The sequence below is a fragment of the Manacus candei genome, unplaced genomic scaffold (genome assembly GCF_025592945.1).
Source record: "Manacus candei isolate 608988 ecotype Guabito, Panama unplaced genomic scaffold, ASM2559294v1 h1tg000011l, whole genome shotgun sequence".
NCBI classification, from domain to species: Eukaryota; Metazoa; Chordata; class Aves; order Passeriformes; family Pipridae; genus Manacus; species Manacus candei.
This window is the reverse complement of record NW_026138059.1, coordinates 13,851,034-13,972,929: the sequence shown is the minus strand read 5'-3', so window position 1 is coordinate 13,972,929 and position 121,896 is coordinate 13,851,034. Positions and strand designations below refer to the sequence as shown.

The 121,896-nt window shown below is 40.6% G+C and overlaps 2 protein-coding genes across 4 annotated transcripts; both read right to left on the bottom strand.

Moving 5' to 3' along the window:
• Positions 1–1,452: 1,452 nt before the first annotated feature.
• LOC127466707 (protein scribble homolog) lies at positions 1,453–32,315 on the bottom strand. Of its 2 annotated transcripts, XM_051777892.1 has the most exons (7): positions 31,084–32,315; positions 23,523–23,726; positions 21,183–21,419; positions 19,840–19,929; positions 19,084–19,161; positions 17,267–17,362; positions 1,453–3,821 (listed from the first exon to the last, which is right to left on the bottom strand). In XM_051777892.1, exons 3-7 carry the CDS (start codon positions 21,369–21,371, stop codon positions 3,669–3,671), a joined length of 606 nt encoding a protein of 201 aa, XP_051633852.1. In that variant the 5' UTR covers positions 21,372–21,419; positions 23,523–23,726; positions 31,084–32,315; the 3' UTR covers positions 1,453–3,668. The 2 variants fall into 2 exon arrangements, with proteins under 2 accessions (XP_051633852.1, XP_051633850.1); XM_051777890.1 differs by lacking the exons at positions 23,523–23,726; positions 31,084–32,315 and having other exon boundaries at positions 21,183–23,356.
• Positions 32,316–32,402: 87 nt separating this feature from the next.
• Positions 32,403–98,648, bottom strand: LRRC1 (leucine rich repeat containing 1). Of its 2 annotated transcripts, none has more exons than XM_051777861.1 (14): positions 98,136–98,648; positions 84,359–84,476; positions 69,456–69,534; positions 66,214–66,303; positions 54,860–54,916; positions 53,227–53,290; positions 52,390–52,464; positions 50,531–50,675; positions 47,985–48,103; positions 46,903–46,986; positions 38,225–38,340; positions 37,140–37,312; positions 35,467–35,603; positions 32,403–33,613 (listed from the first exon to the last, which is right to left on the bottom strand). In XM_051777861.1, exons 1-14 carry the CDS (start codon positions 98,292–98,294, stop codon positions 33,455–33,457), a joined length of 1,575 nt encoding a protein of 524 aa, XP_051633821.1. In that variant the 5' UTR covers positions 98,295–98,648; the 3' UTR covers positions 32,403–33,454. The 2 variants fall into 2 exon arrangements, with proteins under 2 accessions (XP_051633821.1, XP_051633822.1); XM_051777862.1 differs by lacking the exon at positions 98,136–98,648 and adding an exon at positions 97,602–97,866.
• Positions 98,649–121,896: the final 23,248 nt, after the last annotated feature.

Below are 121,896 nucleotides of genomic sequence, written 5' to 3'. Positions count from 1 at the left end.
TTAAGTCTGACCCTGATGTGGTCAATTATATTATACCCAGTTGAAAGCTATGTGACTTAAGTCACATATATCAGCTAAAAACTCTAAGAGTAATACAGAAATCACACCCACAGTGATTTTTAAAAGTCTAATGTGGAGAGAGTTCCCGTCTCACACTTAAATCAAAAAGTTGAAAGAAAAAACAACCACAAAACTCAGTAGGCTGCCTCACTACTTGTAACTGCCAGTCTGGCAGATGCCACAAGTTGAGCTTTCCGAGTTATTTCTGGCGCTCACCCTTCTCTCAGTCCCATCGTGCAACACCAGCAAGCAATCCCTGTGTTACTCCAGGTCACATGAACCCAGGGTCACATGCACATGCCTGGAAATGACAGGACCCCAGCAGCGTTTCTAGCTGGCATTTCATGGCATGATCCTTGCAGAAATGAAGAGCACGGCAGAGTACTGGACAGTAATACAAAGCAGGCTTACCTTCCAGGCAGCCAGGAGCCAAGGGTGGGAAGCTGATCCTTAAGAGAGGTGGGTCCACATTCCTGCCACGGGCACCCGGCAGCTGCTGCTGTCACTCCCTGGTCCACCCCGATCGCTCTGCAAACACTCAGGGAGCAGGAGGTGGCAGGCGTGGAAAAAGAGGAAAACATCACAGGCACTGCCAGTCTCGGCTTTACATGTGAGGAAGCAGAATCCTACATGTCATGTACAGGGAGCAAGAGGCTCCTTGACAAAGTTTCTCCAAAGAGACAAGTTTGTATACATTTGAGCATGAAAACTAGGAAGGTTATTTCAACATTATAACAAATTGATTCCAAGAGCTCTGAGCCTTTTCTGACGTGGAAGTCCATGTAAGCTGTAAGCACTTTCTTCTCTTTGCAGGTCTTCTAAGTCAATTGTTCTGAAGTGGACTATCCTTGTGCCGCAAGATCCTACATCTGCTGTCCTCCAGGAGTACATACGGGAGTGGAACAACAGATCTCTTTTCTGTCAAATACCCATTGTTTCAGCTATATACACATGATGTCCCTGCATATTACTGCTATATCCCAGCAAACCAAATTAGCCTGGGCTGTAAAATATATTTCAATAGATGAGTTACACACACACACAAAAAAATCTTCCCTCCCATATTTATTGGTACTGTTTGCCATCCCTTCCTCCACAACGATGGATGTGACAGTGATGAGAAGTGACTAATTAGGAAATTATTAAATACCTTTGTAGCTGTCTTTTAAATGATGTGGCAGCTGTTCCCTATAGAAAATGAGTGGCTGCTCCATAGCCAGGCAGGGGGTTTTTTCGAGTTGCTTCCCAGGTCACTAGGAAGCAAGAGCACAGGATATGAGCTGGCATTAACAGACCAACTCCCATCCCACCGTCTCCACCTTCTGTCTCTGCCCACTCTTATCGAACAGCCAAACCTCAAAAGTGACATTACTCAGTAACGTTGATAAGGACGCCAGCATCTGACCCGCACCTCTGCCCCTCTTTTGCAGAACAAAAGCGGAACATAATCACCTGCTACTGTGGAGATTTTTTAATAATAAAAGTTTGAATAAGCATAGGCTTTGATCGATATATTTTGCAGAGCTGTGTGTCCATTTACATAAGTATTTGGGTTCATTGGTCAATGTGTGTTCAATTTTTTTCCATAGAGAGGTTACCACTGTAAGTTTATAACCACAGCAAAATTCTCTACACTGCCATATGAAGTTTGCCTTGAAAACAAATTCAGTTGAAAAGGACAGATAAATATCTAAGTGTTTAAAAGTTTCCTGAATGGGAACAGCATTTGGTTAAAAGATTGGAATTTTGATAGCAAACATTTTGACTTCCAAGACCCAGTGAAGAATCTAAAATACACACCTATCTATGAGAAGGAAAAAAAATACAATACAGAGTTCTCAACAGAACTCATACTTTTATTTTACTAACTCTCAATTACTACTTATTCTGCAGCCAAGGGTTGGTTTATAACAGCTGAGTTTATTTTTTTCTGCAGTGTAGTAAGAGACAAAAAAACAGTAATAAACTGTACAGTACTAGCTAGATTGCCAAAGTGTTTGTGGGTTCTGAGGTTGATATTTTTGCAATATGCATTGATCAAACATTAAGTCATGGTGGAAGAACCCTGTTTATTTTGGAGGAAAAAAAGGGATGGGAAGCAAACATTTTAATATTATTTCATTTATCAATATCATTTAATATAATGCTTATGCACATAATATAGTCTTTAATATTAAAGTCATAGCAGATTCTAAGATGTTCATTTTGCAAATTAAAGAAACTAGCTTAATATTCCTACTGCTATCTTCAATTAAAATGCAGATGTACAAGATAATGAAAAAACCACAGTGGATGCAGTTGACGTGATATCATAGTGTTATTGCAAACCTATCTTTTAAAAACAAAATATCTGTTTTGTCAGTAGGAGATGTTGTTCTGACTCTGTGACAGCCATACTCTCCTGGGAACTTCATAATTCTGGAAAAGCCATATGCCAGCATTCATTGAAGTTATATATGAATGATCACTTGAGAAATCTTTCAGAATGGGAATAAAAGATGTGGATTTACCAGGTCAGAGTTGTGCTATATTATATTTACAGGAAAAGAAACTGTATAAACATCATAAAAACCATCAATGCACACTTCATGTACATGAAAAGGAAGTAATGACATTCCAGTCTAGCAGGGCCAGACCTCACGTCTGAGTTAAGGCAGTACTTTGGAACTCCACATATGTTTATTAAACATCTCAAAATGCACTAGAAATCTGAATAGCAGTGAAGAGAATTAAAGGATTGAACACTGTTGTACAGGAACATTTTCTTTTAAATGCTTACCTCATATATACACACACACATACATACATGAAATACTGGCATACTGCAATAAGGCAAACTAAAGGTGCTCTGTTTATATGCAAATCAGGAGGAGAAATAAAAGAGTCTCAGACAGTTCCTCAAGCATAAGAAATTGCTTCTCAGTTCACTCTCAGGTACATAGTTGCATAAGGTGCCTCCTGCATTTGGATCTAATAAAATGCAACTTACAGGTCTTGTTCAAATCTGATATATATTCACATTACTGATATACCTGGAGAAACTATTCTTTATTACACTAGAATGAGATACAGAATTCCAACACAAATAACATTTCTCTGTGGGTAAAAAACCCCAGCACTATTAAAGACAGATTTATTTTTTTTTTAATTCTCATAGAAAACAACATTAAAAGGGACAATTCAAAAGAACATGGGGGCAGATAAAAGGATGAGCTGCATAGACAAAACATGGACACAAGATTTTAAAAAAAACAACAAACTATACAATTGTTTTCACTGTGTTTCCAAATGGGTAAAGTACCTTCTGAATAAAAATCACCTGCTTTTTTCACCGTTGCATTTAGGTGCTGTAGGACACTCACAAGTGGATACTGAAACACATGGTGACATTCACATAACTTTACCCAGTGCATTTTGTTTCAAGTGCTGGCCAAAGGAAAGTTCAAGGCAAAGAAAAACAAACAGGGTTCTGCTCCCCCAGCTCAAATCCATCCTCCATTTAATGGTTTTCGCTATAAATAAGGCATAGTGGTTCAAGTACTACACTAAATGTAGTCAAACAATGGGAGAGAAAATCACCCATTAACTCTTTCCAGAGAAGTACTTTATTAGGGAGGATAAAAAGCGCTGCTCAGACAGTCCGAATAGGCATGGCCTCCTGCACTGCCAGGCTCTTCAGGCTCAAAGTCATCAGGGTCTGGGGGCAACTGGTCGGTATCTTCATCAGAAGTGGAAGGGCGCGTGAGGATTATCCGAGGTATCTTCAGCAAAACGTGAAAGATTTCAGAGAAAAGAGTCAGATCAAGAGCAGGGAAGTGTTTAAAGGGGGTATTTTAGAGGTACAGGGAAAAGAGGTGATGAGAAAAACATGTGAGAGGTGTAACACCACAGAACTTCAAAGATTCATAGAATTGTTTAGGTTGGAAAAGATCTTTAAGATCATCAAGTCCAACCGTTAACCCAGCACTGCCAAGTCCACCACTAAACCATGACCCTAAACACCACATCTACCCATCTTTTAGATATCGTCAGGGATGGTGACTCAGCCACTTCTCTGGGCAGTGTGTTCCAATGCTTAACAATCCTTTCTGTGAAGATATTTTTCCTAATGTTCAATATAAACCTTCCCCGGCACAAATTGAGGCCATTTCCTCTTGTCCTGTCACTTGTTACCTGGGAGAAGAGACCAACCCCTACCTTGCTACAACCTCCTTTCAGGTAGTTGTAGAAAGCAATAAGGTCTTCCCTGAGACTCCTTTTTACCAAGCTAAACAACCCCAGCTCCCTCAGCCACTCCTTATATGACTTGTGTTCCACCTCCTTCACCAGCTCCATTGCCCTTCTCTGGACATGCCCCAGCACCTCAGTGTCTTTCTTGTAGTGATAAACTGAAAACACAGAATTTGAGGTGTGGCCTCACCAGAGGAATGATCTCTGCCCTGGTCCTGTTGGGCCACATTATTTCTGATACAAGCCAGGATTCCATTGGCCATTTGGCCACTAAGACACACTGCTGGCTCATGTTCAGCTGCTATCAACCAGCACCCCCATGTCCTTTTCCACTGGGCAGCTTTCCAGCCACTCTGCCCCAGCCTATAGCACTGCCTGGGGTTGTTGTGACACAAGCACAGGAACCGGCACTTGGTCTTGTTGAACTTCATACAATTGGCCTCAGCCCATCAATCCAGCCTGTCCAGATCCCTCTGCAAAGCCTTCCTGCCCTCCAGCAAATCAACATTCCCATGCAAATTGGGGTCTCTGCAAACTGGCTGAGGGTGCTCTTGGTTCCCTCCTCCAGATCATCAATAGAGATATTAAACAAGATTCATCCCAATACTGAGCCCTGGCAAACTGCACTAGTGACTGTTTGCCGTCTGGATGTAGCACCATTCATCACAACTCTGGGCCCAGCCACTCAGCCAGTTTTTGACTCAGCAACAGTGTCCCCATCCAAGCCATGAGCAGCCAGTTTCTCCAGGAAGATGCTGTGGGAAACAGTGTCAAAGGCTTTACTAAAGTCTGGGTAGACAATATCTACAGTCTTTCCCTCTTTCACAAAGTGTATATCGTAGAAGATCAGGTTAGTCAATCTCTAGTGCCCTGGCTCCTCCTTCCAGCCCCTCTTCTAGATGGGCATCACATTTGCCAGCTTCCAGCCACCTGGGACCCTCCCAGTTAGCCAGGACCACCAGTAGATGATGAAAAGTGGCTCAGTGAGCACTTCCCCAGCTCCCTCAGTACCCTTGGGTGAATTCCATCTGGCCCCATAGACTCATATGTGTATAAGTGCTGTGGCAGGTGCTGGACATTTCCCCTTTGATTGTGGGAGCTTCATTCTGCTCCCTCTTCCCGTCTTCCAGCTCAGGGCACTAATACCCAGAGAGCAACTGGTCTTGCTGTTAAAGACTGAGGCAAAGAAGGCATTAAGTACCTCAGGATTTCCCTCATCCTTTGTCCCTATGTTTCCTCACACATTCAACAAAGGACGGAGATTCCCCTTAGCCCTTCTTTTGTTTCCGGCTTCCCGACAGACTAGCTGTTCTATGTCAAAAATTGCATTGATAATTAAAGCAAAATTGGTATAAACTGCCTTTTCCATTCCTTAGTAAATCTTTTAAAAAACCTTCCATAGGTAAAAAAAGGATAAAAATATTTCAAAAAATAAAGACAAGAAAATATTAAATATATACATCTATTTTAATTAAACTTCATTATTCATTTAATTCATGCACCTGAAAGCAATAAGGGATTAATTAAGTACCACAAAGCATATCAATTATTGATCTTTGAAAAATTGCATGTTCTGGTTTCTTTCCTGACAAAGTATATTTAAAGGAAACATTAAGACAAAATATTAATGTTTCAATTTGTCAGTAAAATAAGCATACATGGATTTGATTCATGTCAATTTTTTGGCCAAGAACTTTGTGTTTTTGAGAATTACATTACAATGTTTTAAAATTAATTTAAATTCTGTAACTGAGAAAAAATAATGTCAGGCTCTTGGTGTTTAGTCAAATAATGTATCAGTAATGGCTTGTATCAATTAATGGATTACTACAAATAATTACTCTGATGCACAAAATCATCCTACTTTTCACTAATTTTAAAAAAATGTTTAACATGTAATTGAAAACAGATATAAGAGTGCATCAATATATCTAACAAATAGCTAATATAATAATGTGTAATAAATAAAATGGCCACCTTACTAGTAGCCTAAATTTTTTCAGGAACTTCTTATTTATCAGCTGCTTTGTTGCATTTCTTTGCATTTTATAAGAACATTTCATGTTGACACCACAAATTCAATTGTTTTTATATTATTTCCTTGCTGTACATTATTTGATTTAGGAAATTACATGAGCAAATAGATGCTTCGTGGTTGTTGAGCTAGACAGCCAGGAGGTTTCTGCATTGAAGTAAAATGAATTATTCCCCAGGCTCCACTGACATTAGCTCCAACTCCACTGACTGTTGGGAGGCCTGGCAACCCCCTGGTTCACAGCATACTACACACAGACACCAAAATGCAGGTGTCAGTTTGGAGTTGAATCTCACCCCTGAGAGCTGTAAACTAATTTTAAAACTAGGCATAAATTTAGTTATATTCCTTGATGTAGAGTGCTCAGTTATATATTTCTTTTTTTTTTCCTTCCTTTTCTGTTGCTTAAACTCAGAAGTTCACATTTCTGGAATCTTTAAATAACCTATATAGATCCTAAGTACTGGCCAAGGTAACAACTCCTGTCATGCACATGTGACAGCATTTATAAGCATTCTATGCACTGGATGTTTCTCTTGGCTCTGTTCATTGCTGAAAGATGCTTCTTGCTTAACAACAGCCAGCAGACAGCTGCTTTGCACTCCAGCAAATGCACATCCTATACATACAGGTGATTTACTGGGTCACATAATGAAATTCTGACACCTCAGAAACTAGTGTGAAGGTTCTATGTCCTACCTGAAGTTACCTATAGCCATATCCAGGACCGGATTTGGCATTTCATTGAGCTGTCTGTTCAAAGCTCACAGAAGACCTTTCTTTGTGTACTGTGCTATTCAAAACTAGACATATGCACATCTCTCCACAACCAGACGTATTCCATTAGCCATGAAGAGTCACCAGTACCTATTCTTCCTTTTGAAGAATAAACGTTAGCCATTTTGAATGTCATTTTTTAAAATACTTTTTATCAGCATGGTTTCTACTTCCCAGGGATTCCACTTCCAAGGAATCAAAATCAATTTTCTAAAAAAGCTTTTCTTCAAACATTTCATGAATTCTTTCATACTATCTTTCAAATATTATGATGAGACTAGGTCTTGCAACCATAAAGTGAATTTAATTCATGAAAGTCACTCGTTCAACATTTCTATGGAAATTGTATTAACTGCTTCCACAAAGTACGTGGTGTTGGGGAAGTCTTACAGTGAATCTTTCATGTTGCTGCAGATAAAGAGGAACCAGCACTAAATGACCAACCAATTTTCTACAGCAGATGCTGAACAGCGTCTCAGCCCAGAACTGCTGCAAAGGCCGGAAAACTGGACTCCCAAGAGAAGAGCAGGCTCAGCTCTGATCCACAGTAGTCCCTCTATATCCTCTCCAGGCAGGTGAAAGCTCACACATATACAGACTCACACTGATTTGGAGACATACTGTTGAGTTTTTGTAACAAATCAAATGTTCTGGTCCAAGTGCAGCTGTATTCTCTGTCCCTCTGCTTTCTGCACATCTCCCTGCCCACCCTCCCTCTGAAGCTTCATGTGAACCCATACCACTGCTTTCCCTTTACCCATCGCTGCTCCTTCCCCTGTGGTCAATTATCCTGCTCCGTGTCATTCTCCCTGATGGGATGCTGAGGAGCCCTGATATCCTCAAATCTGAAACATAGGTACCAATGACAAAACAACTCTTGGCTGTGGATTGTGCCAATTATGCAATTGCCAATCCAATTAAGTATCAGTATGCATTTGTACAAGTCTAATTCAATGAAAAGAATCTCAGGCCTCTACTCTCCCTCTCCTAGCATCAAAAGTTATCAATTAATTTCCTCTATAAACCAAAGCCAACACAAAATGGATGTAAGAAACACACATCACATTTCTAACCACAGTGGCCTTTCCATCTTCACCTAACCATCCCCTAGGAACCCAGCACTCTCTATCACTGCCTTCACATTCACCCTAGCTCCAGGAATATCACAATATAAACCTTATCAGATTCATTTCGTTTTTCAGTTTTGTTTAAAAAAAACCCACATAAACAAAAAACAAAGTAACAGCAATAAAACTCAACAACTTGAAACTTGCATTATATTTTGTTACATCCTTTTCTCAAACCCAGTGCTTCTCCTTCCAGAACACCAGGAGGGATTTCAGATTTTCCTTCTTATCTTCATTGACCTCAGCTTTACTCTATTAAATAGGCTAGCTTTGCTCTTGGAGCTTTTCTTTGCTCTTCATATTTGAATGTACATTTCCTTGTGCATCATGACCAAGGGAAGACAGGAAAACAGACTTCCTATGTGAAAAAATGACACAGCAAAGAGGAAGCAAACTCTATCCACTGCCCATTAAAGACAAGGGAAGAAAGAGATATTTAGGATGGCAATAAGGAAAACCTTTTCAGTACAGGCACCTGATCTCAAGTTGCTTGCCTAAGGCATGTGGGAAGGTGTGAAATTTCCATCTTCTATACCTAACGCTTCAAAAAAAGTTGATGCTGGTGTAGGAGGACAAATTATCCAGATTCTCTAGTATTCCATTGTTTTCTCCACTCATTACTGAATAGTGTTTGAACTTGTTTAAAATACTTCTACTGAAATAGCAAAGTCCTCCTACTCACTTTCCATCATCACGCACTCATTATTTAAATAATATTTGAACTACCATTCAATCCTGATCTGCCAAAATATGTAGAATGCTTTTTCACAAAAATGTATAATTAGTAATTTGAAATAAATTACTGTTTTTCCATTTTCCCCTGAAATTGTATTTTCAGTGCCTAAAAAGTAAGCTTCACTAACAACATGTCTGGTACTACACCAGTGTACAGTACAGTAACTAGAACCAGTGGGTTCACTATGGATATTTCTTCCACTACCTTGTTCGTGTCTTTCTTACACTTTTTTCAACATAAAAGTGAAGACTTTGTACACTAAAAAGATTCACTAAAAAAATTTTTTTGTTTGAATCAAGCATAACCAAATAACTAAAAATCAAATTATTTCAGACACTCTCATTTAACAGAATTAACAGCCTCTACTGAAAGCTAGAGTCCTTCAACTGGAGCACAGAGAGGGGCTGCCTGTGCACTCCTAGTCCTCTGCAGCAAGCAGTAAAATGAAGCCATCTAAATAACCTCGGGCAACTCAGCTGCAGTGTTGGCTGTAAAAATTCTTTCATATTGAAATAGGATAGGAATAAACTCACAACTAGCTACGATGCTTCAGTTGAAAGCAGCTTCTTAAAGAGTGATAAGATATCCTGCCAAGAGGTTAACATCCAATCATTTTTAACTTCCAGATGTGCACATATGCTTTCCTTGTCTACTTCTAATAAAAATGTTTTGTCCAAAATATTGCAGAACAGTCCATAAAGGACAGCTCCTTATGTCTTCTTATAATTTTTTCAAAACTAAAACTGAACAGAACAAACCCCATCATTTTTTTTCTTCTATAAGCCTTTCCCTTCTTCTCACCTCCCCCCACCCACAGGTCCATACTCTAATCTTAGCAGGAGAAGAAAGCTCTCAAGGCAACAGTCATGGCTAAAACCCAAGCTTCACATCAAAGGCATAAACAGCAGCGACAGGGCAAAGCACAGCTGGCAGCAAGGTCAGCCACTGGGGACAAAGGCTACAAATCAGAAGGTGATAGGACACATGAAAAGCCAAAGTTTGATGGAATAGGGGCAGGGAAAAAGAATTTAGATTGGCCTTTTGGAAGAAAACCAGACATACTTTTAACCCAAGTTCAAATAGATAACTTTCTAAAGAAAATATTCCCCAGTTAGAAAATACCTGTAATAGGGATGTCTGCCTAGCTCAGCTCTGTATATCTAAATAGTACATATTTTTGAAATTTGACTTAACAGCTGATCTTCACTGACACCAGTGCTAAAGTTGGTACCCATCAGTTGGTGGAAAGGGGAAAACAAAATTATCTTCTTGGTTGAGAACATTTGCAGGGGTTTACATACTTCATGAATAATGTTTTCATGATTTCATACTTAGTCTTGCCTTTTTTGTCATCACTGGTGATGGAAGTAAATTTTTAAATTTGAACAGGAAATTCAGCCTTCTCACTAAACAGTGAAAATGTGCCTTTGCTAGGTGGAAAAGGTCATATTTGCTGATGACTGTATTCATAGCAGAAACTGTCTAAATCAAATTTAAACTGAAGAGGGGCTTAGTCATGCCTAAAAAATGTAACACAGTTGTATTTTTCAATAAAACTTTTAAAAAGATGCCAAAATGCATCCAACAAGAACAGCAGAGAACAGGCAGATCAACTGCTGCATGGTTCATACCAAGCCGGCATCTGACGGCTTTCAAAGCTGAAGCGATGAGACGTTTTCCTCCCAAAGTCAGAGACAACAGATAAAAGCAACCTTCTCCCCAAAAGAAAACAACTAAATACAAGTCGAAGAGGGAGAAGGAGATCTAATTAATTTCTTGTGTGTTCCTTACTCACAAGCACCGCCACCGCCAGGCGGGAGCGGGCACAGCAGCCAGGGCACAGCGGGGACAGTGGCTGGGGCAAGGGCGAGGTGGGTGTGACAGAAAGCCCCTAATGCAGAGCTGCCTGTATGAAACCATATGAATCTGCGAACCCCGTCTAGGCATTCGACACAGTTTCCCTCTTACGGTGTATCAGGAACATTTTAACCAGCCTGTGTTTCATGGTGCACTTTCAACTTTCCTGGTCTTGGAAACCCCTGGCTGCATCCCTTTCCCTGGCACTTTACAGTGCAAATATTTTACTGCTGTGGAGGCCTGTGGCAAAACTCCAGAAATTGTGAAGTCAGGTGGAGAGAGAGATATAATCCTCTTCTGCACCCTGGGGAAGATAAATCTACGGTCAGGCATGGTTGAAGTGCCTCATTACACTTGGCTGCAGAAGACCTCTGCACAAGGAAAGCAGGTGATCTGTGCTTCTGCGCTCATGAAGCAATAGGCTCGTGATAGCACCTCTTGTCACTTGGGGTTGGGAGAGGGAAGCACATAATTCAGTTCATCCTTACATTTAGAGCAGCCACACTACTCTCAAGCACAGCCAGAGAAGCTTTGGCACCACACTTTTAAAAGTGCTGCCTGGGTTTTGTGTGTGGCAGCTTGGTGAGAGTCTTGAGCAAGGTCTACCCAACCAGCCCACCCTTATTCCCTGACCTTGTTGCTATTCCCACATGTGCCTGGTGATTTGCTCTGAAATCTAATGCAGCTCAGCATGATTTCCTGGAAGTTCAGTGCACCAGGCAGGTGGTAAAACACTGGAACAGGTTGCTCAGAGAGGTGTGGATGCCCCATTCCTGGAAATATTCAAGGTCAGGTTGGATGGGGTTCTGAGAAACCTGTTCTAGTTGAAGATGTCCCTACTCACTGCAAGGGGGTGGACAAGATGACCTTTAAAGGTCCCTTCCAAACCTAACCACTCTATGATTCTATGAAAATTTCCTCTGTGGGAATTTTCTAGATATCAATATATTTTACAGCTCAGGTTTAAAATCAGGTATTTTCTCTACTTCTTGGAACAGCAAGAGAACATCTGGCATGTTTTATTTGTCTTCTAATGTGTAGTATATATAACATTTGGCCATGTCACATTTAAAGCAAAGCCCACTTTTGTTTTTCCTCTCCAGCAGCTCAGTGCCTTCCAAAGGCAATGCACAAGGCAAGAAAGGTGGAGTTCTGTCAAACTCACCACAACAATGGAAGATCAATGTCCATCATGTCACATTTGCATTGCCATTAGACACAAAAGGCTTCTATATGATTTCAACTGCGTATGAAAATTGTCCTTGCTCCATTTCTTTCCTCTACTAATGTACCACTGGATAGTGACTTCCCTGCCACTGGAACCCGATAGAGAGATTTTCATGTAAGTGCTTTCTGTGTAATCATTTATGGCCTGATGCTATAAAAATATTGAAGAAAATGTATTGCTTTGATCACACTGAGAGACTTAAAAGGTACTGCTCCCATAAGCAGTGCTACCCACAGCCCAAGTTACCAATCCTTTGATTTTTAAGAAAGGTCATCACCCCTACAGAAGGCAGCGGCTGTATCTGAATGCTTGCAGGAATTCAGCACAGTCTTTTCTCCTGCTGAGCTCCTGCAGAGTTCATGAGGGCATCTTTTACAAGGGGAGATGCTGCTGGTAATCTGTGTGGTTGTTTGAATATTTATCCTTTTTTATTCTCCAATGGTATGCTATGTCCTACAGCATAGTTCCAGGTGCCTTGCTTGAGTCTTCTTGCCTGTTGCACGTGTTTTTGCTTATATTGTCTGCAGTGCTTATATTGTCTACCATATAATGGGTTTATTTTGTAGATTATTTTTCTCTAACTTTGAGGTATTTTAATGTGGTGTCTTGAAAAGATCAGCTAATGACTTGTCTTTTTTAAAGGTTTTTCATTTTTAGCATTTTTTACTTACAAGCTCTGCAAAATCCAAGAATTTAAAGTTTGAAGTGAGTCAGCTCTGACCAAGTCCTGTGAGAAAACTACTTAAAAGGAAGAGAGGAAAAAAGTTACACTGTGCAAACAGAAGCATTTTTTGGGAGCAGGAACTTAATTCCAAATTCACAAAATAAGTTCCCCAACCACTACACTATAGAGGTAAACACAGTGTCTACACCACACACCGTTATGTTTCATCTTTCATCCTGACTCAGAAATAATCTGTTGCTCAGATAAAAGCAGAGCCAAACTAGCAGATGAACTGGAGAAGGCAATCACATGGCAGATGGGTGCTTACACTCCACTGAAGCTCACACGATGACTACAGGGTTAGCTAAACCAACGAGGCTGTGTGCATAGGCTTCTTTGCAAACATATATAAACCTGCACAAGATGCAAGGCAGTGAAGAGTCAGACTCCTGATTTCTAAAACTAACTTAGTTTGTCAGAATAGAAAGCAAAACAAACATAAAAACACCAACACCCTTAACTGACACGATTCAGAGTCATGAAAATGTTTTGGAGAAGGGATAAAGCAGTTCCTCATAAGAAACTTGAAGTATTAAGTCTTATAGTGCTATGGGAACAGGTCACTCAAACACTGTATGTGATGTGAGCAAGGTCTTTACTGTTTAAAACAAGCTTCAGAAGAAACGTGGCTTTGTTGATGATAGGAACTGAATCACTCTTTAGTTGTCTTCTTTTACACTGTTTTTCTGACTTGAGTACTCCACTGGCTTTGCTTTTAAAATTGAACAAAGTAAGATGATGACTAAAGAAATAAGAAAGAAGTTCTATTATGTTTATGTTGTATGATTTCAGTTTTCTGATATGTTTAAAACTAACATGCTCTGATGAATAAAGAAAGGGTTTGATACTTAGATTTTTGAAGATTTTTTTAACTAGTATATGTGCATCAAGTTTTTTTCCTGAAAAGTCTGCATCAGCTGGAAATGAAGAAGGTAGACCTGCTCAGATTCCCATCCATTTAAGGTTTCTCACAGCTTGTATACAAACAATGTGAGACAGAGGTAGAAAACCAGCAACATATGTATTGTGGAAGCATGGTATATATGATTATTCACTTTCTGCGGGCACGGGAGCACTTCACTTTGATACATGTTCTCGTTCACTGAAGATGTCTGTTTTCTCACTGTAGTTAGGAACACTTGGAATCTCTGCATTTTTAAACAAAACATCCCAAACATTTGGGTTTTTTAGCTTGCTGAAGTTCTTCAGATTTTTCCAATACTGTAAGCTTTTTTTTTACACAATTGCTTTTAATTGATAATTCTTACTTTAACCTTCCTTGAAAATCTTCAGTATAAGTGACATTTGTACCCCTGGTGAACTACATGAAAAAAATCTAACTGAGGAAATTCCCAGGGCAAAGGTATAAAATTAGATAAAATAATATGGTAAGAATTGAAGTGAAATATCTAAGAGACTTGAGATTAATTATGAAGTATTTAATGTCCTTAAGATATTGATAGGGCCAAAAATGGATCAGAGAAGATGACATGATGATGAAGTGATATGAGATGCTGAAATCTGTCAACACTCACCATTCAGTCAGACAAAAATCCATTAGGAATTTCAGTCAGAGTTTGAATAAAAATATTTATGATACAGAAAGATTTTGAAGAGTTGGCTCTATGTTTGAGAGCATAGATAGGAAACAACAGAAAACTGGAAATGAAAACTCCAGAATCCAAGTTAAAATTCCTCCTGTTATAGTCAGCATGGGGCACTGTGTTTGCAGTCCTGATTTTTCTGCCCCTGTAGTTAGATATGCAGTATTTTACTCACAGTCTGCATGTAGACAGCCACATCAGCTGTGATTTTAATCTCTTGTATTTTGATGAACATCTTTACATAGTCTTATTTTAAGATCACCATTTTAAAATCCAAAGACTTGGTTTAAGTTAACTTACAATATTTTTCTTTAGATATATACATATTAAACAAAGTAAAATAAACTGTTTTCATTTTTTTGAGGTGTGATTAGCATAACTGAGGTAAGTCTAAAAAATATTGTATTTAAAAAAGATCTAATTGTAATTAAAGTTCTGGGGCCTCCACATTTCAGTATAATACTCAATCATAATTAAAACCAAGGGAGATTCTCATTTTTCCTTTGCAAAACTGTGACTCAGAGTGAAAGAACATTTCATTTGTCCAATTAATTACTGGCCATTCACACTGTCATGAAATCTTAAAGCTGGCAAAAAGGGTTTGAAATTGAGTTTGGTTGGATGAATTAACAATTCAAATGAGCCTTTTAAAAACAGTCAGAGCAACCAAGCCCAAGGCAACCCTGGACCTGGCAGCAGCATTACCCTTCGTAATATCAGAGCACCAGGCTCAGACACAGGATGGGCAATAGCAAGAGATGGCTAGAAGGCTATGGCTAGCAAGTTCAAGACAAATATTATCACAGATAGCATATGCAAAGAGAATGTTTATTAAAATGCAATAAAAATAAATAAATGAAGAAAGTATCTGCTGGTGGGCAGAGTGATGACATGGAAGAGAGGGAGAAGGAAGACAGGCACCATCCAGCACACATTCAGTTTTTGCAGGAAGAATAATAGAAGTCTTTGGTTTTTCTGCCATCGTGCTTCTCTCCTTCCCTCCCTTGATATAGACACACTCATCTTCTCTTGAAACCTGATCAGAAATACAAAGGAAGCAAACCTTCCTATATTCCTAGCACAGAACAAGATTCTGTATTAAGGTCCTACTGCCACCTGCTTATCTGAACATGCAAAGCAAGTCCTCCATAAGAAGGCAGGCTTATCTTTCAGATAAGACAGTTACTGAGGAATAAGAGAAACTTCAAAGCAAGAGCAGATGAGATACTGAGAGTTCCAAAGTCAGCAGGATACTCCCAGCAAGTCCATAATCCCTAAGATTGATGAATGCTGCTCTAGGTTACAGGCAATAACATACACTATTTGCTACAGCACAGAGATTTTGATTTTAAAAAAGAAACAAAACCAGAAATGCAAATGTTTCTTCACAAAAGAACTTGTACATGGGCTACTTTTGACAGTAGGAACATATTCAGCCAGTTGACTCCCTCTGTGTATGGTGCCCTAAGTTAAGTGATTTGGCCTTTTCTTCTTCCTCCTCCCTCTATAGCTGAAGAATTTTAAAGAGAGGCATTATTTTCCAAAAGGCATACAACATAAAAATATGGTCATTTCCTCTTTCAGGGTGAAAGCACTAGAAGTCAGATACCCCTGCAAGAGATCCAGGACACTAGCAATGTGTGAATAAACCCTTTCAAGAGTGGTTCCTCTAACAGGAAGCCTCACACTTCCTGCAGTGCTGGTTAGAACCATAAGAAACAGCTACCAAGTAGAGCTGGACAAAAAAAAACCAAATTGAAGGAAGTGTTTTCATCTGGAAAATAAAACTGGTCTAAATGTTTCACAAGATGATGTTGAAGACCAGAGGCCTCAAAATAAGTTTCTTTAAGCAACTGAATAGAAAACTTTTCTTAGACCATATTATGGACAAATGCTGCAGCTCAGCCTTTCTCAAACAGTGATTAACAGAGAAAAACAGATTTGCATGGTCAATTTGCTCACTTTTGCAGTCAGCTAACAAATCACATTATTTTAAAAAATCTGAGTGGCTATTAAGACGTGAATATGGTCTTTGATTATAGTCTTTTATATAATATATGAATTTCCATTTTTTGCCACTAGCTGGGTTTTGAATGGTATTCATGGAAAAGGATAAAAAAAGGCTGGAAGAAGAGGAATCAAACAAAGCATTCCTCTGGCATTTGCTGTAGGAGAAACACTTTTTCCTTCTTGGTACTTTAGGTTTCAAAAAAGTAGGATGCTTTTTGACCTTAATTATTCAGATACCTTAATCTTATTGTATCTTCCTAGTAGAGCCATAGTTTCATGTGTGCAGGTAGATGAAAAGATTAGGGTAAGTCTTCAGAGAGTTTTATTTGCTAGAGAAGTTCACAAAAGTGACTCAGATTTCTAAAAGCTACCCTGCAGGCTCAGCCATTTCCCTTAGTAAGCAATAGGCTTACTCTTGTCTGACACTGGTCACCTAAAATATGGGCATGTCTTAGCCTGTCACACAAGTTCCCTCTCCAGTCAAAAAATGAAAATTGTCACCTCCAGGTAGCAGTTCAACCTCTCCCTCCTAAAAGAGGGACCCTGGAAATGCTACTCCTTCCATTAGCTAGAGAGAGAGTCCAGACAATATAATAAACACTTAAGCAGGAGGGAATGGACACCACCCTCAAAGTCCCCAAACCAGAGTGCTTCAAAAGCTCTGGTCTGCTACACTGATGCCTACCCAGGAGCTGAGCTCCTCCAGAAGCCATGTTCCAGCTGCAGTGACAGCCAAGGAAATGCCTGGTAGGGTCCTGATCTTTGGTATGTGTCTTGCTACTCATAAGATCTGTGCCAGTCTTAATTAACATTAATGACAGACAACATAAATTAATTAGGTAAGAATTATTTGTTATTTACTGGGCCATCTTACTTACTGTTATGATGTGATTTACTGTTGGGAAGTGGCTGCCCTTGGGTGAAGCTTCAGTAGGACCAGCATCAAGGACAGCAGGTTCTGAAATGAAGGTAGCCTTTAAAAAAACACACCAGAAACACATACTTTTATTCTGAATGCAGAAGAGCAATTGCCTCCCTCTCAGGTTAGTATACAAATACTTTGCCCTATTGTTATATGTGGTTGCACAATGAAAGCAATCAAAATTGTAATTCTTGCTGTTTCCCATTTTTGATGAATTGTATATTTGAACTGTTGAAATGATCGGTTCAAGAATAAGAAGTTGTAACACATAGTTTCAAGAGAAAAATGCTCATTATTTGTATCCAGATTATCCCTGTGGTCAAAACATTAGGATTCCTATAGCACATCTGATTGCATTAATTCCTTTTCATCAACCACACACACAAAACCAGAGATTCGTTTTCTGTATTCTTTAAATAGATGAATGATTCTGCCATCTTGTGGGAGATGGAGAAATCCTAACTATTTGTATGATAACAGCAGCAGAGCACAACAATATGGAAAAGAAATTTCCTGTATTTTTCACTTGTTTCAATACTGATTAAGTGAACCGATACTAGCAGTTATTATATCCCAAATAGCCCCAAAAATAAGAAATTAATTACAGCCTTGTGGGGAAACCTGACAAAAGGGGCTAATTTTTAAGATACTGAGTTTATTAGAAACTCTGCTCAGAAGGTAAAGGTACAGCAACTAAAAATCCTGATTTTTTTTTTCCCTGATGATCTGATAATGTGAAATATGTAAAGAATTATTTAAACTCTCACATCTGTTAAAATACCTTTCATAAAAGAAAAATGGTAAAATTATACAGAATTTTATCTATAATTAACCTTTTAAAAACTGTTAAACTAACACGGTATATGGATTATGGAACACAATCCTCTGCTAATAATTCTATAGCATAGTTTGACAAAATTAGTAGATTAATTTATGATTAAATAGTCTTGGGCTGACAGAGGTTGTGTCCATATTCCTGACAATTTAACAGACATACAGTACTGTTTGCTCTATCCCATTTTAACTCAACATGGAGTGTGCTGCAGTAAAGAGTATTCATTTAAGCAAGTATAAATGACAGTTTAAGAGAAGGAGCTGAAAAGAAGCCATGGACCAGTTTCACCTCAAAGTAATTTTGTAGAGGTTCCCCTCCTACTCCACTATTTTCAGTAGGTAGAAACCAAACAGTACATCTAAAATATATATCACAAAGCTGTATACGTGCTCTTGGGAAACTAAAGATCAAGACAGTGGCTTCTGTTGAGAAAGATGAGGCTTGAGGTGGAGCAGCCTGAGAGACACATCTATCCCTTGGGCACTTGGCACTGCAAGCCTCCATCAGGGGAGTTGTTTTGAGCTGTTCTCTCCCCATCAAAAATTACCTTGGGGAAACAAGCTCACCTAGTTTATATTTCTTTGTTACAACTGCAATGAACTCATCTAGTAACTCTAAACCATGACATAGGAAAGCTTCTTGGACCAGGTACAACTGCATTTGTTCTTACATAACTGCTTATTAAGACCATTATTTTCCTATGTGAATCAGTCATTTAAGTGAATAATATTTTGTTAAGCACTTTGAACATAAAGATCTGACAACCAGAATATAATAAGAAGGAATACGACAATTTTATGTTATTATAATTTCTTCATAATAAGTATCTAAAAAGCTAAGGCAAGCCTAAATCTAGATCTCAAATTCCCCAACTCTGAGTGATTTGATTTAAAAGACAACAAGAGAATACACTCCGCATTGACAAAGAACACATCTACCTCAGCCACTCTGTCTCCTGCTTGTACTCCAGCCAAGTCTGATGGGCTGTCTTTCGGCAGCCGCGCAATCAAGATCCCCTGGTAAAGACAAAAGACAGGTTTTAGACCTGACAGAATTTCTTCTGTTGTTCTTAGATGTAAAAAGCAAATGGGAAGTAATTAATTTTCAAGACTTGTTGTTCTGTTGTCCCCTATAAAATTAAAACCTAAATGCCTTAGCACATTGGCAAGACCAAAAAAGAAGTCTCCATGGCTGACACATACAATAATGAACAAAAGTCAGTAATTGTTTACACTGTGCCATGGGGGACAGATTGGGAAACAAAGATTTATTTAAATGATAATTCAGTGAGAAGTTGTGAGAAATACTTCTCTCAAGTCTAGTTAGCTCCTGGGAATTAGCAAATGGGATGGGAGAGCATGTGGATTGCCAAGGGAGTGACCTCAAATTGAAGCAGAAAATGGAAATTAGACAACAGTGTTTCAGCCATCAGGTTGCCTCTGGAAAATCATTGGTTTACCTTGGGTTTTCTCTCTAAAATCATCCCTCCAGAAGCTTCCCCATCAAAAGCTAGTGTGAGCTCCTACTTTAGGAAATAAGTTACGCATGTTTACCCTTGCTAGCTTTATCACAAAGACAGTAATGTTACATTAAGGACAACCTCAGAAAGAAAACAACAAAACACAATGGCTCAAAGAACTACTCATCGGTCTATTTCTAATGATCAGTAGATAAATTTTGAATAAGAAATGCACCTCATCACTGTCTTTACACGAGGGTGAGCCCTTTCCACCAGCAATGCTAATACCAAGGCTCCCCATCTGGCTGCACACAGTAATGGTTACCTGTAAAGAATTACAATGGGTGAGTAGTCTGTATAATCAAAAACATTGCCAACATTAGCATTGAAAATCTACTTCTCACTCTGAACACCAGCAGACATGACCCTAGAGAGCTCAGCCCACAGAAGAATGGTGCTACGCTTCAACACTGGCACATGCAAGACTAGTCTTTACTCTTCAATAATACCAAGAATGCATGATTTCTCCAGGTGTTAGAGTCATGCCAAAACCATATAAGGCTGTTTATAAGGCTACTGACCAACCAATTGCTTCATAAAACCCACAGATTCACTAAGCATTCACGATGGCAACAATACCAGTCAGTACACAGGAGAAGTGAAGAGTAAATATTATTTGATAAATTTATGAAAAATCTTTGCTTTTAACAAATTTATGCAAATTTAACAAATGTATGCAGTTACTCTTGCACATAGAAGATACTCATCTGAAATTCCTAATTCCTAAAATATATGAAAAGACCATATCAGCCAAATGAAAACCACTCTGCCACATGTGGCTTAGACTTAGCATTACCTGAATGCTCAACACTTCACAAGCCCGTGACTGCCAGCAGTGCTTTGGTGACAGGTCCCAGCACCGGTGCCACTTTTGGGCAAGCTACCTTTCCTGGTGCTGCATCCTGTCCCACAGGCAGTCAGCAGAGGTGTGCCTTGTACCCTCCCAAGAGACAATCCATAAAGTATGTTTCCTCCTCATGTCCTCCAAAGCATGCCAAGATGGGGTATATCCATTGAGTTGAGAGCATAGTTTTTTCATAACTTTCAGCCAAAATCTTGCAGTTCTCACTGATAAATTTTCACTTGAACATTCCCACTCCTTTCACAGGATGGAGGCTTTCTCATGCCATGAGGGTAAGACCATGCCACTGCTCCAAAACCGTGGACTAAGTAAAGACTTAGCTGAGTTTGTGCCCACCTGCACAAACTCTTGACTTGAGCTCACAATACCAAAGCTGGATATATAAAATGAGATGCATGGCTACAAGGAAAGTGAGTTTTGTCAGGTTTTTTTCAAAGGAAAATTCTTTTTATACATAAACCAGGGGGAGCAAGGATGACCTTCAGCTTACCCTCTGTAAGTCTCATGAAATCTACCATGCAATGTCCCCCTTCTATGCATATTTTATAAACTGCCACACAAAAGGACTTACCCCCCCCGCCCCCAACACATGGACTTCCCCACAGAAACACAGAGCCCCTCCACCAGCAAGCCCAGCCCATGCAGCAGTTCAATACCTTCAGCGGGGCCTGTGGCACATCCATCACCCTCAATTCCTCTGGGATCCGGCTGCTCTCACTGGGGAAGCTGCCTGCTGAGGAGACAGCTGGCTGCAGCTTAGTGTTACTCCCTGGAGGATTCTTCCCTTTCATTGCCAACTTGTGCTTTTCTTGAAGAGTTGTTCTGGTATTTCTTTGATCTCTCATGCCACCATTGCTATCAAAAAGACTGCCGGAAAACTTGGAAATAGGTTCCTGGGGGTTAAAGATGAAAAAGGTAAACACAGCAACAGCAAGGACAATACCTACCTGATACACAGACCCTTCCCCTGGTAACCTGGATTTGTTCCTCACTATCCCATTGCTGTATGGTAGCATTTGTTTCACTGAAGACAAAACTGTAACTTTACAGCAAATGTACAAGTATTTCTTTTACCATTATTTCTCTGGGCATGTTTTGCCCTTGAAATCAGGGTTGAACTTGTGGGAACAGGGAGAGCACTGTGATTCATATAGCCTTTCACCAGATCCCCAAGCACATGAACAAGCACATGTAACACACATATACCCAACTAAATCCTGCAATGCCCTATGAAAAGGACAGAGCATGAGAACAAGACTATTTTGGCCAGCCTCTGGCATTTCTGTAGCACTGAATCTACTGTCCCAGGGCCAGAAATCACACATGTGAGGCAAAGACCTTTCCCTACAGAAAATAAAACATTTTTCATAGTACCTCAAGGCGCACATTCCATTTTTGGGACCATAGGTGTGAGAGGGAAGGCAAGCCTATATCTTGCATCTATGACTCTAGACTTTGTTTCAGTAATTGGATTGACTTTATTCAGTTGCAAATGGTAGTTAGTGGAGACCTGAAAACTAAAGGGAGTTAGGAATTCCTCTGGAAATGGAACCTCAAAGGTGAGGTATCCCAAAGGCTGCTTTGAAGCCTGGCTCTAGGTTGCACCTCTGAGATGCAGTGAGGAACTGAAGACGTCACCCTGTGCTTAGCTAAACCACAAGGGCTTAAAAAGAGAAATAACTAAAACACATCCAATTAAAACACATCCACCAAACAATTAAAGCTTCAGATAAGTTTAACAGCAGAACACAATGACATTTCTCAGCCATCAGTTATGTTTGGCAAAGGGTTAAATGAAATTCAGACATAATGGCCAAATTCTGTTCATATTTTATGAATGCTTTGTTTATGTTTAGCTGGCTTTTGCTCCCTACTTTGATGGGTTAAGGTCGAATCAGACCTTCCTATTGCCCAAATCCTTCTAACTTCAGTTGGCAGTAAAATGATGTAGCAAAAAGATCAACATCTCCGAAAATAAGCCCCACGAACTTCCCTAAGCTTGGAAGTTTAATACCAGAAATAAAAAGCAGTGGCATTACCTTGAACATCTTTGCAAAAACCCCAGTAGACACTTGATTTTTCAATCTATATCGGTGCTTTCCCACAATCTCTTTTTGGTTGGGTAGAAAAAGGCATGATTGCTTCCTATTTTCACTTAAAAGGGAATTTGTTTAGCTTTAACTCACATAAAACATTCATTATCTTTCTTCTCTTGAGAGAGATTCCTCTTTACACTGCCAGGCTGACCAACCCAGACCCATCAGCAGTGCTACAATGCCATGGGTGCCAGGGAAAAAGGCCAGGAGCAAGAGCGAGGGCTGGGGGTTGGAGCAGAGGGCACACCAGCAGCACTCACAGGTGCTAGGAAGGAAGCAGACGTCCTGAAAGAAGAGCAGGAGCCCAAATTCCTCTCTCATTTCCCAGCAAATTTCAGAAGAAAAGACTGGTGAGCAATGCCCTGACAGGAGAAGGCTGCAAGAGTACACTGACAACCTCCTTTTCCCAGGCTATAGCCAAGAAGACAGCCAGGCTGTCTTCTGTCTTCTGAATATCACCATCCTGGAAGAGCACCACCCAAAACTAAACATGCAGTGGAGTAGTACTGCAACCTCACTTTTCTACCAGCCAGTTCAAGGGAGACACTGAGACTCAGTGCTGCTAATCTCCTACTTACCTGAAAGAGATGGAGGGAGGTTGGTAACTGGGGATATAAGTAGGATTAAAGTAAAATCATATCTGTCTCATCCTTACTCAGGTTATTCATTGTAACATGCAAGTTAAACTGTACTCCTGAGGGTTGCATGGATGAATTGCAGGCAAAGTAAAGGAATAAAACATTGAACACGGCACTGTACCTCCTGCACAAGCAAGGATGTAAGAGTATAAGCAATGCAGCCTCCCACAAACCCAAAGTGCTCGGCTGCACAGCACTGCAAGCAGTTGTAGACTCTTGATGGATACACATTTTCCCTCCTAATTTCAAGGAGACTACCTACATCATCAGGATCCTCGAGTTCCTCTGCTTCTTGCTCAGGACTGCTCCTTCCTTCCCTCCATTTTCCATTAGCAGAGCTGAATTTGTACAGGTTACCACCATGAAAACTTTCCTTTCCTTTCAACGAGGCCCAGCGAGAGCCCTGAGAGCTCCAGTTATGGCCACTGTACAGTTTAGGAGACTTGGGAAGCCACTTAATAGAGTCCTGAGGGGAAGATGACAAAAAAAAAAAAAAAAGAAAGACAAAAAGGTAATGAATAGATTTTAAGAAAGTGATTGAAGTGTGTAAGTGCAGAAACTGTCTGGCAAGTTCTGCTAGGCATTTTTGTATCTTGTAAATACTGGATTTCCCTTTTTTACCTTGAGAGGTACCTTCAGTCCCAGAGAGACACTTTGCCAGTTAATGGGCAATGCTGGTGATACAAAGAGCAAGCAAAGGCTGCTGAAAATAATGGAAGCCTTTAGGGGCTTACATGAGCATGGAACCAAGCCTACCTTCAGAATTGTAAAGAAGAATTAATGATCAACAACAGTCTTCAATAAAGTGTACTATTAAGAAAACAAACAAGAGTACTTAGACCTTTAGTGGCCATCTTGTCTCATGACCTAAGTTAAAAAAATCTAGTAAGTCACTCCCCTCTTCATTATTCATTAAATAAAATGTTTCATTTTTTTAATGGTCCCAATAGAAAGTACAGCACTAAATTGATCTTTCAAGATTGCTGATTTTCAAAGTGATTATAGTCCAGTAATCCCCAAACTTCCATTACTTATTTACATCCAAAATACTTCACCTCTCTCACTCACACACAAAAGTTCATACATGACAAGTTGTGCCAAGGTTTTCTATGTACCTTAATTTCATTGAACTTCAGAAGCCATTTTTCAAACTAACCTTTATCTTTCTTTTAAGCTTTCTTTTAATCTCACCTCTACATTTTCTTACAGTGATACAAATCCAGTGGCAGAAAGCAGCCTCATGTCATATAAATATATGGCACATTAAGGCACGTGCTCCAACAAGAAAGAGAGATGGAGAACACAAACTAACAAAAACAATTATCAACAAGCTTATGGTGGGGCTATCAGCAGCACACAGTGGCCTTCACATTGTTTAAACAGATATTTGATTCATACTTAACAATTCTTTAAGTTCCCATTTTCCTTTTTAAATGAAGAATGGTTATGTTCACACACATACACAAACACACAGATTTCTCACTGCTACCAGCAACCCAGATGTCACCATCTGTATAAGATCTAAGGTTGATAAAGACAGGGAGGCAGGACAAGGCATCTTATGCTGGACATACTGATTCATCTTCAGGTGCCAAAGGAGCTCCCCTTGGGATTCTTAATTTCCTTTTGGTTTTAGCATGGCTGAAAAGACTAAGGAATGCACAAGGACAATATCTCAGTATCTCACTGGAAAACATTGTAGACCTTTCTGTGAGTCTTAAAAAGACTTTGTTGACCTCGACAAAGGATTATTTGCATTGTACAAGGAAGGTATGATTGGTCTCTGCAGAAAATTTGCTGTTAAACTGTATTTTGAACTGCACTGACACTCAGTGACACTGCTATTTGCCGGTAATAGCCCATATTTCTGGTTATTCTAAACCACATTGCTCAGAACACTAGACCTGATTGCCAATTTAGTTGATCAATGCAAAAGCAGCACAATCAATCACGACACAGCAGTAGATTCCGTTTCTCCTGACTATTCAAAATGCGAGGCAGGATCCTGGTATTTCTTTACACTTGTCTTGAATAAGGAAACAGAAACTTTGCTTTCTGTGAATATTAACTAGGGGAATAGCAATTCTAATCAGACAGGTAAACAGCACACCAGGTGAAATTGTTTGCTAGTGGTCTGGTCTGTTTTATTTCAGAATAGCTAATGTGACACCTTCTAGTGTTCAGGGTACTTTCAGAGACAGTTTAAATCCTTGTCAACTTTTAAGCTCATTAGGAAGTCATAAAGCAATTTCACCCTAAAAATAAATAGGGGTAACGTGAAGCATTTAACTTCTTCCAAGGAAATATCTCATCTTTGTTTGACCCTGGTCCCTAATTCTAAACAACAGCTTCTCAAACCCAGCATGCCAAATTCTGTAAGACCAGTAAAAAGGCTATTCTTTCAAAGTGACAGACAGAGATTTTTAATTAAACTTATGCTGTCAATCACTTCATCATTTTAGGCATGCATTCAACTGCAGTGGCAGCCTCCTGTATGCATGAGGAGCAAGGTGATGAGCATCAGTAGATTTTACATTCCTATGAATGCTGGTGCTGGGAGCACTGGCTACCATTACTTTGAAAACAAATCTTAATCCTCAATCTTTTTTACAACTTGATACTTTTTGATGAAAGAAAAGGGTGAGGGGGTAGAAATAGGAAGATAGTGGACTTTTAATCCAGCGTTAAGCAGCAATATAAGGTAAGGAACCGAGAAATCCAGAGATGCTGGAATGCCACTGCCAGGGTGTTATGGTGCCCAGCTTTTTCATCTTTTTGGACAAAGCCAAGAGTAGCCAAGGTGCTACACAGTGCTGCAACATCTTAGGAAGGCTAGTCATGTGTAGTTTGCCTCAAGGAAGAGATGGAAGGTACAGCCCTGTTTGCTGTTCTTTAAGGCAAAGCAACCCCTCAATTTGTTTTTTTTACTGGATTTTGTTTTCCCTCCCAAAAATAAAACTAACTCCCTACTCTGATGTATTAAAGAAAATTGCTTTAAATGGGCAACAAGCTTCCATCAGCCTTCAAGGTAGTTCAGCTAACAGATAGTAGATTTGTACTTCAAAAATAAAACTATCTTAAAAAACTTCCAGTAATTTATTAGCTCATTCTCATTATATTAGATACTATAGGACCATGTTTTTAGACAAGAGGTTACTGGCAAATACCCTAATATGAAGAAAGAAAAATCAGCTCTCCTTGCAGAAATTTACAGATTATTGGTCTTCTTCCTGCCCAGGTAAGTTTGGACGTTCTTTCTTGTGTTTCCTATGTGGGGAAGCTAAGACCCAAAAAGACGAAAAACATCATTGTTTTAAGTCATTAGTATCAAACACAGAGTGAGATGCACATAGATTCACGTTCTCTTAATAACTGGAACAAAACAAAAAGGCAAATTCAGTATTTATAACTTTAAGCTTCTCATAGGTATGTAGGCTGTGTAACACTGATGTTTTTGTAAATGCAGAAGTGTTTGGAGAGAGAAAATATTTATCAGCCTAGAAGTTATGTTCCATGGAAACACATTGTCTTCTCCCTTCATGGTTAACAATCTTAACTGATTTGTAATAGATCATTTTGCTTCAATGTTTTGGCAGCAAGTCAGGTGGGCTCCCCTTTTGCCTTCTTTCAACATGTTTTTCATGTTTTAAAAAGCAGTCTCTTCTTAACATAAATACTGCTTTGTATCATACACCTGTCCATTAGGAGGACATATTGTTCTCATAAAGTACAAGGTGTCTATTCTGGTAAGATCTCACTAACAAATCTTATAGAGAATGAATTTCCTCCAGGCAACAAAGGTATGTAAATGCTATGTATCACCCTAAATCATTCTCATGAATGAAAAAGAATCCTAAACACTAACAATAAAAGCCAAAACATGAAAGGCACCTATGTCTCTGAAGTACCACACTGAAACCACACAATGACAATAAAACACCCTGCTTATGGCCACAGCCTGGTCTCCACTGGCAAGTAGAATCCAGTGCTTTCAGTTACAGAACACTTCAATGGTCATACACCTGCTACTACAACTCAACTCAAAGCCCCAAACACACATTCTCACCTATTTTTCTTTTTAAAAGATGATTTGCTTAAATAGCTCAATTATGGCAAAGAAAATGTCTTTAAAGATGCATTTCAAAGAACATAAACACTCTCTTTCTTTTAAATACAGCTACACATAACACATTCTATTAATTCAAAATTATTTCAGACTCATTCCTTTTTTATAGTACAAAAGGCCGTTTCTAAGAAAGCTTTGTGTAATTCGCATGAAACAAGAATGAAAGCTAAACAAAATACTGCTGAAACAAAGGCATCCTTGAATATGTTTTTGCTGTAGGAGAGGCAACAAAGCTGCCTGAACAGATAATGGAAGCAAGCCTTATATGGGGAAACCTTGCTAGCATAAATACATGACAATGTCAAACTTAGATGTTCAAGTACTGAGTAGCCAGATAAGATTTTTTTAATTTCCTGGAAACACAATTAAAAAAGTAAAATTGCTGTACATTATCCTAAAAAGATCCACTATGCAAATTCTATTTAGACTTGCAGTCTTCTCTCCTTCTGAAAGAAAAAAAAATTCATCAGTAATATTCAAACAAACATTCTTTTCGTTAGTTAGTTTAGATTTTGTTTTGGTTTAAGTTGCTTAGTGGAAGTCCATGATGTCATCAATGAACTATTAAAACTCATTATAAACTCATGTTTATAATCATGTAGTCATGTAGTGTCCTGTTCAATCTTCCAGAAATATGGGACAATCATGTCTCCTATGAGCTACTTCAGACTGGTTTAAAGCAGCCAATTTATTTTGGGTTTGGGTAAAACTGGCAAGTTATTGGGAATGACCATAGAATCAGACTGCTTACAACAAGAGCACATTTCCATAACTTGCCCAAGTTTGCTTCAAAAGAAGATAGTTTTAGCCCAATACAAAACTAACTTCACTCTTCAAAGTCCTGTCCCTGCATTATACTGAATCTGAATATAATCTGAAATCCAAGCTGCTGATGTTTTAGTGGTATTTGGAAGATGTGTGCATCTGTGGATTTTGGGGAAAGTTACCACAGTCAGTACTCGTTGCTAACATTTTGGGTTTGGATGTTACCACATCTCCAGAGATTTCAGTCGAGACAACATTCTCCAGCAACAGATGAGCACATTATAGAAAAAGTGTCAAAGGTTACTGGACATAAGGTGTCCACTTCCTGGTACTAATGTCAAGAGAGATTTGCTAAAACTCTTCTCTGAAACATCACTGAGGAGCCACAGAGTTCTTCCCATGGACAATATTGATGCTGTACTTCTCAGAGAGGGCTTCTCCTGTACAAAGATAAACTACTTTCTTAAGATCTCGGTGTTAATAGACTAACAACATCAGTGTTAAGAGGCAAAATACCCTGAACAACTTATAAATTCAAAAACAGACTGCCATGAACCCATGCTCCTGAAGTTAATACACAGTCCAGCTACAGTCATCGAGGTCCTTCCTCAAAGCCCTCTGCTCTGGCAGAGCCCATGACTGACCAATTGGTTGCCACAAGAACCATGCACGTGGCAATAAAACAAATAGTGTCTCCAACACCCATCAGAAAAGGAAGTAAGACAGCTCCTGCAAAGCAGCCCACAGAGGCATCCTCAAACCAGGCATATGCTCTTCCACTTTGGGGGGGGGGGGGGGGAAATAATCACATTTTTCATTCAGCTGGTGGAATACTGATTATATTCCTGACTTTAGCATGAAAGAGCAAGGCACTGGCCCTTTGAAAATTTCACTCTTGGTTCAGAAGGAAGGGAACACCCAAAACTATTACTTATAGTCAAGACCAGTCGGCTTTTGTCATATTCTCTGATAGCAATCCAAGCGCTGAAACATATTTATGCATTTGATGGAAACTGAAGAGGGGAAGCACTCATATCAAGTCAATTGAAAAAGTAATTTTATTTTTGGAGTCAAGGCAAAGAATGGCAGTGAATTCTCCATTAACAAAAGGTCTAGACATTTCTGATAAACAGTGTGCTTCCATCTCAGTAGGAGGAAGACATTTCCATTTACCTGGGTAGGATCAACTAATATACTAAAAATACACTTTTTAAAAAAATCAAATTCCTGCTGTCACTACTCTCCTCTTAAAAGCTGAAATCATGAGCATCCAGTAGCTAATAATCAAAAAAATGTTCACTCAGCACCAGTAAATTTCTAGTGCTAGACAAAAAGCAGGCTAAGCAGGACACAAACAAGTTACTTGTTGGAAAGGAGAGCATTATGCAACTTTCCAATATGCACTTTCCTATAATATGTCATTTATAAAAAACATGGAATTTGAGCCAGAAAAATAATCTTAACACGTAAATTATATGGAAGCTGTGAGAAAAGCCTGGAGCAACACAGAGGGGATGGAAAAATCCATTGCTACACTAACAATGGTAGCATAAGAGTGCTTTTTTTCCACCCCTGTTCTTTCAAGACTATGGAATTGTGACTTTCAATAAAGAGAACTTGCATGCAGTAAACGACAGGTTAATATTAAATCTACTCCACCACTATGGTCAGTTGATTTTCCCTGGTTACCTGTTTATAGCTAATAAAACAGGATGCTAATTTTGTCTTTCCTTGCATTAAATCCACCTCCCAAAAGACTTACAAAGGGAAGTGGAAAAAGTTCATAGAGAAAAAAGTCAGTCATGCTTACAAAATCATATTCACTACTCAAGCTCCTCACAGCATCAGCAAAAGAAAAAAGTCAAACAGAGACTAGGGAGGGTTCATGCTTTCAATGACACGCTGCTTCATCAGAATATCATCAGTTTTTTCTGGCTATAAAACACAATTAAAACTGCCTGAAGTGTTATCAACACTGTTGGGAAGAGAAGCATACCTAAACCACTTCATAAAATGGCACACACATGGACCAGTCAAGAGATCAGAAGGACTTCTGGGGTCTCAGCTGCTGGAGGTTTGATCAAGCAGAATGACATGCAAGTCACTCTGAACCAGCATTAGGGGGAGAGAGGGTAGACATTTGTCACTGTTTGCACAGTAAGTATCCAAACATCTTTTCAGCCCTGAAGCACAAATGACACTTCAACTGCTATTATTCCACAACACCAGCAGCTGTTGCCATACCTCAAGGATTCACTAGGCTGGAAACTACACTTATTGCTAGACTCGAACACTGCACTACATTTATACACTGCTGAACTACCTGCAGCAGGGCAAAATCTTTAATTGTCTCACCCAAGAAACATTAAAAAAGGACATTAACGACATACAGTGCTACACAGTGTTAGTGTAGAAGACTGAAAAATACACCTCTCCTCTTTTAACTCTCCCCAGATACTGACTGAAAAAAAAACAATGAAAATCCAGACTTCCATTGCACAGATTCACAAAGTGAAGACAGATGGCAGTGAAAAGCAAGGAACACCAACACTCCTTCAGGGATTGCAGCTGGATGGTCTGATGACGGACTACAGCTCCAATAACCTCTCATTAGGCAATTACTGGATTCTAGTCTGAGTTCCTTTTATTTTCTTTTACAAATGAATGGATGCAAACACTTTCAATAAGCAATTCATACCACCCACCTTTGGCTGAGATGACAATACCAGCACTCCTGAGTGCAGGAGTGTGAAACTGTCCCAAATGAAGGCAACAAGCCTGGTTCACCCAATTTTCTACAGCCAGAGAAAGCACAACAAATATTCCTCTCACTATTAACAACAACAACAAAACAAACAAAAACCCAAAGAAAAAACACAACAAAACCCCCAAACAAATAAAATAAACATATTAAAAAAAATTGACTGCTGACCAGTTACTTCATGCCAAAGCAGACGCAGCAAACCTGTCTTCTGGTAGGTTTGTGGGCTGCAGCACAGTCTCCACAAGCCTGCCAGAATGTATAAAAAGCAACTGCTGAGCAACCAAGCACCTATCACAGAGTTATAACAAGGTTTACGTCTTGTTCTGCCTGTAGCAGGAGGGAGTAGGTGCACAGGGGCAGTTAATTATTTTCATCTGGTGGCATGTCAGGCAAGGCCCAAACCCAGGCTTTACACATTCATCTTGCTGATGGAGCAGACAATAAAAACAAAACAAACCACAGCTTCCAAATGAAAAATTGGCATCACAGAGTCTTGCTGCCTTTGGCTATTTTAGGAACTGTCTATTTTAGGAAAACTTTTCCATCTCAAATGGGTTTGTTGAGGTTTACTTGCACTCTGGGTACATTTTTAAACTTTTGTTGTGTCAATTCCATTAAGTACTTTAAAAAGAAAATTCTATCCAGGGTTGGAGTCAGCTGTACCAAAAGCTCGTTTTCTTTTCGGTTTTATTTTAACAGAGGCTTACTGAGAATAACCAGGAGAGCTCTGCCTTGGAAAGAATAAAACTGCACTACCCCCCTGAACTGACCTAATACCTAAAAACCTGCAGCATCTCCCACAAAGAAACCACGTTTTTAAGCTTAAATGAGGAATCTTTGGGATGAGAAATGAAAATTAACGTATTGTGCCAGATTAGATTTAAACACCTGCAGATGGCTTGCAATACCTACCTGTTCAATATCAAAAAGAAAGCAGTGCCTTTTGTAAAAGCTTCAAATCAAAATGTAAAAAGTTATCATGTATTGCAGGTATTAATTTGAAAACACAAGTTATTAGGACTTCCCTGATCTCTTCCTTTCCTATCTTCTCCCAGAAATCCTCATACAATTCACACTTTCTGGAAGAAACTCTCAGCAGCAGAAGGGGTGTGGTTAGCCACTCATGAAGTGTCAGATATTTCATTTTGTTCAATATGGGTTCATTGTATCATCTCACACCAAATATGTGAAATTTTTGCTCTGAACTCTGACTACTCAAGTCCCTGCACTGAACCAGTCAGTGGTCTTTGTTAGCTCATGGCACATACACAACCCAGAGACACCAACAATCTTTATCAGCCTTTTGCAAAACTGTTATTTACCGAATTCAGTTAATACTTACCTTTAGAAACAAACCAGAACCCACAGATTTAATAAGACCTTGAAATCAGCACTGGACCACTGGAAGTGCAACACAGCAACAATGATAGTAAATTCCAGTATTAATTGATACTTTAATTGCTGTTTTAATGATACAATGAATCTACTGAAGCTTTCAAAGATTTTTTTTATTATGGTTTTATATATTTTTATAAAACCACTAAAGCAGTTTAAAGAATCATGCTTTCTTGTGTAATACATAAAACTAGTTTCATACTGTGCTTCTGAAAGTCTATCGTGCTGTTTTTCAAGTTATTTTACAGATGGCACATTTGAAAAAAACAATGGAAGCATGAACTTCTAGTGACTGCAATGCAACACGGGATCCAAACCAAGATGTTTCATTACAACTAAGTTAAAGTGTGAGTGCATTATGTAATAAACAATAGCAGTTTGGTCATTTAAATCTTAATTCTCTTTACAACAAAACTAACATTTGTGCTTCATGACCTAAGATTCCATAATACAAACATAAGTTCTCTGCTGTAAAATTCCCAATGTCTGAAAAGAAAGACATATCTAAAGCTGGAGACCAAATCTACTCACTTTCCTCAAGAACTGTTATATTTAAGACTAATATGACATACAAGACACAATAAGGCACAATGGGTGGTACAAACAAACGATACAGCTGTCCATGAAACTTGTTCTCTTCCACAAATACTAAAATATGTACCGCTCAAGATAAATTTTCTCTTAAAAATGAAATACATCATCTTGTTATGAAAGTCCTATACAAAAATTTAAAATTTACACCATCTGAGCTGCCAAAAAAATAAAAAAGTGTATCAATTTCCCACAAAACTATATTTCTCACCAGCACATCCAGCCACTGGGAAGAAGATATCCCAGCACTCTGGAAAAGAAAAGCATTATTTCCCCTGTGTTTAAGACAAAAATATTGTATTTTGCATACAGTAGTGTATTAAACTTTAAAAAGCCTAGGACTACTAAAATTACAATATTGATTTGGAAATTATTGGTTCACTGCCTGGATGAAATAAGGCACTTTCTTCCAGTGGGCCGCATTTTTCACGTATGGAGACGATGAATCAGGTTCTGGTTAAAAACAAAAAGGGGCTCAGTGAGGTCCCAGAAGACGACAGGAACATTTCAACAGCAGGGGAAGACACAGGAGGCAAAACCTGGAGATGAAACTCTACACGGAAGTGGTCACTCTGTCAATGGCATTATTGACCTCGTTTTTGTTTGAGTCCAGTCCTTTAGCAGCATTCATATCATTCCGTAAATTCTCCACTGTCTTTTTCATGTTCTTTAATTCTCCAGGGTGTGGAGTGGCTCGCCTTAGAAGTGTTCTCTAAAAATAAACAGCGCAATAAGTGGTTTTGCCTTCGTCTCTTTGCAAAAACAACATACACTTTCAAGGCTTCAGCATTCACATACCAAATACTAGGTATCTTTCTTTTTCTTTTTTATCCCCCCTTTTCCTTTTCAAACTATGATGTTCTGTGCTGAATATGACTTTCATAGCTGCTTGTTTATGAAGATAGTGAAAGAGGTTTTAAGAACTGTCTAGGAGCAAATTTTTTCCTCTTTTGGCCTACTAATCTGAAAGCCACTCAAGTGAAGTACAATTACAAGTTATGAAGTGAAGATTCTTTCATAAATGTAGTTGGGGATTTTTTTTTCTCCCAAAAGCATGTAAGTGATTTAAGATCACATTTCAAATAGAAAACATTCATCTGATTTTGAAAGAATCCCACAAGAGTGTCAAATACATGTTTGTGTGAGGTTTTGTATGTCTTCCAGCCCCACCACACAGTTTGGTTCTCTTGTCAATTGAGAACAAGTATCCTGAGAGGATGAAGAGGGAGTATTTCTCTCCCCTCTTAAGACACAAGAATGTCTAACATCACTGTGCTGAAACCTTTACAAGGAAAACAAAATTTACAAAAACTGCATTTAGCATCCAGGGTGGAGACCAACAGAACACCACAAATATAAAATACGTATAATAAACGTATACATGCAGTTACTTTTTAGTGGCATACATGTAAACTGTGCACATTATGGATGAACTGATGACCCATAAACGGATGCTTTAGTCAAGACTGCTTTGGAAATCTGCCCTTCCTTCTCCCCAGTAAGATCATAAACCCTTTTTTTCCCTAAAAAGGTCCTTGCCTCAAATCAGGCTGTAATACCATGACTGAAAGCAGTTGTCTTTAACACAGGAGCCCTCGCTACTGTATGGACATCCTCAGGTTGGCACAGTTTTTAAGCAGCATTATTCTGAACTCTCTTATTAGTCAGTCTATGAACAATGCTTGTTAAGAGACGACTAGTTTCTGCTGCTTTGGAGTAAGCAACTACCTTACTTGTTCATTTACCTTATAACTAGAAGCTTTTATAGTCACTTTTTAAAGTAAAACAATCCAGACAGTGCCCTGAAGTATCTCAAGCTGAGATCTAATGAGGATCACCAGCAACTTTTTAGAGCATCAGAGAAGCAAACTGAAAATGTGATTGAAGAAGTCTTATTCTTTACAAAGAGTTATAATTGTTAATAGAAGTTAGTAAAACTACAGATCACGTTGCATTTTGATCTTCAGGACATGCAGAGTCCAACTTAATGGAGAGGTCTTATAAATACAGTGACAGATGTTCCCACATCCTTTGTTTAAGTGGGAAATTAATGAGCAACATTTTTTCTGTTTATGGACACACTGGTTGTTTCATGGCAAATGGTGGAGTTCAGAAAAAAAAAAAAGGAAAGAAAGAGAGCAAGAAAGATAGGAAATAGAAATCAGAAAGACAAACGATGGCAAACGTAATGGAGACACATGCCAGAGTGCTGGAATGTTAAATTAGACCCTAAGTACTTTCAGGCAGTAAAGCTTCAAAGATGCAGAGAAAGATCCTATCTTCTTTCTGCAAAGAAAACATCCTGAGCAGACAGAGGAAAACAAAGCAACACAAAGACTGCCCTGCATCAGAATATAAAAGTTATATTCAAAGTAGAAAAGAAAAAAGGCATTTAAAGTCAATATAAAAAGTTTCAGCAGTCAACATGAAGAGTTTCTGCTACAAATGTACACACAAAACAGCAGTCACAGCTGAAATATGTACAGCAAGAATGCTCAGATACTTTTTACACTTTTGCATTAAAGTCACAGTGTCTGCAGGTATCCAAAGGCTGGGAAAACATACCATTTCATTATCCTCTTCATCTTTTTCATCTTCTAAGAAGCGAATTGCGCTGACTCGATTCACTGCCCGCTCATTCCATGTTTCATCTGACATTTCATTTACCAAACTCTCCAATGCACCACATCGTGGTAGGTTATCTGTTAGAACAGGAAGATGCAGCTCAGGATTCACAGCAACATGCATGTGAATCCACACAATCAGCATGCTATATTGGCAATAACTGCAATAACCAACTAATCACTCATTCAAGATTTACAAGTGGCTATTTCTACTTTTTTTGGCAGAAGAAAGAACTTGCATTTCTTTTCTGTTATTGAGGACACACACTAAATAGTTTATGCATAAATGAGCTATTTCTATACTTGGATTGTTTCAGATTTTAAAGTGCTGATTATATAATTTAATATATGTGGTTTTTCTTCTGGATCATGGCTGCCACCTGACATTAGCCAGTTCACTAAATGGATTTCCTAACACAGGATCATTGCTTTTACTGACTTCATCCTTTTAATACTATCAAGCATACACATCCAACAATCCTAATTCCAAGCCTTCTCTGCTTGAAGCTATGAAATTCACCTGGAGAGGCGGAAATCTAATTTCTAGTAGTGTGGTCCTTAGAGAAAGTCGGTCTACCTCAGTTCCTCTTCTTGAACTAGCTTAATTTTCTCTAAATCTAAACAGGTTGATTCATTTACTTATTTTAATTCTTCATGGAATTTGTAGTCTTAAAATCCAGAAGCTGAGATAAAACAAATACTTCTACACTCCTGCTGCTTCAATGGTTTCTATTTGCTCCAGCCACACAGGACTGAAACACTGGAATTAAGTCTGGGTACCTACAATACAGATTATCTACAGCTGAACTTTTCTCCTCAGGCCCCTTTTGGACTCAATGGAGAAGAATCTACATGATTTTCTTTTAAAGTCCATTCTTGCATGGGATAAATTACTTTGCAGTGATTACACCAGAAGTTTAAATATTAGCTCAGACGAATCCCCTCCAATGTTCACACACAGCTTTAAAACTTGAGGACAAAAAACATTCAAAAGTTACTGGAGCAGCAACCCAGCCAACAGTGAAAAAGAGTTTATGGTTCCACCTGACCCAGAGGCAAGTTTCAACACAAAAGGTAAACGCAACTTATAATGCAATTCTACACTTGTTAATTAATATAATAAAGTTATTGTACAGCATATTTGCTTGAAAGAAAATTAGCTTGCTAAAAAGTAAAATGTCTACTGCTTACTACTCGCTATGCAATTCATTTTTCTGGTTAAAAAAAGCAGAAAGGCACTAATTTTCACAACATATATATGTATTTAAGATGTATAATCAATGTGCACAAATATGGACACCACTACGTGGCCCACTGGCAAGCCTCAGAATAACGATCTAAGTCTTTTTCTTTCAGATCTGTATTTTATTTATTGTATGTATTGTATTTATTGTTGTCACTGCATTTTCAGTAACACTTACTGCCAAGTTGTCAAGTCTTCTGAAGACCGATTACAGAAAAAAAAGAAGTTTAATAGTGAAAATTCAACCAGAACTTTGGTACTTTGCTCATTAGTGCTTATGAATCGTTTACAAACCTTTATGGAACAGACAACAAAGTAAACAAAGAAGTAATATTTCTATACAGAATGAAAAGTTGACTCTACGCACTCACCTTGGCAAACAGGCTCAGAAGGCATTTGAGGAAGTAATACACATGTCAAAATCTTTTCTCCTGTTTCAGGGTCTGTGTCAGTCTGAAATGTCAGTAGAGGTTGGGACTGGTTATCAGACAACCACAAAGCCTTCAGCTTTAAGGTAGTCAGTGAGAGGGGAAGATACGCCAGCCTAGTTTAAAAAAAAAAGTAAAAAAGTCAGGGCAATCTCTAGGAGACTTAGTAGAGACTCATGAAGTTGACTTAAGTATATATCATTGAGTTAGAATAAATAGGACTGAAATTATTGCCTCTAATAAAAGGCATTGCAGTAGTCATCAATTCCAACTACTCCGTTCTTTAGAAAAAAAATAAATCTGCAGCTTAACTTTATACCATAATCCTCTGTAGCTGTGAGTAACAGGTAAAACTGTGCTGAGCTTTCTCTACTGCAGTAAACTGCCCGGGAAGGCAGACGGCTGCCTCCGCTCAGGAACGTTACACATAAACAACTGTCAGAACAGTAACATGTAAGTGCCTCTGAGACAATTACTTTGCATAGAAGAAATAACACTTGCTTTTCCTCCTTTTTTTTTTTTTTCATTTAACTCCCTACCAAGCAACTAAACTAATTTGTTGGTTTATGCTTTAATCCACTCATTTTTGCATGTTGATGTCTGAAGCACACTAAGATTGGTGAGAAGCTACAAGGTCAAACTGGCTTTCCTTGTTACCTTCACTGTATTGCAAAGATAAGACACTCGATATTAGTGTTACTCGGTGTTATGGTTGGTAGTTTCAGCTGAAGCTCTAGCAGTTGCCTAGATTCTCAGTTTCAACTCCAAAATATACAAATCCAAACGGTTTTTTTTAAAATCCTCTCTCTTCCTCAGAGTCAAAGTAATCAAAAAAATCACACTCATGAAAACACACAATTTATGCTACTTTTGGCCAAGGGGAAAGACTACTTTCAGAATTTCGACCATAACACTAACATAAATGTCATAACTGGTTTTTATTACTTCATTCTTAGACGTAGTATCTTTTGTTATCAGAAAGAATTGAGTAAATACAGCAAAAGAACATGAAAACAAAAATCTCTTGCCTGTTTCCAGCAACATCCAGGACATGAAGTTCAGTGGCTTGTGAAATTTCAGAAGGAATTCGAGATAATCTGTTGTCACGTATAGAAAATACGTTAAGACTGCAGCAGCCCCCAACCTATATTAGAGAAGAGGGAGGGGGGAAAAGTCTGGTTTTGTTGCCATACCACAGTATAACAAAGGCATGCAGTACTGGTCACAGAGTATGTCACAGCACATTCAAGCTACAATGCCTGCCAGACACTTCACCCAGAGGTACAGACTGCAAACAAGTGCTAGCTTAAAAGAAGTCTGACCTGAAGCAAGTCTGTTGGAGCCATGTCTTGAACATCTGTATCTCTGTATCTTTACAAATAGGTTGCATTCTACCTACCTTTCAGAGCCTTCTACACAAGGAAAAAACCAGTAATCACACACAGGCTACTCTGTAGACAACACTCACAAAAACCCCTACCCTTAACTTTTTCTAGCTCTGCATTTTACATATTAATTCATTCTTTCCTCTCAGTAACTTAGGTACAAACAATGGGGCTTTTGGCAAAGCAAAATGCTAAACACACCAACCAACTCCCGACATTTATTGAGGCCACAAAGAGTAATGAAGAGTTCACAAGAAGCAGAAGACTGAGTAAAATCTTTGATGCCCTGAGTCGTTAAAAGTATCTCATTTCAAGATGATTCCCATATGAATTGGCCTTCTTTAATCTATTGTAATCTAATATCCTCTGTCTCTACCCATTTATCCAAATGTAAGCATTTGCATTCTTAAGCTAGTTTTCTGGGTGCAAAAGATAGGAGTTTTCAGTTTTACCCTTAAAATACCTATATCTTCCACCAGAAGTAGATGTCTTCAGAAAAATAAACATTCTATATTTGATTTTAAAAAACCATATTCCAGTTTTATGTTCCAGAAGGAGCTACTCCTATAAACAGCAAGATTATTAGCTGTAGTAACTCAAAAGCTGCTTCAAGTAACTCTTTATTCTTATTCACAAAGAAAACCTACCTTTGTTTGCTTATCATACGGAGTTTTCAAAAAGCACTGCTGTTTGTTTGCGTGTTCCAAAACACACCATAAGAAGAGGAAAAAAAGACGTTTCTTTTCTTACTCCAAGTATTAGAGGCAAAATATCCCAATGCCTTTGGAACCTTTCAAGTAAAGTGGACTTGGAATCTAGCTATAGACACCAAACGTAGTGGAAGAGCTTAGTTCAAAAATTGGAGGACTTCTATAGTCACACACATCTAAGAAGGGTTTCCTCTCAAAATATAGCCAGCATGTTGCTACACCGTGCTCAGGAGTCCCCAAATCTGAGCTGAAATTATTCATGTGTTCTTGTTAACTGTCAGTTGTGTTTTTGCAAAATCCACAATTCAGTCCAAATCCAAGTTTGAGATTACAAACAACTACCATAAAAGATTTTTAGTTGGCGAAGTAAAAATAATGTTGATTTAACCTACACTATTTACAAGGAAAAAACCATTTTTAAAAGGATGCAACTCTGACTACAAAACAAAACAAATACACCATTCACCTTCCTTTGTATCATAAATGCTTTTTAATGGAAGAAAGCAGCAATCAGCTGCTCAAGGCTTCTGATTCACAAGATATTTACAGCAAAAAGTTACAATGCAACATTCTCTTGACAAAACAAAATCTGTGATGTTTCCCCTAAATCACTGCACTCTTAAAGAATGCAGCTATTTCACAAGATTACCAGCTTTCCTGGCCCTGTGTGTACAACAGAAGCATCAGCCTTGTTAGCCATTTTAGCTTGTGAATCAAAGCCCTTAGAAACCAGTGCTCAAATCGTGAGCAAACTTTCTTAATGCAAGAATTCTGCTACTCATATTAAAGCGTGTATAGATTCTTAAATAATGTGCCTTCACATATTCACAGAATACAGTGCCATTTAAAAAAAAAATACATATACACACTAATTGTCTAATTGGTGTTTCTAACATGAGGAGCTGTGAAAAGCAAGAAATACAATTAGTGAATGTTGATGAGCTGGTAAGTGATGCCCTAAGTGTACACAAGGTGTTCGATTTTCATGAATGAAGTTTGCGTTATTCAGTCTTGGAGCATGGAGATCCAAACAGTTTAGCCAAACAAACAAGGTAAAGCCATGCAGCCCTGATGAGACCAAAACTTCTGTACTTCTGACAATGGAAAAATGCAGCAGTGGAATCGGACGGCCCGAGTCATCATGCATTTAAAGCAGTTTAATGAAAGGTAACAGTAGAACCGTGGACTGAATAATACTTACAGGGTTATCAATTTACCTGACCCATAATTTTCCAAGCGGCTAACAATTAAGAAAATACAAAAGATGTTCAATTTATTTTTCTTTATCCATACTGGATACATGGACAAGAGCATGCCAACAAATGGGAGACAGAACACACATTTTTTTACTGCCAACTCCTAAATTATTTTAACTTCTGTTAATTTAACTTTGCATATCACTCAACAGGCAGTTGTTCAAAGGTTTTGTTTCATTCAGAGGTAGTGAATTTTCCTAGGGTAGTGGGGTAGATAAAAAAAGAGACACTGAATTTTTTTTAAGTAACTGTTTTAGAAAATGAAGACAGCATCTAACGAGCAGTATCAGGTGAGATATCACAGGAAAAAAAAGACAGTTCAAAATAAACTAAAATCTTTGTCATTTCAAACAAAGATGGCACCCATCCAGCAGTACAGAAAGATGTCAGGTCCAATGTTTGAAAACCTGAACATGAAGTGGTACCACTGAGGCAAAGTGCACACACTACATGGCATGCTGAAAGGAAAACACTGCTGTGACCACTGTGAAGTAATACGGTATCAGAACGTCACTGGTTTGGCTGAGAGTCATTAACTGGGGAGGAGCCATGCTTTCCAAGGGTCTGATCACATGCTTACAACAAACTCTGCCAAACCACAGCATATGCACCAAGTACACAGTTGAGGCCACAAGCCCATGTAACACTTAAGCACACAATTCATTTCAAGCACAGACTTCAATTAATGGGGACAAGCATGTGCTTAGTTCTAGGCACATGAGTAACTGTTCCAAGGACTGGAGGCTTAAAGAAGTCCTCACATTCTTCTGCAGTGAGCAAGACATCAGGAAAAGATCTCAAATGAGTTGTGCATGTCTAAGTCATACTCCTGAGATTTAGTTCATTTTAGCAACTTTAATTTAAGGGTTATTCCCTTGTCACATCACACCAACTCCAAAGAACAGTAAGCCTAGATAAAAACCAAAACCAAAACCCACACATCAGTCAGGCAGAAAATGGTCATTACTACGAAGTGCTAATTTCAAGATCACTGATACTATGAAGTCAGAATAAAACTGCATATTTGCAATTCAGATGGACTTGCTTGAGAGGATCAGCATCACTAGGACCCCTCTGGGTTCCACACAAAACTATACTTATGGAGGACCTTTTTGCTCTTTCCTTCTATCTCAGTCTGAGGCTCATCTTTCTAACAGCTTCCCTGTTCTGGAGAAGCAGTAAGGTTTGGATGTACATAGGCAGTATGTCAGCTTGGCTACTAAAGCTCCCCACTATGTTCTGATCATGGGAAGCATTCAGCACTTCAGCCTCCTGCTTTTTTGACATTCATATACCTGCTACTAGTCCATCTTAGACAGTCCTCTAGAACTGCAAGTCTTAACACATCACTTCTCTGCTTTTGTTTCTGTTGACTCTTAAGTATATACCAGCAGTTGTTAACTACTCAAAAGCTATGAATCAATTATCCTGTCCTTTACCAGTTAGTATCTTTCACACAGGTATAAGCAATGAAAAAAAATTACGATATTATGACAAATACTATAATGATTATTCTTCAGCATGTGACTAGTTAAAGTCCAATGACACATCTCTTTTATTCAACTCTCAAAACAGCTGTCAGCGTCAAGAACTCTCACTAGGTTTATACAAGCCTGATAAACATATTGGCAATTTAAACACAGTTCCTCTTGTGTTATAAAACCTTTTCCAGAGTGTCATATCCAAAATTTTGTTTGGGTTCAAAGTAAACAAGGTCAGAATTTTCCTTGGCTCTACATAAGGTATACTACTTCTTTAACTGAAAGCATAGAATACATTTAGAGGAGGAAGAAACCGCCCAATTCACTATTATTAACTATTATTCAGTTATTAATAACTTTAAATTGGCTAGGAAAATCTTCAGCAAACTCACTTCAACACCCCCTGCACCACTGGTGAATAGTAGAGGAGGAGGAGCATAGCAAGGGAGCTGCTCCACCCTCTGTCTCAAGACAAGTTTTCCTGCATTTTTCCTCAGTGCCTTTTTTCCCTCTGAGACGCACAAACGCATACTTTTACACAAATGAGGGAAGGGACAGGACATCAGAAGTTAAAACCAGAAACAACAAAGCAGTCCCACTTATTTGAAAAACAAACTTAAAAGACAGTTACTGCCAAAAAAAACCTGCAGTTTTACCTACTGGAATAATAATTCTCACAATATACCTCAGAGCCAGGAAGGACACATTACAAGATCTCTGCAGGTTGTAAAGACTCATTAACAAAAGCTGGAAAACATTCCAAGGAGGTTATTTATGCAAGTGCCAAAATCAACACACCAGTTTCACCAGCGCTCCTGTGCCAAGGTGAGATTTCAATGCCTGAGAGTCACCAAGCAGGTCTTTCAAGTTTAAGGGGGAAAACATTTCTAACTATGAACAGGTTTAGACATTCTCAGTTCTTGCTGAAGTTTGTTTCACCACTTGGTTCAGTAAGAGAGGGATCAAGCTGCAAGATGAGATAATGAAGATGAAATCTGTCAGTGACTCAAGTCTTGGTCATGCATTCAGCTGTTCCACATTTTACCTTTATTGGCACACAATACAGAAGAACCTCTGAACCAGGAAACTTTGAAGGTGTATTTGCATAAAAACTCCTCAATAATCCCAAGTCAGAAATCTTACACCAAAAGATAGAGAATGGTTTTACAAACATGCCTTGAAACAATCTGGCAATGTAATGGCTTAACAGATTTGACCCCAAATCCAATTCTCTTAAACTGCTAACAAAACAAAATCAAACCAACATTCCCCCCGACCCCCTTCCCCCAAAGCTACAAAAAAAGCCCCTACACTGCCTCAGAAAAGCTGGAACTCAGAGATTATCTCACCAGGGCACATTAGAGCAGGCACATACTTTCTGCCATTCTATGTATAAAAGCTCTCTTTGCTACAGGAATAATTCTGAATAAAAGGACAGAGATACCAGCAAGCAGATACCATATTGGTTATATGTGCTCTTCTCCCATTTTTTCCATTTTTTTTTTTTTACATGCATGTTACCAGACTCTGTGTCTTTGTCCCTCTCCAACAGAAACCAGTAATGGCCTGTCATACACCCATTACTTATAAGGATGAAGACCACAAATGCACAGCTGTTCTAGCACTCTGTAAGGCAGGGGAAGAATGAAAGAGGTAAGGAAAACAGCAAAAGGAAAAGAGGGGAAGATAAATTAACAAAAATATCTGTGGTGCACACTCTACTTCTGCATCTGACTCTGCTTCTGTGAAGGGGGAACCAGTGTACAAGTACTAACACAGACTGACGTGCAAAAGTCCAAGACCTCAGTCCTCACCATACTGTCTCAGGAGACGTATTAAGCAACACACAGCAGGCATGGGTATTGAAAATGACTACTGTCAGAAGCTTGTGCCTGGCTTTAAGTATTAATTAGTTGGTTTAGGACGAAAATAAATGGAAAAGATAGTATGATTCTCTCACTGTCAAGTAGAGCCTTCCAACAGACAGAAAAAGGGTGACACATTTTTCAGTTTTCTTTAAGTGTTCTACCAATGCATTTTATATTACTTTTTTTCCAAGTCAGTAATGATGAGAAGGAAAATGGAAATCGAACACTTCACCCAAGACACCAAATTGTTCCTCCCTGCCATCCAAAGGAAAACTGAGAATTGGGATCTCTGCCATTATCAGCACACCTGAAGCTGCTCCTGTGGATGCTTTGCGTAACAGCAAACAGTACTGGTTATACCTGTGCACTCAGTTTACACAGAACATTTTTCTTTTAGAGCTATGAAACATATCTCTTCACTGAATTCCTCTGAATTTTAACCAGAAAAATTGCATTACAGAAATGTTCATGTTTAGTTTAAAGCAAAATGCTATTGGTTAAGAAGAACACTATACAAAGAAAATGCAGTTCCGGGAACAGACGAAAACATGAGCAGAGAGCAGTAGATTCCTCTGTTTTTGAAACTAGCATTTCAGCATTGTTAGAAGGCAATCTAAAGAGGGAAAAGCATTTTACTGCACAGCCTAAGCCCACGGAATTCAAACTGAAACTTGAAAAACTGAAACTGAAAAGCCTCGTTAGCTAGACGGCAGGTTCTGCAATACATGCATATTAACAGTATTTTTGAGACAACCTATTGCATCGGTGGTTTATGCTTTCTATTTGTCACATTACCAGCTTGGAATTCCAATGCACTGATCTAGAGGGTGGACATGACCCTCCAGTTAGAGAAGGACTGACTTCCTTTAAAAATAAAAAATTAAAAATCCACAGAGCAAAACATAAAATCTTACATTACATTAATTTCAGTATTTGCTCTAATGAGTCAGACATATTGGTGTGGGTACCTTTAAAGGAAAAATAAAAATTCTATTTCAAAGAAGTGGATAGGGAGTCAAGGAACTCTGCTTCCTCTGTTTCTCTGCCAAGCTTCCTGGGAACCACCCTCTCCCATTTTAATTTCCTGGACTCCATCAACTCCCCAGCTCACCTCATTCCAGATACTACCTTCCATTTCCTCATTATCTGCCTTCTCCAAACACAGGCTCATCCCTGACTTCTTCCCACTGCTGTCCAGTTGTCCCCCTCTGTCCCTCTCATGTGCACTAATGTTCTCTTCACACACTCTCATTCTTCACCCTTGGATATCCCCAACTCCTTCACCAACCGAGCAACATTTTCCACCTCTGAAACCCACTGCTGGTTCCATGTCTCCAGCATCTCGCTCAGCATTAATCCCTTTATTGTTCTGCACTGAGCTCTCAGCTCCATTATTCCCCGTAGACCTGTTCCATATTCATCCTGCTTTACCTGCTTCTGAAGCCAAGCCTTCTCCTTTCATCTGCTCCTGTCCCTGCTCTGTCCAAGCCACACTGCTTGCCCTCATACATTGTCTCCAATATCATGTACTTCATGTATAAGCACTAAGAAAAGTGCTTATACATTACATAAGCTATTAATGGATAATCTGGAAATAAAGTGTACCAGTAAAACCTCACATGCTATAACGAACTCAGAGCAATTCTGCTTAAAGGCAGAGTAGACATAAAATTGTACAAATCTCAAGTTAAGATATTTTAGGACACCTGTGTAATGTATTAACTTAAAGTTCTTTGTACAGACATGGAAAGTTTTCTGCTGAAAGAGCATAAGATTAAAACTGTTATCACATACCAACCCAGAAACACAGTTTTCCCAGGGTCTTGCCTCTTGCCAGCATTCATGGAACCTGTCTGGGTACACCCTCTGCAGTTTTCTGTTCAGAACCAGCAGCACCTCTGCAGAGAAGACACTGTCCTGCTAGAGAAACTGCAGTACTCACACCTTCTCTTCCCTCCCCATTAGGTGACTGGCCTGTGGCAGCTCAGACCCAGGACACTGGAATTGTTACTGCCAGTGCCACAGCAGCATCCTCTGTCCCTGCTTGACCCCTCTCTTCCATCTGCGAGTTGCCTGCCACTTTGCTTCCTTCTCATACCACCTCCTTGAGCTGTCCGAGCTCCATAAGGAAGAGAGTCAGAGCTGATACTCCTCTCAATTTCTGTCCATTGGTTGCCACCTGAGTACACATCCCTCCTGCTCCTGAAGTAACTGAAAGTGGTGAAGAAAAGCTTCAAACTCAGAGCTATATGTTACAGATAGATAAGAAAATTAAGAGGGAGAATTACTTGGACAAAGATTACGGAGAAACAGTAGTGCAAACCGAACCAACTCACAGCCCCATGCTCCAATCACAGGATGCTGCTTTCCCTGGCCTCTTTCCAGAATTTACAACTGAACTAAACTTCTAAGGCTTTCGTTACACTTAGTTTCACAACAGAAACTCTAGCCTAATTTCATTCCACCCGCTGTTACAATACACAAGAAGTCCCAGTGATCATAGCTGTAAGATTTGAGGTATATTGGTCACATCAGGTCCTCACAGTTAAGGGCAAAAGCAGTCCAGAGATCTTCAATAAGACTGTCAAGACAGTCTCTGAGCCACTTTTCAGAATACGAAACTTTCCCTTTGCTATTGCTCCCTAGAGTGAGGTGAGGAAGAGGCTGACAGTACTTTTATACTACATGTAGAAGAGGCATATTGGTGTTTAAATGCATTTCACCTACCAGAAGTCCGAGTGTTCAAATAGTGCTGGACCTGACACCCACACTGGGAATTGCCAGTTACAAGCTAATTAGATCCAAGCCTTCCTGTTCAACTGCAAAGACATTTTGCACTTCCAAGCCACCAAATCACCAGAGCTGCTGTTCGGATCTAATGGACAAGTTCCTGGTTATGATCAGTTTGGAAAGAATCCCCAGTGCACCAAAGCTGCCTGCTACTTCTTGTAGGTATTTGAAACCAAGAGTTTTCTGCTTGTACTATCACATCTGCACAAAACTTACCTCTTTGGGCAAGGATGTTAATTTGTTTCTATCAGCATTCAAATTGTTCAGCTTCTTTAGTTTTCCAATGCTCTTCGGCAATGACTGTGCCAACACAAACAAAATAAAATGCAAACAGAATTCGTAAATACACAGTCGGAACAAAACTTCTCTCACTTTAAAAATTAAGTAATATCCTGATCCACTTTCAAAATTGAAGTGTCTTAGTCCTCATTACTGCCAGACCTTCCAAAGAAGATCTAAAGGTTTATATTGCAGAACAAATATCTAGGAATGTCAGTTTCTAATACAAATTCACTCATGAAATATCTCTGCACTAAGACAATAGTCACACAAGAGCTGTGTACAGAATGCACGTATGCAGAATGCCCATATCATTGAACTTCAGGTTTTCCAAGTTAATTGAGAAGCAATCTCCTAACTTAGGTGCTATGAATTGACTTCTGGAGAAGCATCTTTCCATCAGACTTATGACCCTAACTCAATCATACCAACTGAACTTAAGAAATGCTCAATCCTAGATCTTTATGGAGACATCTACTCTCCAAGTGTCAGTGTCATGTGAAGACAGTTCCGAAATAATGGAAGGAAACACCTAACAGAAGGAATTCTTATTTATTTTAACTGACCACATATCATATCTAATATCTGGCTAGAGTACAGCAGCAGAGCAAGGAGCAATACAACAGAAGCTCTGCAGCACTCAGGGCTCCTATTCAGTTCCGGCAAGTCTGATCCAGATAATGCACAGGAAAAATTGGCAATAACACAATACAGCACAAACCCCGCATTAAAAACACAACAAAGTAAGTGATACCCGCACTCCACATGCTCCAATTCCCTTACTGGTCATGAAAGATTCAAGAATGAATATGTAATTGCTGAAGCATTTGAAGGGCATATTGTTACTACACACAACTTGATCTCCAGCATTCATTGAACAGGTAAGAAATAAGATGCATTTAAAGAAAACTTGCTAGTTAGCAGGAGCAAGGGTGAGTAATCTAATGAGCTAAGTGATTCAGCACCTAAGAGCAGGTCTTATTACCACCCACCATTTGAGTAGCCATGACCATGTTTACCTGCAGCTGGTTTTCTGTGAGAACTAGTTCAGTAAGGCTTTCACAGTCTCCAATTGAATCTGTTAGTTGAATCAGTTTGTTCTGATCAACCTTTAAAATGGAGAGCCTTCGCAATTTTCCTGGACAGAAAGAAAAATGTGTTTTTTTAGTTTAGTATCCTCCAATACCTGCTTTAAATACATAAAATTTTACTGCTGCAAAACTTCTAGAAATCCTCTAAAACAATGAATTTTTTCAGGTAAAAAAAAAGAACTCAAGCACTGCTTCACTTGGTGCTTGCACTATGTTGGGAAGTTTTAACATCACTGAGTTCATATTCAATATAAATATCCATATCCAACATTTAAGCCTAAGAAAATTGCAATAAATTTGCAATCTGAACATATTCCATGTAAATATCAAGGATGTGTCTACCCTAAGGCCTATAAACACGTGAAAATGATCAGTTTTTTCCTCCATTATACAACATCTATTAATAAAAAAGTGTGAAGAAGATCACCTACACCTAACTCAGCTACAGTGAGAATGGCTTGCAGTGAAGTGACAGCCCAAACCCAAACTGGATTAAGGTCTCCTTGTCCTCATATAGAACCCAGTTAGTCAGACATGAAACCCAATTTTATTCTTTAGACTAGAAATCAAACTTCTTTGAACGTGGTCTTCCCATGAAGAACAAAACACCATTTCAGCACAGAAAGCTCACCTTGTTCTTCTTTGCAACAGAATGGGGAGAGCCCAAGACAGAGAATTCAGGAGATATCACTAGCTTCTGACACCTCCCTGCCATCCCTACATAGTCCAAAACAGCTGTAATAGGCTGGCATATCAAATTCGCTGCTGATGCTAAATCGTGAAGAGACATCTGATATGCAGAAAGATAAAAACCTAAAGAGAAACTCAAGGTTTAGCACAGAGAAGTGCAGAGCTCTGCAACCAGGCAGAATAAACCTGTGCACCAGCACCGCCTGGGAAATGAGGGCTGTACAGGAGTTCTGCTGGAAGGGACCTGGAGACTATCGAGGGCACCAGGCTGAACATAACTAGCAGTGAGCTCTCACCAGAAATAAACACTAGCTGGACTACATTAGGAGAATTAAAGTCAGCAGATCAATAGAAGTTGCTATATCCCATCTACTTGCAAATAGTGAAACCACGCCTGTAAAATCATTCTCAGATTCACGTCATGTCCTGTCTTCCCCGTGTTCAAATGATGAGGGTCCAGTAGAAAGCTATCAAGATGGCCAGGGCACATGTGAGCTGAGGCTGAGGGAGCTGGCTTTGTTGACTCCCACCAAGAGGCAGCCGAGGAGATATCTAGGAACTACATATCCCACAGCTACTTGAAGGGCAGTTACAGAGATGACAGAGGAAAACTCTTCCCTGTAGTGGCAGGTAAGACAGCAATGGCTGTAAATTGAAGCATGGAAGATCCCAGCTGGACATCAGAAGCAGCTTCCTCACTAGGAGGTGATGCCCGGGGTGCTGGAGCCAGCTCCATTAGGGCTTTAGAGGCTTGGTGAGACATGGCATGACCCACTGGTGCTGATGAGAGCCCTGAGCTGGTTAGATTGGTAGATCTGTAGAGCCCTTGAAGCAGCCCTGGCCAGCTCAGGTCATCACAGCGGGCTGCTGTAACTCTCTATCAAACACACATTAGCCAGCTGTAGGACCCACAGTACTCACCCCACCTCCCCAAGCTGAACTTCTAGAGAAGCATTTATCTTTTCTCATATAGCATACAGGGGAAGGGGGAAGGTCTGTCCATTCTTTTCCACATGTTAGATGTAGTTAAACCACATTCACAAGTCCTCCTTATCCTACAGCTTTATTTTGAAAGAAAAAAAAAAAGTCTTCTCAAGAAAGTACACTCTTGTAATGTGACACTTTCCAGAAAAACAGCTCATGAGCAGCAGAGAAAAAATGCTTTGCTGACTACTTGTCACAACTACTGCATGGGTAAAAACATGTACCTTAAAAAAGGCACTGGTAGTGCTTCAGAAAATATTCTTCAGTTACTGAACCTATTCTAAGGGGTCAGACACAGAAAGATTGTAGTTTGAATATTCAAGGGTAAGGAGTAATGGGCTGAAGTGCAACCAGTCATCCACTGGGTTCAGTATAGGATTAATCACATTGTCCAACTGAAGAGAAATACACATCCCCACTAAAAATTCTGTATTTCTATGGTGATACTGTCAGTCAGTCTTATCAAGTGACCCACAGCACATTACAAGTTAAAATTCTACAGTGTTAAAGGAGTTTATGATGGTGACATGGATACAGTGGAAACCAAAAAGACATTAATTTTTATTTTGGTTGGTAGGAATCAAGTGAAGACTGAAAGAGGATTATGAGGTAGTCATGTAGAGAATAAAAATGCAAAGTTAATAGAATTATGCATTTCATACTAAGTAAAAGGAAAAAAAACACAACCTGAGACAAGCTCATCTTTTGCACAAAAAGACTTCAAAAGACTTGAAAGCAAGTGACTTCCAGTTTATGATGGATTAAATGGTTCTGTGTGATAGCATTCACCTTGTACTTACCAATGCCATCAGGTAAGACCTGAAGTAAATTCTGAGAAACAAGCAAGTCTGTTAAAGAAGTCAGACCACTAATTTCTTCAGGAAGGCATTCCAATTTATTTTCAGAAACATCCAAACAAAGCAGGTTTTTCAGGTTTCCTACTTCCTGCAATACAAGACAAAAAATTTAAGTCATGCTCAAACACGTAAGAAAGCAATTTGAAAAATGTACCATTGCAATGAAATTCCACAAAGTAGAACAATTATCTATATAACCTCTAAATTGGTCGTTCTCTACATGACCTCTACATGCAGAAAAAAAAAGTAAATAATTACACTTTACATATGCTAAACCAACCAAGTGATTTAGTCACAGTTTCTTATTCTAGCTATTAAGACTGCCTTTAGTAGTCAGACAAGGGATGCTGAGCACACTGAGGCAAACAGCAGCCAAATCTGGAGTTTTCCCTCAAGTAGACTGCACAGTTGTTTTTTCAGAAAGGCAGATTATCAACCTGCACATAATTAAATCTACCCCTCCCAATTAACCCTAAGTAAATTAGGATTAGTCTCTCCTGGCTGCTACAGCAACGTGCCATGACATCTAGGGATTTCATATCTTCACATCTCCCAACTACAACAAATGTAGAAACAGGAATTAGGAGTGTTGCTCTAGCAAGCATATTTGAACTGCCAAGTTATACTGCCATCATCTGCAATTATTATTGACTACTTAAGGTTTTTACAATGGTAATCCAACAATTAGACAGAGAAATGCCTTTGCCCCTACTAGCTATCAGAGCATCCTCCCATTTCCCATGTACACAGACACCTCTATACATGCTTGAGAATAGTTCTTACTTTAGTCATTCACCTTTCAGAGAAGAGAACAGCTGGGGCAGAACTGCCCTTTACTTTTACATATATGAAATTTTCATACAGTGACAGCCATGATCCTAACTCACATGATCAGTTCTTTTACTTTTGAAACATCTGCCTCTCAAGAGGATCTTTCATTAAACACATACACATACCCTTTATCCTACAAGTTCATCTTTTGGCCATTAGACAAAATACACAGTAACAGCCAGTTTCAATAAAAACAGCATCTAAAGTCAAACTTGACCTTTTATAAATGATTATTTCTACTTAAAAAATTATTAGGTCAAGCCAACAAAAACAAAGTCAACTAAGCCCACTAAACTGTAACTGATTTCCCAGGTACACAGTTGACAATTTGATCAATATATGAAATAACAGCAAACTGCAGGAGGAACTGAAGAAAAATCAGGTTTTGACATGTCTGTAAAGGAAAAAAGGGAAAAGGACCCATCCCACATGTTATCACAGTTCTTAAAAAAAAGGAAATTTGGAGTGCTGTAAGCTTTAAATGCTAAGGCCCTCATCCTGTGAGTGATATCAGATAGGGGATTTGCCTGAATAAATCAAAATTTCTATTTATGGTAACAGTTCTGTTACTTCTCCCTAACACTGTGCTTCAATGGATGAAGATGACTGCAAAAAGCAAAGAATCATACTCAGAACTATTAAAACTGCAATTTAGATAGATAAACAGGTGAGGGTTAGCTCAGACGACTAGTGGCTCCCTGATCATTGGGCAAGAACTGTAAACAGCGGGTGTGTCATCCTAAAAATTTAACAGTGCAGCTATTAGGAAACAATTCCTTTGTCAAAATGCTTAGAAGAAAATTTCTGACAACATATAGTATCATGGCCAATCCCTTACACACCCAAAGCCAAACCCAGGCAAAGTGAACTGAGAAATCGATTCCATTTTAAAGTACTTCCCTTTAGGTATGAATGAAAAGGTTTTCTTTTAAAAGCATCTTCAAAACAGTATTAGTAGAGCTCATCTTTACCTGAGGTATTTCAGCTAACTGGTTTCCATCCAACCAGAGGTCTTTAAGATTGAAAAGTGCACCAATTGTTTCTGGCTACAACATAAAACATCATAACGTTAAGTAGGATAGCAGCTTTAAGTAAAAAACAAATGGCCACCTTGCAATTACAATATAAGTAAACCAATTCTTATGCAAGCCCTAGTTAGAGGTACCTTGATTAAATGTAGCAAGGGTGACTGTAAGCTTTTGGGAACTCCATCATACAAGTTAATTGCTATAGCTTAACAAATTACCATTCTTTACCTGGCATTAACTAACAAATTGCATGCACACTCTTGATCAACTGCAAATCCAACATTTAATTGAGTCAGACTTCATGGGACATGAAAGATATCTTTTTGGTAGATCAATCTGCAACAATGTAGGACCCTGCAAACCTCAATAGTTTGCCTCAGCCCTTTTACAAAGATTCCTACTCTCACCCTGAAAATAAGTGAGCTTTCATCTGTGCTCAGCTCATCCAGCTCCCGACGGAAGCCCATGTATTCATTGTAACTGCAAGCGCAGACAAGAGTTTGTGCCCTTCCACTCCTTTTTACTTCCATAAAAAAAGCTGTGCAGTGCTCTCATTTTCTAGAGATCAGCTGCAGTTTTTTGAGTAAAGTGATATTGTACTGAACAAGACTAAGCAGATACAGGAATCACCAGCTCACTGCCAGAATTCATCTGTGCATACAAAAAGACTCTCCCTCCACACATTTTTCTTTCTTCAATTTTGGACATCATATAACCTATTTAATCTAAATGATGCATAAAACAAGACCAATGTGCACTTTCAGTGGCATGTTCTCTTACCAAGTGATAAAGTTCATTGTTTCCTAAATCAAGTTCTTCTAGTCGCTGCAGCTGGGCAAGTGATCTGTGAGATAAGTCAAAGCAAAACTACATTAGACTAAACCAACAGAAACCCTATGTATTTGAATGAGCTCATTTTACTGAAACTTGAATTTCAAATTACAATGTACTGAAGGCAGACAGCTATTTTACCAGGCATAGACTATATGCAGTAATACCTTACTGAAAAAATAATCTGGTTTGTCAGTCTAACTGTATTTCTTTGAAACTTAAAACTTAGAACAGGCAATCAAATCATTACTTTTTTTTTAACCGTAAGTCCCTTGGGGTGGGAAATGCCACATAGTCTAGTACAGTTAGTTAGATTTATTTTTAGGGGAAATTTACAGTTATGCAACTGGACAAAAATTCCTCATAGTGTAACTATGTGACTCAAGACTCAATAAATCCATTATTTATCTTCTCAGCATGATCCATCCTTTTCTGAAGTATTTCAGGTTGGATTCAAGACTGTAAACAGAGGGAAGTCCAAAAGGATGTAAAAGAAGTTCTCTGAACATAAACAGACACAGAGAGCCACCCTTCTCCTTCAAAAACAGTCTGTTGCTTACCTTCCCCAAAGTCACAGTAGCATGAAAGCCAGCAAGACTTCTCAACTATATTACTTGCAGCCAGAATTTTCCAGGAGCAATAAAACTGTCAATATTCGCGATAGTTTCCTTCTGACACTACATGACAAAACTTAGCAATTCCTATCTTCTGATCACTGACATTTAAAGCGCCTTGTGGCTCACAGCTATAAACAGCCACAACCAAGGCAGTGGGTAGACTGACAGGAAAAAAAGGAACCCAAAGCAACTAGGGATGAGATTCTGATTAAAATAGGTTAAATCTTTTACAGTATCTATTAGATTATCTAAACAAGCAAAATAGGAGTCACCAAAGCTCCTGCAAGAAGCAGCCAGTTAGTGAAGGAAGGAAGCTCCTTCATTAGAGAAAGAAAAGGCTTCTTCTAGACAGACAAAAAGGATTCCCAAAATATAAGATACGAAATTCATCTTACAAAAGACCACAAAGTCCTCTGCCACAGATAACACAGAGACACCTATATAACTTTTTCCCCCAAAAATCACAGTAGGTGGAGTCAGACTTCAGACATCAGTAGGCCTAGTTTGCTACTGAGGCTTTAGAAGCCTCCAGGTTTTAGAAGCTTTTGGTTACTCAGCCCCAAACGCAAAAACTTATTTAAAAGGTCTAGAGTAGAAATCTCCAAGATCTTGTTACCCTACTTTCACGGTTATGAAATTTCAGCATGAGAACAACCCAAACCACCACTCCCACTGCAGACACGCTTGTTCAATGAGTGCAAGAAGTGTTTGGTGCTGCTGCGTTCTATACTGAATATTTTTTATAGAGCAAAGCCAATCCACACAAACTGCAAGCTCCAGTAAATAATCAAGTACAACTAGGAATAATGGATGTAACTAGATGTGGCTAAAAGAACACTGTGTCTCATACATGTCGTCAATTGGCACTGAATATTTTTCTAGCTGTCATTCAGTTTCACATGTTAGCAGATTTTAAGAATAAGAACATTTTGTTAATATAATCAAACATACAAAATGTCACTTACTCAGGTAAATACGTCAGCAAGTTTTCTCTCAGTTCCAGTGAAGCCAGGTTATAAAGACTAAAAAAAACAAACAAACACATTTTAATACAATCTTACTTTTCAGAAGTGTGTGTTTACACAGTTTAAAACAAAATTGCTGTAAAGTGGTTTTTTGTTGTTTTAGTTCAACCAGTCCCTGATGGGAAAGGCAGAATACAAAGACTAGGTTCTTGCATGTTTCTCTGTGATAGGCAATAGATTAAAGCTAGAAAGTAAACAGACAAAACACAAATTTCCATTTGTTAAGAGGTCTGTAGCTGCAATTTACTGAACAGAGCATACTCATTTGAATTGCATTCACTTACTTGCTTTCAGAATCTGTCACGGGCTACCAAAGTTACAGAGCACCAGGTAAACCCATCACTGCTCTAATGATGCCTGCTCATTACTGTGAGTGACATTATGCTTCTAAGCGGCTCACTTACTCCATATCCCGGGCTTTTACTAACATCACCATAGCAACATTCAGATTTCTCAGGGGTTTATTTATGACTAAATGGAACACAAGGAGTCAGACATTATCCCAACACTATAATCTGCTCTAATCTTCCACCATCACAGGGAAAAACAAAAATCAGATATGGTGATTGCAAATAAGGAGTTTTCTGCAACAGAATATGTTCCATCCCAGTGTGCACAGAAGCGGGACAGTGGCTAGGCCTTAAATAAAATCTAGTTTAGAAACAAGAATTCCACTAAATTTGAAACACATTAAGTCTAAGTGTGTACACCTTAGGAAAAAAAAAAGAAGCCCTTACATTTGCACCATAAAAATTTAATTTTTTTTCATCTCAAACAGTACCAACATACTGAACTACAGGATCATTACTTAGCCCCAGTAAAAAATCAGCTCAGTAAACCAAAAAAAAAAAAAAAATAAATAAATAAATAAAAATCTTCACATGCAACTCCAATACAGCTATCTAAGCAGAGAAAAACAACAGAACTGATATGACTTATCAAAAAGAAATGAAAATTTTTCATGGATTGACTCTGGATAGTGTCTGAAAAATAAATCCTTATTTCAAACATATTTTGTAGTGCATTCAGAAAATAGTGAATGAAATCTCAGGAGTTTTGATTACAGTCTCAGCAGCCCTCTCCAGCTTTTAAAATAAACACATTTTACCCAGTGGGTTCTGTATTCCTTCAGAAAAAGTACAGTTTAAATATCCCATATAGGTGAGGATACTTCAGTGGAAGCCTATTACAAACCCAATTAAAGGTTAAGTGAGAATAACTCAGCTACCACCACTCAAAATCAATGACAGAAAGAAGGTAATAAGGCAGCCATCATTCCAACAACGCAAGAGAAAACTCACATGTAAAAATTTTAACACTATAAAACACAAGTCAAGATGGGACATGGTATTTCACATCCTCACAGAAACCAAACAAGTGAAGGGAAAGAGGGAAGGGGTGATGGAGAACCATTTATCTCCAAGAGGAATGTGAGTCTGATCTTACTCACACTGATACCCACAGACTGCCATTATATTTTTGTTTCAGGTTTTCTAGAAACCTAGTCCAATCTTCCTTTAAATTTTGCACTTTCTCTTCAAACTCATATTAGGTGAGGCCTATGACTCATTTTTATCAAGAGAATACAAAAAGGATGCACACACTGACAAGCTGCTTTGTAATCTTATGTTTACACATCACCCACCATCTACTTATCTCCCCCCTCATCACACTGAAGCGTTGATGAGTAAAATGGTGCAATCTCTTAATTTCTTTTCTTATCTGAGACACCACTTTGGCTGAGGCCAAACAGAAATCTTTGTTAGGAAAACCATGTTCAACAGCAAGAACTTGGGAACCACCATCTTAACCAGCCTTATAGTATCATCAAATTGGGCCAGGCCAGTGAATCAGCTCAGGAAATTGATCTTGTTTAAAAATATCCCAGCAAGGAGAGTAACACAGATCCCTAATCCAACACAGAATAAATCCCCTTAAACACCTGGGTTAGTATGAGTGCCAAGACGGTGCAAGGAAGGCAGCTGTTCTGCAGTGCTGTGGGGACTCCCTGGGTAGCTGTGTCCTTGCAAGTACCCACACACAGCCACCTCTGCACTCAACCACATTCCATGCATTTTGGAGACTGTGGCCCACCACAGTCCCAGGTGAGGTTCTCTTCTTACGGGAGTAAACTATCTATCAGGTTATGTTTTCATCTCTAATGACACAGCTTTCTGAAGGATAAATGCTTCATTTATTCTACAGCTATTCTCACCCACAGCATGCTCACAACCCTAACTCTACCCTGGAACAAAAAAAGACACTGCCCCACACTCTTTATTCTTTCTACTTCTTCCAAGGTCTTAAGTCCAAATCCAACGAAAGTCGACCCCAATAAGAAACATGAAGCTAACCACCAAGTAATGTAAAATACAGACTAAGTCTATTAAGTTTAAACCAGCAAAGCTGCACCGTTAGACTGAAATGTTATGTTTAAGGTGGATCCATCTGACAGAGAAGTCAGAAAATTAAAGGAAATTTGTGACTCATTATTCTTAAATTTTGACCAGTTAGAGAAACGGCTCCCAGCAAACCTAGGTGCAGTTTAAAATGTGAAAATCTGAAAGCTATCATATAAAATAGCATTGTAAAATACCACTTATTCAGACGGCACGTATGTAAAGGTACAGTACGTACCTTCGAGATAGGCTCCTGTTCCAAGACACTCCAAAAAGAAGCCTCTTTCTCTTCTCCTCGCTTCATTGACTGTATCACCAACTGCACAAAGACCCTGAAAAGACCAATCTCTAAACTCCAGCCCCTAGATCAACCATATCCTGGACTGCATCAAAAAAAGTGTGGCCAGCAGGCTGAGGGAAGTGATTCTACTCTGCTCTGGTGAGATCCCACCTGGAGCACTGCATCCAGCCCTGGGGGCCCCAGCACAGGAAAGGAACAGACCTGCTGGAATGGGTCCAGAGCAGGGCCACAAAAACAGTGAGAGGATTAGAGCACCTCTCCTATGAAGACGGGCTCAGAGTTGGCATTGTTCAGTCTGGAGAAGAAATTTTTTTACAGTGAGCGTTGTGAGACACGTTACAGGGTACCCAGAGAAGTTGTAGATGCCCCACCCCTAAAAGCATTCAAAGGTCATGTTGTAAAGGGCTTTGAGCAACCAAATCTAATGAAAGAAGTTTCTGCCCACAACAGGAAGGTTGGACTAGATGATCTCTGAAGTTCCCTTCCAACCCATTCTACCAAATTCTACCAAGATGCTTAAACTTGGATGGTTTCAAGAGTTCCTACAGCAGAGTTAACTACCACTTCAGTTCTTCCCTCAGTCTGATGTATTTCACCCACAACTACTCTACCTGCCAGCAACATATCTTCCCTCAGTGTCTGAACAACCAGCTCCATGTGGATTTTTGGTGTAATGATATTTTCAATGCAACAAAAGCAACATTAGCCATATAGGGAAGCCATATATGCTTCCTGAACATGCCATATATGCTTTGTGAATTTCCTAAGGGTCTCTGAACACATAACCATGTAGTTCATGGTCAATATGCTCAAGGTATGCATTTTGTCCTTCTTCTTACAAGGTTCAACACTACATGCTTATTTGTTTCCAACTACTGCATAATGCTAACATACAATTAGACAAAGTTACCATGAAAGAACCTAACAATTCATATCCATTATACGATAACCTACAAATAATACAACAGTCCTGCCTTGGTTATGCTTTGGTTACAGAAACCTGTTTTACAGTGTGAATGATAAAGAGCACTGATAAATCTTCGTAAAATTAATCTGGTAGAGTTGAAAGACAGAGACCTTCTGTCCACACCATGCAATATGGGAAAGATATTTTTGCAAATTCTTAGGTAATGAATCTCGCAAATTCTTATGTGAGTCAGAAATTACAGGAAGTATGAATTTCCAAAATGAGGGCACTACCAAACTATGTTCACACACATGAAGTCCTATAGTTCTACCTCAGAATACAAGGGAAGCTGAAAAAACAACTAGAAAGCAAGGTAACTAGATTTGGTTTGATGAAACTGTTATTAGGTCTCACTAGTATTATTAAAGACCATTCATCCAGAAATCATCTTCAAGAGCTTTCCCCCTCCTCTTTTTTGGAGACAGAGTAACTTGATGTAACTTGTATCTAAATTACACATCCTCTCAAATTTAAGTGTATCATATTCAAGGGAAAGGTACATATGGCTTTCTTTAGCAGGTCATTTCTGGAGTTTGACAAGCAGAGTAGCATTTTAGTAAGAACAATTCTAGTAACAAAATCTGAAATTAAGGATTATGGTCTTAATACCTGCCACTTTCTACAGAGCTGGGAGAAGTCGACACAAATTACAGGAGGGAAATACTCCTTCCTTGGAAGACTAATTTTAAACAGGCACAAAAAAAGTAAAGCTAATAATTTTTTCATCCTAGACTTACACAGCAAAGGCATTGAAAGCCAGAGAAAGAGCATTGCATAGTTAGTTACTTGAATTGAATTGTCAATACGATTAATTGGCTTGTAAAAATCTACAGATCTTCCACAAGTAAAAACAAGATAAAAAACCAGTATCTTTCAGCCACTCTCTGGAGGAAAGCCTAAACAGATCGCCAGTAGTACAAGTAACATCCAAATTTTAAAAACAGAGTAAAGTTCCACAGTTTATGGCCAAGGAATTCGCTAAATATGTTACGGAGGTAGTCTAAGCTGCTAGTTAAGACTAGCTTTCTACATAAGCTTGGCTTTCAAGCTCTGCTCTCTCTCCCTCACACGCACAGCAACACGCATGGACCAAAAGAATGGACAGGAACCCTTCAAAAGGCATAATCAAGAAGAAAAGAGAGATTCATAATTACAGCTCAGCCTGTTCACTTTTGAATGCTTTAACCAAACATTGTCTAATTTGCTTATCAAGATTACTGACACAGACTGCAAAGGTTAAGCCAATTCACTATTACAACATGATTTCATTTTCAAAATATCTTCCATTCCACTCATGCAACGTCAATCTTCAACAACTTCAATAAAAATGGAATTATTTAATTTCAAAAAAATACCGCTAAATATGTGCCAATTTTTTTTCTTGTGTAACATACAGGATGCAATATCTCTTACTTAAAGGCCAGACGGCACTGCATTCACTGTTACATTGTTAAAGAGTTCCTGAAGTAAACTTCTGAGTTCCTTTACATCCAGTTTTGGCAGTTACCAAACAGCCGTGATTATCACTGAATGCTCTACCAACTCAGACTCTGTAAATATTACTTGCCATGCTAAATCCAGATAAACCAGAATAAGAGCTTTTAATACTATTTTTAATACTACTTATATCAGCCTGGCCAGACCACCTACATCCAGTTCTTCTCCTATGTATTTGCAAGATAACCCTCCCCCTCACTTCTGCTGAATCATGTAAAACCATATGTTAATCAGACATTACTATGCTAAACCTGAAAACAGAATTACGTTGTCTTATTCCACACAATTTTAAGAACATTTTCCATTCTGTGTGATTACCAGATGTGTAATCTACACTTGAGACATCCAAGCATACACTAAGAAAAACACAGTCAAGGACTGGCCCAGGAATCTGTTATCAGGATTAGCATGCCATTCTGATCTGCTTCTGGATCATCTGCATTGAGCATGTCACCCTGCCCTTTGAAGACCTTTTACTCTCTCCAGCTATTCCTATTCCAATCAACATTAGAGACTCTGGTTCAGAGACTGCTGAAAACTTCAAAACCTCTAGAATTAAACATATATATGCAAAACCACCACATTCAGTGACTAACGTGAAATCTCTGGATATCTATGGTTCCATGACTGTTGAAAAGCACACCTATAACAAATCTTTCTGCAAAACAATGCTAACTGCAGCAACATCCGTTCTATTCTTTTCATTATTTTCACTTTCACAATGAAATGCCTGTTCCAGCATTCTACCTGCTAGCTGCAAACGTTAAGAGGAAAAGTTCTCTGCTTACCTGGTAATTCCCTTTCAGTAGTAAGGTCCACAGATCCTTTCAGCCTGCTTGCAGCTTGGGGGTAAACCAGACTCATCAGTCATAGGCATCAGAATATCCTTCCCATCTAAAGAAATTCACCCTCCCCACGTTAAAAGTTTCTAAAGCCAAAATAAGACTATCCTACTTTCTTGCATCAGAGACTGTGCAGTCCTCTTGAAAAAAAACAAAAAAGGGGAAGGGGAGGCTGTGAATGATGGGGATACTACAAATCATTACATTTCTATGATCTTTTGTTGAATTCTCAGGATTTCAAGATCATGTTCAAGTAAGAGACCATCTGTATATTTTCAGGGGAGGAATAAAGACTGCGTATGGCGGAGGAAAGCTTTTTTTATTTACCACGTAGGGAACTTTCAAAATACCCTTCCTGCCAGTCATGAATAATCTCATAATTTAAAGTTTAGCATCCAAAAGAAATAAAAGTAATCTGGCAATCTTTATCTTTTCCATGCACAGACAAGACTGCTGAAAAAATTGTGAAAGCTAAAAACTGGGTATCAGTTAGATGTCTGGTGTGCTGATGGACAGCAGCTCTTAAATTGTAATTTAAAGCACAGTAGTGAAGCTCTGGCCGTTGCTTCAGCCATTTAAGAAACTTGTTGATTTTGCTGTCCCCACAGAATTTGACAGATAACTGTCTTTTTCAAACATGCATTTCATGCTGAAAGGACTGGTTTTTCAGCTAAGGACAATTCCTCGTGAAGCACCCTTCTGAGAGTCCAACGCTAGATTAAACATCAGAGACATACATAAAAGGCTTTCCAAAGAAGGTAACTGGATCTCATTCAAGTCTAAGAACCACAAATAAATAATAATGTGCCATCTGTAAAATAACTTGAAAAGCAGCACTATATGGCTCTCTAAAATCACAAATCTTTGCTGGTAAAAAGCCAATGTCACAGTGAGCTGAAGCCAACATTAGAGAATGAACACATATGGACAAAGAAGGTGCTAGGGACAGACAGACATTAGATTATTTATGCTACTACTGTAAGGCATGCCCTAGGAAGCCTCGATTTACTCAAATACCCTTACATACAAATACTCTGATTTTTGAATTTCAGACAGTCATGCCTTGTGCTTTGGGTGCTACACAAATAAGTAAGTATTGAAGAGAAACCCAAGAAGTAAGTGGAAATTCCTAAATGTTACCAATGCTGGGAGGAACAGGTTATGCCTGCTTGTTGGGCAGCTCTACAGACACACACAGTCCTGCAGAATAGGCAAGGAAATTACACTTGCTCTCATTAGACTGAGAAATGCTGTAAAAGACACTCCTACTCACAGCTTAAATGGCGTAACTTGTTTCTCCAAATAGTTCAACTACCCAACAGGACAAGTACTGCTCCAAGCTGCACCCACCTAATTATTAGCTTAAGTATCTCAGATGTATTAACACTCACTGTTTTACTCCAGAGAGCAACCAAACTACAAGTTAGGAGAACACAAATCACAAAGAAACACAAAAAGGAGCACTGGTAACATTAAGATATCTAGTCTTTTATCCAGTCCTAAAGTAGTGTATCACACATATTTTTAGCAAGCCCTGAAACAATACATGAGCTTAAAAGAGGAAGGCTACATCCAGCAGGGAAAAACTGTCAGCACATGTACCAGCATTGGATAAGCCGACTGAAGTGGTCACACAGACTAAGAAAATCTGACATACTCTGAGCACGGCTACGAATAAGCACGAGGAAAGGCAAAATGTTCAAAGAAGGCCCTGCCTATGTTCTTCAAACATCCAGTTGTGACCCTTAAAAATACTCCTTTTAGCAACACAAAGGAAAAGAAAAATATAAAAGGTCTGTGCAGAAGAATTCTTAATGGCACAGTAAAAATATTAATGGAACTCTACATATCAATGGTTTGAACAAGCTCAGTTGCTGGCCTGGGACAGTGAAGCTGAACTCTGGCACTCACTCACCTTATACATCAGACCAGGGGAAAAACGGATTGAATATCCGAATTCACAAGGAAGACACACTTCCACTAATGGCTCACCACAAGGCAATTCAAGTCTATTATCTGCCATTAGGAAGAACTTCCTTACTAAAATTTACATTACTACTGTTTGTAAAGTATTTGCCAATGCTTTTGCTGCTTTCCCCATTAAGACAGTAAGGCAAATTTGCATTGCCACAAGATTTTAAGTAGGTAGTTAAAAAAAAGAAACAAAAAAAGGCCCTAAATATATACTGATCACGGTACTACACGAAGATGAATGAGATTTCACTGGTTGTATTAGGTAGCTTTCTAGAAAGCACCATAAGACTGTAAGAAATTAGGATGCATTTCCCCAAGTTTCCACATGCTCTAGTCATTAGAAGACCTGCAAAAAGCACATGGACTTCAAATTTTTCCCCAAACATGCCCAACTAGAGTAGAATAAAACACCAGTATGTTTTTTTTGTTTGCTCACTATTTGACAGATCTCACACAGAGCGCACACAGGTCCAGCCTATTCCATCAAATAACACCATGCATTATTATCCAAAGGACACTGAAACTCCAGTAAGGCATTTGCAAACATATCCAAACACTTTTAAGAGCTTTACTTAGTCTGCTCAGCCAGAAAAACACAATTAGCATTACTTTCTAATTCCCACTACTTTTTGGGTCCCAGTAGAACAAAGGAGGAAACAGAGTACAAGTATGCAACCTTTGGAGAAGCCACAGAGCATTTCACTACTTTTACCAAACGCAGGTTGGTTGGCTGCACCATCAAATTTACTTGCAATAAATGATGAAAATTTTGTAAACTAAAAAAGGAAAGTTGCACTTGTTGGTAGCCAGACTGAAAAAAAACAAATCTCTAACCTAAGTATCTAATGCTAAAAATCCAGTAAAATTCCCTCTCAGAAGCAATCTATAAGGACTTCAGGTTGCTAGGTCGCTACAAAGACGACCTCCCAATAATTTCCAGTTGGAACCAGACAGGATCTCTTTCTGTCTGTTGCCAAGACATTCCTCAACACACTTCAAGAACAGTTACATTTTGGGTGGATACCCCATGAGTTTCCCTCATGCTACATTAACATTCTTCTGAGTTCAAAAGCATCCATCCTTAGTCCAAGCTTACTGTTGACTCTCCAACTGCCAGATTCCCACCTACTAGGAATACCTGATGAGAAAAAAACAAGAGTCCCACACATTTGTCTCTGCTTCTTTAAGCATAAACTTGATAATAAAAACTTCTACTAATGAGATTAAAATGTGTTTTTGTAAAAATACACTATTCATATTCTAGACGGCAAATGTGGGAACACTTCCCGGATCAAAGCAGGCCTGTCAGACTTGAATAAATGTCTATCTCTCAGAAGAAATCTCCAAGACCACCAGGATGAGCACATGGGTCTTCCTGATGCAAGTGAGAACCCCAGATTTTTAGCTTCAATATTGGGAATCAAATAGTGACCTTGAGGGAGGAGGGTTTACACTGCTCTGTTCTGCAACAGCTCACACAGGGCTGAAATAGTATGACAGCATTTCCATGAACTGCTTAGGACCAGTATGAGGCAAATTTTTACTTTTTTTTCTTGCACAGCTCCATATACTGACATCTCTACAAACCTCTGGTATCCCCATTTTAACCAAAGTCGTTTCCAGTCATTTGCTCCAGAACAGAGTCTATCACCACTCACACTACCAAATGACAGGCAGGACAAGCAAGAAGCCACAGCCACCACAGCCAGTGAGCTCTCAAGGAAGCCAGCAACCTTCCTAGCTACTGTCTGCAAAGCAGCAGTCCACCGCATGCTTTGGCAATCATTTCAGCTTGTCATGTTTCTTATATTTATTTTCAGAATCAGGCAGGATCCCAAATTTTTGACCTTGGTTTTCAGCAACTGCAAAGTCTGAACAGGCCTGGTTTTAGCTGCCAGTGCTGGAAAAGCTGCATGAAAAGTTTTGTGGACTTTTACAGAACAGGAAGAATGTCACAAAAACCTTGGCCCATGCAATTTTTAGGTAAGACTTTCCCCTAGTCACTGGATGCACATTAACTCTACGGGTTAGTGCTTGCAGAAGGTTTCAAAGGACATTTTCTGCTTCTCTTGCTGCTGGAATGGTTCCAGCTGACAGCTTTCATACCCATGAGAAGTGGCTAAAGTAATGCTCGTCTGAACTTGACTACATTGCAGGGGCTCTTATTATTAAAATCCTTTCAAGAGGACTCCTGTTTAGAAACAGCTGGAATTGACTGAACCAACAACAAATCAATGCAAAGGGTAATAGACCTGTGCAGCTATTTGCCAGGGGAGAACACTAAAGATGTCTACGCATCCTCAAGGAGAAACTGGACAAGTACGTTGAAGAGAGATTCATTATGGGCTATCAATTAGATAAACCAAAACTCTAAAGTTCAGGAAGTCCTCTGAACCAGAAACAGTCAGAGGATGCAAAGAGAAATCATCAAATACACACTTTTTAATTCTCACTAGGCATCTACTTACTGTAACTGTAGAAGGAAGCTGGGGTAGATGAGCCTTTGAGATGAACTAGCAGAGTCATTCTCATGTATTCAACTGAGGCAACATGGAATTACCTCTTCTCCTTCAAACTGGAAAAGATACCCTTCTCCCCACTAACAGGACAGAGACTTCCCTTCTGAAAGTATGAATGTTCATTTCAGACAAAAGGAGACAGATAAACACTGTTCACTTTCCACATGTCTCCACTTTGGAAGTCTGTTGTTGCAACTCTGCTCTACTTTCCAGAGTTAACAAACACATCTTAAAAGCTTATAAAATTTCACCTTTAAGAGTTGTTCCTTTCATCTCCACAGCTCCCACTGGAGTTTTTTTCAGAACCAGACTGCTCCCATAGTTAGTTATGAACCTTCTAATTTCCATCCTGATCTCTGCCAGCTTTTACCCATCTGTTCTTGTGCCAACAATTGCCTGGTTTTGAGCTAAGCTGCAAGCCATCTGACATGCTCACAATAATGGATCAATGATCTACTACAACGTAGGAAAGCAAAAGGTCAGATTGACATCACAAAACACCTAATTAATTTTGCACCTAAAATTCCAAGTTACTCTAAATCACAGAGAAAGTAGTTGAACCATACACATATCTTCACATGTTGAAGATTCTGCATTAGCCTGCTAATGTCAAGTGAAAATGCCAAGGGATTTCTTTAAACAGATCCCTCAGACTTGAAAGAATAGAAAAAATAAGGATAGACCTGTAAATAATTTTATAGGAGTATTACATACAATTATGCAAGTCATTTATACAATAAGCATAACAATAACGAGAAAATAAATTAAGAGAGTAATATAGTATAAAAAACTTACTTTCCAATGTTTTCAGGTAGTGCTTGCAGAGAGATGTCATTTACTGAAAGACACGTTAGATTCTGCAATTCAGGAAAGCTTTCAGGCAACCTATGGAGATATTAATTCAAATCAAGGACTTCCAGCAGAAGTATTCTCATTCATGTGAACAAGAGTTTATTTAGCAAATACACACAGAGGGAGACGTTCCCAGACTCCAGCATGACTCTCAGAGAATTCTAAGGATCATAATAAGAAAAAACCCCATGATTTACTGACTTTTAAGTTTATTCTGTGTCAAAGAATAGGTAATATACTTGTCTCCCAGCCCCCCTCTTCCCTGTCCCCAATTTGGAACTTCAAAAAGCTGTAGTTACGCACTATGAACATTTTAAGCATTTTCACAAAAATTAAAAAGAAAAACATTAAAAAACCAAAACTTTTTTACTATTATTTTCTTGTATCACCAAATGGTAAAATAATTAAAATTTATTTTTATTCAGGCTTCAGTTACATACATGCTTATAGTATGGCCATTCTGTATTAGATACTAAGCTGCTCTTCAATTGCTGCTTTTTGAAGAAACAGTCTGTTCACTATGAAGACAATGTTCTTTGTTACAGCATTCCACATTTACTGGTTCACAACACAACAGCATGTAATCCCTCCCTTCTTACACTATAAAATGCAGTCATAGGCAAAACACTCCCAAAGTTACCAAAGCCTTTAGGTCTGTCACTCAGTCGGTCTCCTGCAAGGCTTGGCTCCCCCTTCCCTTCACACTGATGGATTCCTGTACTACTCACTGGCAGCCCAGTGGCACCAAGCAGCTCAGTTTGCAGTTGCACAGGAGACAGGACGGGGTAATAGGGCCAATGAGGTAAAGGAGAAGAAGCCCCTGGCCCAGCCACCCAGCTTGTGCTTGACTCCCAGAGCACGCCACCTAAGCTCAAGCTGTAGAATTTGGTTTGGTTCCTGCTCTCCCCATCACTCAGCTCAAGGCACATGATATGACCTGCAGGCAACTAGCCAAAGGGAGACACACACCTACAGGCAAATATAACTGTGCTCAATGGGATGGGGAGAAGGAAAAAGGCAAATTAAATTGGGGATGGAGGGGGGAAGGTTGTTCATGTGCTCAACTCTGTACTACACTGCTAATCATTATCTGAACCTTATTAACAGAACGTGCTCAACATCTTCAAAATGTGAGCTTCACTGGAACAATTCACTATCACTTAGACTCTAGCAGGTTTAAGAGTGGAGTTAAATGGTTTGATTATCTTTTGCTCAGCCCTGAAGTTGACAGCTGGACTCAATGATGACAATAGGTCCCTTCCAATTAGAACTATTATATTCTATCTGCAGCATGCAGTGGACTTCCAGTCTAAACTGTAATAAATGCACCTGCTTTTAATCAATATAAACCTGAAATCATCTGAAGACAGCTGGGAAAATGGCCCACCAGCCAGTATTAATGCTCCAGTTTCATCAATCATTTAAGTTTGACAGTGAGGCAACATACACTGCAATAGTGGTAGGACATTGATCAGGAAGATCTCCGACTGGCTTTTAAGCTTAGAGGAAATAAGGACAAGAATTAATGGCTTAAAAAAGTTCCAGAATATTACACAGAAAAGGAAATAACTACTAGACTTTTCCACTCTGCCTGGGCAAATCAGTGCCAAACTTACATGCTGTTGTTATACAGGTAAAACTGAAATTCTGGATCTCATGACAGAAATACCCGGCAACCGTACATGAACAGCTTCTGGTGTCTGTGCTTTCTAACTTAGCAAACTGCTTGGAGTGATGTTTTCCAGGACACACATACACTTTGGAGCCACGTCATCATGAATTTTTAAAATTCCCTTAAATTGTCTACAAAGAGGTAGGAGATCTATTTCAACACCATTGAAAAACTCTCTTGTGAATTCCACGAAGCTGTAGCTGTGCATTACAAGTACTATTTGAGGAAACACATTACTTAGGCCTCAGGCCTTACTGAGCACAAAAAATGAAGAAAAATAACTAGAACGCTACTACAGACAGTTTTGATTTCAATACCCCAAGATGCAGCTCTGAGCTTTATATGCTGCACACTGATGCCTGGAAAAAAGCTGTTCAATGACCCTCACCACTTGCATATCCAAACATCAGTTCAGCGTCAGTTTGCTTTGCCGGATTTTTGTGGTATTATTATCCTCACTGTATAAATAGGCTACAGAGCCACAGGGATTAAGATCACAAGTGTCCCTTTAATGCCCAGAGATGTGACTTTCCAGAGAACTTAGGAAGCACTACGGGTGATATTCAAAGCGCACTTCTGAAGAATCTAAGCTGCACACGTGGAAGAAGCCATCTTGCGAAACCACTGGAGCAGCTAAAGCTATTACACACACACTCCTGTTTCTCAGCACTCCGGCAGACCAGCCAGCCAGCTAACCCTGCAAGTATTCCTAACCATCTCAGTGCAAAGCAAAGCAGGTCAGTGAGCACCCACTATGAACGCTCTGGCTTATGTGACTTGCTCAGCATCACAAAGTTCTGTGGCAATGGCTGGCTTAAGAAATAGTTCTCCTAATAGTATGTAAAAGCTTTAACTAGCAGATCCTCTCTTCCTTGCCATCTCCACCCTCACTTCACTAGATAAATTCCAAATTCTGCAGCAAATTGAGCAGAGAAACAAAACTCTTCTGTACTAAAAGTGGACATAACCCCCAAACCTCAGCTCATCAGAACACAGCCTGGCAGCAGACACAGCAGCCACTGACACACACAGTCATTTCTGCCTCATGTTACTGCATGTCACTGTGTTCCAATTGATGGGAGAGTGATGAAATGCTAGTCCAAGCTTTAATCATTAGTAAAAGCCATTATCTGCAGCAGCTGATCTACAGTCTATTCCAAATCGTCAGACACCTGGGTTTGTGCCAATGCATTTGCACTAACCATTGCTTTATCTCTCCCAAGTATGAGCATGGTATTCCTATGCATATAAGAAAAGGAATGAAAATTACTTTATAGACAATCAGATTTACATTTTTCCTGGTTGACTAACAAATTTCATCTCCTCCCAGGAAAGATGCATATCACTTTTTACATCTAAACTTTTGCTGTGGTCCTTGCCAGAGACAAGCAGTGTTGGGAAGATTACATAGACAGCATAGATCACAATTTTTAAGGACTTATTTAAAATTGTAATTGTTACAGTAAAATTGCAATTCTGGTATGTCAAGTACTAAGAAGAAGGTGGAAGTTACCTAGTCAGGGGATTCCCACTGAAATCTGCTATCTGTAGTGCTCTGCAGAATGAGATGCTTTCTGGTATTTCAGGAATATCTGCAGAAGAAAAAAAAAAGGAAAAAAAAATTGTCAGCAGCTGTACTTTATTTACACTGAAATTACTGCTTCATTACATTGAGTAACTTGCCACTGGCAAGGAGCTACCTTGGTATCTTTCAAGACATTTCAACATGCTTCATGTCCAAGTACATAACTATTGAGGCAGAGCCATTTTGTGCTTTTTCACATTCCATTTTCCCCTCCTGCTCCATGTTCATCTTCCTACTACTCACCTGTCCTTGGACTGATCTTTATCAGGATCTGCCCATCAAAAAAACCAGACAACCTATGTGCTAGGACTGTCCTAAACAACCAATTATAATCTGAACCTCTTGTGATTTGATCAACACATGCCCATACTCTGTAGTGGAAAAAAGTACACGTGGAGGGAAAACAAGGGAAAGAAGAAGAGAATGTGCAAGTCTTTCCACCTGCAACATGCACTCATGAAGCAGAACCAGCTACCCTCACACTAAAGCCAGATAATTTGAAAATATTATTCAAACTGACAAGGTGCAAGTAAGCGCTAGTACACTATTTCAGATTGCCAGAAAGTAAAGAGATATCTTGAAACAGACTTTTTTTTTCAAATAACTTCGATATAACAGGTTTACCTACTGAAGTCAGGTAAGTCTTAAAAATAAAACTGTTTTCTTGCCCTCTTACAGCAAACTGTATCTCTACAAATACACTGTGGGTCTTCTAATTAAGTCCTTGTTTACCATCACTGAGATCTAGGAAAACTGAAACAAATACTTTCCGTTTCCTCAAATCTCAAAAAAAAAGATTTATGATCCATTTTGAAAATAATTCAAAAAAGAAGAGGCAAAACTTAGACTTCTGTTTCCAAGTTTTTTGCTATTTCCATTTTTACTACAGAGCATTGTTTCTACTCCATCTCCTCGTCTTGCTATTCCCATCACAAATAATAGTTTGGGAAATGCCTGCATAGATTTTCCTCATGCAAGTGGTACCATTGACCTCAGTAGCCATGTGTGATCTAAATATGTCGGAAAAAATTTGGAAGTTAGGTCTCTTCCTACCTAAGTAACTCAGAATTGACTCCTTATGTATTTTGTTCATTTTTCTCTCCAAAAGAGGTGTGATGGAGAAAGAAGTGTAGGAGGGAAAAAAGTACCTTCTCATCACGTTCATCTCTTACCAGGTAATCTGAGCAAATGCATCCACTTTGAACGATTCCCAGCTCAGAACCCAAACACAGAATGGCTTGGATTGGAAGGGATCATGTAGTTCCAATCCCCCTACCATAGGCAGGGATACCTTTCACTAGATCAGGTTGCTCAGAGCCCCACCCAATCTGTCCGTGAACCCTTCCAGGGATGTGGTATCTGCAACTTCTCCAGGCAACTACCTGTTCCAGTGCCTCACTACCCTCACAGTGAATAATTTCTTCCTAATCTAAACCAATTCAAATAGATGTTTTAACTTTCACCTTGCATTTATGTACACACACAACCCTTTCACACACAGATACACACTTTTCTGTGTGACTCATTCTCAAAAATTAAAAACAAAGAAACACGCAAACCACAAAAAAGCAAAGCTGAAGTAAAAATAACTATCCTAGTTTGTTTGGGGAAAAAAATACAAATACATAAAAATGCAGCATATAAAGCAGAAGGTAAATCCTCAATGGCAAAGTTTCTGAAACTAATCATGTTACTGATTTCCTCCACCAAAGTATAATGTCATTGCCATACTGCAAATAATCTCTCTTCTACTTCTGTATTATGTACTACAAAACCCAGAAAATATTCCTTCTCAGCAAAACTATTTTGCTAAGTTTTTTTCTTTTACAAAAGTCTTGGGTATTATCTGTAAAAGCCAATATGTATCTGAGCTAAGTAAGAATTACTCCAGTATGGGATACTACTTGAAATAAGGCAGTATAGGCACTGTTTACAGTCTGAATGCATTCACAAATTACTAAATCTGTTTTGAAAATAAAATGTGCTTTTCCAGACTATGACGTCACTACATGAGCAAAACTCTTCAGTAAGAAATGTTAAGAGACACAGGAAAAGAAGGGAAATTCCATTTTTATGGGGTTTTTTGCACATAATCTCTGACCCAGGAGACCAGGGTAAATGCATGTTGGAAGGAAGACTTGCCCTTGGTCAAGGAGGACTGGGTTGAGAAGACCTAGGCAGACTTGTTATCCAGAAGTCCATGGGCCCTGTCAGGATGCTTCCACTAGTGCTGAGGGAGCTGGTGGAAACCATGGCTAGGCTGCTCACAATCATCTTCAAAAGGTCACGGGGATCAGGAGAGGTGTCTAAGGACTGGAAGAAAGCAAATGTCACCCTGGTCTTCAAAAAAAAAGGCAATAAGGAAGACCCAAGGAACTGCCAGCCAGTCAGCCTCACATCAAACCCTCTAACAAGGTGATCAGGAGTAGTCAGCATGGATTCACTAAAGGTAAATCCTGCTTCACCAACTGGTTGCCTTCTACAATGAAACAACTACCTGGGTGGATGAGGGGAAAGCAGTGCATATTTTCTACCTTGACTTCAGCAGGGCTTTTGACACTGTCATCCATGATAACCTTAGAGCCAAACTGAATAAAATGTCCAGCACACAGTTGGATAAACACATTGTGGTGGGTGAGCAACTGGCTGACAGGTCAAGCACAGAGGGTAATAGTAAATGGGGAACATCAGACTGGTGACTTGTCACTAGTGGGGTTCCACAGGGCTCCATCTTAGGCCGTCTGCTCTTGAACACCTTCATAAATTACTTGGACTCAGGACTGGAAAGGATACTAAGCAAGTTTGCAGATGATACAAAACTGGGAGGAGCCGTTGACTCCCTCAAAGGCGGGGAGGCCCTGCAGAGAGACCTCAACAAATTAAGAGAACTTGGCAATCGCCAGCCACATGAGGTTCAATGAGGGGAAGTGCCGGATTTTGCACCAGGGACGGGGCAAACCTGGATGTTTGTACAGACTGGGGAATGAGAGGCTGGAAAGCAGTGCCATGGAAAGGGACCTGGGGGTCGTGGTCGATGGTAAGTTGAATGTGAGTCAGCAGTGCCCTGGCAGCCAGGAGGGACAACCATGTCCTGGGGGGTATCAGGCAAAGCATCACCAGACAGTCGAGGGAGGTGATTGTCCTGCTCTGCTCTGCACTGGGGTGGCCTCACCTTGAATATTGTGTGTAGTTTTGGGCACCACAATATCAGAAAGATATTAAGCCATTAGAGAGTGCCCAAAGGAAGGCAATGAAGATGGAGAGGGGCCTCGAGGGGAAGCCACATGAGGAGCAGCTGAAGTCACTTGGTCTGTTCAGCCTGGAGAAGAGGAGACTGAGGGGAGACCTCATTGCAGTCTGTAACTTCCCTTTGAGGGGAAGAGGAGGGGCAGACATTGATCTCTTCTCAGTGCTGACTGGTGACAGGACCCAAGGGAATGGCCTGAAGTTGTGTCAGGGGAGGTTTAGGTTGGATATTAGAAAAAGGTTTTTCACCGAGAGGGTGGTTGGGCACTGGAACAGGCTCCCCAGGGAAGTGTTCACAGCGCCAAGGCTGACAGAGTTCAAGAAGCATTTGGACAATGCGCTCAGGCACGTGGTGTGATTCTTGGGAATGGCCCCGTGCAGGGCTAAGGGTTGGATTTGACAATCCTTGTGGGTCCCTTCCAACTTGTCATATTCTGTGAAGTATTTGAAGGGAGGGTGTCAAGAGGATGGAGCCAGGCTCTTCTCAGTGGTGCCAAGCAGTAGGACAAGAGGGGCAGAAACTGATGCACAGGAAGTTCCACCTAAAGATGAGGAAGAACTTCTTTACTGTGCAGGTGACCAAGCACTGGAGCAGACTGCTCAGAGAGGTTGTGGAGTCTCCCTCACTGGAGATATTCAAGAACCATCTAGACACAATTCTGTGCAATGGGAGCAGGGAGATTGCCTCAGATGACCCACTGTGGTCCTTTTCAACCTTCCCCATTCTCTGATTCTGTAAAGTGCATTTTCCTTCCCCCCTTGATACCTTCACTATTCACTTTTCTCCTCTGCCTGTATGGACAAAGGATGGACAAAAATTCCGTGCAACTGTTTGAAGTGAGGATCATTATATATTTATACAAGATTGAAATATAACTCATTTTAATTGCAAGGCATCTTAAAAAGATTTCTCAGGCAAAACACAACCAAGTTAGGAGCAGATACTTTATCACTATATATGAAGACTAGTGTAACATTGAATTGTTGAATTCAGAAGAGAATAGGCGAGCAGCATTTTAGTATATGACCAAAAAAATGAATGATAATTATAGCAGAGAAGATAATGGCACATAACAATAGCATTGACATAATCAACTGGAATGCAGCAGAGGATATAAAAATATATAAAGAAGTTCTTTTGTCTCTTGATGGATTATGAAGTTTTCAGCATTAGTGTGGAGTACTCTATTTCGTTACAGACATTAACATATATGTCTCTGCCAATATCAGCAACAGTAAGGTTGAATACTTTTCTTGCCACTGCTGGATAACCAGCTCAAATCCTACTTAAATATCTAGGATTCTTCTAATGCTAAACTCTGACGAACACACTGCATCTACATGATGTCCCAGATGTTCTGGCATACAGACTGTGCAGCATTGCTAATAATAAAGCCATAAACCAAGCATAAGCCCTGTGACATGTGACAGTACAAATACACTGGCAGCAGAAAAGTTGTGGCAGCAGAAGTGGATCAAAATCAAGCTTAGCAGTCATGTATACAAGAGGGCATGTGTACTCCTCTCCATTCAATACACCTCTTCAGATGTTTATTGTTATAGTTTGCACAAGAATTTGCTAATGATTTAGCAAGCTCTGTATAAATCACTTTAGAAGCAAGTTTGACATTAGGGAATTCTGTACTGTCTGGGTGAGAAAATTGCTCCTAAAAATGCTTTTGTTTGATGCCAATCTTTTTTTTTTTTTTTTTTTTTTTAGATTTTTACAACACCTACATCACTCAATCCCCCTTCCCCTAGTTTTCTTCCTCTAGTGGCTGGAGAGGTAGGGGGAGAAGATAATCTTATTTTTAAACTGATAAATCCTTTTGCATGGCACAATTTTGCAGCATTTTATATTGAATTTCAAGAACTGATAATATTTCATCTACCCAAAGCCTCCACACCAGCATGCTTTACACATTCTGCAATAGCGAACACAATTTCCAATACCTAATCAATATCATGATAGAAATGTCTGGGAAAGTCCTATGATACAACAGGGCTACCAGACCAGAGCTACTCGCACAGTGGCTCTAGCTCAAAATAAAAAGTATTTTTGCAAGAATTTTGCTGAAGTCTCAGACATGAGAGATGCACCACATTCCTTAGGGAGAGTTCACAATGCTCGAGTCTTTCAGGAAGTAACTACTGGATGCTGTCATATTTTCCAGCTATGAAGGAGACACAAAGCACTGTGCTTTAGGAGAGCTGGAGCTGGCACACTGCATACATTCCAGCAAAAGTCAACTGAATAGACCTGATCTAAACAGTCATAGTGCAAGGCCCACCAACAGGTATACACAACACAAGCCAAGCAGCTTTAACTGCTTAGTGACTAGTAATTAGGCAGTTGATTGGTTTACACCAAATTTATACCCAGGGAAGCCCATTCTTGACTCAAAGAATGTGAATCCATGCAGCATTATCCCTCAAGAGAGATATCCAGCAGCAAAACAGATCTCATCCATCCAATTCAATACACAGATAATTTTTCCCCCCTCCTCTTCTCATATATATAATATACATTAAACTACAGTATTTACACACACACACACACACACAGAGAAGGTCCATTGAAGCATTAAGCACTGCAATGCTCAAGTGATTCAGGAGCCTAAAGGTTCTCTCATCACTTCCACGGAAGTTCCTCTGTGCCACCCACCTTCTTAGGCTTCTCTGAGGGGCCTGCCCTTGGGAAAGCTCTGCTTTCCAGCCCTGCTCTCCACCTGCTCCACCTTCCAAACATGGGAGGAAGGAAACTGCCCACTTAGTCAAATACCTTTCAAGTAGGAATTTGTGCTGCAAATATTTGTTTGTCTTTGTGAAGGGCTCTCCAGCTGGAAAGCCCAGCTGAGCAGGCTGTTGTCTCACAGACACCACCACCACCACCACCACCACCACCACCACCACCACATTTCTCTACCCTCCCAAAAGCAGCCAAGTGCAGCTCCAAGAGGGTCTTGGAGCTTTCCAAGGGGAAAGGGATGGTGGAAGGTTACTCATCCTCTCCCTCCATTTTCACATTGAGATCCAGTCATACACAATGATCAGACAGGTTTCCTTTCTTCTAAAACCAGAAGGCTTTGCTACTACCTCTGAAGACTGAAGTAACCAACCTCTTTAGATCAAGTGCTACAATTTCTAGGCACATTGTGACAGGAGTCACACGGTTCTTGAGAAGTCTATTGAGATTAAGTGGCTCTTGAACAGGTTGTAACATTTTCCTCTTCACACTCTGAGGCTGAGAACATACAAAATACAAGACGTACACCACTTTTAAGACCTGTCTTTAAAGCTTTAAGGAAAATTGACCAGCAGGTTCAGGTTGGGTTTTCTCAAGTAAATCCCTTACTGTATAATTAACAAGAAACTGAAGAGACATGTCTCATTTCTCCTCCTCACTGCTTCTGGATATATCCTTTTCCAAACAATGAGAGCAGCAGGGAAAAAAATCCTCAGCATTTCACGGATACGTAGATATTAGGCATGTTACCTGAAAGAAAATTCTGCATGGACAAGCTGGTTTTTGAACAGATAGGATGTGGTAATTCAACAGACTGTCCTTCTCAGCTGCAGGAAGCAGCAGTAACAGAGGATAAGAAGCTGTAGACTGGAAACAGGAAGAAAAATAGAGGGGAGAGGAAGAGGGGGAGCTCAAAGATCAGATCACGAGGAAACAATAGTTCCAGGTGAACTAAGGGAAAGAGCCCAAGTTTGGCAACAAATTTAGGCCTTCTACCTTTTTACTTATACATGCCAATGGAGAGTTAAACAAGGCTTGAAGACATTTTTATAAGGATTTCCATCTTAGACCTTGAAGATAAGAGGAGTTAAATACTTTTAGTCTAAGAAGCAAGGTGGGCAAAAACATAAAAACTAAAAATTCTGCGAATACAAGAACTAACAATGCCTGTTTGCAGATTGCCATTTTATGATATCTAGTCTAGATTATCCAGAAAATTAACGCTTTATTTTAAGTCACTTCTATACATATCATTGGACATTTAACACTCTAGCTGATACTTCAGGCAGTCCCAAGATTTCTGTCCCCAGCTTGTCTTGTTCCTTTCTACAGCCTTCCCTTGAATTTGGATGAAGACAACTGTTATGCATGGAAGTACGTTAGCAAAGTCCCCTTAGAAAGTAAGTTAAACATGGTAGAATATACCATGATGGAAAAATCCAGTTTTCTGTAATCAATTTAAAAATGACACCTTCTAAACTTCTCTAATTAAATTATTCCATCATGAGATTTCACTTTTCTTTCTCAATCACAGTCAGCACTTGCTGCTTCTTCCTTCCCCTCCTTGATGAGAAGCCCTGCTCAGGGATGAGGTCCAGTGATTTCTCTCTCACCTTACTTCTCTTGCTGCATATAAAGCTCTCCTCTTCCTCCAACCTACCAACATCAAATTCATTTTAGCAACCTAAATGCACAAGTCCCAACTTTTATATCACTTTTTCAAAGCGAGCAAGACTTTCTAAACATCTGTGATACTCTACAGAGGCCCAGAATCCAAAAGCAATCTGCAGCAGGTGTTTCTTTCTTCCCTGGAATGTTGCTTTGTACATTGATCCCTAAACTTCATGTGTAAGACGTTAAAACGATAATGTTCTTAAGTACAAGTTTTAAAGTAACCTCAAGGGAGGAATGGGAGATAATACAGAGGAAATGTATGTCACAAGAAATAAGTTTTGTCAAAAAAAACAAAGCATAAAAATCCAAACATGCAAAACAACTATTAGAAAGCAACCATCTAAAAGGGTGAAAAATTCTGTTATGTCCAAGTCTGCTTTGCTTTCATTAGCACAAAAAAAACATCCCCAAAACCAGTCACCGGCCAGACTCAGACTGAAGCTTAAGATACTCTACCACCATACAAAACACAATAGTCCCTGGTGGAATATGCAATGACTTTCAGATGTACACGCCCAAGGTTGCAGTGAGTGTATTCACAGGATGCTTTCTTGTACCAGATAAGACATGTCCATGCAGGAGTAGCAGAACAATTCTTGTTTGTCCGTAAGCGCTCACCGGACACAGATCAGTCCAGAAGGCAAATAAGCAACATCCAGCAGTTGCATACGTTAACTAAATAGATGCATTTGTCAACTATTCCGCCTGCCAGCACAGCTTGCTGACTTGGGGTTTTTTTCTTGTCCACTGAGCAAGAAAGCATCAATTCCCACTTATTTCTCAGCAGTCTGGGTTTTGCCATTTGCCACCAGACCTGTACCAGCACATTCATGCCCGGGCAGCTGGTGGCAGGCAGAGAAGAAGAGGATTTCATGGAGGAGGTCTCTGCTCAGATGCTGTGGAAGTGCAGCACAGGCAGACAGCCAGATCCCAGACAAGAGCACAGAGCAACAGCAGCAGCTGCCAGGCAAGAGAGCAGATCCCATGTGAGGCTGCAGGACAAGATCAGAAGACCTAAGAGTGCTTCTCCCTAATTAGTTCATATCCTCACTGTAAAATAGCTGGGTCACCAGACCAGGCTGAACTGAAACAAGTGTTCAAGCCTTTTCTCGGTCAGAATTTCTAGTTTGAAAAAACACTGGTTACCCCGCTTTCAGTGCAGGAGAGGAAAAGGGGAACACTTTGATGGCAGAAGGGAGATAATCCTACAGTACAGATAACAGGTATGTCTTTGAGAGCAGACAGCTGAATTAAAAATGGTAAGCATATGTGTGCGTGCACGGATACAAACAAGTGAGCTGAAGTCTTAGAGGGCAAAGCAAAGAGTCTACACTGCTCTTCAGCAGGATGGACTGATGGATGCTCTGCAGGAAAGCTGCTGCCAGCTCACCCAGGCCTCTAAGGAAGCTCCAAATAACTTTTTGAATAAAATGTACCTATCACGCAATACACAATGAATGTGGCGTCCTGAGGACGACCAACATCTCTAAAGAGACTTTTAATTGGGTTGTAAAGCAGCTAAAAAGAATAAACACTTCAAATAAAAAGCAGTAATATCAAACCACCTGCTACTGAAAGTAGAACAGTTAAATACCCTTGCTGTGGAGTTCTGAAAGTACCCCGATAACTGAAGACAAAAGAAAATACAAGTTTCTAAATTTGCAACTGTGATCCGTTTTGGAAGCAAGGAAAACATAAAAATAAGGCTCATGGAGTATGTGGGACACTGGTCTTCTAAAGGCTGACTTTTAAAATCTTGGACCCTGTTCAGACCTTGCACAGCAGCAGCTCTCTCCTTACATAGTGTTGTGACTATTGACAGGCTTCTGAGGAACTATCTTTACTGTTAGGGTAATCCTAAATTAGCATATTTATCTTTTTTTAATTCTGTAATTATTTTCATATAAATGACAGCGTATATGCCATAATATGGCAACTGTGTGGAGAGACTATTTTGGAATGAGGATATCCTGATGTCACAAGACTTGTGTCCAGAACAACCACACTATCAATACAGTCAAAAGCTCAGTTTAACCATAAGCTACAGAAACGGGTAGTAACTAGCATATCATGTATCAAGAATCCACCTCTACAGTAGGTATGAAATATAAACCATACACATTAAACAAACAGTATTAGTCCTATTGGGTATCACAGTAAAGAACCGTGTTGAGATTTTGTTATCAAGCATCTTGCAGAGCCAAATATGGCTTAACAAGATCTGCCCACACACAGATTTCCTCAGTAGATGCCATAGCAAAGCCATCATTCCTCAGTTCACAAAGTAAAGCTGAGATCTGAGTCAGCAAAAAGAACCAGCACAACCTATCTACCAAGATTACAAAAATCCATTTCATTCTCCCATTGCACACACACTTGCACCTTTTTTAGAGTTTTGAGACTCAAGGCTTGGACACAACACCAAACTGCAAGGCTACAGAGGACTTGCACAGAAGAACAGACAACTTGAGTCCCCTTACCTGCTGCCAGCTGGAGAGTCACCCCAGATAGGTAATGCAAATCTGCCAGCACAGAGCAACTACAGCAATGCTATGGGCTTGCATAACCAAGTCCTTGGTAGGCACATTCAGTGGAAGTAAGAGTAGCAGCAGAAAAGCCTACTAGACTTTGATCACAGAGACAGCAACTCACAGGTAGACACAGAAGTGCAAGAGGCTCATCTCCTACAGAAGCAAGGGGGTTAGCCTGCATCCAAGAAGGGGTTGGATAGCAGGACAGTTAAAATGGCACTCCTGCAGCTGGGAAGGATAGGAAAGCCACCACAGTGCCTAATACCCAGCATTCACTGCCCAGTGTAAAAGCTCACAGTGATTTCTTCCTACGTTAAAAGAGCTGAATAAAACAAGTTGCAGACTATCTGTCAATGCCTGTGAAAGGTATATGACATTAAAAACAAAAATCCAGGCTTCCACAGCTCACCTGTTAAGAGAAAACATGGGTAAGATGGAAATTTCTTTCAAATAAGAATACTACAGGTAAATTAACACCTTCAGGGCATTTTAAGGAGCATACAATACCATGACAAAACCACATCATTGAAATCTGGAGGATTTAATATTTGTCAAAGGCAAACAAAAACCCCCTTCTTGAAGAAGAGGGATACTAAAAAGGAACACACCACCCCTGCAAGAACACAGCATACATACATCGTATACATAATCTCAAATATCAGCATGCATTAAATTAACTATAGAAACTTTATGCATCGCCCCTCCTGTCTAGAAGAAGCTACAGAACAAGAAAAGCCATTAACATTTTAATGAATCTCAGATGGCAGGGCCCTAAGCTTTAAGAATTTGGCCTCCAGGGGTTGTGGAAGAAGAAAAGGGAGGATGGAGTCACTGAAAGAAACCTCTGGGTGATGAGCAGCATGGGAAGCAGCCTGCTACAACTCACAGGGATCTGAAACACACTGCATGCACTTTGGGAGAGAGGGAAGCTTAAAGAAGTGCCAGCTGAGGCAAGAAGGAAAAACTGCAGAAATTCAAGGACATCTTTCTACCTTTGGAGATTGGACCTGAATCCCAGGGTCTTTCAGGACTTGACCGAGAGAGTGTGCAAGTGTTGTGGAGAAACAAATAGCACACAGGCACTTCTGACTCTGCTTAAAGCAGAATCTTTCCCCCTATCATGGAGAGCAAAGGCTTGCACTGAAGCTCAATGCAAAGCACTGGCATCCTTCAGGGGGACAAATGCTTTGCAGGGACATCAAGCAAGGATGCTTCATTGACCCAGTGTCTTCACAAAATTCCACTGTGACATGAGAATCCAGGAAAAGTTTTACTAAGCTTGAGGAGTCTGAGGGAACCAGCAGTAGTTTCAGACATGCAGCAGTAAAGCATCTATTTCAGAAGAGTTCTCGGGGAATACTCTGAGTCTTAGACATGCTTTGCCAGCAACTCAGAAGCTCAGGCATCTGCTATTGAAATCCTACAAGTCAGTTTGTTTTAGCCTTAGAACTAGTACATCAGCTTTTTGAACAACTTATACCAAGAGGCAGAGATAACCTAGATTGCCAAATAACCTTCAGAGTGTTCACTATCACTATGCTGTTTCCTTAGCACAGCTTCCCTGTCCTCATATTCCAATCATTGATTCATCCATTCAACCTTTGCTCAAATAACAGCCTCGATCAGACTAGAAAAGCACAGTGGGGATGCTTCCTAGGAAAATCTGCATGAACACGTGGCCTTGCAGAGGAATATAAAACAGCACCAACATGCAAATAATCCAGGAAAATTTAAGACTATACAGCTCCTAGACTGCCCAAAATCTTTTTCCTTCTGCTTCACTGAGGCTATCCTTACCCTCCCCAGAGACTACTCTCACGGTCACCCAAGATCACAGGGAGCATCAAGTTTACATCAGCTGAAGTTTTTTTAGTTTTATTTCTTAGAAGGATTTTTGTAGTTCTAGATTCACTTATTAACCAAAAAACTGCTAAAGGAATTCATTATATAGCACATTTTAACATACACTAGCATACCTTGGATATTTTAAAACATCTGAGAATTTAAGAAAGACACATTTAAGAGTTTCCTTGTTGACCCTTCCTGAGTGCCTACAAACTAGGACTACTTAGGTGGCGAATAACACTGCATGGTACAGGCACCCAGAGCTACCTACAAAGAGCTGGAGGGATCCTGCCTGAAGGGATTTATCCCACCTCTGGATGCAACACCTCACCACTCACACAAAACATAGCTGGCCACTGCAGTCTGGAAGCACATCCAAGTCCAGCCATAAGATACACTCACCATGTCACGAGGCTTCAAAGATCATACACTGGCCAAAGGATTAGAAAGTAGGAGAAAAGAAAATATTATCATTTTATTATGAGGGAAACGGAAGTACTCTCTTTATTCAAAACCTTTTCTTACTCCTGATGAGAAGTTAAAATAGAAAAAGCTATTCCTGTACATAGAACATTAAATGAATTTATATTTGTGCTTTTAAGATCTTAAGGAAACAGAATGGCCAGAACTGAAAGCAATTAGTGCACTGAACCAGACAGTTAGAACAACAAAAAACACAGAACAATGATCTCTTATTTCCCAAGTTCAGATGTCACCATCACACTTTCCTATTCATGCAGCATACTGCATTTTGAAAAGTAGGGCTGTTTTTCTCTGCCTGAAAGGAATACAAAGAGTTCCTATTTTTTTTTCCTAAGTACTCTTGGGTAGTTAGAAAACAGGACAAACCTGTGGCAGGCTAAGAATCTGACATACTTAAAGGTGGGTTCAAAATACAAAGCTAAGAAATTAAAATACTGTAAATCCCAAAAACCTTATGTGACATTTCCCCTACAGCATCCCAGATGGTGTGTGTTTTGCCTTCTAATTTGGAGAACTGTGAGACAACCATGAAATGACCAAAGCAGCAAAAAGCAGTATTAGTTATCTTCTGCCACAGCCTCCCAGCACCACATCACACGGTGCATTTTCCATTTGAAGAGTCAAGTCATGCAATAACTGTGATACGATTAAGCAGAGGGAAGCAGTATCAGTCACCTTCTGCAATGAACGACAGAGAAGACAAAGTAATGCAATAAAATGGGCAATTAACACTGAACTTTGGATATAGGAAAGCAACTGCTCTCTGCCACCTGCCTTAGTCCAACCCATCACTGGAGAAAATACTTCCCTGTGCAGTAACTTCTAATGACACACATGCATCTACCCAACCATAAATGTTCACACCATCTGTTCTCATTACAGTTGAGTTCTCAAGCCAACTTCCAAGTCAGGCTGACAAGAGTTCACATGGCTCTGATCCACCAGCTCTTTTGCAGCTAGTTATTCATTTGTGATGAGAATTACTAAACCAACAGAGGGTTTCTTTTTGTATAAGGTCTGTCACAGACAGCACCCAACTCAGCCAAACTCAGTAGCCAAAATACTGCATCAATTAATGCTCATGTATTTCTAAAATGTTATAACTAATCTGTTTCTTCTGTCTCTCAGATGTGGGGGGTTTTCCCAGTTTTCTTAAAAGGTTTTGCAAGTGTGCATAAAATTATATGGTTCACAGAAATTTCTCAGCAATTGCCTGGAGATTCATTATGCTTCATCAATTATATTATCAGATAAAGATGGAATTAAAAGCACCAAACAAATAAAGGAAATATGCTATAGGTCACTGAATATTCTTCAGTCACAAAGGGTCAATGTGAAGTTAAACTGTAAAGGAAAAAAGGCTCCCGTTACGGTATTTATTTTCTTGAATATACAATTACATCCCTCATTTATTTACAAGGTTACGCAACCATGATTGCTCCCACCCCTTCCATCACAGCTCAGAGAGCATTTTGTACATATCCACTGTGTGTAAGGAGGCAAAAATAGCTGACAGTTGCTCTAATTTGGTAACACAGATTCACTGTTTCTAGATCAGTGGGTCATAAGGCTGCTTAAAGGTGACCCACCAGCCCCTGAACTTCTTGTAGAACTGGTAAGTTCACCAGGCCACAGGGAGAAAAAATGTTTTCGCTCCATCACAATGCAGGACAATATAAGCAGCAAACATTACAAGCAAATGATAAACCCACGTGGTTTCCAACAACATGTTTTAAAAGACAGTTTCTCCCAGCATTCTTTTCTGAATTTATCTCTGCAGATGACAAACGGACTGATTCTTCTTCCAGAAGTACAACTAGAAATACTAGCACTCTGTCTCTTGCTAATCCGAGGTAAAAAGGAGATAAGGATAAGGAACTGGACTTCTAACCCATAGGCAGCCTTTTGTTAGGACAGAAAGCAGTTTCATTTTTTTCAACCTCTTTTTTTTCTTTTTGTTTTTTTTTCTAGGCATTTCAGAGAGCTTGTGAAAAGAAATCAACATTATGACACATACACATATAAAACTAGGATGTAAAGCACTTTTTAAACTGGAGAATCAAGCAGGCTCTCAGAAAGGCAGAACTACATTTAAGTGTTATTTTATTACTGTATTTCCACTATCAGCTCTCCTCTGCTCTTTCGCTCCCCCCATCTAGAACCAGTGGCAAATCCACGAATTACATGAAAAAGTGCTCTGCAGGACACTGATAGCAACTTCTGAGTCAGAAAAACCCTATCAACTCAGTTTCCTAGACCATGTCATAGCACAGCATAGAATCAAACAAATTAACGTTGGAGCTTACCATTTCGAGACAAATCAAGTTCCACCAGCTGCATGAAATTTGCTATTTCAGGAGGGAGCCGCTGGATTTCATTATCACTAAGTCCAAGTTTCCGTAACTTCACAAGCTGGAAGAAAGGCTGAAAGAAAGAAAAATCACATATCAGAAAATATTCATATAACTCAGATATAAGCATCATAAATGATGAGGAATAACTGGAAGCCGCTCTCAAAATGTGAGCTAATTAAAGTTGTTGCTTGACACTAGTTATGCACATCCCTTTCAGACCTGTATCAGAATAAACATTTTGTTTTAATTTTTACATGTAAACAGACTATAACCTGTGTTTTACCTAAAATGAAAATCTATGTTAAAAACAAAAATCTGTAAAGCTTGCCATTAAAGATCATTGCAGACAGACACTAGCAAAATCCAGAGTGCCTGCTTCAAAATCATTAATGGGGTGAGGTTACCCAGTAGAGTAATTAAAAGCATCCTAATTATACACCGTGGCTCATTAGCAAGTTAATGCAGAGGGACACTTCTAAAGAACAATCCAGAAAACCGACAAAGAGTAGCTGACAAGGTCTTCTTCACTGGTGAGCGCCAAAACCAACTAGGTTACAGAGCCAGCCTCCCTCAGGAAGACTTTCTTTCCAGCCTCATATACACTGCCTGCTCCATGGCCCAGTTTCAGAAGGACTAATGAAAGTTGGGCAGGATACACACAATTTCAGGTCTTTCTTGCTTGAGGAAAAACCCAGCTCAGCCCTGTCTCTACAGTGAGGACACAGGGACAAAATGCAGACAAGATGCTAACTTTCCCAGACCCCCAGCTATGGGCTCAGAGAGTCTGGAAGCCCCCAAGACAAAAAAACACCCTAAGAAAATTGGCCAAGCTGAAAGTCAGGTCAAGCCCAAGCACTGGGAGCAGCTGGTGATTGAATCTAGGCATCCCTGCGAAAGTTGTGGAGCTCTTATCGCAGCTTTCCTCTCTTCCAGACAGGCCTTTGAACTGGAGTGATTGCAAGGGGTGAGGATTTGTGAAGAATTAAATGGCTTTACATACATGTCATCTTGAACAAAACTGAACAGACTCCTCAAATTTTGAGTGAGTTTTGTGCCCCCTGGAGTGCACAGCGATTTTTACCCAGCAGTCAGAACCCGTGCATCTCACCCACTCATGGCATGTGTGCATGCCTGTGTGCCAAAGATTTTGCCATGCAGGGTAACTGGAAGATACTAGTAAGTTTGGGCTATCTGCTTGCATTTAATCACCTACAATCCCTTCTTGGAAATTAGCACCTTTTTTTAGCTTTTATTTTATATAAGTGTTGGAGTGTGTGATCTAAATGTCACTCAGTTGTAACTCAGACTGACAGAAAAAGGGGCAGTAAGACAGGCACCTTACTAGGACACAAGGTAAAAGCAGAGTGTCATGAAGGTATTATAATGCAGGTTTTCAATCTTAGTTTGAGTGTCTTGTGATCAAGTTCATAAATCAGGTTTTTAAGTGCATTTTGCACTTCAGCACCAATCTTTCAATATACACTGTGGTTCCCTGTCACGGAAAAATAAAACACAACTGAAACTAATGTGTTTTCCCTCAAAAACATGGCTTCCTTTTAGGGGATAAAAAGGGTAGAGCTTTAGAAAGTTTATAAACACTCAGCAACGAAAGATGCACCAGACCTGAATATGACATTTCAAAGGCATTTTTGAGTCAGAATGGCACTCCATCCCCTCCCCCTATTAAAAGTGTTTGATAACACAGTTGAAACTGTAAGAGGAAGATATAAAAAATGTCTACAATTCTATGTTTTTAGTTCCCAAAACAACATATATTCCAATTAAAATAGCCACAAATGCTTTTTAATCCTTCATTGCCCTCAAAAGATCCCTATCTGCACTTTCATATCATTATCATTCTTATCTTTAAACAAATGTAGCCCTTTTGATAAATATTTATCAATATGACTAAACCAAGAATCCATCAGAAGCTTAAAAAAGCACTTAAAGACACTTTCGTGAAAACATAGCAGGAGTACACGCCACAGAAGAGATCCAAATCTGTTCTAACACTCCAAAATAAATACTTGCCAAAATGTGTTCCTCAATCCAGTGTGTAGCTGCTAAACTATATGACAGTTATAAATATTGATGTTCTACTACAAATCTTCTCCTAAGCAACAGTTGTCCCTGCCAGAGATATTCAATGGCAAGTGAGTAAAAACAGAAGGAACATGGTTAAAAGACAGAACCGTCATCAAAAGCCTATTAAGAGCTAGACATCCCCAGGAAGGTTTGAGGGCCCTGACAGCACCATGTGTCAATGCTGTATATATTCATTAAATGTGCAGAGCACATTTGCAACAAGCAATATTACACAATATTTAAAAAGGCATTCCTGTTTAACTATTTAAAAGAAAAATTAACTGGGAGTTTAATTTCCAGTTTGCATAATAATTTCTAATGAATTACACCATTTCCTCGATAAAATCAGAAACTGCAGTTATGTGAATGGTATTTCTTTGAATTCCTCCTTTGTTTTTTCCCTATAAACTACAGGACTCAATCACTCTTTCATGTTTAGTGCATCCTACTTGCATTTCAGTAACTACTCTTCCTTTATCTAAAGCACATCATTAGTGCTCTGAAGCACTGCTGGTGAAGCAAGCACCTCCTTTCAGCCATATATGTTCTACCTTTCAAAAAGACCACAGAGAACAAAGAGAATCAAAAGCTTATTGAATAGAGTTCAACAAAGGTAAACATAGATACGTGTGTGTGCATAAATATCTGCACTTTCTTAAATATATGCCCCCCAGAAACACGTTCCTAATTTAATGTATCTGACACAGTTCTGCCTCTATCTGAAAAGCTCTAACACGATCCAAGGTCCAATGGGGTTATTGGCCAGAGCAGCACATCCACCCAGCATGCTCTAATAGCAGGTTTTGATTGCAGACCCAACATCTCAACAAGTATCTCGGCAACACTTTTAATGCCGAGATACTTGTTGAGATGTTGGGTCTGCAATCAAACAGCCAGTGCTTCAATGAGACAAATAATTCCATGAGCATAAGCACTGAAGAAGCCTACAACTTGCTATTTAGTGACAATTTCCAACCCTCAATTGAAGCTTTTCCTGCTATCAAAGAATTTATAGAGCTTTCCATTATATGGATTTTCTAAGAACATACATCTTGAACAGATCCCTTCTCTCACTGGAAAATTAACCAAGTCTCTCTCACCCAGACACATAGTTTTAAAAAAACTTCATTCTGACAAAATTGGGTTGATGTCAGCCAACGGAATTAAAAAAAGTAAGAGATAAGTGCATGACTCACTGAGAAGTATAAACAGACAGTGTGATCCCACAGTCCTCATTTTTTAAACCTTTTTTTTAAGAATACTACAACTGACACTCAATTCTAAAAAAAAAAAAAAAGGTGAAGAGAATTAAGCCAAACTAGGATTGATAAATACTTTCTCCTGTAAAAGTGGCCAAAACAATGTATCTCTCTGTTTCTTTCAACAATTCACTCCTGCAACAAAAAACATTCATGCCTGAGAATCTTCCCTGAGTGCTTCAGCACCTTACCAGATGGGAATAATAAAAATCATAAATGGAAATAGATGATGACAAAAGGCAGTTGAAGTAAAACACAGGGCACGAAGACCTATTTGCAGCTAACGCTGTTTAAGGGGAGGAGCAGTATCTCCCTGCTAGAGCCCTTCCAGTGCTACAAACATATCACACTCCAAGTTCATTTGGCACAGGTAGCATAACTAAATGTTTACTGTGTTAAGCAAAACACTTCCATAAAAAGGCTACTACTATCAGCAAAGAAAATTAAAATTAGAACCCTTATGAAATCTACTGCCTAATTTTCATGATGGGCCAGCATGAGAGCAGAAATCAGAACAAGATGGAAAGGAGGAAGAAAACTGCAAATGAACTTGTTTCATGGTTACATTCACACAGGACAGAATGAGGCGGGTTTTTTGCAGGTACTTGAGCTGTTGCTGACTAGATTAAAAATTTGTAAGCACTTGCTCTTATGTCGTTTGCCTTAGACACCAATATGGATTTTCCACATATGCATGTTGCCTCGGCTTTTGAGGTTTCGTCAGGCAATTACAGTATTATATTCAAAAAGGAATTAAGTAAGCTATCAAGACACAGTATATTACTAGATTCCCATTCTTAAATATATCTATATTTATTTCACCCATTTTCCAAACCTACAACTGACCAACTAAAGGTTATCTGTGCTTTAGAATTAAGAAGTGACACAGTAATTTAAATACAGTTTAACTCCCACTTGCATTTCTGTTTCAAATCTTACTTCAGGCTCCATTTTCTTCTCCTACATTGTAAACAAAAATTAATGGGGACACCCTTCACTTTATTCACTTCCAATCATCAGGTGTCCTCCTTCGATCATCGGATAAGGGAAATTACAGTCAATCCTTCCCCCACTCTTTTTATACTGCCTCTTCAGGCAAACACAAGCAGAAGCAGCAATTTGATTATGGTAAGCAAAGCAGTGAACAAGAGATAAAGCATCAAATCCGTGAAAAGCATCAAATCCATGAAATAACCTTGCAAGGGACTGGAGACTTTGCTGAGGAGGTAGAGAGCACTGTCAACCATGTTGCAAGGTTATTTCACGGATTTGATGTTTTATCTCTTTTTCACTGCTTTGCTTAACATAATCAAATTGCTGCTTCTGCAAAGGGCCCCTAGAAGTTAGTGTTTTGCCTGCACCATTGCACAGCTTCAGTGAGAACAGGGGAAGCCCAACTTCTCTTTAGGCGAACATGCTGCTTGGTGGTCAGGACAGTATGAGGAGGATGAGGACTAAATCCCGTAATAAAGCAACAGCACTGAATTCAAGCATTCTGCTTCCTTGGGATGGATTTAATAACCAGGCTCTGGCACAAGCATACATGCACATTCTCCCTGTTTGTCTGAAGGGCAAAGGCAGAGAGGGAAGGGAGAGCTTTTCCTCATTCCTCCCCACCCCATTTCTGTAGAAGTCATTGATAGAATGGTCTTCAGAAGACCATCAATACGGGTCACTCAGTGCTAAGGATTCCAAGAGGGTAGGACACTCAATGCCCTACACTAACCAACTGGTGGGATTTCAAACTGGTGGGATTTCTGGTCACTCAGTGGACACACCAGTCTGGAGCTAACAAGAGCCACAGCCACACTTACACACTCAGCGAGCTGCAATGCACCCTGCACTCCACTCAAGCGTCAAGGTACCCCCAGCTGAAATCCACAACTAACTTGTAAGCAAAAGAACTCTTTCTAGGATGCAATCCTGTACATCATTGTCTTAAAATCCATCCCTGAGACTCCTGCCAGTAGCACAGGTGGGAGCACTGAGGAAACCCGACAAGAGCACAGAAAACAGACACCTTCCTCTAGAAGCACATTCAAACCAGCTGCACAGTGAAACGCTGCAGAAGCCGAATCCTACTTTGGATCCATGAAGTGTGAAAGGAGCTCTCACCAGACTCAAGTGAAGCCTAGCATGGCCATTATCAGCTTGGTATCTCCCACAAAGCCTGCTAGCAACACCAGGATCCCTCAAGTCACTCCACCCGCTTTCACCTCTGAGCAAGGACAGCTGGCAAGGGCAACAGGGTTTCACAAATACAGATCCCACATGATCCTTTGGGCCAAACATACTTTAATTTTCAAATAAAGTACTACACGAGATACTGAAATGATTTCTGAGGGCAGGGGCTAACTCACAGTGCAGCACAGCAGAGTCATCATCCAACTGATGACTCTGCATCAAACTGATGACTCTGCATCTCCTTTCCAGCCATGAGGAGATGCAGCAGCAGCTGGTAATGGACAACAGCACACTGACCTCTGCCCGCCTGCTCAGTGGCAAGCTAGCAAATAGACAACTGCTCCATGCAGCTGAGGTCTCTAATTCTTCACATACATCATGGGCAAACCCAGAACTGTTACAGACACATAGCATGGTGAAATTCTGTTTCATTTTCCCAGCCATGTCTGTAGAATATATTCAAGCTGTACTTTGGTCTTGCAGCATCCTAGTATCAACTTTGTCATTATGAATATTAATGAAAAACATAATGGAGGCGGACATTCCAGCAGGAGTCCATACAAAACATGAATAAAATTACCAGATTTCAAAATAAGAGGAAGCATTAATGAAAGATCATGGGCACATATCCTAAACAGAACCAGATGCTGCGACTGCTGTCTTCCCCACCAATGGATGCTTTAAAGCCCAAAAAAGCATCAGTCAAGCAAGAAGGGTTATGGGGGAAAGATCCAGAGGAGATAGAGCAAGAAGTATAACGAATGCCTCACTGAAGCTGGCATTCTACACCTACTTGCTATGTTTCTGGCACCCTATTTTCAAAGCACCTGCCATTATCTGAACTACTGAAAAGGATAGGCCAATTGCAGGTCCTAGTCTCAGTTGTTACCATCCATTTTAAAAAACAAATAGGGGACTATCCACTAGCCATCAAAAAACAATACACTGCAGCACTGAATCAAAATGCTGCACTACTGAGCGATGCATCGAGCAGGTTGCCTCATACTGTTTCCTGGCAGGCAAGGACTTACTTTCTCTTTTATGTTAATTAAGCAGAAGCAACAAAGGTTAAAGCGCACTCAGTGTCATAGCTGTTCCAGTACAGTGGTGGGAAGGACCACCTCTGCCTTTAAGAGAGGTCAGAAAACATCTGCTACAACAAAATATGGATTCATTTCAGTCAAATGCACTTGCCATTTGGAGGAAAAAAAAAAAAAAGAACACAACCAAAGCCCACATTTAATCTCACTAATGAATTTCTAGCATGCATTTTTCCAGTATACAACACTGTTGGCAGGAGGTAGTGTCTTTTTTTAGACCAACTGATATAATTAGAAAATCAAATTTATTTTAGAGCTACTGATACATAATCTCTGCCCACAAACCTTGTCTCATCTGTGTACACCACACAGAGAAGGGGATGCTACCGGTTTACTACAACAGTACCTCCCTTACAAAAATGTCCCTGAGTGGCAGCATAAACGTCTTTCTTACCAACCTCTTCCAAGCAGAATCCTAAACATAACAAAGTTTGTTTTCTGAAGTCCAGTGTTGTGATGCTGCTTATTGCCTTGTTCCCTCCTCTCAGGACCCTAAACTCCACCATCTCACAGTCACTACAGCCAAGGTGACCAAGGTCACCACAGCTACTGCAACCCTGACCTTCACGTTTCAACCTGCCCTTTCTTGTTTGTAAGTATACAGCCTAACAGAGCATCTCTGTCCATTGATTCCTTGAGTACCTGGTTTAGGAAGCCATCAATGCACTCCAAAAACCTCCTGAATTGCTTATGTCCTGTTGTGTTGCCCTTCCAGCTGCCACAGTGGTTCAAAACACACGTGATGACCTGGGCCTGCAAACATAAGGCTTCTTCCAGTTATGTGAAGAAGGTATCATCTACTACTTCATCCTGATCAAGCAGTCTACAGCAGATATCCAAAACAATGTCACCAACTAATCCCAGCCTGCTCTCAGTTGGCCCGTCCCAAAGCAAAACTTCACACATCCCTGCTGCTCTCTGATACGAAGTGCAACTCCCCATCCTTGCCTTCCTGGTCTGTCCTTCTTAAAGAGCCTGGGTTCATCTGCTGCAGCACTCCAGCCACGTGAGATATCCCACCACGTCTCTCCGAACCCAAGGAGATATATACACTTGAAAAAAAAGACATTTACAACTTGAGAAGTCATAAGCACAAATTTAAAGAGAGATAGAGTAAATCATCATCTTTTTCCATAGCAGATTCCTGGCCACTGACCAAACAAGTGTCTTTCAGGCTTATGGTTGCATAATGGGAGAAACTATGGTAGAACAGTGAAATCCATGCCAAAATTTGGAAATTTTTTTCCTGAGAAAGAGGGGTGGTATGGGAAGAATAAAGGGACTTCTTAAGGAGCTTTCACATTATTTTGGTAAGGTTAACAGCACCCTGGATTTCAAACACACATAATAGATACAGACAGTGCTGAATGCCAAGCAGCAGGAGACCATCGGCATCTCTCAGAAAGAAAGTGGGGCACAGGAAGAGGCCAGGATTTGACCAGGTTTGTCAGGGAAGGGGTCTCGCATCAATCACATCAAATAACTCTACAGAGAAGCTTTAGAATGTAGCACCAACAAGAGAAATTAGAGATGGAAGATAGACTCTGTAAGCTCAAACAGAGAAACTAAATGATTCAGAGCTGCATTAGATTAGGTTTACAAACACTACATAAAAATCATTCCCCAAATTAAAAAAAGAGTTCAGCAGACTCTTAAGCTAAACTACATGCACACAAAACTTTTTTTTTTTTTTTTGCCACTGGAGTTTTCCAGAAACAGCATCTGCAAAAAGTCTCATGGGAAAGTGGTCATTATCCTTTGAGTTAAACAACTGAGCAGCAGCAAGACATAACAGGAGCAAAACAAGAGTTATAAGCTATTTCTACCACCCACCAATGCAAAGAATACTAGTGATTTAATACAAAGGCCAAAACATAATACTGCATTCAAAGGTTCATAAGATATTTTTTTCTTTTCATCAGTGGAAAAAAATACGCAGAGATTCAGTATTGTACTGTAAATTCCAGGCACAGAGAAATTAAGCTGACAGGATGTATTTGCCCTTAAATTCCAAAGTACACAAGCAGAAAACAACTACAGACTTTCATCAACTACAGACTGATCTATAGAACTGAAAGCATTTTATTTTTATCTGATGCTTTTCATTAGAGAAGCTATTGAAACGCATCATGCAGAATGTGTTATTTTCCTCTATCAAAGCAATTTGCCAGAAAGCCTACTCTCCAGTGAAGAATAGTTTTTGACATGTAGCAAATTATATACTACACATTAGAGCTTGAGTTGAAAAAGTCTTCAAGTTTTCACTCCTAAGGAAAATAAAAATGCTACAGGTTTAGAAAAAAAACCCCACAAACTACATTTTTAAGTTGCTCTATGCACACTGGAGACCACTTACTGTGTTTTTTTCCAATGAAATAGGATACACTAAATATTCAACAGAAGACACTTAGGATCCAATACAGGAAAAGGAATTATTTAAGCAAGTTAATAGCCACACTCTACCACCAACTCCATACATAGCCCATCCTTTTGAGACCAAAGGGTGCAGCTCTTTAATTTGTCTTGTAAAGCAGAAGTGGTGAGAAGCATGCTGACAGCTAGAAACTGCTGTTCTGTGGGAAAGCAGTCACATCTGCCAAGAAAGGCTAGAGAGAGACCTCAGTACTGTGGAAAACCACCAGCAGCTTAATAGTACGCAGCCTGCTCCTCCAGCACATCCCACCAGGCTGGCTTATCCTGCAGGAAGGGCAAGAGTAGAGAAGGGAACCTGGGAGGCAGCAGAAGGGAAAGGGAAAGACCAGGGTACTAAAAAAGAAATGTTTGCAAGGGCAGTCAAGAATCCAGCACAGAAGGGACAGGAGAGGAAGAAAAATGTCAGAAACAGAAGGCAGACAGAGCTGTTTAGGCTGAGGAAGTAAGGAAGATCCTGGAACATCAAGGACAGGAGAGGATGGGAAAGTATGAACACGCGGGGCAAGGAGTCTGAGACATCAGTGGTAACAACAGTAAAAGGTCGCTGTTAGCAACTTGTGCTGTCATAAGCACAAGTTTTCCACCACATAACTGGGAATGGGAGCAAACAAGGGACCCAGGGATCCAACAGAGTCATTAAAGAGACCTTGAAAAAGAATCAGTTTATTGACATGGGAAAACAAAAGAATCCCTCTGCAGTAGCAAAATGATACAAAAATATTGTAAGTTACTGTACAAATATAAATTATTACCTTGTATTCCTAATAAGCTGACAGGTATAGCTTAGATAAAAAGAGTATTTGTAAGAAAAAGGAGGTCACAGAAACTGAATTCTTTTCCTGGTCCACATATGCATTAATGTACAAAGAAGCAAACATGGGAAGGAGTGGAAACAACAGGGGCAAAGAGATCGATCTCCCTCTGCTTCTCAAACATTTCAGGTGTCTTCCAGATGGACCCTTCCTACCCCTCTCCCCTTAGATAAAGGTAAAGAATTCTACTATACATTTGGGTCAGCCAACAGGACAAAAATAAAACCAACAAAGTAATTCCTTCAAAACAATTCAAGTGTATTTCTTGTTTCTCTTTAGGATACTTCCAACGACTCTCATAACGTGCAATGCAACAACAGTGCTGGGTCTTTCTGCTGGTCATTTCTCATAAAGATGCTACAGCAATTCTCTAAGTTTTGTCTTTTGAGGGGATTTTTATGTGTGTTTGTTCTGTTGGGTTTTTTTCAGTAACACCCTAACATATGCCATGCTCTGTTTAAGGCTTCTGAATAAGAGAGGTTTAAAGTATGCTAACAAAGACTACTTCTGTACCTCAAAATGGAGATTTTAGGGTGTATTAAAGTGTATTCTTTTACTGGTGTATTGGATTAAACCAACCAAAGAACACCTTTTATTGCTACTTGATAGAAACAGGAGCAGGGAGAAACAGGGAAAAGAGGGGAACCATGTGCATCTTACACAAGATGCCTCATCAACTTGAGTGAAATGCAGCAAGTCCATGTCTTTCACCATGCCACTTGCTGATATTTATCTCCCTCAGAAAGCTTTACATTTGAAGGGATGAAAAAAAAAGTGCAAGTGGAAGGAAAGCGGATGTCTAGAGATAAAGCCATCATTACTGTCTCTAACTTGTAGCCATGGCAAAGCCGGTAAAAGAACTCAGCAATATCTGCTTGATTTCAGAGAAGCATTACAAGACCTCCTGCCTGCTGCAATAGACCTTTCAGACCACAACTGTCCACACTGGGAAAATGAGGTCTGAACTACCCTTGTGCAGAACTACACTTGAGCAGCAGGGTTGGGGATTTCCTCCTCCATCAAACTGTGGCAACTTCTGCTGCAAGTCACAGAGTCTACAGGGCTCTTCACTATTCCAAGGTGAGGCTTTACAGCAGCAATTTCCCTTAGGAGGATCACAACCACCTCAGTGGCACGAACACCTTATCGGTTTTAAGGGATTATATTATGGCATCAGCACAGCTCGCAGATGACTCACCAGGAATCAGCACAGATCACTGTGAACTTCGGGACTTCCTCAAGCACAGGAAAACACCTAACTAACCAGCCAGTGAGTTACACTTGCTTAGGGCCTGACTTGCTTAGGTCTCAACTGAGCCCAAACACTGTTTGATTTTGTGTTAATGCCTTTATGCACATAGGGAAGAAACTTAATGGAGGTAAGGTCAGACTAATATAATGAATTACACTAAATTAAGGGTGTAACAACCACTAAGATCTATGCTGATCTAACAGTTTGTTAATTACACACCCTACTGATTTCTCTCATATTTTGTCTACCACAGGTATGGTCTATCCTAGCTTTTTGCACTTATTTCCAATTCTGTATCTGTACTTTGTATTGGCACTACCCTTTTAATATAAGGGGAATGAACAGTGTACCCTTGTAGCTATCTTCCACTGAGAGATCTTCCACTATTCTCCTGAACCAGATTCCTGTAGCAGAACTTTTAGAACTATTTGCTGGTAGAAAAGTTGAACAGGGCTTTTCCCATCAGTTTCCACTTTCAACAGATTAGTTTCACATCCAGGATTGTAGCCATATTTTTGTATCTGAACATTCTGCAGCATCAACACTTACCTGAGATGATGGCGCTGTATTCCATTTATCAGAAATCATTAATAAGGAACTGACAAGGAAAGTTCATAGGTTCGTGCGTAATAAAAATGCCTCCCTGCATTGCTGACAAGGCACAAAGTACTCAAGGAAGATACTAAAAGTATGTTTCTGTAGTTGTATTTCATCGGGTTCTTCCTAGTCCAGCTAGAAACCCACAAACATATTCCTAGAGTATATTTAGGCACTCCTGTAACATGATCTATGGACATTCAAAAAAAAAAAAAAAGATAAACCAAACTTCTAACTTCACTTTTTACTTGATTCTACCTCAGTGCCAAGGAGCCTGGGTTGGTTTTGGTTTTTTTTAACCCCCTCAGCTATTTCTTACATGTACAGGACTTAATATGCAGTCACAGGTAAGTAATGGGAAGAAGTGGTCTTTTTAACCACCACAGGACAAAAAAAAGGCTATTGCATGTATTACAGTTCAAGGAAGAGAAAAGAAACAACAGATCGTTGCACTCTATTTACAGAAATTAATACCATATAACACAATGAACAGACATCATCATTTACATTTGTACACAGCAACCAGTTGGTGGTGGATTTATTACTTAAAAAAAATAATTCAGAGAGCCACAGGTTTCAACTGGATTTCAGTCACAAGTACATTTAACACCCCTGCAATAAGACAACAAGCCTGAAAGCCAACACTAAGAAGAAAAGTCTAGTACAAAGAGACTCCTGAGTCTAGTCTGTGCACAAAGCCAGTAAAAACTGATGGAAGTAAAAATAGCACCCACACACAGGCTATGTAAACCAGTTTTGCTCTACTTCAGAAGGATAAAGAGCTCAGTCACAACACGATGAAAACTTGTGCCTAGGTTTTTCAAAAGAAAAAGCCAAATTTAATATGTCAGTTCAACTGAACATCTTTACTACTGCCTATAGGAAAACCTAGCCACCCTGATTACTCTTACTACATAGAGTGAAAAAAAGTTTAGTTAGTGCACTGAATTTCAAAAAGGAAAAAGTAAGACTGTTTAAGTCTGCGTATGAACAGAGGAACTTTGATTCAGGTGGAAACAAAGGTGCTTTTGAAAATTTTTCTGACTAGTGAGTTCAGTTTCTTGTATTCCAAGTTATTAAGAGTCCACGCATTTTTAACATGCAGCTGCCAGGTAACACTTCCCCTCTAGTGTCAAACTCTACCAACCACAGCTCACAAAGGGTTCTGAGGTGCCCAAAGTTTAAAGAGGAAACACGGAAAAAACCCCATGGTTCATCGAGTCAGAAGTAGAACATGCCTCCCACTCCACTGCATCTGTGGAGTGGAACAGTGCCTCATTGGAATCACTCTAGCAAAACCAGCAAATGCCACCTGGAGAGTCACAGCAAAAGGTACCACCTCGATGTCTCAAAACCGTGTTGAATTTAAAGTGAATTCACCTTTGACAATACTACCAGTAAAACAGTATGCCCAAAAATCAGGCTACATCTTTCAAGCGAGAAGCAAAACACTGACAACTGTGCGGGACTTACACCGAGACACAGAAAAGGTTTATATGTCTCCCGTGTTTTGCATGACGACGTTTCCGGCAGAAGAAGGCAGAAACGGGAACGCTTTTACTTGTTGGATGGTTTTGGTTTTCCCATGTACAGAGCAGACAGTATCTATCGAAAAGGGAAAAAGGGGAGGGTTGAATACCCTCCAAGGTCTCGTAATTCCGATGACGTGAACGTTAATCACAACATATACTCGTGTCCTGTGACTCCGGCATTAACCCCTGCCCTCAAACAGGACCTTTCCTCCTGCAAGACGCGGGTCTTCAGGTTTTGCTCGTGAAAGCTCGTTTACCACGGAAGCAGGGAAACGCAAAATGCTAGTGCGAAACTCCGGCTCTTCCTTTAACTCCTAGGGCTGCCACCAGAGACCGACGGCCCCGGGAACCCCGCACCGCAGCCCCGGTGCGGGCGCGGCGCCGCCTCCTCTCGCGGGCGCTGCACCGGGAGCCCGGCGGGCACCTGCCGGGGCGGCTCACCTGGACCCCGCCCCCCGCTCCCGTTCCCGCTCACCTTGGGCAGCTCGCGGAGCTGGTTGGCGTCCAGCAGGAGCTCCTCCAGGCTGCGGCTGTAGCGGTAGATCTCCTCGGGCACGGCGGCCAGCGAGCAGTGGCGCTTGTCGATGGACTCCACATGGCGGTTGCACCGCCACAGGGGGATGCAGTGGAACATCGCCCCGCCGCCGGGGACCGCGGGGCGGGCGCCGCCGCTCTCCGCCGCCCCCTCCTCGCCGCCGGCCGCGGGAGGTGCCGTCCGCTCCGCCGCCGCGCAGCGCGGGTCCCGCCGAGCCCGCGGCCGCAACCCGCATCCAGCGCGCCGCCGCCGGCGGCGGGAAGCGGCTCCGGGCGAGAGCGGCGACCCCGGGAGAACAATGGGCGGGAGCCGGAGCGGGGCGGGACTGGGGGCACCCCCCTAGTGCCTCTCGGCGGGCCGCTGCCCTCCCTGCAGGGGCATCGCGGGGCGCCGAGCGCAGCGCTGCCGGCGGCCGCCGCGCATTCCCGCGCCTGACCCGGAACACAGGCGGCCGCTCCCGCTCCCCCTCCCCTCCTCCCCCGTCCCGGCTGACATCAGCGGGGCCGGGCCCTGCCGCCCTGCCCCGCCCCGGGCCCGGACCCGGCCCGCCGCTCGCACACCGCCCCGCTCCCGCCCCGGCGCCGCCTCGCCCCAGGCACCCGGGGGCGAGCGCCCACACAACTTTCTGCCAAGGAAAAAGACTCTCCGGCACGGAGCTTCCCCGGCTGGAAGCGTACAGCACTGCCCGGCAGCGGGGGCTCCGCACGGTGCCGCTACGCCCCGGGGGCTCGGGGGTCCCGGGGCGCTCCCGGCACCGGCCGGGCTCTGCCATCGCCGCGGCATCTGCTGCGGGACCGGCCGTGTCACACGGTCCGCAACGACTGGGAGTGCCGGGAGCGGTTTGGGACACTCATTTTACCGACTTTGGGACATGCCGATACTTACCTGAGGTGCCCGCGAACACTGAGCGGGAGCTTGCGCACCGCGCTCACAGTGCCTTCTCAATTGTTAAAACATATCACTGTCTGGAAAGTAACACAACAAAATGTATGGAACGCTCTCTAGGTACCTTGGCCGTGGATAACGTTTTTCTTCTCAATTTACTATCCTCAAGGCTTTCTGAAATAAGTTGTTTTAAAATCCACTTTCAAAAGGCTTGATTGTAAGGTCAGAAGGGTTAGTAAAGACAAATACTCCAGCAGCCCTCTGCCCGTGTCTGTCGCCTCTGGACTCCGGCAGTCCTACTCCAAACCCCTGCGAGGGTGGGTGATGTCCTCCTGAGCTCCTATGGCAAAACACAGTCTCAAAGGATCTTGTCTTTCTGGTTGCATAATAGCAATTTTGTAATCTACACAGTGACACAAAATACTTTTGAAAACAGGCAGTTAACATCAGAGCTGCTCTAGAAATACTGCTAATTTCTTGCATAATTATTATTGGGTGCAGATATAGGAATAGGAAAGAGAGGGAGTTTATTGTAATCATTTCTGTTCTTCAATCCCTGCATGGTACTGACAATACTTAATCTTACAAAGTTGCAATGTATTTATTGTTGGGTTCTTAAATCAGCAGATAAATCTTGCAAGCTACACTTGTTAAATTTCTGTGGAAATTGGAGTGATCTACCTTTTTTTGGTTTTAAAGAGGACATTTTAGGTGCTTGTGTACTGTTATTCTTTGCTGACTCACAAAATGGGAAACTTTAAAAATATTACTGTTTTCTTATAAATACCTTTTAAAAATCCATCAGAACCAATAGTTTCTTCCTTCCATCAATATATCCAGTAATTACAAAAAATCATTCATAAATGTGTTCACGTGTGCTCAGAAACAGGGTGGGCATGCACCAGCACCCTCAGGCCTTCCCAGCCCCATGCAGGAGGTTAGATAACTACAAGACAGGAGAAAATCAAACTAACATATTGTGCATTGGCACAGAGCTTGGCAAAGTCAGGGATGAAGGAAGCTGCCCAGTAGATGTTAGAGGTGGAGATGAGGAAGACCATCTCCATCACACTTAGTGGGTCCCAGCCAGTGGCCAGCCAGGCACTGCAGATGCACTTCTTCCAGCTGTTGGTGAGGTTGGTTCTCCCTGACAGCAGGCAGAAGGGCCAGGTTCAGAAAATTAAGCTTCCCGTGGCAGCTCCACCCCAAGATCTGTCAGTGGAGGTATTGAACCAGATGCAGGGAAAATGGAGGCTAAGCAGAGACCAACTGAGCAAGTATTGAGGCAAATTTGAGGCTCAAACTGTTCAAAAGCCTCTGAGACCAACCGAGATTTGCTACCAAGATCGCTTTGCCTAAATTCAGTGACCTTTGTGCCTTTATTCCTAGGGAACCCTCTGAAGAAGTGAGACTATGGGGGAGCTGTGCAGTGGGGCACATGAACAAGGGAGGGCTGCAGCTGACTGCCCCTGGTATGAATAGGACATGCAGCCCTATATAGGACTACATCATGGGGATGGGTTGACATCAAAGCATTCAAAGCTGGAGAACAATGTGACTTGCTTAATTGGCAAACAGAAGGATGAACATATTGACTCCTGATGTCCAGCTCTAAAAAACAGACATGTGAGTGGGGCCTCAGGACCTCCTGTACATCTTCTGCTCAGCGGGAAGCATTCGCATTGTCCCACAGCTGAGTCTGACATCAGGCAAGAGCGCTAGCAGTGGCCTTGGTGGGAGGGATCTCATGCCTTATGATGCTCTCTGTCCCACCACCTTCTCTGCTGTTTGAGAGAAATGCCAAGCATGCCCTTGAGACAGAGAGGGCTTCGGATCCCAGCACACTGATCTATCTTGGAGGCTTGTAAACAGCTTGAGCCTTTCTTGCATGACACAGACACAAAGTTTGACATGAGGTGTCACTTCTGCAGATGCTGTCATGTGTCTCATAACTAGGCCTCACTTTGACAAGTCTAGACAGTAACAGGAGGGTGATTGACTATTGGGTAAGTCTGTGTACTTCAATGAAGAATGAGTCAAACTATTTGCATGCTTCTTGTATGTGTCGGCGAGTCCAGGGGACAGAGTGATTGCAAGAGAGCCTAATACTTATTTATGAGATCTGCCTTCACCAGCTGACATGCAATATAAGAATAAAGATCCTCTTCCCCTTCTCTGAGATGGACAGCTACTACCATCAGGGTCTTTATAAAATCTTTGGGAGCTTAGGACATCAAGTCAGTGTTAGTGGCCCTGGCCCACTGCACAGCCGAAGATACAGCCTGAGGCTATGGCATGGAAATAAGTATTGAGGAAGCCAAAAGGCAAACCAGTGCTGTTCTTGAGCAAACAGTATTCCCACAGCAAAAAACAATATCCCAAGCAAGTAAATCTGTTGAGTTTTGGTCAGCGTAATGAGTTCCTGGTCTCTGTTGTTCTTCTGTGCTAAGAAGTATCAGCAATAAAAAACCCTTTCCTAAGCAAAGAAGGGACCAGTTCTGTATCCTTTGTGGCCAGAAGACTGACCTCATACTGGGGCAAGTTTTGGTGGGAGAGGTCTTTGAAAAGGGGTAGGAAAAGAGAATTGTGATTCAGTGGAGTAACTAGAAGCTACGATGAGGCATGTATGAGAAGTTGTGAGCAAGCAAAGGAGGAGGAGGACATCAAGTTGCCAGGACACGCAACCTTCTCACTTGGGCAACCGTGTCCCCCAGGGGTAGGAGAAGTATTACCCTCTCTGATAGCAGCAGTTCTGCTGCATTACACGTTTCCATGGCAAGCTAAGGTGTGGCTCACGTGCAGAAGGAATTAAGGACTGCTGCTCTCCCAGTTCTGCAGGGGATTACCTGGCTCCAGCTGCCTCTTGATAAGAGAGGTAAAGCCACTACTTCTTTTGCAAGAGTAGTGAATAAGCGTGGGGAGCAGATTTGTGCTTCTTTCCCAGCAGACTGTTTTCTTCAGCCTTGGGCAGGCAAGGTCAGACTTCTCTGTTTTGGAGGGGAACAGATGAAGTCTGTTCTTGCTGTGATACCACAGTTCACATATCTTCCTGCCATTCACACTGTGACAAGGCAACCCCCATTAGCTTTTGTGACAATCAGTGTTGCCCCCATTAAACAGCATTCAGGTGTTTATAAACAAAGGTTGCAGCCCAGTTATTTGCAGAACATACCCAGCAGGAGATGAGCAAGCTGTCCTGCACGGGATTGCCAGCGGGGTTGTGTTGTGTGCAAGAGGTCACCCTGCTTAACAGGTCAGTGCTTCCAGGGCTCTCTGTAGGGAATGAGAGCAGGGGTACCAGTTATACACACAGTTACTTCAGAGTTGAAACTTGGGAGAGAGCTCATGACCAAAAAATTAATGTCTATCAAACAAAGACCCATCCTTCCGTCACTACCATCCTAGTCTGGGAACATAGCCAAGAACTTCAGTGTAGAAAAATCACAATTTCTCTTGCTATATACCATCATCCTGTGTGCTCCTGAACAAAAAAATTAGGTCTGTGTGACTTTTAAGGAATTCAGACAATGAAATGTGAAATATAGATAAGGCTGGACTGATCTCAGGAGTGTTCCTGGAAGTTATGGCTTGAAAGAAGCAAGAGCAAGGTCACCCTGCAGCTCTCCCTCCTCGGCACAGCTCAGATAGAATTGCTTTCTGGCTTGTCAAAAAGCAATTCAGGCAAACAACACCAAGTTTCAAATTGAAAGTCTTATAAAAAGACCCAAAGCAAGGATACCTATAGGTTTGTGTTAGTGCAGAGTAGGTGAGTGCTGCTACAAGAAAAGCAGTAATATTCAGAATAATCAGAAGTTAATAGTAAAGTACATTGTAGGGTAGAGAGGAAACAAAGAGAATGAATGGAAATAGATTTTGCGTCAGCACAGTTTAAGTAGTTCATAAGGCTCATAGTTCAAAATCCACTTAAATTAACACTAGGAAAAAAATAAAATAAATAATAATTAAAATAAAAAAATAAATAAATAAGTAAAGCAGGCCAAGTTCCTGATGCCTTCTTTGCATTAAGGATCTCTTCACTCCCCCAGTCAGATTTCCTAAACCTTGTTAGAAAGAGATGCAGTTGCAAAGCACAGAGAAGCCAGGGCAAAACAAGAAGACAGAAAGACCCAAGTGTTACAGGTAATGGGACTAGTTTTGGAGATAATAATTTAACTAGCACTGGATTGCTGCTGGAAGGTTAGTTACCCAGCACTCTGAACAAATTAAACAGGAATACTACTGAACCTGCAGTAACTGTACTACAGCCCACAGAGCTGCTGCCAGCCAGCCCAGTAGGGCGCTGGAGGTAATTAGCAATTACATACTTCTCTTTGCTCAGTTTTGCAGGATAAGGATTCTGGTCTCATTTACTTTTCAGTTTCTATTTAAATTGTTTAGAAGGGGGCTGTAAAAGCAGCAGGTAGATGTGACTATAAAGTGTTCCCATATTGATTACAGAGTTACAAATTATGGTTTAATCAGCACAGGTACCACATCTACAAAGCTTTTGTATGCCTGAAATAACTGTACTAGTAATACATTATATGGTTCTGTATCAAAGACACATCTAAGAGTTGCAATGAATTATTATAGCCATAATATCACGCTGAAGCGGCACACGCTCGTGGCAGTGCGTTTAACACATTCACTGTGGTTTTACAGCATTATAAATAGCAATCACTGTGAGCAGAAGCTGTAGCATCTCCTATCCTCTCCACTCCCACCACCAAACAAATCACTCATGTTAATGTCAGCTTTTATTTGAACACAATGAGCTGTAATCATATGAGGTATTACTTTGATTTAATCCTACTTGCTTCAGTTTGGTTTGTAAGGAGTGGCCGGTCATATGTGGTTGCATTATGTCTGATAGTTTCTTATTTCACACCAATTTTCAAGGGCTGACACCCCTCATCTTTGGCCAGAAAAACAAAGAGATGGGTTCTGGCACGTAAGGAAAAGAGATATTCTGGTGGCTGGGATGGGTTTTTACTTTTCTTTCTTTTTTCTCTCTCAATTGCTGGGCTGGTTGTCACAGCTGATGGATAGATTCTGGGCCCCAACCAGTTTTTCAGGGTTTTGCTATTTTCAGCTGATCCAATACAACCAGATATAACTTCTCACAGAAAATTTTGCTTCTCCAGCCACTCTGAAGAAAACAAGTAGAGACATGAATTTAGGTCTGTGTTTATTTTTTCAAATCAGCATCATGATGTAACTAAATATCCCTTAACTGCACGCAGTTTGGTGTTCCATTTCCCATGGCCAATGAAGACAACCACGCTGCTGGATTTGGCATGAAGTAAAAAGGTAGATATGAGCATGAGGCAGGTCACCCTGCTTGGGAGGCCCACCTGGGGATTTTGGTAGGCATTAAGCTGCGCCTTTATTTTGTGATCTGTATCCTCTGAATGATGAGACCCCCAGCTTCCAGTGGGCTTTCAGAGTTGCAAGGGTCAGGAGGAGACACCATCCCTGTTGGAGAAGATGGGCTGGATGCACCAGTACAAGGGCAGCACTAAGGAGCATCACTGTGTGTCAAGAATTCATATCAGGAGCATCTTTACAGCCCGTCACTTCATGGACTGATTGATGGACCTGGAGAATATTTTACTGATGGGAGGTACGAGCAGCTAGCACCACAGTTAATGTAAATTTTACAGCAATGAAAAATATTTTGACTGATTCATAATTTTTTCAAAACTTTTTTTTTGGCATGTGGTTCCTAATTTTCTTCTTCCTCTCATCTTAGCTGGAAGGGAATTTAAAGCCCTTAGAATAGTCAAATGATGTATTATCAACAATTACACACACAATTTCACATTTAGTATTCATAAACGCAAGTTTAATGCTGAGTCTACTGTTCACTAATTTCCTATATTAGCTATGCATGTTAATTAGACAGTTGGATTTCAGTGGCTTTTACTACAGAAGATTTTTTATTCAAATTATAAAATACCACATTAGAAAGGTGTTAATGATCTTCAGAAAAAGAATGAGAAAATTTCTGACATTTCTCCTTAGAGCAAGAAGAACTGAAAGACTGTGAAAGTTGCTTATTTAAGGAATCAGACCAAGGACAAATGAAATATAACTGGAATTTATTTGGAATGCCAGACAGAAAAATTGTAGTAAGTAGCTGCACCAGGTAAAATATTTTTGCTGCTTTTAATCATGTCACAGTAAGAACTGGCATTTAAAGAATTGGCATCCAGTGAGTTACCAGGTCTGATGTAATCACTCAGTGAGAATCACAGTTGCCTTCAGAATTAAATACCTTTTTGAAGAGATGTAATGCTGAGGACCAAAAGGTAAACTCGCAATTTTGGACATATATGCAACAGCTCAATCTTCCAGTTAGCAAAAATTATAGTTTAAGAATGTGGAAACATTAAAAAATAAATAAAATAGAAAAAGCATGCCTATATTGTTGATAACAAAATGTCAGAGCCTGTGTGTCCAGGTCACAGCATTTATTAACCAGCTACCCAGTTCTGTAAAGCCTGTGCTAAGTTGTCACAAATGATGGTTTTCAAAAGAATTTAGGTCAAGTAAACACTTGGCAAACAGCCATACTGCAGTGAACTGGGAAGTTCATGTGAGCACCTCAGAAGCTTTGCAGGCCAACAGAAGGAGTAAATGGAAAGCAAAGTGGGCTGGAGTGCAAACCTTTAGCAAATTAACAACTGCAAGGAACTTCTACTAGCCCAGCAGTGGGACTAGACGATCACTGTAGGTCCCTTCCAACTGAACTATTCTATCCTATCTTACCCTTGGTCATTTTATGAGAGAAGAGGTTTTGCCAGCTACCAATGTCCTCAGTTAAGACTGTTTTGTGTTTCAAGAAAGTATTGATATTAATTTGATTATGTAAAGATGACCGGAAACACTTGAAAATGTATGGACCAGAAAAGGACTTATTAGTCCTTTAGGCCAAAAATAGGCTTATTCCAGCTGACACCAGTTGTGCAATATACATCTGGTCTTGCTCATTGGTGGAAATCCTGGCATGGAAGTACCATCATCCACTATGGATACTGCTCAGCTTTAATTGTGAAATGCCCGTTATTTTTTCAGCCACCACACAAACACAGACCTTGGGCCTGGACATTTTATTCAAGTTTTTAAATCTGTATTTCTATTTCCAGTTTTTTAGCACTTTGTCCAGACACCCTGCAGAGGCACAGGCTGACAGGAGGCCAGACGAGGGTGAGAGAGAAACCTAGTCTGCTTTGGCATGCTCATTCCGGCCACATAGTTGGCAAGAAGCAGCTTGTAATTTTGCAGCCTACCCATCCATACTGCTTTGTTGTGCATGGCGCCGGGCTCTCTCAGCTTGTGGCAGAGGTTTGACTTCTTGTCTGCCTGAAATCCTACTCTTGTTATGGGCTCGTTTGGTTTCGGCACAGACACAAGCACAGATACATCAGTGCTTTCAGGTTTAGGAGCAGTACAGATGGGGTTGTCCCCAGGTGGAAATGCTGCTGGGACATGGGTTACCTCAAAGAAACAGAGCCCACCCAGGGCCCCCTTTCCTATATATCGCTTTTCCTCCAACTTTCCCAACACAGGCATGCTCATCTTGTGGTTCACCGTCTGTCTCTTCCCAGCAGGAAGGACAAACTGCCCTCAAGTAAAATCTCAGCAGAAATCTGATCCCAGGATACAGATGTTAAGCCTAATGCACATATGGCTGTACGATGCAGTATTTCCTTGATTCTTTTGTCTCCCACTTCATCACTCTCCCTCTCTTACAGGACCACCATGAGATCATAACATTTATTTTCTGGAAGGTGGGAAGCTCTACACTGTATTTTTAATTAATCTCAGGGCTGCAAGCTGAAAACAGGGGAAGTTGAGAGGACACAACAGCTATAAGTAAAGCCAAAACCAAAAGCATCTTGCCCTTTCTAGCTCCTGGAGATACACTGTTAGCACCAAACAGGCAGCTTCAACCCTCACACACAATGCCAAGCTGCTGCAGGTTTCCTATCTTTGTCTGCTTCCCTGCTAACCTTCCTCAGCCAAAACCCCCTCGACCAAAAACAAAGACTCTTTCTTTATGTTTGGAAACCTCTCTAGGAAGCAGAAGGGCACCTTTTGTCCTTCTGTCATCAGGAGCGATGGGAAGAGCTGATAATCTCTATCATTAGCTTGCCTGGTACTTCCTGTTGTAAGATCTAGTTTCTACTTGCTTGCAACCCCCCCCAAACTCCAACTGTCAGGATAATGTTTTCTACCTTACATGTCTGGCTCAGACAGGTATTTTTAAGAAAGTTTCAGCTAAAAAGATCATCTGGTTCTAAGAACACACCAGACAACATGCTATGTTGTATCTTGAAAAGATGCACAGTAATTTTGCTGCTGTGATCGTTTGCTTTGGAAGAAAAAATCTTTTTAGCAGAAAGCAGTGAGCTCAGCCTCCTGTTACCAATGGGCCTTTTGCTGCCACAGCCATGAAACTTGTCCAAGATTCCTTTGAAAAAAATAAAAAAATCAGTCCACAATGGCCCAGCAGCATGTGCACCTAACAAGCCTAGTATTTAGCAGCTAAAAATCCCCCAAATCCTCTGTGCCTGGGCTGCCCAGGTGCTGGAGCAGAAGAGCCTCTGCAATGTGTGCCCTGCAAGCACCCAGCCAAAGACGCTGGTTCATTAACCAGCTGAAGCAAAAACGAAATTTCTCCAGATCTGTCGTTAACATAGCAGGAACGTTTATCTACATAAGGGATAAAGCATGTGACCCACAGCTTGGTGTGGCTGCACAGTCAGCAATCTGGGACACAGAGCACCAAATGGGAGAGTCACAATGTTTGCTCAGCCTTGTCCCATATTATAGCATCTCAGCTAAAAAAAAAAAAAAGATTTTGAGTTCAGCCTCCAACCATGCTGATTATTTTGAGGCAAATTTGTAGCCCGTGCAAACTACTTACTTTGGAGATTGCTGCCATTTCTCAAGAGGTAAATCCTGGCTGCAGCCTCAGCTTTAAAGGGCTCTGCGCTTCTTTAACAAGCTGTGTAACTAGCAGCTTCCCTCTGTCTTGTCAGTCCTACTCTTGACTTCCAGGAGAAAAAAAAAAGTCCCCAGCTCATTCCTAGAAGAGACTGTGTGTTGCCCACTTGATGAACAAATATATTTGCAGGCAGCCTTAGTACAAGCTGCTTAAAAGGAAAATATGCACCCAGGGATAAGGTTTCCCAGCCTACATGAATGTAGATGTATCTGTAAATGGACATCAATCAATTATTGATTTTAATGTGAGCTGCATCTGGGCTTTTGTTCTGAGAAAGCAAAATCCTCTGTGTTCACTGTAAATCTAGGGTCTGCTGCTTGCAAAACCTTTAATCTCTTTTTGTCACTCCAAGTCAAATCTTCAGTTTTACAACTAAAAGCAGCATCCCACATCTTCCAGAGAGCTCTTCAAAAGCCACAAGGAGAAAGAGTCCCCTCAGAAATCACAGCAAGCTTCATCTCTCCAGGTATGGCCATGAGTGCCAGAGGGAAAAGTGGCCGTGTCCAACCTCAAATATAGATGTTTGAGTGCAATCCCATTTCTTCTTCATCTGTATTTGCCAACACTGTTCGCATGGCCCACAATGTCCTTCAGAGTGACAGAAAAGGATTAATAAGTCTTCTCCAAGAGGGTGAAGGCTGGGCAGTCCACAGGCTGTCACCAGTTTCTCAGCAGTTTAGAAGCCATGTTCAGAAGCAGACAATCATTCAGCCCAAGGCATCAGAGTAGTAACACAGTTTCTAGGGCAGGGACATGATATTTGATTCACTCCCCCAGCCCAGTTAGTCTTGCACCAGAAGCGGAGACAGCTCATTTCCAGTCAACCATGGCCAGCTCTTCAGCTGCCAGCAGCTCCCTGATGAGAGAAGTCCTGTAACACGTCCTCTTCAGAAGCTGCTGTTAGCTCCTCACTGCCTGCAGAGCAGCCTGCTTCTACCACACTCTGCTCCTCTCCCTGTTACAGAAACATCAGCATGTGCTTGGGGTTAAGGTAACAGCACTGTGACAAGCATCGTGTCATCCACATCTGCTATGGTGGTTTTCTCCCTGCCTGAGTCTTTCACCTGAACATTTCACCTTGTTTCAGAGTCCAGAAACCAGCACAGTTACTGAACTGGGAGCAAATCTCAGGACTCAGAGTCCTATCAGGAGCACCCGAGGTTGCTGTCTACCTGAGCAGCTGTGGGCATGCCTGCCCTTCCACAGTGGGCACGAAAGGATGCACAGGGGTTGAGCAACTTTCCATCTACCAGTCCTGCAGAGCTGTGTATGGAAACATAACATGCTCATCTCTTTTTCTGAAGCACTCGCTCAGTGCTGAACCAGTGAGTGAGTACATAAATAAATGCATACCTGGCCACCTTAGGAAACTTCAGCAGCTACAGAGGCTGATTCCTCCTGTACATGCGCCTCATGCACCAGCCTGGTAGGAATGAAACTACCATGCTGGTACATTAAGGGTATGTATCTAGTTTAAGTGTGTGCCCATTTATACCAGAAAGTGAGTTCCCTTTATGAAGGAAAGAAATCTAGTCTTAATTTTTCTACTGTTTGTCCCCTGGTAAAATCTGCTTTCATGGTGTCAAGTAAGTGTTTAGAGAGCATAAGCTGCCTGCTGGATGGAAAGACAACGTGGTTTAAAACCAGCTTAAATTAAAGAAATAAAGGGAACAAACTAAGAGAAGTAGTATTTTTTTTCTTGAAACTTTACATTGAAAATAAAATGCAGATTTTAATGAACATTTCCATGTTTTATGAACAAACATGAAATCCACATGTTACAGACAGCTAGTTGCCAGTCTTCCTGCCAGCTCAGGTTTTTATAAGATGTTGGAGTGTGTCTGACAAGCAATGTCAAATCATAATCAGAAGACAGGAATGTTTGGCAATGAGGATGATGCCATTAGAGCTGCAAGAATGAGGAGGCTGGACGAGAGCTTAGATGCAGGGGAAGCTTGGGCTGAGAAACACCCTCCATGAGCCTGCAGCAAAGGAAAGGTGGGTAGTGATGGCTCATGAGCTGCAGGAGAAAGAAGGTCAGGTTGGATGGTACTCTGAGCTGCCCCTCTCCACGGCAGGGGGGTTGGAATGAGTTGATCTTTAAGGTCCTTTCCAACCCAAAGCATTCTATGATTCTGAGCAGAAGCAAAGTGAAGCTCTCTGGGCAGGTGTAGCTGCATGCACGCTGTGATTACCTAATGCTGGCAAAGTCTTCATGGGATTAGACAATCAGGACTCCTGCAAGCAGAGGAATGCACCCTTGACAATTCATAAGAATTTTGAAAAAACAAGCTGTAATCCAAAGCCACAGTAAAAACTGCAATAAACTCCAGCGAAGGCAGCACTGGATAAAGGAATAAATGTAGTGAACTTCTCAGTGTTTAGGAATGCAAGAGTTCTGCAAAGCAAGCTGTTACATAAATTGCACTTAGGTTGTAAAAAAAAAAAAAAAAGGAGAGAAATTGAGAAAGGAGCAGGTTAAATACATGTTCTGTATCCAGTAAGAGTTTAATTACCTTGATAAGTGAAAATTATTCCATTGCTTTATGAGTGGTAAGCTTGGAGTTTGGCAATACCCAATACACAGAGAATATTTTTAAGCAATGCTCTGCAAACTGTCAACAACACGTGGCTTTACAACTAAACAACCTTTGCAGACCTTTGAAAATGAGGACATCCAGTGGCTGAACGTTGTAACTGAGATTTTCATCAAGGATTTATGTCTAGGGCAGAACCTCACCAGTTACGTCAAATTTCTGCCCTTTGCAGAGACCTGAAGTAGGTCGTGTGTGTAGCAAAGGCTTTTACAGAAGTCCTCTGTGCTGGGGTAAATTCTGCTTAATTAAAGGACTCATGGTTGTAACAAACTGTTTGAGGCAAGCTGAGTATAACCCTGTAATACCTAGAATATTGCTTCACCTTTCTTTCTCTGCTTCCTTGTGATCATAGGCTTATGCTGTCATTTATATTAAAAAAAAAAAAGGTGCAAGCTTCCAAATCCCATCACATTTCTAGTTTGGCCTCTAGGTCTCTTATTTAGTTACAGAGAGTAAACATGGCTGTGAGTTTTCAAAACCCTTAGCACCTAGCCAGTCCCCCTGGAACCAATCAGTACAGCAAGTGTCACAGATCACACTTTTTGTAATTTAGCCTTAGATGCACAGGTTTGAATATTTACACCTAGCTCCTATACTACTATAATATTTAAAGGCCAGTTGCAGTAATTAATCACAATTCCAAATACATATCGTAGGAAAGGAACTAAAATATTAATAGATCAAGTTCATGCTTTCCTGACACGACATTGCAGCAGAACATAATATATATGTTCTCAACAATATATCACTCCAGGACAAGAATATTGTGCCTTGTATGGACTATACGAGGAACAGAAAGAAAATATGTAAAAATCAGAGTCACATCTAGAGAAAATGGGTCACTGGAGCTTTTGTACATGTACAGGCCCTGAATTCCCCTGGGGAATGGCCATATAATATCACTTGGCTATAAGCAACTCCTCACCCAACATTGGGCACTGAATTTGGCAGCTGAGAATTGCAGAACTGTGCTGAGTTTCCAGGATGAACTGGGTAAGGCCAGCAAGGAGAAAAACCCCTACCTTCTTCAAAATTGATTTTGAACTAATGTCAGTCTGAACTGTGTCTACATGCCCCAGAGTAATCCCTTGAAGATATGTCAGGTAGCCCTTCATACAATTCATATCTCTGAACCATCAAAATCAACTACTTAAAAGTAAAAGAGCACCCTGGACCTTCTTCCATCCTCCATCAATCCATTTCAACATGGAATGCATGGTGCAGTCTGAGGGCAGAAGCTTGTGTAGTCTCCACCTTCTGCTCCCACTGTTTTTTCCTGTCTAGGCTGACTGTAGTTGCACTGATTAAGGCTCCTCACCTGGATAGATGTAACCTGCTTCTCAGTGCACTCTAATCACACAATGACAGAACATGCTGAATTGGAAGGGACTCACAAGGAGTCCAATTCCTGGCCCTGCACAGGACCATCCCCAAGAATCACATCGTGAGCCTGAGAGCATTGTTCCAAATGCTTCTTGAACTCTGTCAGGCTTGGTGCTGTGAACACTTCCCTGGGGAGCCTGTTCCAGTGCCCAACCACCTACTGGGCGAAGAACCTTTTTCTAATATCCAACTTAAACCTCCCCTGACTCAACTTCAGGCCATTCCCTTGGGTCCTGTCACAAGTCAGCACTGAGAAGAAATCAGTGTCTGCCCCTCCTCTTCCCCTCACATGGAAGTTGTAGACTGCAATGAGGTCTCCCCTCAGTCTCCTTTTCTCCAGGCTGAACAGACTAAGTGACTGAGCAGCTCTTCATACAGCTTCCCCTCAAGGTAGACTTATCTTCTTCCCCTCTCAGAATTATCTTCTCTGTAATTTTACCAGGCACTGAAGTGACACTGACAGACCTGTAGTTTCCAGGGTCCTCCTTCTTGCCCTTCTTGAAAATCAGGACAACGTTCGCCAGCTTGCAGTCAGCTGGGACTCTCTGGATTCCCAAGACCACTCAAAAACCAAGAGAGGTTTTACAATTACATCAGCCAGCTCTTTGAGGAATCAGGACGGTTCTGTGCAGGGCTAAGGGTTGGACTTGACGATCCTTGTGGGTGCCTTCCAGCTCAGCATATTCTGTGATTCTGTGAATCCCATCAGACCCCCATAACAGGGATCCAATGTAGGGATCCAGCTGGAGCAAAAGATCCTGCACAGTTTCAGGGTTGACTGGGAGTTGATCATTCTTACAGTTATGGTCCTCCAACTCAAGGCACTGAGACCCCCCAGTCCCTCATCCATGTTGAAGACAGAGGCAAAGAAAGCATTAAACACCTCTGCCTTGTCTCTGCCCCTGTTTGTGAGGTGACCGTCCTCATCCTGTAACAGGTCAATGATATCTCTATACTGCCTATTGCCACTAATATATTGGGAAAAACTCTTTTTATTTTCCCCCACATTTCTGGCCAGCTTTGACTCCAGTTCAGTTTTGGCCATGCAGATTTTCACCCTACAATGGTAAGCAGAATCTTTGTATTCTTCCCATGTCACTTGACCTTGCTCCCACTGGGCATACACCTTTCTTTTCTGTCTTATTTCCAAGAGAAGATCCCTGCTCAGCCAAGCCAGCCTTCTGCCTCACTTGTTTGACTTCTGACATATGGGAATTGCCTGCTCCTGTGCCCCATGGAGGTGATGTTTGAAAAGTGACCAGCACTGATGGACCCCAGCATCTGCAAAAGCATTCTCCCAGGGGGCTTTAGGACCTTACTAGTTCCCTGAGAAGCCTGAAGTCTGCTCTCCTCATGCTCAGAGTTTGCACTTTTCCTCCTGCAGACAGAGATTTTAAACTCAATCACTTCATGGTCACTATGGCCAAGACAGCCACCAATCTCCACTTCCCTCACAAGATCCACTCTGTTCACAAGCAGCAGATCAAGGAGTGCATTTTTCCAAGTCAGCTCCCTTAGGACGTGTTTCATAAAATTGTCATACAGGTGTTTTACACATCTTCTGGCCCAGGTTGTACCAGCTGTGTGATGCTCCCAGTTTATTTCTGGCAAGCTGAAGTCCTCCATAAGGACAAGGACAGTTGATTTGGATGTGTCCCTTAGCTCCTCAAAGAATAATTTGTTGGCATCATCATCCTAGCTGAGAGGTCTATAGTAGACTCCCACAATGACATTAGCATTATTTGTTTGCCCTGCATTATTTGTTTGCCCCTTGATTCTTAAGCTTAAGTCGATGTTACTGCACCTTGTCCTACTATCCCCTGCTCTCCCTCTCTTGTGGCAGCCAGCAGTAATGCTCATGCAGGCACATCATACCCAGTTCAGGCAAGCCAATTCAAGTGGAATCCAATCCAGCCATCGCTAGTAGCTGTATGTGCTCTCTGAACCACTTCAGTTCCCAATTCCACGGAACAAGTACCAACTCAATACAGTTTTCATCAGTTGCATGTTTTTAGACTCTAAGGTTACACTTTCAGATTAGGCTTAAACCACTTAGATGGTGAGTTATGTTAGGCTTATACCACTGTGTCGGAAACTGAACCCAGTGCCCTTATGATCAGCAAAAGAGAGGGTGTAGCCTTGAAACTCCCCAGCAAGATAACTCTCTCACACTTTGCTAGGGTTCTTGCAGCCAAGCTCAGCCTAGACCACCAGTCAGAGGGCTTCAGGTTGTTCTTGGCCATCCTAAGCCACTCTTCAGCCTAAACGTCTCTACTTACAGACCTCTGCTAAAAAAAGAAAAAGCTATTCTCCTTCACCTCCCCTTCCCCAAGCTCTCCTGTGCATTGGTCACAGCTGCAGGGTAAGGTCAAGCTTGCTGATCCTGTGGGAAATTAAACCAGTATGAAAAATATAAAAAGACAGCCAAGTTTTTTATGTCATTGGTTTTGAATGCTGAATCAACATAGCATATACTACATGAGCATTAGATCTGATTCAAGAAAGGAGGTGTAAATGTTTGGTCAGCAGTTTGGGAGTCTATTTTTACAAATTTGGCTCACTGTTTAGTCAGAAAAACACCCAGCTTGGTGCAAAGGAGGTACCAGGAACATACGGCAAGAGAGGAAAGACTATATTCTTGCCAGTTTTGATCAGCTCACATTGTTATATCTTAGACTTAAAAATTTAACAGCTTTATCATTTGGCAACTATGTTTAGAGCTCACAAAATAAAACTGTGAGCAAAAAGCATGCTGAGCAGTACCAGAAACTTACTTTCTTTGAAGGAGAGCGGTAGCGTTCACAGACCGACTCTTCCAGGATTACAACACATTTTTCTTCTCTGGCTTGGGGTTTATAAAGACTAGAATGAGAATCCCATCATGGATTTCTGCACCCTTATATTAAAGGTGTGATAGGCAGTATTTGGGGTGGCCATGCTTGCTGGCTAACAGCATATAAACTCCTTCTGGCTTTCACACATTGTAATGTGGAAGCAAAGAGCATGAGTGAGAAACTCAGGTTATTTTTCTCCCTATGACTCTTAGTGTTCTCTAGTATCTTATATATTTTCTGGACCATTAGTGTCATACTCAGCTACTTATTTGATTTTGTTTATTGTTAAAAATCACATTGTACTGGGAACAGACACTTAGTGCACTAAGCAAAGTCAAGTCAAGGTTCCCAGTCAAACTGAATTATCTGACTTTCCTTTGTCCCTCCATAAAGGTTATTTTAATTACATAAACTTCATAGAGAAGCTGAAGAGCACCCAAATTACAGAGAGCAGGCAGGGACAGGTGGGGATAGTGGCTTAGAACTCTGAGAGGTGTTGCAACCTGTGCTGTAACATAAGAGAATTGGCAAAGCAACTGAATATCAATACTGGGAGCTTTGGAGTGTTTTTCTTCCTACAACAGCACTGTGGTATGTTTTTGACATAAAGCCCTACCAGCACACAAGAACTTAATCCTGAAATTAGAGAGAGCTTTTACATTGGCTTAGTCTTATGGCTAGATTGTCCTGGCTTTTTATAAGGTATCTGCACTTCATTGAATTCATCATGAATGCAACCACAAAGCATGCACTTATTTCTCCAGAGGCTACCTTAGATTATATGTTGACAAATTACATATTGACAGATTATATGGTGACAAGCAACTCATCCTTGCATTCCTTTCACCAGCCCACCAGACAGAAACCGCACTGTACACAGGCTGAGAACAAAACAACATTAGTTCCCGTTCACATGTTTAATTTGCTTTCAAAATGCCTGTTTTCAGCTGAGAGGTGTAAGGGCGAAAACATTCTCATCCTTTGTACTTCAGGGAAGAAAAAAAATGTGTAAGTATGTAAGTGTAGTGAGTTTCTGTGGCTCAGTTTTGGTAGTGGGGGGAGGGCTACAGGGGTGGCTTCTGTTAGAAGCTGCCAGAAGCTTCCCCTGTCCCGTGGAGCCAATGCCAGTCAGCTCCAGGACAGGCTTCCTGCCACTGGCCAAGGCTGAGTCAATCAGGAGTGATAGTAACGCTTCTGTAATAACATATTTAAGAACAGAAGGTTGATGTGTAGAAAGAATTCCAGCCAGGGAAAAGCAGAGTGAGAACATGGGAACAAGGCAGACACCAAGGTCAGTGCAGAAGGAAGGGCAGGAGGTGCTCCAGGTGCCGGAGCTGAGGCCCTGCAGCCCGTGGTGCAGACCTTGGTGGAGCAGCTGTGCCCCTGCAGCCCATGGAGGACCATCAGGGTGCAGAGACCCACCTGCAGCCCATGGAGGAGCCCCTGCTGGAGCAGGTGGATGCATGAAGGAGGCTGTGACCCCTTGTGAGGCCCAAGATGGAGCAGGGTCCTGCCAGAGACCTGCAGCCCATGGAGAGGGAAGCCCATGCTGGAGCAGGTTTTCCCCAGGTAGGACTTGTGGCCCCTGTAGAGGACCCACGTCAGTACAGCTCATTTGTGAAGGACTGCAACCCATGGAGAAGTGACCCACAGGACAGCAGTTTGGGAAGAACCGTTGCCTGAGGGATGGACTCACACCGGAGAGGTCCATCAAGGACTGTCTCCCGTGGGAGGGACCCCACAGGAGCAGGGGAAGGACTCCTCTCTCCCAGCAGTGGCAGAAACAACAACTGGCCATAACCCCCATTCCCTGTCCCCCTGCACCGCTGGGGGGGAGGAGGGAGAACATGGAAGGAAGGAGGAATGGGGATTATTTCTCACTCTTTTACTCTTATCCTGTTAGTAATAAATTTAAGTAATATCCCCACTTTGAGTCTGTTTTGTCCATGAAAATAATCAGTAAGTGACCTCTCCCAGGTGTTATCTCAATTCATGAATCCTTACCTGGTTTTTTTTCCTCTCCTCTATCCAGTTGCAGAGGGAGAGTGAGAGAGTGGCTTTAGTGGGTACCTGGCATCTGGCTACAGTTAACCCCCTACAGTAAGTAAAAAAACAACAGCAAATATGTATTTTGATTTTCCCAACAGTGAAAAGTTTATAGAGCCATTACTGATATAAGAAGCAACCTCAGATGTCTGTAGAGGTGACTAAACACTCCCCCTCCCTCCACACTATATGGTACAAAACTATTCTTTTCAGTTAAAAACATAGAAAAAGTTATGTAGCACCCATGCCTCATCCTCTGCAGCATAAAAATTTGAATAAATAAATCCATATTCTCTTCTAATACAAACTAGATGCTACAACATCAGCATTTTCTCTGTGTCAGCCTAAGCCAGTGATCTGGATCTAACCCAGCTGTCTGTAATAAAACAGAAAATATAAGGCAGAGAATTACTGGCTGTTTCCTACTGAAGTTTGAAAATAGGAAGGCAACATACACTGTGTTTTGAAGATATTCATCTATACTTTACTAGAGTAGCTTGCAATTTTGAAGTCCTACTGAATACTAACTACGCTTACTGTATTGAAAAATAACAGATGTACATTGCAGAGCTTTGTTTTTCCAGTTTGGTGATAGTGGGGTTTTTTATTGGATTTAATGGACTGTGAATATTGCAATTCGTCTGACTGTCTGAGTGCATATTGCCATTCCTGTGTTTCTCAAGTTCCAGTATAAATTTTCTAGAATAAATCCCAAATGCTGCATATTAGCACAGATTTAAATGGTTCAGCTTCACAGCTATTGACCGCTGACCAGTTATGGAAACAGCCTTCACATTTGCCAGGGCTACTTGTCCGCTGATGCTCATTCTGCTCAAACACAGGCACTACACAGACATTAATAACAAGACAGGATCTTGCCCTGATGCTCAGAAAACAGATTCTGAAGGGATTATCCAACCAATGGAAAATTAGTTTTTTCTACTTCAATCTGCATTCCCTCCCCCACCCATCCACCACAGTGTTTAGAGTCAACATCTCCACTCCGATGTATTCTCCAATCAAAGTCCAGAGAATTCCAGTGGATGAGTCCTATTAACATTCCTATAAAGTAAGCATTTCCACCTCTCTGTCCTGGCAGCATTGGGTTTCTCTAACTTTCTGAAACAACCATTTTGACATAAGCTTTGTCTCACACAAGCAAGAGATTTTTAGATGATCTAACGTTTTAGATGATCTAACAAACTATTCTATTTAGATCACATAAAAAGAGGATAAGTATAAAGAGCCAAGGGGCTCCCCATGAAGAGAAGCAGTGAGTCTTACAGTCTGTACACAAATGCATTATGGCATATCTTGAAACTCATGTCACTCTCCTTCAACCTTTTGTGCTTAATTTTCCATAGTGGAAAGTGGCAGGCCATTAGCAGCACACTCATGTGAATTGCTAACATCCAGAATGAAACCTGGAGGTTTGCTGCCTGCCACAGCCATGCTGCCAGTCACTGGGCTGCACCACAGGGACTGATGTGACAAAGGGACGTATTTTATGTAGCCCACATGTAAAATGATGGAGCTCTTGGAAAGCACTTGAGGAAGTCTCCTCTCTAGCAAGTCTTTATCTTTTTTAACAGGACAAGAAGTGACACCTGATTAAAGATGCAAGCTCAGACAGTGATCTCTGTCTTTGCAGATTGCTACACCAAGGCCACCAGAGCCATGCATGGTCTTGTGTGGAGATCAACGTAGCTACTGCTGCTCTGAAGTATCTTTTTTTTTTAAAGTCCTATTTTCAAAAACAGGAACTGAAATTGAACTTTCTAAACGTGAATTTGAAGCATCTGCTTTTGGGAACACAAGCACCTATTTCACACTTAGCGACAAATCAGCAAGTCAAAGTGCAAAGAAAACAAATTTAGCAGACTGAAAAGTATGAACATTTACTTGAAGACAGCAGACACGTTCTCATTTTTGAGCACATCGACAGCATCCTGATTATTTTGGGATACATTAGCAAGGAACAGCTGTGTCTCTGTAACTAGGAAGCCTTAACTTCCTGTTGGAGCTCTATGAAAAATAAAAGATGCCACTGGAAATACATTTATGGAGTTATCTGTGATGGGGAATAGGGAATGGTTTCAATGTTGGACTGTGGTGACACCTCTGAAAGTAAGAGAGAAAAGCATGCATATGCAACACAAAAGAAGGTAGAATATACACACTAGGGCTTCTTGCAGAGACTTTCCTCCGTGCGGTGTTGCATGGCTGTATTGCATCAGGAGCTGAAGAAGGAAGGGTTGTGATAAAAAGAAGAAGCAGACAGACAGGCTGTAGGATATGGGTGAACAGAGGAGGTTCTGGAGAGAGGCAGGTAAGGACATAGCATAGGTTAATTAACTGGAAATGCCAGCAGGCTCTGGGTGAAAAAGAGTTAGAACCAAAAATCGCCTTACTCAATGTAAGTAAAGCTGGCAAGGCAAACGGCTACATTAGCATTTTGGATGACAGACTGAAAAAAAACTTGTATTATTATTGTCCTCTCAGAGGCTTCTCTGATTTTTAAGGTTTTTCATGTTTGTGGCTTGGCATCTATCTTGAGGAAATAAACCCTCTGAGCTGCACACCAACATTCTCGGAAATGGGTTGTTAAGGAGGAAATGACCCAAACCATAACTTGCCTGAAAGAATTACAGAGTAAAACTGTACCCAGCTTTGGGAGGAACACAGGGATCTAGGTCTCACAGCCACTTCTTGCAGCTCTTGAACCTCTCTGTAACAACTCTTCCTGGCCACAGAGCAGTCACCATGAAGGATGGACAAGCAGGGACAGGAGCCGTGTCTCAAGGGCAGGAGGTGGGATGCACAGCACCTGCCTGACTCTTTATCACTCTCATCACTGTGCTCTTGTAGTGAGACTGTTATCTTTCTGCTGTCAAAATTCTTGCCAAATTCTGTTGCCTGACAACTACTTTAAAAAGGCCCAATAGCCCTTAAATGTAGGTAAGTAGGATGTACCTCAGAGTACAGTAAGGAAAAGGCAGTTCTCTGTTGTCTTCCCATAGGTAAAAGCCCCAACTTCCCCCAGTAACAGCACGCTGGTAGCTACAGGGAGGTGGGAGCCAGGCACTGCTGGGAGAAGGCAGGGAATAACAGATGGGCATCCAGGTGGAGAGTCAGCACCCAAGCAAAACCATCTTTTCTCTTATGGTAACAGTAGTGCCATGGGAAATTGCCATTCTTTGAGAATTATAGTGATTCATTCCCAGAAGAAAGGCATTATTCTCAATATAATTCAACAGATTATTATAAATGATGAGTGAGAGATGAAGCTTCGTGTTGCAGAGCAATGAGAAAAATACTGGTAGGAAGAGTGGTTGTCTTGTCCCCAGCCAGCTCAAGATCTCAGTGGCTTTTAACCACTGAGAACTAAGAAGAATGTAAACCACTGTGCTGATCAGAACAGCACCAAAAACATAGCCTGTCACATCCTTGGTTTTTCCCTAAATTGTCAAGAAAAATCCTTCTTATGTGCCGTAAGTGCCATAATTTTGAGAAAACTATACTGTGCTTTCAATGTTTTACATCAACTTATACGCAAAATATAGTTCAGTCTTACTCAAACCATTTAGAAAAATGCTTCATACATTATGCATAAGTTCTTCTGCAAAGCTCTTGATACAGATTATAGAAAAACAAGATACACTGTCATCTGAGTGCTGAAAGTTTTTATAACACTGAATGATTAAATAACTTCATAGTAAAACAAACTCTAAGGTTTTCTTGAGGAAAATCTTCCCTAAACCTCTCTTGCTAGGCAAGCCAAAGATTGGAGTTCTCAGTAATGAAAAACATGTTGCTGTGCCAAACAGCAGAGGAAACACAGACACAGCTTACTGCAGCTCTCTAGATCAGGAAATTTCTGGAAAAGGCATTCAATAGAGACCAGGGACAGTAGGGACCAGTACCTTGCTAAGAGTGTTATATTTCAACATCTTTTAAACACTTTTATGATCCCAGGCAACTCTGAACTTGTGTGAAATCTGCTGCTCCAGTTGAATCCCTGGAAGTCTCTGGAGCCTGCTAGGATTCGTCTAAGGATACTCAAAAAGCCGACTGATGTCATTACAAGGCCTCTCAAAGATTTTTGAACAGTCTTGGGAACCTCAAGAGGTCCCAGTTGACTAGAAGCTGGCTAACATTGTCCTAGTTTTCAAAAAGAGTAGGAAGGGTGACCTTGGAAACTACAGGACTGTCAGTGTCACTTCAGTGCCTGGTAAAGTTACAGAGAAGATAATTCTGGGAGGTATTGAAAAACAGTTGAAGGACAACACAGCCATTGGTCACAGCCACCATGGCTTCAGGGGGGGAAAGTCCTGCTTATCAAACCAGATTTTCTTTTACAACAAGGTAACCCACCTAGCTGATCAAGGGAAGCCAGTTGAAGCAATCTTTATGGATTTCAGTAAAGCTTTTGATACTGCCTCTCACAGTATCCTTCTGGACAAAATGTCCAGCCCACAGCTGGATACACACATCATGTGATGGGTAAACAGTTGGTTCACAGTTTGGGCATGAAGAGTTACACTGAATGGAGTAACATCAGACGGGCAACTGGTCACTAATGGAGTTCCACAGAGCTCCATCCTCAGCCCAATTGTCTTCAACATCTTCATAAATTACTTGGATGCAGAACTTGAAGGTATACTAAGTTTGCCAGTGATACTAAATCGGACAGAGCTGTTCACTCCCTCAAAGGCAGAGAGGCCCTGCAGAGAGACATAGACAAATTAGAGGGCTGGGTAATCACCAACCCTGTGAAGTCCAACGAGGGAAAGTGATGGATTCTGCACCTTACCAAAGAAAGGAATTTGAAACGATGCCAGCTGATTAATCAGCTGGTGATCAACTTCCAGGTCACAACAAAATCATGTGGCACAGGGCAGAGATCTCTTTGTTATAATGAGGTGCCCACAATATTGATTTTG

What these genes read in the sequence shown, in the direction of transcription:
- LOC127466707 (XM_051777890.1), bottom strand. Translation starts at nt 21,542, where the DNA reads ATGCTACCATACAGCAATGGGATAGTGAGGAACAAATCCAGGTTACCA. An exon ending in TGCCACAGGCCCCGCTGAAG is followed by an intron (nt 19,930 to 21,182) that starts GTATTGAACTGC and finishes AATTCTTTACAG; the next exon opens with GTAACCATTACTGTGTGCAG. An exon ending in CAGTAAATCACATCATAACA is followed by an intron (nt 3,822 to 17,266) that starts GTAAGTAAGATG and finishes GTTTTGCTGAAG; the next exon opens with ATACCTCGGATAATCCTCAC.
- LRRC1 (XM_051777861.1), bottom strand. Translation starts at nt 98,294, where the DNA reads ATGTTCCACTGCATCCCCCTGTGGCGGTGCAACCGCCATGTGGAGTCC. An exon ending in TTGCTGACGTATTTACCTGA is followed by an intron (nt 53,291 to 54,859) that starts GTAAGTGACATT and finishes CTTATCTCACAG; the next exon opens with ATCACTTGCCCAGCTGCAGC. An exon ending in CTGGATGTTGCTGGAAACAG is followed by an intron (nt 37,313 to 38,224) that starts GCAAGAGATTTT and finishes TTTTTAAACTAG; the next exon opens with GCTGGCGTATCTTCCCCTCT.